Here is a 144,179-nt window from a genome sequence, read left to right as displayed (position 1 = left end):
AGAAATATCAGCAAATTCAAGTTACTCTAAACTCACTGAGATCTAAGATTGGTACATATATCAGTTTTACACCTGGTGTGGTGGAATGCAAATAAAAGCATTATTTTGTCTGTGTTAAAATTTGCCCATAAATACCTGAACCCATCATTAAACGTGGTACTAAGTAAGCACCTTTATATTTTCGGGTGAGACACCACTGGATCAAGCAGGAGTAGGCTCGTACCAGTACACACTGAGTGATTCCTGTTTGTCATGATAACCTCAAACAACTTCTTCAACTGTTGAAAGTAAATTCTTTCACCTTAAGGAAAAAATCGATGCATTTTATTGAAAAAATAAAGATCTGAATTGCACTTTCTAGACAACATTTCCTTTTGTTTCTTTGCACTAAGTCAATCTTATGAGCATGTTTAAAATAATTTATTTCAACAAAAAAAATAAAATTTGTTGGTTTTTTTTCTCCTCCCATATGCTACTGACCTTACAAACCATGTAGATACAATGAAGATAAATTAGTTAAGTATTGGCCAATGTCTTCTGATTGTCAATTAATTCCATTGTTTAGACAAAATATCTGATACAGCCAATACAAATATATTGGTGTGTCTTTAATGATCCTAAGGCTTTTAAGAAAGTTTCACGTAATAATAGGAAAGAAAATTATCCTAAATTTAGCTCAATGAATTAAGTGTTGTTGGAGGAGAGGAAACCAAGTTTTGTAATAAATAGAGTTCAGTGAAGCTGAGTTGTAAATGGAATGCCTCTGTGCTGGAACCTCTTCTCTTTCTGATGTACATTAATGATATTGATAAGAGAGTGGCCAGAAAATTTATCAAGCTTGCTGATGATATTAGTGTTGGGTGTAATTGTCATTGAGAATGCTGCTTTTGTTTTACAAAGGGACTTGGACCATTTAATAAATTATGCAAATAAATTGCTGGTAACATTTAATAATGCTGAGTGCAGGGTGGAACATATGAGTTACATTAGCTTATACTGTATCTACCACCTTAATGGAAAACAAGTCAATAGTGTTATGGAAACATAGGAAGAATTTTTGTGTTTTGGTTAACCAGTTTCTTAAGCCTATAAAACAGTATATTGCCAATATGAGAGCAACTACGATTTTTGGGTTTTACCTCTGAGAGTATTATGTACAAGTCAAAGGAGTTTATTGTTAGTTTTTTCCAGATTTTCATGTTTTTTAGCATTTTCAGTGAATTGAATGGAATATTTTAAATTGTTCAAAATGGACTTGACATTTAAAATTATTTTATTTACTGTTGAAAGTTAATGTATTCTGTGGGTTCTTAGAAACACAGAATACTGTAGATGTTTTTAACATTATTATGATGTCATGAGAGAAAGTCACTAAGAGTTACTGTTAATTTTTAGTATATAGAGAACAGAACCCGTATCAGTTCTAGTTATAAAGATATCCAAAAAAGTAAGAAAACAAGTTCACTTCCTATTCAACTTTATGGTGTCATGAAGATTAAGTGTTTTGGAAAAGTTTTGAAATTTACTTGTGTAGTTTCATTTGTCTTTTCTTGTTTTCAGTTCTATATCTATTCTAGTTTAGCTTCAGAATTCTCAGAATTTTGTTTTTCCTTTACTTCAGAAAGAATTTTAGTTTTAGATTTCTTGCGATGATTTCTCTCTTCCCTTCATTTTGTTCACAGATTTAATCATATTATCTGTATCTCTATATGAATTCCATTTTATACATAACTTGTAGGAACATAGCTGGTTAAACTGATAAAATCTATTGTATTGAAAAAGACAAAAAACTTATTTTAAGTACATCTTGCATTCCTGTGCAAAGTTTATCTAGTTTGTTTTGTTCAAATGAAATAGCTCATGATATTTAGTTAATTGTTCATCATTTGTATAATATATATAATTTTATGCAACTTTTACTCTGAAATAAAATTAAATGTACAACTTTTTTACATAGTTCGTCATCAAGGTGGACGACGGTCAAGACAACAGAAACAACCTATTCCACCACAATATGGCTATGGGCAGGGTCCTCAGTTCTATGAGGACACCACAAATATATACCCCAACCTACAGTTCCAGGGTGAACCCCCAGGGCCAGGTAAGGAAAATGATTGTTTTATGTAGTGATGTAATTTCTCTCCTGGCTCAACTGTTATCATCAGTTTATATAATCTAGTTTTTATTATCAAATTATGCAATAAAGTTTAGTTATTTTAGCTCTAGTATTATAAATGTTTAACATGTGAAAGCAAAATTTGATGCTGAAGTTTGTTTATCTAGTACTTGTGGCTCTTTTCTTTTTCAAATAGTGCTTAAATGAAAGGAAAGATATTATTTAGATTGAACTATTGATTCTTCTGAAAGCAACAGGATGGAACAATCAAGCATTTGGACAACCAAGTTTTCCTGGCCAACAAATTTTAGGTGATCCAATGGCTGCCATGGCAATGCAGTATGGTCAAACTCTTGCTGGACAAGGCAAAGTCATTGTAAATGAGAAGGTATGAATACAAATATATTGATTAAGTAAATAGTATAGGTGTTGGAATTTTGTGAATGATAAAATTGCCTTTTAAAGGGGAATTTGTTATTAACACTAAATTCAGTTATGTTGACATATTCAAAAATAGCTTTCACTGTTGTAGTTAATATATATGCATGTGTGTGTGTTTCATATTATAGAAAGGAGTGAAGAGTTTAATAGAAGTTTTCTGTATTACTGACTTAAATACTTAATTTTAAAATAGTTACTGAAAACCCTAAAACAATGTATATCTTGTATTTTACCTGTAGATGTGTTTATATGGTGTACAAAAGATATGACCTAAATCTCCTTGAACTATTTTTTTTATCAAAAAGTTCTGGTAAATACTATTGTCAAATAAGTAAAATTGTACAAAAAGAATTTAACTTGTGGAACATTCAACCTTTACATGAATTTAAACTTTGGAACTTGAAGGTTAGAATAAGACATGGACATGAATTATAAAAAATAATACAAGTAAAATACGAATTTATTTAAGGCAATTTATTCTAATCTTAAAAGACTAGCACAGACTGACTAAAACATTTGGCACATTTATAAATCTGATTCACTTTTAAATAATAAACTTAATTTTGATATGATGATGTTGAACTTGAGTGGATGAGCTTTTCAGTTTGGACATTAAGAAACATCTCTTAAATGTAATATGATCAGTCATCTGAAGTTATTTTCACTATCAGCTTGACAGTGCCAGAATGACACACAGTTTTAAAATTTTTGTAATGTTTAAAAAAATTTAGTGTTGCAAATTAGATCATTTGTTGTTTTTCTTAACCAATGAAATGTGTTATGATAAGAGATGTGTAGTAAAACAGTTCATTATTTTCTTGTTTTAGTTAGAAAAGTTTGTGTCTATGTCAAAACTAAAGTACTATTTTGCTGTGGATACAGCTTATGTGGTCAAGAAGTTAGGACTTCTTTTCTTCCCATTCACGCATTCAGTAAGTTTTTTTTTACTTTTTTTTCAGGACAAGTGATTGTCTTGTTATACATACTGACATTTTAAACTAAAACATAAGCATGAACGTAGATGTTTAAATATAAGATGTATAAGCCATAAGAGAGCTCAAAAATTTTTTAGAATTATTGGTATATGTACGGTCTTGAATAGAAATCAGTCAGTTTGTTTTTACTGTTATTTGGAAGAAGATATGAAAGTTTGTTTTTTATAGACAATAATTTAGAAGCAATAATTTTGATTTATTTTTATCACCAAATAATTAGTTACTGTTTTTTAAGAAAATTGTCACTCATAATAATACTTCTTTATTAAACAGTTGACAGTTCCAGAAATTTGTAATGTGAGTTAGGCATTCTGTTCCTTTAATAGTTCATCTGTACATTGAAACACAAATTTCTTCAAATACATCAGTTTCGTAATGTTTTTAGAATATACTTGTTTCCTGTCATACCCCTTAACTGAAGTCTTTTATTGTTGTCAACTAATTTATTGTCATACAAAGAAATAATTCTAATTAAAATTTGATTTTTTCTATTAATTTTTCTGAAAAGTTTTATATTTAAAATTAATACAAACTGAAGAAATATGATGTTACAAGTAATTTCATAATTTCATAAATATGCATTAATCATAGTTCAGTTTATTTTCTCATGTTGCTAATATTACAAAAAAAAGCAGAAATGTGCAATAAGGTATGTTTAATTCATCCTATATTATCATAAATATATTTTTCATTACACTATGACTGTATTGTGACTATTATCATTGGCTATATATTTATAATTTAATTAATTCTTCTGAATTTCTAGTATTTCTATGAAGGATTTTAAATTTGTTAAATTACTTATTTCCATTCAAATATATTTGTCTATGAAACATCACATACAATTTTTTATTTCACTATTTATAGGATTGGTCTGTGCATTATAATCAGGAGGAACCTGTTGCTCCACGATATGACATTAATGCTCCAGATCTGTACATACCCTGTATGTATGAATATATCCCTTTTCTTTTAGCTGTTTTCATAGAGGTTTGACTGATGTTATAAATTGTCCACATTTCACAAAGTTTAACATGATAGGTTAACAGGTTGTAACATTGTTCCAAAATGCTTTAAAGGAAGCATTTGTAAAAGCATGACTTTAAGAAAGTCATCACTTTTGAATATTTTTTCCCATGTATTAATGAGTGTGTACTAAACTCAGACAACAGTTAAAAAAATAAAGGAAGAAAGCAACATTCATGGTCTCAATATTTATTGGATCATCAGAAATAGTAGGATGCAGTATGAGAAAATTAAGTTATATTTTCAATTCCTTTAGTGTGTGTGTGTGTGTGCGTGTGTAGTACCAGTTTTATGTATATTATGAGAATGATAATCAAGCACATTCACTTAGGATGATGGGATGCTACTGATTAACGTCTCTTTAGTCAGTTTTTCAAAGAGATCTTTAAACTGGTTTTAAAACCAGTGTGCATATAAGGTATCATTAAAGTTGAAAATACTGTAAGAACTAATCAGTTGATGTGATTGTAAACTGTACAATGATGTGGTTCACTTACACATTCATATGTTTATGCAAGACAAATAATACTATATAGATGTTCAGTTTCCTAGAAAATGAAGATAATCAGATTTAAAATAGTATGAAAGGTTTTCTCATTAATAGGTTACTTTGAGTATATGCAGATTCCCAAGTCAAACCAGAAATATACACAAGTAGAAATTATCTTTTGGTACAAGTAAAACTTACAAAAAATCTAATAGACAGAATGAAATACTGAAAAAATTGAATAATTGTTGGCACGAATACTGTTTTAACACAGTAGAAATTGCAGATAAGACAATAATTAAATTGATAAAGTTGATACATATAAATGCCTTGTTTTTCTGACTCATTTTATTCTTTAACCATTTTGCAATGGGCTCAGTACAATAAACATAGGTTAAGTATTTATACTATAAGTTTTGATACAGTATGTGTACCTCTACAAAATTTGGTTGACTCTTAGTAAAAAGTACAAGTCTTTTGTACACAGAAAATCAGATTTTTTACTGACGTATTTTTACTAAACATTTTGTGAAAATATTGAGTCTGTTTCATTAGTCCAAGTACGAAGTTATTTCATGTTATGATTAAAAACTATTCATTGTTCCAAAAATCTCAAATATTTATGTAATCTCTAAAACCTCCTAAATATATTTCAGATGCTTATTTTCAGTAAAACTTTATATTTCATCTGTTATTTTTTGTACCATAACTGTATGGGGTCTGTTCAATTTGACTGACCTTGTAACCACCATAAAAAAATTAAAAAATAAATATAAATTATACTTTTTACATTCTAGAATTACTACAGATTATAACATAACTCACATGTTTAGACTAAATGGTTTAAGTCTCGTAACTGGAAACCAAACTTGACATAAATTTATGATGTAGTAGTTCAATAAAATTTTGAAAGCAAGTCAACAAACAAGATGGCATGGCCTTTGACCCATGACTTGTTGCAATAGGGTTAAACATTTGGAAAAATGCTAAGATTATATTTTAGTCTTTACCAAAAACATAAATAGGACCTTATACTTGTGTACATAGGGAAATTTAACCTGTATACTCAACTAATGTTTTCTCGTTTTTAAATGAAAATTATGAATTTATAAAATAAACTTGTTTTTATTAATTCCTTACAGCTATGGCCTTTGTAACATACATCCTTACTGCTGGTTACTTGTTGGGAACACAAAATAAGTAAGTTTTAATATTTTTATGAATCCAGTATGTTGTGTATAATATCAAAACTGATAAAACATGAATGCTTCTGGAGTAACCAACATCATTAAATATAACAATATATGTTGGTTCAATGAAACATGTACTGCATTTTCAACTATACTTCATCTATATATATAGACTTATGTAATTTGCTCAGGAGCAGAGCTTATCAAGCTTGCTAAGTAACAGTGCACAAAGCTAGGTGAACAATAACCAACAATGTGTTGTGTCCTTAGATGCTATAATGTAGTTCTCTGAAGTTGTTGAACTAAAGTCTTTTAAAAACATTATCAACATTTTGTAACATTTAGTAGCACCAACCAGCAAAGTAAAACAGAATTTCATTAGTAAATTATTTATGTAAAAGATTATTTTTGAAGATACAAGATTCAAATACACAATTTTCTTGAGATTTGTGAATAGTATACAAGAACTAAAGATATTAACTTCTATGTAACAGAATTAACTGTTTAATTATATTTCAAGATCCACAAGTTTTTTGGAAAAACTGATGATTATTCAGAATATTGTAGTAATTTCTGTAAAAAATAGCTTTTCCTTTTAACTTTGACCATAAAATAAGTTAGAGCATAATAAATTAACAATAAAGAATTATCTCTAGCTTGAGTATCAGTTTTACATACAAGAACCTTTTCAGGATTTAAATAATTTCAAAATAAGTTTGCTGTCTAATCTAGTAGCATGCCATCTACCAGATGGAGCTGTATACACCTTTTCAGAAGTGACTTTCTACAAAGTAGAAGGAAAAAAGGGTTTTCCAAAAAAGTGAAAGAATAGTTTATATATTGAATACATTTTTGTTTTGTTTTTCACAAAACTTTGAAACTTCCTTAATTTAACAAAAAGAAAGATAGTGTCAATATTTACTGGATAGTGCCCTCTTATTTAAAATAAATATGTAAATATTTGGACAGTTGAAGTTTTTCTGTGTGTCATTTTTTAAACATGTTTATTTCAGCAAAGAACAGCCTTTAAAAACAAAGCCCAAGTTTTTTTTTACAATATTGCTTTACAATGTACATTATTTCCTTTTTTTAACAATGTGTTATTTTCTAGTTTAATAACTTGTTCAACGTGTAAATTATACATCTTTAAAACATTAGCTTTTTTATTTTATTGGAAAAATAATTGTTCGTTGTTTTACTTGACATTATTATTTTCTCTTATGTTCATAAAAGATGCATTGTTTTTGTGTTAGAGTCAAATATGTGAGAAAAATAGCTTTCAATTCAATTTCCCAGATTTAGTCCAGAACAGTTAGGAATACATGCGAGCTCAGCATTAGTCTGGCTGGTTATTGAACTCTCTATTACTTTATTTGCTCTGTATGTTCTAAACATTGGAAATTCACTCAAGGTGTTGGACTTGACTGCTTTTTGCAGTTATAAGTATGTCTGGTAAGAAAATTTCTTTTACTCTTTTGTGGCAGCTTAGGTTTGATTGTTATGTTCTTAAAAATAGTTTTCAAGTTAAAATATATATAGTTTTATAACAGTGCATCTTGAATTAAAATCACATGCAGTTTCCTCAGCTATAAAATATTTTAGACATGATTTATTACTATCTAATAAAATTTTGCACCTACAATAGATGTGTCCTTGTGTAAAGATTGTTTCATTTTAATAGGCATCAATCTACTTTAGAAACTTTAAATTAAATGTTAAACTTTTATCCAATTCAGTTGTTAATTTTACTAAGGCTTGTAATTTATGTTTTTGAGCTTTATTTCTTTATGAAGTAGAAGAACTTGTAACAGTTAAGAGTTTTCTTATGTTTCAGCATTGTGAATGGGGTTAATATGAAAATATTGAAAACAAACCTGTATTAATCCTTCTTATAGTTCTTAAAACGTTGTTATATGTTCCACAGTCTAAAAACTAAACCTTTGATTTTGTTCAGATAAATCATAATATACAACAAATTTTAATACTTTATTAGGCAATAATATTTTAGTTTCCTATTTGAGAATTGTGAGTCCTCTACGTATGAAATTTTAATATCAGCATTCATGTTAACTGTGATATACTGATATTTTAACAACTCAGTGGATTCAGCAGACAGCCCATTGTGGCTTTCCTATAAGAAAACCCACCCCTTTAGGATAAAGAAAAATGCATTGTCAGACCTTTGAGCCTGAACATTTTTACACACCTAGATCTAGATTTTTGACAATACAAAAGTGATGGGAAAATAACATTGAAGTAAAAACTGTTTTATCTTCATGAAAACTGCACACCAACATAATGTCTTACATGCCTTGGTTATAACGAAGTGTCTATTTGAATTTGTGGGAGGAAAGGTAGTGGCACATTTGCTGTTATTAGACGTTATACTCTGCATACCAAAGAAGTGTCATCTAAATTAGCGTTAATGGTTTTATTCATTAAATGAAAAATAATTTTATACTCATGTAGTTTAAAATATGAATTTATTAATTTTTTTGCATTTTTTTAAAATTGAAATTTTAGATGTACAACTAATAGTAAATTCAATCATAACCTTGTTCAAATCATACAACATATTAAATAATGAACTCTGAAATTTACCATAAATGATAAGTTTAAGATAATTATAGAAAATAAATGTTATATCATTTCAATTAAATTTTATATAAAAGGTACATATTTTGTTCACAGAAAAATGATTTAAAAATTACTCTTAAGGTGTGTCACTGTACAGTTTTTTTCATTTTCAGCATGATTGCTGCTGTCCTTGCAAGTTTGGTTTTCAGTTCTCCTGGCTATTTTGCTGTTTTATGTTATTGTAGTTTGTCACTGGATTTCTTTTTGGTAAGTCTCACAAGCAATTTGGTTTTTCATTATATGTTTATCTTAGTGAAGTTGGCCATAAAGTTTTATATGTAAATATATCACATATAAACAGTTGTATGTGGTAAATTAACACTTCATTTTTGTTTAATCTTCAATCTTTTTTTATCACATGCTGTCTTCGTACCTTACTGTTGTTTCAATTTAAAAAAAATACATAAATTATTGAACTTCTCATTTTTCAGGTAAATTAAACTTTAGGTACACAGTTAATATTTTCATTATTTTTTTTTGTCATCTAGTTTAGTTCACTAACCATTTGTAGCAGAGCTGGGTAGAGTTTACCTACGTATACTGAGTTTGCAATACATGTTCTCTCTGTTAGTTGGTAAAAGAGAAGCCCAAGAGTTGATGGTGGGAGGTGATGAGTAGCTGCCTTCCCTCTAGTCTCACACTGCTAAATTTGGGATGGCTAGCACAGATAGAAAAATTTAAAAAACAAAATGTTCTCAACTTTATGGAAATTAAAGTTTGAAATTTGTTGGATGTATAAATTGTTATATAAAAATTCTTTTTAATACTCACAGCTTAAATACTTTATTAATGTAATCTTGAGTATATGACACACAATTAGTGATGTCAAGAAAACATACTTGTAGACAAATATATATATATGTAAAAACAGCTCATTTGGGTGAACATGGCGATGACCTAAGAAGGTCGAAACGTTGTTCGCTCCTCTACGTAAAATATTTTATCATCCCAAACAAGCCGTTTTTACATATATGACACACAATTGTTATTGAAATGATAAACATATGTAGTTTAACCCTATTGCTGTAGGTCACAGGTCCAAGGCCATTTCATCACATTTGTTGACCTGTGTTCAAAATTTTATTCAACTACTGTTTTATGAATTTTTTTTAAGTTTGTAGTCAAATTCTAAATTATAATTTAAATTTCAGTATTACAAATTGGTTAATTTCTTAATTTAAAAATAAATATTAAAAGAACACATAAATATGTTGAATGCAATACTGGTTCAAATTAAATGTTTGTGACGTCAAAATGCAAAGTCTAGTTTAATATGAATTAGGAACTCAAATTACCAATGTTAACAATCTAGAATATGAAATATGAACCTCATATATTTTCATTTGGATGAAATAAGACTTATGTAGTGAATCAAACACTGGCCTGTTCACTTGTTTCCATTTTTGGAATTGTTCCCTCATATACACTTACTTCAGTATGTGACAAGTGTATAATAAATCAACAGCTTAGAATGTTCCCCTTAGTAGTTTTCTCAGGCCTTTTAATGCGTCAGAAGCCATTTCATTCTTTCAAATCAAGATTTCAAGGAGGTAGGTTGTGTCTTTAGTCTACTCAAAATTTCATTCAAGTTTTAGATCTGAATACAGCTTAGTTACCAAATTTCATAAATTATATATAAATTATAGTGGAATTCTCTGATATCAATACAGTAACTTGTGACTTTATTGGTTATTTAACTGTATTTATTCTTTAAGAAGCAACTGTTAGCAGTAACTAAGTTCAAAAGTTGTTGCTACAAGAAATAATTGTATGCTTTACCTTCAAATATTGTTCTATATGTTAAGAAAATATGTTTAATAAGTTATTTCTAAATAGTAAGAATCTATATACACATTTATAAAGAAAAATAATTGAAATGTGACTATATTACAAAATACTAGTTCACTAAGACACAGCCAAGACAGGGAAGATTAAAGGTCAGTTTTATTTTACTGGTTATGTAACATGAATGTATGTGTACTGTGTCAATGAAAGTTGTGTAATGTCAGCCAGGCATGACTGGAAGGTCAAAATAATAAATATATATGAGACGTAAGCTATTTAGACTAAATGTTTGGGTTTCATCTTATAATCTGTAGCCATTCTAGGACAGAAAAAACATAATTTTATTTATTTGTACTTTTTGTATGATTTTATGAGGTTGGCCAAACTGACAGAACCTGCATAGTTAGGGTAGAGAAAATATAAAGTTTTAAAATGTATGTAGCAAGTTTTAGAGATTACACAAATAATATTTGCACTTAGACTAGTAATGAAACAGACTTGGTAGTTTCACAAACAAAACTTTGATAAAAATACGTCATTAAAAATCTGATCTTTTTGTGTACAAAATGCTTGTAAACTTTATTAATAGTCCACCAAATTTTGTGAATATATATTTACTGCATCACAAGTTACAATATAAACACTTAAGTTGTGCAAATGTGTATATGAAATCGTGTATATTATACAGTGTCTTCAAAGAGTTAAATCCAAACTAATAGAACAGTTTTTGATGGTGTTACAAATTTCTTAAACTGGTTTTAGTGTTTAGAAAAATTGTAAATTGTTTAAGGGGAGTATCATTATATGAAAAAAGCTTTTACTAATGTATGATAATTAAAAAACTATTATTATAAATACAAAAATTAGTTATTAAAATAAATCACTTACATTGATATAGACCACACCCTAGTATTTTATATTAATTCTCAAAACATTTCCTATTATACAATGAAATTACTTTTTCAGTGTGATCCTATCTTCTCTCATACAAGCTATCTTGATCTTCTTTCTGCCCTCCAAGAATTGCTAAAAAACATTCACACTCAGTACATCATTCTGTACACACAATTAATTTCATGCCATCTTTTAACATGTACATATCAGCTGACTCTTCTCCATCTGGAGTATTTTGCAAACTGTATTGGCACAGCTTCATTTTGGTGGCTATTTTTGCATATCACTACCATTTATGATTGTGTTTATTTGCCATTTAAGTATTTTTTTCAACAGTTTTCTTTTACTGTATTTGCATTCATTTTTTAACAAAGTATATTTTTTTGCATTTGATTCTTTTTACTGAATTATATGAGAACTGTGGTAGTACCTGTTGCAGTCAACAACATTACTGGTACAACTTTCCAGATACTGGGTTTGACTTCACCTGGAGAGGAAATTCAGTCCTTAACTTACAGGGAGTTAGCTATGTAATGTTCTTCTCCTTTGAACCTGACAATGTTGATGAGAAAAAATAAAATAAATTTGGATTATTTTCCCATCACATTCTTATTTTACTTTGTTACACTCTACATCTCTTCATGAGGTTTCACCTACACCATTTTTTACAGCTGGTTACTCAGGTCCTTGCTCAACACATATTCAGTTTTTGCGTATGTTTGAGACGATGGGAATTTTGATAGTTTTCTGCTTCTGTTGCCATGACTCCACATTATTTGTGTTGATGGAGTCTTGTTCTTCTCTTTCTTCCTGTTGCTTCCTGATTTCCCAGGGTATCATTAGTAAGATGTTTTTACTTTTACACTTCAAGGTTGGTTGAAATACCTATGGTAGGCATGGCTCAGATGCCCTTTGTGTAGCTTTGTCCTTTACACACAGGAGAATTAAGTATTTCATGTCATCTCTACTCTAACTTCAGTAAGTTAAATATTTGTGTTCTTTGTCACCTAAGTGAATTTAGATTTAATTTAAGTTATATAGTGATTACTACTTGTTTTCCAGGTAATTTTATTTGCTTTACATGTTCATTTTTATTACATACTTTGTATGCTAGACAGATTTCGATGTTTTATTAGTTCAAAGTTAATGAGGATTTTACTTGCACGGTATGTTTAGATAGTTTATACTTACATGCAGGATTCTTTTGCTACTTTATATTCTGTGTAAAAAATTCTTGCAGTAATCACTTTTTGTGAGATAATGATTTCAAATAGACATTTTTAATGGTCTCTTTCTCAGCTTCAGCCAGCAATTTTACTGCAGCCTTATGTCCCAAGGTTTCCTTGTTTTTTCTGCAAAGATAGGTGTTGTTACTGTCAACTTTTACCAAAATAACTCATTTCATTGTTGGCCCATTCTTTAGAAACTTTCATTCCTGCTTTTGTTTCCACTCCAGAAGTTCCAGTTTTATGACAAGGTGTACAGCTAAGTTTCTTATTTCTAATATTCAACTTGTCATACTTCCTGTACAAATGATTTGTTTAATTGGAAGTCTAGCAGCTAGACCAGTCACTGTCAGATAGCTTGTGGGCATTTGATGGACCAGGAACACAAGCTGTCACTGTTACATTTAATTCCTGTTTGTGGTTCACTTCCTCATTTATTCAAATTTTCTTATTTACAGAAGGTGAAGAGAAACTTATAATTCATTTCAGTTTTATGTTAAGAATGTTTTATCAAAATGCATTAAAAACAATATACACTACCAGTCCCAATAAAATCAAAGCACAGTAGAAGAGAAACTCAAACCCAATCAACTTGGCATCACAACTTTAACTGAGCATGTCAGTCCCAAACAACTTAAATCCACAACTCATGCATGCACATATTTTTGTCTTGGCTAAGAAGGTGTCATGCAGTTAATGACATCAGTAGTAATTATCCACTTTGTGACTTATTTTATTTGAATGAATATTCAATCCAGACCAGCATACCAGTTAACTCAGCTTGTGGTCACCTGTTTCCCAATCCCAAGTGGTCTCTTTGAACTCTATTGTGTCCACCCAAGCCAGGTCTCACTTGCTGTTGCCTAAATGAAACTTGTCAATCAAAGTGAGGCTACTACTGTACATTGACTGATGGTAGCCACATCTTGTAGGTGTTAAAATCAGATGACCATTGATGTTCCCTATTAATGCCATGCTAATCCTACCTGATGCTTCACACTTCATGCTGCATTGATGATCACACAATCACACAAATTGTGTGTTTTCACAAACTCTTAGTTTGGTGTCTCTTTGGTCTTCTTGTGAACAATATTTGTTCAAAGGGGAAGATTCACACATTCATTTACATTATTCTTTCAAGTTTTGTCACCTTTCGCTCTGTACGAAAAATGGTGCCAGTAAGTAGTACCTTTGCCCTGTATTTATCTATATTTATTATTCTATTTTATTGACCTTTTAGCCATCCTTGGCTAACATTACAGAAGTTGTAGTGATCAAGCATTAATTCACTCATTTCGCTATATCCAAGAATATAAAACTGGCCTTTGCAAAGTGACTTTTTTTTCTGTGTTTTAATGAATTAGTATTTTGTAAAATGCAGTCATGTTTCAGTCATAATAAATTATATATGTATATACATTTACTATTTAGAAATAATTTCTTAGACATATTTTTCCTAAAACATGGAGAAGTAAAAGTATAGCAAACAATTCCTCTTCTAGTTATGAACTTCGTACTTATTTGCTGCTTGCCATAGGTTGCTAAGCATTATTAAATTTTGCATGTAGTGGATGTGAAGTAAAATAATCTTTTTTAGGCTTATATATACATTTGGTACAACAAAGATCAAAATTACTCTATCAGTATCATGGAATTCCATTATAATTTATCAAATTTAGTAATTAAGCTTTATTTTGCTCAAAAAAAAATTAGAAAATTTCGATCTCACTGAAGACATACCTTACCAACTTCAAATCTAGTATGAAAAGAAGGAATTTGATGCCCTATTATTTCTCCTTTTTTTCCATTCATGAGGTGCTTCAAATATCAATTTTATTTTTTATATACTTGTACATATGTAGAGAGAGCAAGAGTGACACTTAGTTTTCAATTGGTTATTCATGTGTCGTAGGCAAATGTACGTAAGTTTCATAAAGATGGAAAGAGGTGGGCAGAGCCACTGTAGTTGATTCTGTAAACATAGCAATATCTCAGCAAATATTGAACATAAGATGTTTTTAATTTATATTTTAACTTGTCAGTATAGGTAATTTCAGTTCCTAATTCATACAAAACTATAGACTTTGTATTTATATTTATATAAATGTCAAACTTTATATTTTGACATTGTAAACACCTAATTTGAATCAATCCTGCATTAAACATACTATGACACGCAAGAATGGATATATAGGTTTTGTTTTGTTTTAATATTTACTTTTAATGCCCGGCATGGCCAAGCATGTTAAGGCGTGCAACTCGTAATCTGAGGGTTGCGGGTTCGCATCCTCGTCGTGCCAAACAGGCTCCCCATTTCAGCCGTGGGGGTGTTATAAGTTACGGTCAATCCCACTATTCGTTGGTAAATGAGTAGCCCAAGAGTTGGCAGTGGGTGGTGATGACTAGCTGCCTTCCCTCTAGTCTTACACTGCTAAATTAGGGACGGCTAGCACAGATAGCCCTCGAATAGCTTTGTGCAAACTTCAAAAGCAAACAAAACAATTTACTTTTAAATTAAGAAATTAACTGATGTATAATAATGCTTAAATTATAACCTGCAATTTGATTTCAAATTTATTGTCATAAATTTATAAAATAATCATTAAATAAAATTTTGAATTCAAGTCAACAAATACAATGACATGGCCTTTAATTAAATCCATAATTAGATATGAAAAAAATAATGCATCAACATTATCAGTTCACTTAACAATCTTAAATGCCTCTTAAAAATCTATATATATATTTTTATTTTTATTTTTTGTTGTTGTTGTTGTTCCAAAAGAAAACAAGTTCAGATAACTTATCCTTGTATGACAATATTTCCATCTTGGCATGGGAATATAAGCTACACACTGACTAGACAATAAAAATTCAAATCAATTTCTGAGAATGCATTAAATCTGCCAGTATGTCCCTGCATCTCAGTTATCCTCATAGTAACCCTTCTCTGAACACTTTCAAAATATTCAATACCCTTTTTAAGGTAAGAAGCCTAAGACTGAATGGAATACTTGGAATATGGCCTAACCCATTATCTATTCAATTACTATAACCTCTTCAGACTTGTATTCAGTATTTCAGCAGGTACAACTTAATATTTACTATCCCACTAGAGACAACATTTCCTTGGATGGTTAAAAGATTAACCATTGGAATACCAAGATTTTTTCTTCCATAATACTGGTAGTTATTCCTGTCAAAGTTATAATTCAAATTGTGATATCTCACATGCAGTACTCTGCATCTATACCATTTAACATTTATTTGGCCAACTAAAAAAAATTCAAGTCCTTTTATGAAGCAGTAACATCCTCCTCACAGTTATCAACATTCAAAAATTTAATGTCATCAGCAAATTATAATCTATTGACCATTCATTCATCTATATCACTAGTAACAAAGGTCCTTGTGCTGAGACCTTGAGGTCCCTGCTTATATTGTTAATCCAGTTTGATTGAACTAAGATTTTTATTTTTGAGTGTTTCAATACACATAGGAAGTTTCAAGTACAATGAGGTTCCAACTGTAATATTTATTATTTGTGTTATTGGCTAGTAATTCCTGTTTCACCCTGTATTTAAGTTATTTTAAAGGAACACCAAATTTCTGTGAGAAAGCTTTAACTGCAGGAGGTATTGATAATATTGTTTACACTACAACGTTTTTAAGTTGTTACCTGTTAATACTCTGACACCATAATTTTAGTTTTTGAGTTATTATGTAATCGAAAAGAAACAGAAGAAAGAACAACAAATTCAAACTTTTTGGTATGATATTTTCAGACATTACCAGAACTTGTGACTCAGTTATTAAGTAGATATTGTTACAAAAGAAAACACTATAGTATTGTAAACTTCTGAGACCTCTTGAGAAGATATTTCAAATACCATTTCAATAAGCAATCCAAGTCATCCTTACATAGGCAATGCTACTACTTGCCTGATAATTTATCTAACTTTGGAATGAAGAACTTGTAATTTACTGCAACCTTAACCTTGAATAAAGCATATTTGTTTCTTGCTATATCTTTGATCTTTACTTGCAGTTGAGTAATCATGTTTTGTGATTCTCTTTTTTTCCATTCATGAGGTGCTTCAAACATCAGTTTTGTTTTTCAAAAATATCCATGTGCATATCTAGAGAGAGATACACTTTGTGAATAATTCTATAAATACTAGTTATTTACTTTTGCTGCCCATCTTATATTGCATTCCATAAAGTCTTGTTTTTATCATTGAAGATGAAAATAAAATTTCTCTGTTTTTCATTTTCCTGCCCATTAGTAATATCCAGTAAGTACTTGTATAGTTGCAGTTTATCTCTCACATTACATGAAACAAAATCTGTTTCATAGTGTGTGTTTTTACATTCATTTTTCTAGGTTTCAAAGTTTAACAGTTGGTAAAATAAGGTTAGGTTTGTAAGAGTTATGTAGTTTGTAAATTATTGATTAGGAGTCCAATTTACTTACACCATCTTTAATTGGGTTCTTTCTTTTTCCTAGCTAAGAACTCTTCGAGTATCTCTTCTTTCACAGAGTACCTCAGACCACTATGGAAGAGGAAGTCGTCGAAGTCTCTACCTTCTTCTCTTCTTGTGTGCAGTGCAACCATTTATTATGTATTGGTTGACCCATCACTTAATTCTTGGTACTGGAGTGCAGTCTAATGTAATGGAATAAGTTTTATACAAATACCTTGGAAAAATGTAATAATAAACTGTATAGCTTCCACACAGCTCACAGATTTGATTATTGTTGTATTCACTGTGAGAATTCTAATAAACTGTTTTTCTTTTGCAAAACAATTTGTTTTTTAGTTTGGTACCAACTCAAACCATTTCACTTCAGAGCAACAGATACCAACTTCTGTGTTTTAAGAATCATGCTGCTTTGTGTAAGTTCTTTCACATAATGACTTTTATAAGGTATCAAAAACCAAATTCAATCTTAATTTTTCAAATCTTAAAACATAAATAAAATATAAAGTCATACCAACTCTTTTCATTTTTTGAAGTTCTATTTGCTAATTTAAATATTGAACATGCATAAAATCAGAATTTTTTCTCAAAAGAAAAAATTCTTTTATTATATACTCTTCAGCTTTTAGCCTGCTTCAGAAACAATGTGTACATAGAAAATGTAGCTATTCTCCTGTAGATTAAAATCCAAAGTGCTTGTGCCCATTAATGCAAACACAAATCACTAATTTAGCTTAAGGTATTGTTTCAAGTCATTATTTAGAATGTTTACACATTCTTTTTTGTTGTATATACTGGTGTATAATTAATCCCCTTAATGTGGATTCCTGTACGTGGTGAGAGGACCTCCGAGGGAAGGTTTGTTTCTTTCAGTTTGCCTCCTCTGGGATCTAAACATCCACCCACGTGTTTGCTGTGCATGGTGATCCGTGAAGGGGAGAAGAGGATCCTGGTGATTGAGGGGTCCTACCCTAATACATCACTTTGGTCTTGAATTCCTGGAGACAAGGGGCTTTGGGGTGGCTCCCTAGGGTCAATTGGCTGGTCCACTTGGGTTATATTTAACCAAGTATCATTGTCGATGTTCTAAACAGGTGTTGTAGACATTGTATATGATGCTGGTGTTTGGGTATAGTGCTCACAAAACCCTGACATTGCTGCAGAGTCCTTGTTTGGCATTGTAGTGTATCCCCCTCATAGGGCTCCATGGTGGGTGGGGACAGTGGGCACTAAAATATTCGTTTTTTTATTATGAATCCTCCAAATAAAAACAGTCCATAGGTAAACGACCACGTCTTGATTCTGATCAGCAATCTTTACCATCTGTAACACCTGTACCTCATTTTCTGATACCACATTCTCTTTCAGATAAACCTTTAGGGCAGATATCTCCCTTTGTCATTCAGAAGGGACTAGAAGGACTTGCTGGTTCTCCAAAGTGAGTGAAAAAGCTTCATTCTGGTGACATATTTGGAAACATCCACATCTCAACACAGTGAACTCCTCTTGCATTCAAAGGTGATTGGAGATGTACTGATTGAGGTTATGTCTCATGCTACTTTGAATTCCTCACGAGGAATTATTATTGAAAGAGATTTGAAGAACATCCCCGAGTCAGAAATTCTCACTGGTTTCTCTACCCAAGGAGTTTTTGCAGTGAGGCATATCTCCACTTGCAAAGATGGAATTATGATGCTTACCAATGTCCTCTTTCTAACATTTACATCACTGCATCTACCTGCCACCATCAAGGCAGGTTATCTTAATTTCAAGATACAGCCATACATTCCAAACCCTCTCGGATGTTTCCAGTGTCAGTGGTTTGGTCACTCAAAAACATCATGTCTTGGTTCCTTCATGTGTGCTCATTGCAGTGGCAAGGACCATGATGCCTATGAGTGTGAAATGGATCCTCATTGCATTAATTGCAATGGTTCTCACCTGTCCTTTTATTCTTCTCCTAAATGGTTGGAAGAAAAAGAGGTGCAGCATTTAAAAATGATTCTAAACATTACTTGTCCTGAGACTTGAAAGTTGTTGTCCACCACTTCACCTTGCACGTATGCTGCTCCACTTCATCACACTACTACAGTGTGCTTCCAAAAGTATCGTTCTCAAACCAAATGAAAAGTCTTTTAACACTCCATGGTTAAACAAGTTAATGAATCAACATCAACGCCCATCTCTGTTTCTAATGTACATTTCAGCAAACCCCTAGATCCACTTCCTTTGATTCTGGGTATGGGCATTTCTTTGGGTACACCTCCCACCCCAAGATGCAAAACGATCATTCATTCATGTCCTCAGTTGCTGGAATCCTCTTCCAACAACAAAGACCTGCCCAATTGGCAGGATCCATAGAGGTCAACAGACCTTCCTTGAATAAAGACAATAAAGAAAAAAAGACATGGTCATAAACTGAAGGACTCTCCACCCAATTCGCCTACACATAAATAATAAGTGCCACCTTCATACAATGGAATGGTCGAGGTTTACATTCTAATCTGGATGACATCAAAGCACTGATTGCTTCCTACCATCCTGTTTGTCTTTCCTGACAGGAAACATTTCTGAAACCTGCCGATACAATCACCTTTTGTCAGTTTTCTTTGTACAGAAATGACAGGCTGTGTGATGGACGAATGCATGGAGTGGTGGAACTGTTGGTTGATCAGCATGTGCCCACCCTATATTTGCCACTCGACACACCCTTGGAGGTCATAGCCATCCATGTTTCTTTGGGTCATGCCATCACTGTTTGTTCTCTCTACCTGTTGCCTGGAGAAACCTATGATCAATCACACCTTGATGCTCTCATTGAATAGTTGTCTCCCTTTTTAATCCTGGGGACTTTAATGGACATCATCCTCTCTGGGGAAGTACTGATATTGATGGGAGGTGTCACTTCATAGAGTATATGCTCTCTGATCACAACCTTTCTCTTTTCAATACTGGTTCTTATATACTTATTTTCATGCACCTAATCAGTCCTTTACTGCAATTGACCCCTCAATTTGCTCCCCTTTAATATTCTACCACTTTTCATGGAGAGTTGACAATAACCCATGAGGCAGTGATCATTTTCCTATAATTTTTAGAGAGATTGACTGTAGTCAATGCCACCTGGCCTGCATGCCCCAGTGAAAGCTGAATCAAGCAAATTGGCCCTCTTTCACTGCTCTCACAGAACTTGATCCTGCCATTGTTTGTAAGCCATCATTAGACGACTGTGTGGCAGCAGTAACTGACTATTATACAGGCAGCTGCTCAATGTATTCCCCAAACCTTGACACATTTTCCACAATATCCTTGTCCATGGTGGTATCCTGCATGCCACATGGCATGGAAGGCTCAAAAACTGGTCTGGGATACTTTTTGTAGGTATCCCACACTCTCGCACTGCATCGATTTCCATCAGGCCTATGCACATACTCGGTTAGTAAGATGTCAAAGCCAGAAGGATGTTGGATTAAGTTCACAACCAGCATTTCTTCTTCCACTCGTTCTAAAGTCATATGGGACAAGATTCAAAAGGTCACTAGGCAATATAATTCTGTCCCCCTCACGATCTTGATCTCTGATTGCCAGGTATCTAGCACTTCTGCTTCATCCTACACCTTCTTAGGCACCAAGACTCAGGGAGAGCAATTGCCTCTTTCCTTTCGAGCTGATTGTCTCTGTGGTTATAAATGCCCCTTTACACTGGTGGAATTCAAACTGGCCCTTCATTGGTGTGGTAATATATCAGTCAAACCTGATGATATACACCATGAAATTCTGTGCCATCTATCTCCTGCTTGTCTTGCTATTCTTCTAATTGTTTTAACTGTATCTGGTAGGAGAATGTTTTTCCTGATGTCTGGCACCAGACTATTGTCCTCCCTTTCTCTAAGCCTGGGAAGGATCCCAAGATTCCTTCAATCTACCATCCAATTGAATTGACTAACTGTCTCATGGACAACCTGATTTGACTTGAAACATCAATCAGAGAAGCCTTTCTCAAACGACAGCATCTTATATCAGTATTCTTTGACATTGAGAAGGCTTATGATGCGACATGAAGGTTTCGCAAAATGCCATACCTGAGTGTCACACTTTTCAGTATAAAGATAAATGCCATCACTGAGCAACTCCCTCTTACTGTTGCAAACAGGCTCTGTGTCAACAACTTTCACACCTCATGTCAGTCGTCAAACATGAGGTATACTGACCGGCAGCTACAGACTGCCCTCAATCATTTACTGAAGTGGACCACAGCAAACAGTTTCAACTTCTCTCTCTCTAAAACTCTTTGCATGAACTTTTGCTACCAATGGGGTATTCACCCTGATCCTGAACTCCTTATCAGTCAAGTTGTGCTGTCTGTGGTCCCTAAGACAAAGTTCTTGGGGCTTATCTTTGACTGTAAGCTGACCTTTATACCACACATCAAGCAGCTATGGGTCAAATGTACAAGAGCACTGAACATCCTCCATGTCCTTTCTTCCACCATGTGGGGGAGCAGATCAATGTTCTTTGCTAAAGATATATCATGCTCTTATTTGATCAAAACTCGACTATGGAACACTGGTCTGTAGCTTTGCTAGGACCTCAGCCTTGAAGATGCTGGATTCCATTCATCATCAGAGGCTTTGGCTCTGCATTGGGGCTTTCCACACTTCCCAAGTTCAGAGCTTATACGTGGAGTCTCACGAACCTTGTCTGCACTTCTACCATTTGCAACTGTCTTTACTGAATGCTTAGAAACTTCATTTGTTGCCATAGCATCCTACCTGGGGTTGTTTTCCTTCCTCAGTAGGGCTTGTTTTTACAGAACAGATGATCTGCAATTGCTTCTTTTGGCTTTTGTATCCAGACACAGTTGGATGAATTAGGCCTGTCCTTGGATAACATTGCTGTATCCACAGGTCAGCCCATCCTACCATGGCTTATTATAGTCCCCACATGTGACCTATCTTCAAGTTATCTAAAAAAAGCAGACACTCCCAATTGGAAATACTGTCTGTTATTTGCTGAAAATCTTTTGAACCATCCTTACATTCCTATTTGTACAGATGGTTCAAAATCAGGTGCCAGTGTGGGCTTTTCCATGGTTTGTTGTGGTTCGGTGGTTGTGCTGACAATATCCCCTACAGCTTCTGTGTTCACTGCTGAACTGTAAGCCATTTCTCTTGCCCTGGATCACATAGAAGCTAAGCAGTACTGATATTGCACTATTTATACTGACTCGCTTAGTTCTCTACTGGCCCTGGAATCACTTCATGCTAGTTCACACCCTGTTCTCACTGATATTCAAAACCGACTGGCCCATTTCTCTTTAACATCTACTTCTGTCCAGTTTTTCTGAATTCTGGGCCTCGTTTGTATTCGTGGGAATGGGCTCGTCAACACTGCAGCAAAACCTGTCTGCTCTGGCAATATCCCTGTGTGCCTGTTCCATTCTCAGGGCTCGGCTTTGTGCCAGTTGGCAGTCAACTTGGAGTAAGCAACATGAAAACAAACTTTTCCAAATAAAACCCTCTACTTGACTTTGGCCACTTGTTTCCTTAAGGATTGGAAAGAAGTATTTCTAACTAGACTATGCATTGGTCACAGTTTTTTAACTCATCGTTTTCTTTTATCTGGGACTGATGCACTAATGTGTTGTCCATGTGACACTCAGATCACAATAAGCCACATTTTACTGTCTTGCCATCATTACAACTCTCAACAACAGCACCATTTTAAACATGTTTTGTCCAAAGGTTTATCCATAACATTAGACAGTATCATTGGTGATGGTGACACTTTCCACCTTAGAAATGTTTTGACATTAATATATTTAATGCTTTCATTAGACTTTTATAAAGTGATTCCCCTTAATAATCAAAGCATCTAGTTCAATTTGAAATTTTTACGTCAGTAACTCAAAACTTTAAGTCAGGCAGTTGATAATTACAATTCCAACAGAAATATATTTAACTGCTAAATTGTAAGATTTAATAATTTTATCCAAAATTAAACATTGTTTTACCTTATTTTCCTTTTGTCAATTTTAATAATTTTACCTTAACTTTTTACCAGATGTTTGGTGTAGATAACCTAGTTGCTTTGTGTCTTAAAACACCAAACCAACCAACTATAATTAATTTGGAATGTTTATTAAATTATGTAATTTATTAATAATGAATGAAATACTTCCAACTTATCTCCATATGTTGTCTTGTGTTTGGTATGCAAAGATGTTTTGGTGGATAAATAAAATTGGATATAAGAAATTGCTGCAGACCACAAAAATATAATTACCATATACATTGTGTAGTTACATAAACCATGTACTTTTGGTAACACTTAAAGCAAACAAATCATCTTAGTTTGTACCAATTCACAAGCTGCTCATCAGGGTCCACTAAATGTAGAATCCCTTAATTTTGTGCTGCTGCAACATCACAGGAAACAGCTGTTTCTGGTGCCAGTCACTAAGATAATTTGCAGAACTTCCAGAGTCATGGAGAACAAGAAAATATCAAAGGAAAAAACTGGCAAATATTAATTATTTATATTTTTTATACAAACATCCAAACTGTATAAGGTGTATTATTTTTGGAAAAAAAGAACTTGCAAATTTGTCTGCAAAGGATTTTAGGATTGTGATTTTTTTTTCATTTTCTTTTTATAAGCACTTGTTGGTACAATCATTTATAGGGTGAAGTATTGAGCCAAGGTCTGTGGTGTGTTTCCACTTCTCTCCTGATAAATAATTTATAACATTCCAATCTTTAGTTATTTTAATCTGTGTAAAATGCCTTTTCTGTAAACTGAAACAGATTTATGTATCACAATGATACACATTAAATATTTTGAGGAAACTATTACCAAAAAGAAAAAGAACTGAACCAACAAACCCAGTAATTAAAAAAAAAGTTCAATCACCTGATATGGAGAATATTTGAAAAATGTATAACTATTTTAAGGTTTTGTAGCTTTGGTGGATATTACCCAAACTGATCATTTATACCTTGAAATTTAATTTTTTTGGGGGTGCTTTTGTAATATTTGGTAAAAAATTTGAATACAATGATATAAAAGTATTTTATTTTTGTGATTACATGTTTCATATAAGCTTCACAAATAAATAATATCTAAGTAGAAATTCCACTTATTGGGTGATTATTTCTTGAATACAAATCTCTCATATTTCTGGTACTTCATTGAAAAGAAACTGAAAATTTTTGGCACTGATATAACTTGCTAACTGAATAATCAATCAAATATCTTGTCTAGTCTTGCCTTATTTGTGTTTTATAAAAAGCTCTAGTCTTTAAAACATGTCCATCATAAGATACTAAAAACTCCTTCTAGCCAAAAATAATTAAAATGTTTAATAAATAATAGCCTACAATATTGCTCTTCCCTGGATTGGGTATCTTAAAAAATCCTGGTACTCAAGAAAACATTAGTACCTGAAACTTAAATTTAACTGTAAAGTAATATTGGCAATTAACATCAATATCCATAAGTATAGACAATACAACAATTAAATTTATTTAAATGCTCAACAGTTTGATTAACAGAACAAAATATTCTTTTCTTACTTATTTACTGTTTCTGGACTGACAAGTCTTTTTGATGGTTTTGTATGGGTTATAGTATGAAAGTGTAAAGGCCACTGGACCTTTATCAACACTTGGGTCTTGTCTCTGAAAGAGTTCTATCAGGTGGCTCCATATCTGATGATACACTTGAAAGTTGTCATGACAGATACCTTAGATACTTTTTTGTTGAAGTCTACTTTGAAATTATCAGTTGATTGTTTTCTTATCAGTGTACTTTCATAGACAAGCATAATGAATGACCAATGGTTTGGGCCATATCACTAGTTCTTTTGACAGAACAAGGTCCTTCACATCTGCTTGAAATTTCAGATATTCTTCTTTTATGACATGGATTATATAGTTACACCATGTCACCATAAGGAAGTTTAGTTTTAACACCATTCACATCACAGTGACCTTTCATCATAAAATTAATTGATCCAAGTTTATTTTAGTAAAGTCATGTACTTGATCATGATGATTCTATGTCTCATTGCATTTTGTGTATTAGGGTGGATCAAACATATAGGGTGAAATTATTTTAATGTGCAATCAAAATGACTTGGATGGAAAAATTGACTAGTAATTAGAAATGTGTTGTTGTGAAATTACATTCTCCAGTAGTATGACTTGAGGATCCATAGTGACTTTAAAATTATACATACATAGATAATGAGTATGTTACTTACTACGTAAGTAAAAATGCAGACATGATTAAGACATTTAGGCTCTCAAAATAACCCAGAAATCACCAAAGAGAAGTGACTCCCAGTGAGTTATACTTGGCTCTGCCCAACTACCCAATCATTCCTGGTTTATACTGTAATCAGATTTTGAGCCAATTTTCTTAATTCCTTCTTGAATATATTTTGCCGTTTCTGTCCACAAACAGCTGCTGATGCCTTAATCATAAGTTTGATACATCTTTCAATAGTTTATGTATGGCAGAGAAGTTTTAAATGTTGAACCACTTGTGTTTCTGAGTCATCAACAAAATTTGTGAGGGATATTTCAACAATGTTTATAGCCATTATAGGCCTGCATCTGTGTTCTGAGTCCCAAATGATGAGATTATATAACCAACTGCACAAAATTCTGTTCAGGGATCTGATATTTCTGCAGATCCTTAGAGGGATTCAGTCTTGCTGCCAAGACTTTCTTTAGCTCAAGTTCCCAAATATGCTGTCTGTCATTTATCAGCATGCTCAAAATGATAATTTTGTAGGCTAATTGGAATAAAAAGATCTAAGAACCTAAAGTAGGTGCACAATACCTTTTAGGAGAATTTGTAACTAAGATTATGAAAAGTTCAGGTAGTTCCAAAAGCCAGTGTTAAAATTAGAATTTGGGATCGTATTTGAACAAATATCCTTGAATGCATTCTAAAAACATACAGTACACATTTTTCTGTTATCTAATAAAAGGTATAGCAAATTAATTATTTGTACAAGAGGTACAAATAATTAATTTACTATACCTTTTTTGTTCACCTCCTGTATGTTTCAAATGTTATTATGTTTCCTAATATGTTTGCAACTGAAACATAGAGTTGAAAAATTCCATTAGCAGTTTCAAATCACTGAGAATGAATAACAGACCATATTTTACTTGCTACAAGGACATTTAAACACTCAATGCCATGATGCAGTTGCATGTGCTATTTCTTACAAATATTTTTGATCAGTGCTAAAAATTATAAAAATCAACTTTTGGACATCAGGATCATAACAAGTCAAAAATAAACAACTTAAGGGATATGTAATGCTATCAGTGTCTTCCATATTGGCTCTGAAAATGTATTTGGGGTAAACAGATGCTTCACCTAATGTCTAAACTAAAGTACCAAGAAATTTGTTCATATCTAAAAGACATCAATCATCAAAGTTGTTTAAGATGAATCTTTAGGTGCCAGATGATTACATGCATTTATATTTGTTGCATCACATTCTACTGCCAATAAATTGTCAAGCTGAACAGCATTGAATGTTAAAAATTCAATTATACTTATTTGCATTTGAAGCAGAAAGTGCAATGTGCTAGAACCAGGTTCTTTAACAAGAATGACATGTTCCTCCATGGTCTCTAGTTCTGTTTCATCTTCCACCAAAGAATAAAGGAAGATATGTAACACACTACCCTTTAGCAATCTGTTCTCAAAATTTTAAAATTGTCTTTGTATCAAGCAAAACTTTCAGCTATAAAAGTAGTAATTAGAATGATTTGAGAATCAAATGATGGTTATGTGTTCTTTCTTAGTTGTATGATACTTCTTTATTACAGTATTCATTACCTTGCTATAGTTGGTAATCATAGAATGTTCTTTCTTATGTACCTGTGATAATGCTGCCATTGCAAAATCATGGGCACCTTTATCCATTATAAGTGGATCTTCAAGATGTATGTATGTTAATACAGGAGTAGTGGCCATTTCTCTTTTACAGTTTGTTGAATGCTTGTTCATAATCAGCAGTCCAAGAAAACTTGAAACTTGTTAGGTCTTTTCTAATAGTATATATAAATGATAAATTATATCAGACAATGAGTTTACAAAAAGCCATCAAATCCTCTCACCCCACACTGGTTTTGTGATGTTGGGAAATCCACCACTGATTATGTTCCATAAAACTCACCTATTGATTGAGAATTTCACGGTACTTTGAATTTTGTTTAAGGTTCTCTTTCCTTAATCAATCCAGTACTTTACTATGCCCACCAAATGTATTCCATACATTATTCAAATATCATTCAAGTGGATGGGTATAATTTTACAGGGCAGTTTAGGGAAACACATTCCATTACTCATTCAAACATAGTAGATGCATTGTATAACTGAATGGTAATGCAAACTGCCATAACTCATTTATATTGAAAAGCCTGTCTTTTCTCAACTTGCACTTGTTGAGTGCAACACTCAGCTGCATCCACTCCTTAGTTCCTATGTTAAAAATCATTGTAACTCACACAGTATCAAAAGTATATAAAGTTAGTCCTTAATATCATTCATCATGACTTCATTCACCTTCTGGTAGTTTACACAGAATCAAGTCTTATTATTTCTTCACAAGTGCAATAAATAATACCCTAAAACTAGTATCCATATTCTATTACATATTTGGCAGCATAATAATCTGATGGTTATTCCCACTATTCGTTGTTAAAAGAGTAGCCCAAGAGTTGATGGTGGGTGGTGTGACAGAAGACTTAGAAAATTATAAAATACTATGAAAGTTGATCAGTCTCTAAAGCCATCCAAGAAGTGTGTTGTTAATAGAAGATAGCCCTTGTGTAGCTTTGCACGAAATTCAAAACAAACCAAACTATTACACATTGTTCTTTCATAATTTCTACTTCTTTCAAAGTCTATGTCTGTTTTACATCGAGGTGTAATATAGCCATATGAGGGCTGCATCTTGAATATTAATCTTGAGATATTTCTCTTGCCTAGTAAATGTATCATAATATTTCATGACTAGGTCAGGTAACCTGCAAATGAGGTGGTAAGAATCCCTTATGTGAAGATTTGATATCAGACTCTCCACACAGTATTTCTTGAGTAATTACTACTGGTGTGGAAGTGGTGCTTGTACAGTTTCATATCTTCTAATATTCTGTCCAAACCTGACCCACATTTTTTCGTTTTCTTGTATTCATGGGCCTAATGATGATATCCTTATTCTTCAGGTCCATGCGACTTCTTCCATCCGATAATTCTTCAGGTCAAGCTGGAATTTTTAATTCTACTATGTTTCAGTTACTAGATTTATTCTTTGTAAGTTTATGTATATTTCACCATTCTTGCCACTGGTGGTTATACTACTGATTTTGTAATTGTCATGCAATTTAAGGTGATTTGCTGATCACAGATTGGGAAAATACATGCAGCTAGTCTAACATATAATTAATTACCAATATATACCTATCTCAATTATCACAAGAACCTTCCAGCAGTGAAAGTGACTTTCAGTTTTTTTCTTGCAGGAGCTTTGTGGCCATTTGTTAATCGCCTAAGTTCATCTTCTTGCCTCATCCCCTAAGGCAATTTCCAGAACACTTTTCATTATTTAATATAACATTTTGAGACAACATGGGACCTATTGGTTCATCTTGACTTTTCCATCCTCTAAAGTAAATTAAAACTATTAATAAACAAATTTTTAAATGATCTTAAAGCCAGCTCTTATCATTCATTTACTTGTCAAGCTTTCTCTTAAACTTACTGCCTCCACAATATCTGAAGGTAACCCATTCCAAAGGCCAAACACCCTGTTAGAAAAATAAAACTCTTAACCAAAGATGACTCCTACCCTATCAATATTTATATTTGTGCCCCATATTCCTACTGTTCTCATTGTTTAGTATAAAACAATGATGAATCAGAACTACTAGTTCCTTTTTCAATCTTAAATACCTCAATCAGATTCCCCTTAACTCTTATTTTTTTCAATTCCTCCATCTCAGGCGCCATTCCAGTAACTATTTTCTAGACATTTTTCAACAATTCATTACCTATCATAAAGGAGCCCAAGACTGAACACAATATTCCAAGTGTGACCTAAACAGTAACCTATACAATTCAATTATAACCTCTTTAAACTTTTATTCAATATTCCTGTTGGTACCTTATATCCTGTTTGCGCTACTTCTAGTAACAACACACTTCTTGGATGGTTTTAGAGACTGATCAACTTTCATAGTATTCTATAATTTTCTAAGTCCTCTGTCACACCAGTCAATTTAAGTTTATGATGCTTTTCTTTAATTTTATCTATTAAACTCTTTATGAGCTAACTTGGCTTTTACTTGCAGCTATCATTTTCTTCCTATACAGAATATATTTACCTTGAATATTAAAAAAAACATCTTTCAAATTTTTCTACATCTGCTCAGTGTCTCCAAGTAACTCATCTGCCCAATTCACAATTTAGTCTTGTCATATCCCTTCAAAATTTGCTTTTTCGAAATGGTAACAAAAATATCTTTATTTCTTGTCTCCCTATGTAGTGGGTGTTCCTAATCTTCACCCTCTTGATCATTTCTATGTTTGAAGTTGACAATAAATATAAAACAGCAATGTTTCAAGTAGGTTCCTTGACCAACTGGTGAAGAAAGCCATCTGAAACAGTTTACAAAAACCCTTTTTCGTCATGACTTCACACTAGCATTTCCCATTCTATATGCCTAAAATTAAAATCACCCATAATTATGACTTTATTAACAGCTGAAATCTTCTTTCAATTTAAAGTTTCTCAAAAAATTCATCAGAATTATTTATTATTCTGTAAGTGTTTCTTTTATATCCACTAATAGAAACTTAAATGGATTCAATCTCCTTGCTATTATGTTCGATATTCTCAACTTCAACAGAATGTAACTTACATTTTACATACAAAACCATTCCCCCTCTCAGTACTCTATCCCTATTAACTAGCCTGTAACCATGTATTTCCATGAAAATTCTGTTATCAAATTCATTTATGCTTAACCATGTTTCAGTTATTCCATTTATATTAAAATTCTTCATTCCTACCAGTGCTCTGGAGTAATCTACAGGGTGGCCCGTATGTCCCTACCCATCCATATATCTTATGTATCCAGTGTATCTGTGTGGTGTCACCAGTATTCTTGCGCTCATGTACCCACGTACTTGTCACAATACGCTCTTCAAGTGTAAATGGACTTACATCGGCTATATTTTTCTGAAGAGAAAGAAACAAATTTATAATGCATGCGTAATTGAATATAACATAATAACATATGGATGGGTAGGGACTTACGGGCCACCCTGTATTTTATTTCTTATACTTCTAACATTGCAATAGTAACAACTAAACTACCTTTATGACTACTATATTCATTTCCTATGCTAAACGTTTCATTTCTTCTCTCTCTCTCTCTTTTTTTGTTTGTTTTGTTCGCATTTAGTTTAACCTGGCCCTCACCACTGTCTAGTCCTGGTTTAAAACTTCCTTCATTGGGTCACATAAAGGTGACTATAGAATCACTGTCAGTAACCGGTTGCAAAGCTGTAAGTGGATTGTTTCTTTAGAAACGAGCTCCGCGTCTAGGTTGAAGCAAATGGAGTATTCTCAGCATAAAGTCACCACTTACATTAAACTAATATTTCCTTTTCGATGTTTGATTAGCTCTTTGTTCTTCAGTATATGTGGTTGAGGCCAATGAGCTATTCTATAGGTATCGACTTCTTGGTTTATTATCATCTGTTGAATTTCCACAGTCTTAACTGTCATGTGCATGTTTTTCACATTTATAAGAATTACGGTCATCTGACATACTTTTTAAGTAATTTTGTTTGCGATTTCCGGCAATAAATACTTTTAAGGTAATGTTGAAGCACCTGTTACCTTGTGGCTTACTTTGATTTTTCATTCAAAGTAAATTTATTTGCCTAATTAATCCTTTTTTGATTTTTGCTAGACTATTTTCTGAAAGAGTTGATGTTTTTTTCTATCTGATCTGGCAATACCATCATTTCTGGATGGTGATTTTAGTTGTTTATTTGTGTCTTTAATTGATTTGAGTTATATAACCAACTGGGTAGCTTTCTTCAAAGATGTACATCTACTTTGGTTCAGCCCGATTAACATATCCTCATCCACTATAGCACCCATAAATTGGTCATGTGCAAGCAAATCCACCATTTTAAGAGAATATCCAGGTAAGATCATAAGGAAAATCTTTTTGCATCTTGGGTAAGTACAGCTAATGTCCCATCCTCCCTACTTACTCTGTGACTAAACTTTGCTTCCAATACTTCCTTTTGGCATGAACTCAAAAGATTTTATAAGGCATCTCTTGATGCTTGTTGGTTATCATTTCCTATTACTAGGTTACTTGATGTTGTTTAAAGGTGCAATAAGATAAATATACCTTGTTGTTTAATAACGCATTTATTCAAATTGGAAATTACAGTACTGTGCAAAAGTATTAGGACAAAGTAAAAAATTAATCTTCCTGCAGCTTTCAGAGAACAATGGAAAGTAAATCAAAAGTGAAATATCAGACAGTCTTTTAGACATTGTTTACAACATATGTAATTAAATTGTCCTTTTGAGGCTTTACTCCAGATGTCTCTAATACACTCACATAAAGTCTATTTACAAATACTATTTATTTACCAAATTAATGATCTATCAAATCCCAAGTCTGCTCAGTTGGGTTGAGATCAGGGCTCTGTGGTGGCCAATACATCATTTGAATGACTCTAGCAGCTTTTTTCTTAGCTAAGTAATTTCTGAATAGGTTGGATAAGTATTTGGGGTCATTGTCTTTTTAGTACTAGAATCCTTTACCAATAATAAGCAAACCTCTGGGTAAAGAATTACGGATCAGTATCTGATGGTACTTTTACTGGTCAATTATGCATCTATATTACAAATATATCATGTACCCTCAAAAGAAACACATCCCCAAACCACCACTGCCTCCCCCTTACTTCGTGGTAGATGCTATGCATTGAAATAAGTAGCTTTCACCTTTCTTCTGCTGGACGTACGCTTTGAAACTTTAAACCAGGTATTTCAAACTTGGACATATTCGTCTGTAACACTTTTTTAATCAACAACAATCCATCTTTTTTGTACTTTTTAGAAAATTTCAGTCTCTTTGCAACATGTGTAGATCAATAAAAGGTTTTTAACTGCTACACAACTAATTATTCCATTCTTATTGAGTCTTCTTGATACTATATATCTGGACACTTTTCTGTCATTTGGTACATGGTCGTTTCTCTCATGCTTGAAATCAGTGGCGGTCTTCATTCTGTCCTGAAGGATGCATAAATGAAGATACTTAACATCACTATCATTGAGTTTAGGTGTTCTGCCTCTTCCTTCTCTGTTTTCAATTTTACGTGTTTCAGTATCACGATCTAGGGGTTACGGAACACTATTTGGGGAGCATTTCAAGCCTGCAGCATTTTATCACAGAGTCCAACCAGCATCACGTAAAACTTTTACGCAAACTCTCTGTTCTACTGATAATTCTCTACTCCTTTTTTTCCGGGGAATCGTGACAAGGCAACAAAACTTACTATATAGTGTTAAACACTGTTTTATCAAGGTGTTTTTGGAGAGAGCTATTAAATTGATTTCTGCTGACATATGCTAGCTTTTTTCTATATAATTAAAACACTGCATGGAGTATACCATGACAGTTATTTCAGACCCTAAAATTGATCATTACGTTCATTCAAGCACAACCTTTATGACATGCCCTTGATACAATTATATGAAAATTCTAAAAAATAGTAAGTATTCTCACCCTAGCTCATTCAGTTGTCAACAGGAATCTGTGAAGCATTGTCATAGTGTTGATATTTACAGTCTTTAATGGCATGGAATAATTACTCCCATAAAATTGAAAGAATAACAATATATTTCCTTATAATAACACTTTTGCACAGTACTGTATTTCAAATTGTGTCTGATATGCTTCCCACGGTACCTTTTAATAATAATTGGTTTGTTTTGATTTTCGCGCAAAATTACACGAGGGCTTCCTGCGCTAGCCGTAAGTGTTAGACTACAGGGAAGGCAGTTAGTCATCAACACCCACCACCAACCCTTAGGCTATTCTTTTTCCAATGAATAGTGGAATTGACCGCACCTTAATAACGTCCCCACGGCTGAAAGGACGAGCATGTTTGATGTGACGGGGATTCGAACCCGCGACGCTCGGATTAAGAGTCAAGTACCTTAACCATCTGGCTATGCCGGACCATTTTAACAATAATAATTTGTCTTCTCGATTGAGTAATATTGTTGATCCGACTTATCTGGGCCAGCATAAGCAGGTGGTTAAGACATTTAACTTGCAACTTGATGGTCGCGGGTTCGAATCCCCGTCCCACCAAATATGCTCGCTCTTTCAGCTGTAGGGACATTATAATATTACGATAAATTCCGCTATTAATTGGTTGAAAAATGGCCTGAGAGTTGGCGGTGGATTAGTCTTTCACTGCTAAATTAGGGACAGCTATAGCAGATAGCCCTCGTGTGTAGCTTTGCGCGAAATTCAAACAAACATATCAAAAAGGTCCTTTAGCAATAGAAGTTCATCATTTAGAGGGAAATGTTTCATCATGTCATTTGTAGCTGCAATATAGTATTTCTTGACACTGGTGTAGAAGCTGATCAGGTCCAGGTCCTTTTCATATTTAACAATGTATTCTTTGGCAGCATTTCCAATATAAACTGCCTCATCAGATTTGTGTAAGGATTAATTGTTGTAGTGAAGTTCAGTGATGTTGCCTTCAAGATATTCTGGCTTGATGTATCTAAAAAGTATATTTTTAACTTGTGTAATCAGAGTTCTATGCATAATGTGTATGCAAGATTCTTCTTTTTGCAATATCAAATTGGCTTGCTCAAATAGAGGAATTGCACACTGAAGAAAAAGATAAAATAACAAGTTCATTTTGTTGTCCAAGAAAACTGTTAACTTATCTAACCTGCTCTGCATAACTTTTCTTGGTTACTTCCTTGCTAGCTTTCGTTTTCTTCTCGTTTTTCATTGATTGTCTCTTCTTTAGTTCAAGGTCAGACTGCCTAAACATATATTGAGTTATATCAAATGTTTCTTTGTCTGCTTTTGACGACTGTTGTCTTGTGTCCCAGTGTAGCTGAGAGGATATCCTGACCGTTAAAGTCTTGCTGCCTGACTGAGCTGCACATTTAGGTCATTTTGAATCTAGTTTTTCCTTTCCACAGTTTAGCAATAGGCGTCAAAACATATGTATATCAAATGGATTTTCTTATTCTATATGGCATAACTGTATTTCAGGTTAGAATTATTGAGTTTAGAGATAGATATGTGGCTTATTGATCCTTACACTTAGAAATTTATCCTTATTTATTTCTTGTTTTATTATTTCATTGATATTGTTTTGTACCTCGGTAGTCTTATTGACACGGTTCTTATTCAGTCTTGTAGTAGACACATAACTAATGCTCTTTAAACTTCTTCAGTTTCGGTATTATACCCCATCTGTACATTTTTTACAGCTTGTTAAGTTCATTATAAATATTTTATTTTCTATCAAATTGATCTAGGTTAGCAGTTCTTCTGTAAATTTTGTCTTGTATTTGTAATTACTATTTTAAATTTAAATATTTTCTCAAATTTTCTCCTTCTTTCTTTTTTCAATTCCATGTACTTTTCTCCAAGTTAGCTATATTTTTCGTAAAATGTTCTGTTGAATTTTCATATTGGTATCCTTGTAATTTTCTTTCTCTTTTTATCATAGTTTTTCAGTTCCACTTTTTCCAACAGCAGATATCCCGATGTGGCTTTGCTATAAGAAAACACACCCACACCAACAGGCTTTTAATCTCGCTTAGAGTATGAATTATTATCAAGAAATTGGTATTGATTTTATTAAAATAAATTAAACCCATTTCTACCTGTTTTATAATCTTTTGTTTTATTGACCACATTATTCTGCATTATTTAGTGAAAAGAAGAAAGCAAAGTCTAATTCACTTAATAAAAAACAAAGCATTTTATTTCTTCAACTACAAGCTTCGCATATCAAACGATAAGTATATGATCATGGATAAATAATCTCAATAAAAAACATACTTAACGTTTTTTCCACACTTACGGTATTTTTAATTCTTATGCTTCACTGAAAATATAAACATAAAATTTACAATTAACTAACGGGTTGACTCGGTAATCAATAAACGATATTATTTAGTCTCGTCTAACTTTCATTTTTATCTTTCAAATCGCTTCTTACACTTTTAACAAAGTTCTAGTTGATGAGAAGCATTCGTCACGTAACTGTAAAAGAAACAGAATTTTAAAAAATCGAATTAAGAAAAGCATATTCTACAATAACATGGCTGCGGATAATATTTGTACAAAGCATGACATGTATAAAGTTACAGGATACAGTAGCAACAATATCACACTTGCTCACCCAGTAGTCTTAATAATACAATGTGGACTGAAAGATTGTATATAACTTTACTAAGTGGAAATACAGAATTTTTTGCATTACTATCAAAGTTTTCTTGTAATATATTAAATCGTTTAGTGATTTCTTTTGAATCCTTATGCAAAAATAAAGCCAAATCTAATACACCTAATGATAAAAAATTAGTTTATTTTTTTCCGTAATGCTTGCTATCGATTACATTCACTTGTACACAGCTATAGATTTAAACTAGCAAAGTATGTTTTCACTTTAAATACAATTTCTTCGCTGAACGACAGATTAACTTGTTGGTCTATAACATTCTCTGCAAAAATGGATACTTCAATGAAATCTACAGTATTATGTAAAAGTACTAGGAGAAGATAATATTATGTTATTCTTTCTGTTTTATGGGGTTAATTCTTCCATGCCATAACATAATGTAAATTTTAACACTATGGTAATGCTTCACTGATCCTTCTTAACAAATGAATGAACCAGGGTGAGAATACTTATAATTCTTTAAAATTCCCATATTCTTGTACCAAGATCATGCCATAAGGGTTTTGTTTGAATGAGCATAGTGATAAGTTTAGGGCATGAAATAATTGTCATGGTACTCCATGCAGTGTATTTATTATACAGAAATAAACCAACATATGGTACCAGTATGTACAAGAAGAAATCAATTTAATAGCACTGTACAAACAAACCTTGATAAAAACAGCGTTATCGTATATCAAGTTTTGTTATCCTGTGACGATCCAAATAGCTTAGAAAACTGTCACTAGAACAGAGAGTTTGCATAAAAGCTTTACTTAATGCTGATTGGACTCTGCAATAATTTGTTGCAGGATAAATTTAAAAATAGGAAAGGAAGAGGTAAAACACCTGAACTCAATGATAGTGATGTTAAGTATCTTTATCTATGCAGCGTTCGAGACAGAATGAAGACAGCTACTGATTTCAAGCATGAGAGAAACGACAATGTACCAAATGACAGAAAAAAGTCCAGAGGTACAGTAACAAGAAGACTCAACGAGAATAGAATAATTGGTCGTGAAGTCATTTAAAACTTTTACTTCGATCCCCAGATATCGTCAAGAAACTGAAAATTTCTAAAAGGTACAAAAACTGGATTGTTTGAGATTGGACGAATGAGTCTAAATTTAAAATATTTGGTTCAAAACGTAGTTTGTACATCCAGCAGAAAAAAGATGAAAAATGCTTAACTTGATGCATAGCACCTATCATGAAGCATGGAGAAGGTAGTAATGGTTTGAGGGTGTATTTCTGCTGAGACTGAAGATTAATAAAATTATGACATCATCTGTGATATACCTTTCATTGTTCTTTGAAAGGTGCCTGAAATTTAATTTTTGACTTTGTCCTAATACTTTTGCATAGTACTTTATATTGCTAAATGAACTGAAACCGAATAATTTAAGAAATAGCCGGTACTCTGCCACTGATTAACTGCTTACTCATGTTTATTTGGTATCCAGATATTTTGTAAAAGTATTTTAATTATTACATCATTCTTATCAGACGCTCTCTCTAACTAGCATCTGAATTAAAACATTAAAAATATAGGTTACAGGACTGACTGCACACTTCCTTGATTGTGAAGTCTACTGAGCAATTCTAATAAAAAAAAAAAACACTTCACTAAACCGTCTCTTCATGAACTCATTTTGGTAATTTTCTCTTCCAAAGCCAAAGTTGTTAAGGAAATATGGTTTCTTTTACCTTATCGTCCCTAGTTGTCTTGTCACTGTGGGTTCTTCCTAGGTAGGTGGTCAAGTTAATCCACTATTGGCAAGATATACCGCTAGTGAAACTATATTGAATACCTAATACAATTTCCACCACTTTAAACAGTAGCATATTTACTTAGCTATCTTTCGAAATTAGATTGAATTTTTCAATAAATGTGAGATAACTAAAGTTATCAGTAAAGCACATTCTAGTCATAATTATACTCGGCCATCTTAAACGATTTACTCAACAAAATTGAAATTAAATAGTTTTAAATGCCTGTTTTTCGTAGAAAGAGAGAAAATATCATACTATTAAACAAAATGAAAAATTATTAGTTCACCCTATTATGAACACATACACATATATAATGTCTATGTTATATATTACTTAATAAACAAGAAAAAGAGTAATCATTATATTTTTAAAGGAACCTTCCTCAAGCTACACAAATATTTGGATGTTAACCCTTCACAGTTTCCTTCACCCCTACTGAGGGAACATGCATGAAAAGTATTTCTTATCGTTTTTAATAGGGGGCTATGAATGACGTCATTTCTGGAAATCGTTATTTACTACTACAGAAAAAGTTTGTATTCGTCAAAGTGAGTAGTAGAAACGGTGAAGGTTTGTTTAAGGAGGGAGGAGTTGGTGTGTTCGTATCAGTTTTTATTCTATAATTGTCGTTTTAGGGAAGTTTTTGTTTATAAATTTAATGCTTGTGTTTTAGAGGTTTTAATTCTGAGGGTGATTTGATTCAGTATTACTGCTAGCAAGTTTAGGAGGTCAATTCTTGGTAAAAAAAATATTGGAATAAATAAAAATAACGGCTGCATTTATGTCAACCGTCGGCATCGTTTATTGTTAAGGGTACGAAATGTGGAAAAGAACCTTCTTAGCCATAGTTGCTGGCATCTGGGTAGTTTTGATACTAGGTAAGAATCTTCTATGTAGTTTTTAAAATGGTGCGTGTCCTAAAATTAGCTTTAAATTTTGTTTTTTTACTAGGAGGAGTCATAACTGCCTATTTTTTCCAAGTGAGGTCAGTAATATATTGCTGTGTTAAGAAACTTGTAATCACGCTAGTGTGTTATTCAAGATTTATTTGAAAGGTTTTATTTTCGCATCTGTTCACGATTTTTAAGGCTTGTAAGTGTGAATCATCCATTCAAAGCTACTTTTTTATCTGATGCAAATGTATTTTATTTAAACTTTACTATGAAGACAACATTACAAGATATAAGCTTAGGAGGTAGGGGTGGGGGGGGAAGGTTACTACTACCCTCTGACTATTTTTGGTAAAATTTTACTTCCATAATTGTTTAGCCTGCTTTTGTAGACTAGTGTACACTTCCGAAAGAAAACCTAGTATTTACAATTCTTAAAATAATTTTAAAAAAAGGTAAACTATTTTAACTCTTCAAGATTATGTACATTACATTCAATACAATAAAATCTATATAATAGAGAACTTAAAATCTAGTAGTGCGCCGAAATAAACCTCGAATAGTAAGGTTTAATAAATGACAGAAAAAAAAACAAATGTACACAATTCTTCCTCTTTTTATTAAGAGGCTCTGCAAACTTAACTTCTTGGATATATTTAACTTAATATTCATGGCCTGAATTACTATTTCATGGAGAAACTCAATGTTGTATTTGGAATTATTGTACGAAAACCTTGCTCTTAACCTTGCAGTGAAATGACTTCATTAAAGATGGTCCTTAGTAGTAAAAATGAGTAGCTCGGAATAATAGCACACAGACTGAGAAAACTGAGCAGTAGGATCATATTCGAAGTAATAGTGGTAATAACCTCAAACTATGTAAGGTACTAGACCAGTGGCTTCCAAATCTTTTTCACTGACCTCATCCCAACCCCTCTGTTCTTGACGTGCGTGACATATGAAACATTTTTTTTTTTTGTAATTGCCTTATGGTCTTATTCATTGTCAGGTGAAAGTCACGCGCCACCCATGTCAACTTTCAGTGACACAACATAAATTGTTGCTAAATTCCAGAATCTTTACTGGTTCGTGTAGTAGTAGTAAGTAATGCAATGTTATCAGGGTTTTTGTTGCTGATTATTCTAAATCTGCAGTTTACGATATTCGTACTGGATACTCTTCAGTAGTTTGGGTTTTTCTCTCAACAGGAATTTTCCTTGATGAAAGCGTCATAAAATGGAAGACGTCTGAGCTTAAAAAAGGGTCAGAAGTAAAATCATGGATTATAGACAATGGAATTTCAAAGATGAACCAACGTGAATTCTTTCCTAGAGATGAAGGATTTATGGACACGGGGCACGTCTCCAGGATAAAGAAAGATTTGTCAAACGGAAAAAAAAAGAGAAAACTATCAGGAGATAAAAACTTGTGGGCATGGGAATTAAAAGCTAATATATCTTTGAAAAGTGATGCGGAAAAACACCGAATAGCAGGTGATCTAAATGACTTCCGTACAAAAAATGTAATTAAACACAAAAATATAAGTAAGAACGGAAACAAAGTAGCTCGACCACCCCTGTATAATACTGATGAGTTTGACCTAATACTGAAGAGCAAAGGTGTAAATAAGTCTAAAGTAGAACTTTTCCAAACATGGGACTTGATGAAAAATTTTATGAATGCTCTATTTCAGAATCTTGAGTCTGATCCTGACCATTTTAGTGTTAATTTGCAATACAAGCTTAAAAAGAAAGAACCCCGTGTCTGTAGCAAAGATCGTGACAATAAAACCGAGATACTTAAACATCAAACCCTTAACTCTACCGTCAGTACTACAGAAAATGTGACTGCCGAACTTGCAGATTTAAAACTTGCAGAATCTTCCGATGTTCTGGACCGTGAATCCAGAGTTGGTTTCATCGTCGATGCAAATTCTCAAGAGCAAAAACCTTCCTACCTCATTACAGACTCCTCCATCGTGCCTGGTATAGCGAGCACTACGAAAGATGTTCAAACCACAACTACTTCTGAAGCATTACGTAAATATACTATTCTCTCTAAAGAGCTATCAAAGAGTAGTAAAGTGAAAGGTAAGCTATATAAAATTATACGTTTCATTCCAACAGTCTTGTTGAGCTTGTATCTTTTTAAAAAGAAACTTGTTTTCAATCTTCCAATCTGCTAGTTATGATTAAGAAAATTAATCTGTATTGTTTCCGAATAAATTATTTTAACTCTTATGCGTTCTCCAGTTACGTGCACTAAAAGGGTACGTTAACACTAGTCACAAGCGTAAACAAAGTAAATATGGCGTAACTAATCTATATTCAGTATAGAAAAAGGAAAATATACAAATTTTTAAGCGTTAATAATCACAGCTGTTTCAAAATTTTAGTATTGTTACCAAACATTCGAATTCGACGTATTTTTAATTCCCGAAGTTCGTCATTATTGCATTCAAATTTCAAAACTTGTGTAGTTAATTTAAATGGAGGAAACTTGTTAATTAGATGCAGTGGCAGAATCCATTATCTACTACTATAGTCAATACTATGGAGCAAAATAGTCCCAAATTGTTAATTAATGATGGTTTATGCAAACTCACGAATGAATATTTGCTGTAAAATTCGTGACGTCTTGTGTAGCTACTAGTTTGGCTACCGACTTTGACGTTATCTCAGTCGCACGCTCTATTTTTTAATCGCACATTTCTTTTCACATCTATTTTCTTCTATTGCGCTACGACTTTTTGTTAATAGCTGCCAACAAATGTGGCACTCGATAGTAACCAATATGCATTTTTAAGAATGCAATCCTATTATGCAGAACGGACTTGTAGTTCACAAAACCAAAGTCTTAAGGTTAAAAGTGTGGTTTTCCTTCATTGTCAACTTACTTTATAGTAATGCTAGGGAAATTGAATCAAATTTCTTGTCATCACTCGCATTTACTTTGTACAGCCGAATCGAGCATAATCACTTTAATTTAAGCCACTATCAAGTGATGCTAAACGCTATTTAACCAGGAAACTCTAGTTTCAAAAAATTAAACGTATTCTTAAAGTTGGCAATGAATAATCTTATTTCGAAAACTAAAATGCCAATCTAGCTTGCTTGGCTTAACCGAATACTTGTGAACATGTTTTCACCGAGGTTTTGCTGTTTGTTCGAAATCGAAATGAACTCTCTCACAATCTGCTTTGTTTCATACCCATAGTCAGTGACTGTGCATAGACGAGCGCAACACTTCAATCAAAATTGAGTACATTTTGTAGAATAACTTCACGTGCAATTCGTACTCGGTCCACATTTAAGATCGAATTGTACGTTGTAAAGACCTATCAGAGTACTAAAATCTCTAGATGTTTCAACTAGACTTTATATCGTATTGAAGGATTGTCTTGAAATGACCGAAAGAACAATGGGACAGGCAAACGGAAGAGGTTGAAGAAACATGTTATACAAGTATGAGAATAACACGCTTGACTCGTAGTTTAAGCAGTAGACAAAATGTACTGTGTACTTTAATAAACTTCCACACATTAAAAACTTAAATTCAACTTGTGGTAAGTCTTCAGTGAAATATCTGCTTAAAGTAACTTTTAGCAGTTTCTTACAATTCAAGAGCAAGAATATCTTAACGCACTAGTTAAGCAACTTTGTATAAAAACACAAACAAAACTAAGATCAAAGTTCTCGTAATTTTACGCTCAAAGTTACAATTATTGCATTTGTTACATTTGATTAAGCAAGATTAAACTATCTAAGGGTATTAAAACTCCAAGTGAAGTTTACAAGAGAATCTTAATATGAAGTTAATTAGTGAATAAGTTATCTAAACTTTAGTGCATTGTATATTTCGTATTTAAGTAAGACTGCAATTTCGAGGATTAATTGATTTATTGTTCATACAAGTCTTCTGATATTACGAACTTTGGGACGGGAAGCAAACAGTCGAGTTGTAATGGCATAGCGTGGAAATTAATGGGGATGTTTCTTTTTCGCACTATTAGAAGACTTTCAAAAAGAAACGACACGCCCAGAACGTATTCCAGTTACAGACTACTTTGGTACCGAAGTAACCTCGACCACGAAAACTATCGTTTCCGACACGGACAGTTCACTAAGGATCGCCGCAACAGCCTCAACCACCACAAGCATCGCTGTTGACGCCACGGGCTTAACGAGTGCTAAAACATCCTCAGACAGCAATGGTACTACTAATATAACGAGTTTGTCAACGAGTGACGAAACTGTTTCAGCCAAGAAAGTCGATGCTCTTGTAAAGAGCGCAGGAGGAGCCTCAACAACCAAGGATGTTGCTACTGACACCATTAGTTTCTTAATGAGTGCCGAAACGGCCTCAATTGTAACAGGTTTATCAACGAGTGTTATATTAGCCTCTTCAACCAAAGGTGTTACTGATACGAGTTTATCAACGAGTGACGAAACAGTCTCGACCATGAAAGTCGTTACTGCTGACACCATGGGTTTCTCCACGAGTGCCGAAACGGCTTCGCCCACCACGACTTTACCAACGAGTGCCGAAACAGTCTCGACCATGAAGGTCGTTACTGCTGACACCAAAGGTATCTCAACGAGTGCTGAAACGGCTTCGCCCACCACGACTTTACCAACGAGTGCCGAAACAGTCTCGACCATGAAGGTCGTTACTGCTGACACCAAAGGTATCTCAACGAGTTCTGAAACGGCTTCGCCCACCACGACTTTACCAACGAGTGCCGAAACAGTCTCGACCATGAAGGTCGTTACTGCTGACACCAAAGGTATCTCAACGAGTGCTGAAACGGCTTCGCCCACCACGACTTTACCAACGAGTGCCGAAACAGTCTCGACCATGAAGGTCGTCACTGCTGACACCAAGAGTTTGATTGCTGAAACTTTCTCAGCGGCAACTCCTATGGCAGCTGACCTTAAGGGTTTACCCACGAGTGCTGAAACTGCTTCAACTACAACGGGTTTACCCACGAGTGCTGAAACTGCTTCAACTACAACGGGTTTACCCACGAGTGCTGAAACTGCTTCAACTACAACGGGTTTACCCACGAGTGCTGAAACTGCTTCAACTGCAACGGGTTTACCCACGAGTGCTGAAACTGCTTCAACTGCAACGGGTTTACCCACGAGTGCTGAAACTGCTTCAACTGCAACGGGTTTACCCACGAGTGCTGAAACTGCTTCAACTGCAACGGGTTTACCCACGAGTGCTGAAACTGCTTCAACTGCAACGGGTTTACCCACGAGTGCTGAAACTGCTTCAACTGCAACGGGTTTACCCACGAGTGCTGAAACTGCTTCAACTGCAACGGGTTTACCCACGAGTGCTGAAACTGCTTCAACTGCAACGGGTTTACCCACGAGTGCTGAAACTGCTTCAACTGCAACGGGTTTACCCACGAGTGCTGAAACTGCTTCAACTGCAACGGGTTTACCCACGAGTGCTGAAACTGCTTCAACTGCAACGGGTTTACCCACGAGTGCTGAAACTGCTTCAACTGCAACGGGTTTACCCACGAGTGCTGAAACTGCTTCAACTGCAACGGGTTTACCCACGAGCGCTGAAACTGCTTCAACTGCAACGGGTTTACCCACGAGCGCTGAAACTGCTTCAACTGCAACGGGTTTACCCACGAGCGCTGAAACTGCTTCAACTGCAACGGGTTTACCCACGAGCGCTGAAACTGCTTCAACTGCAACGGGTTTACCCACGAGCGCTGAAACTGCTTCAACTGCAACGGGTTTACCCACGAGCGCTGAAACTGCTTCAACTGCAACGGGTTTACCCACGAGCGCTGAAACTGCTTCAACTGCAACGGGTTTACCCACGAGCGCTGAAACTGCTTCAACTGCAACGGGTTTACCCACGAGCGCTGAAACTGCTTCAACTGCAACGGGTTTACCCACGAGCGCTGAAACTGCTTCAACTAAAGTCGTTACTGGTGATACCAAAAATCTTTCAAAGAGGGCCGACACATTTGAAACCACATACTTACCTTGGATCACTCGTACCGTTTCAACTACACTGAACGATCAAGGATTCGATGTTTCTGAAACGTTTCATACGTTTTCAGGGAAAACAGATATTCCGTACGCAACTGAAGTCGTTGGCAGAAGAATATTGAGAGTCACTGAAACAAGTTCTCCCGTAATTGAACTCTTTACTGAAGATACCAGATTCTCTGACATGACTGAAACTTATAAAACAGCCATTCCTTCCAAACCTACAAAACTCTTAACCGCACGTCCTATTATTGAGCTAACGGATTTTTCAGGAGGTGCAAAGTCATCAACCGACCTTGAAAAGGTTGAAACTGAAGAAGCTTCATATTCAGCAACCTGGGATATTCCAAAAAGTATTACAATTTCAACCAAAGAATATATCGGGGACAAGACTGCAGAAAAAGTAGCTCTTTTTCCTAGCACTCATCTCGCTACAGATGTTGAAGTAAAGCCGTCTTCCTCGTTTAGTAGCCCCATCAGCAGCGGTGAGTTATTAGCGGATTTAACAACTGTTTCTTCTTTTGACAGGTCCGTAATAGCTGGACTTGAAGAAAGTCCCGTCATTTCACCAGCTAGGAACTTTTCTATGATCATTGGAGAGGAAATTTCACTTTTCACAAGTTCTAGCGTCAGCGATGAAATACTGGAGAAAATAAAGAATGCTTCCCTGCTTGCAAGGGTTATTTTTACACCAGATCTAGAACCTACAAAAGTTGCTTCCACCCAACAGACTCTAGAAACATTCGATCCAGGATCAACAGAAACTTCAACTGTTTTATCTCTTTCTTCTGCCCTCGTAGATATCATTCCTGCAAACGTGAAGAGTGTTGCTGCAGATGGAAAAGTGTTATCTTCTGCACCCAATATATCATGTTCAACTTTATCGGCTTGTGCTTCAGAACTTCAGAATTTACTGATGCATAATGTTGGTGACATAAAGAACAACTACATCATTCTCATTGTTTTAAATAACTCCGTCGTATATGGAAATATTTTACCTGGAGTAGTAAGTGAAATCATACAACAAATTCCATCAAACCTCAACATGAAAGAAGTTTTAAATAACGTGAAAAATATCACTACTATCGGTGCTCAGACTGAAAACATAAACAAACTCGTATCATTAACTAAGACCCAACGTATATCTAGTTTGCACGAAAAACGTGTCGATTCGGGTGTTGAAACCGCTAGAATAAGAAACTGTTCAAATAACGAAACAGTCAGTGTAAAAAAAGGGACTAGTCTTGTGGAGGAAGGTGTTAGCTTCACAACTGCTTCATCCATCGATCACGTAGAACTTGTTCCAGAGGCTATGAAGTCGGTGAGTGGTATTGAAGAATCTATCAAACTGCTACCAACTGAACATAATCAATCATACCCTAACTTACTTTTATCAACATCTTATATCGACCATAATAAAACTGAGCTTGGAGTTAATTTGGAACCAGCAGAAAACATCACAAAAGAAAGCACAGAATCTGAAAACAACTTTTTAAATGTATGGAACAAAATTAGTGATACTTTTAAAGATTCATTTATCATTGAGATCAAACCTCAAACTAAACCTTTTATTACCGAAAGTTTAAATATATCGCCGACATCTAGGCAAAATATTAGCACAATTCCTCCAAGGCGTTTGGATGTAGATTCTTCCACTCTTTCTAGTGGTAGCTTTATTCCTTGGATTTCTGAAAGCTTTACAAAAGATCTTTCGCTCGAGATAGGAAGTAAATCGAGTGATTTTTGGAGCGAACGTGATTTGAGTGAATTCTCAGCTGGAAGTTCAAGTGAACCAGGTATTAGTCTTTTGATGGAAAGTGAGACTATGCAGAACGATAGTCTGTGGATTGGGAGTGGGGATGAGTCGAGCGGTGACTTGTGGATTGGGAGTGGAACTGAGTGGAGTGACAAATTTTGGACTGGAAACGAATTAAGTGAGCTTTCGGTTGAAATAGGAAAAGAACCAACTGACATATTTGGGACTGGGAGTGAAATAACTAAAGTACCTTATTCACCATCCACGACACACAAATTGTGGAATGAAGAAATATTCGGTATTGAAAATAAACTTAACACAACACAACTTGAAGACTTAAATGGAATTAAGAGCTTTGAAGCGACAAATGTATTAAAAATGAAGACCATTGGGGAATATAAATCGGAAGCTACAATAATGAAGATGAATTCAACCACACGCGCCGTTTCAGAAACGGAACAGCCACACACGCTGTCATCAGATCGCAGTTTTGTGGCTAATTTAACACCAAATGGTAAACCTAAAGTTGTGACCCTATTAGGTTTTGATATACCAGTATTCCAAACGCATGAAGACGGTATTGATGTAACTGGAAAAAGTCTGTTAAATGCTGATTTTACAGCAAAGGTCAGCAGAGAGAGGATGGATAATCTGACATCGAGTTCTATTTCTTCGGAAATTAAACTCTTCACCCCGACTTCGAAATTGACAACTGGAAATGACGAACGGGTTATCTCGAAACCAGTAATAAAAACTAAAATCAAACAGAATATTACTAGACATCCAGCTTCTTTAAAAATGACCAATGAAACTACACACGGAAGAGAAGATTGGATGCCACATTTTAAATTTGATAAGATGGTTAAAGAAACAACAAAATCCGTGAGTGAGAGAACACTTTCAACTGCTTACCAACGAAAACACTTAACACCAAGTTTCAAGAGAAAAACAAGTTTAAAAGATTATACTAGTGTTCGAAAACCTGATGAAGCACATATACCAATAACTCTGGCTGAAAACCATACGCTCAGTGTTTCAAGATCAGCAGAAGCACCCGAGCTTTCATTACAAAGATTTTGTACATCAATCCAACATTGCAATGCTTCTCTGAAAGAGAGATGCGTGTCTAAAGATACGCACTCTATTTGTGAGTGTGGTTCGGCCTTTGCCAGGAATCCTCAAACATCAGTTTGCCAAGGTAAGACAAATATGTTTGAATTAATTTTTAATCCTCATGTAGTTAAAAAAAAAAAAAAGTAACGCACCTTCAGGTTAACTAAATCAAAGTTTATACTACACACAAATATTTTCCAAAATATTAATTGTAGATTTACTGAAAAACAAAGATGAATTACTTTATTTACTCTAAAAGATTATTTCAGTTGCCAATAAATTTTCAAAATCTTAAGTGAATATAAAATCTTAAATCCTGCTTAATTTAAGCACATTTTAGTCTTTCTATATTTTCGAGTCAACCGTGCACAATATTAGTAATGCAAATCAAAACTCTCTACACCTAGAACGCTGAAACATTCATATCGCTTCAATAACACTGTTTTCGTGGCAGTTACAATGGTACATTCCATGCAGGGAACATTCAAACGTTTACGACTTTGAAGTAATTATGCCTCAATTCTTGTCCATTGATTTATTAAATGAATTTCTTTTTTCAGAAAAAATTCCGATTATGGCTTCATTAAAGTTTCCAAATGAAGAATTCACCACAGACTTGGATAATCCTACTTCAGTTATTCACCAACGCAAGAAACGAGATGCAGAACAAACGGTAATAACTTTTATACAAAAATTTATAATACAAGAACTTGGTTATATGCAAAGCCGCACAAGAAGGTAACTGCACTTTGTTCACTCTCCACAACAAACAAAAGAACTAAATGTCGTTAGCCTAGATTAAAATACGATCTTTAGTAGTCTATACTGAAGACTAATTACTAAGGCCAAGCTATCGTGCCAAACTGTATAAGGATGCATGATTTGAATTCTATTAACCACACCCACTCTACCCCATTCCAAAACAAATGGCGCTTAAAACTGAGTTCATGGGTGCGTCTTAATGGTCACATCACACTGTTCGCTCTGATTTTAAAGTAGCCCACAAGTTGGCTTTAACTAAATGCTTTCTCTCCATTGTTTAAGTACAAAATTAGGGTCGGTTAGCGCAGATAGCTTTCGAGAAGCTTTCCACGAAATTTACCAAACAGCAGCTTTTTGGGGTCAAACCTTTATCGGAGATTTCGACACCCTTGGTGAACACAGCGTAAGTAGTTCATTGTGTAACTTTTGTATTTAACTACAAAAAGAAAAGGCTCGAATAGGCCTAATATTAGTTAACCGTCTACGCTGTTCGAGTGCTTATTAGTAAAGATCAAGTTATGTTAATTGTACTAATTTCATTTGTACTATTTAGTTTTATGCTACCACTGTTGCACTGAGTAATTTTGGGGAAAAGGTTTTCAGTCTAACGTTTGTCAAAACGTCTTTAATTCTCACGATCGTTTTGCAGCTAAATATTTAATTATAAAATTAAATGAGCAATTGCCAAACACTTCATTGAATTTTAACGACACTTCTAAACTACCCTCGAACAAAAAACAAACGCTTACATGAAAGAACGTTATTCAACGGTTATAAGCTTCACTGAAGTTATTAAATACAATTAAAAGATAATGTACTTTTTTCCTTTCAGATGTGGTCAGTGGTCCAGTTATCAGACTCTCTTCAGAAACTTGTTGCTCATGTTATTGTTGACAGTTTTTCTGCTGGAAGCGTTGTTCTCAACATTCAAATGATTCTGGCAGGTCTGCATCAGGATATGTCGCCTGAAGAATTGGAAACATTTGTTGGCCGAGAAATTGAGGATGTACTTAACAATAAAATCCACCTGATGCAGGGGGGCGCTTCTGAACCTTGAAAATGCAATTCTTCTGAGTATTTCTTCAGGTTAACTGTTTGTTGGTTACTGTTAAGTTTATCGGTAGAACTACGTTTGTGTAATCGCATCGATAAGTTTCATATCCTTGTAGTAAGTAGTAGTCTTAATTTGTAAGAGTTATGGTAAGTAATATTGTTCATTAAAATTGAGTAATTTTCATTTTAAATCTGAAATGAAAGTTTGCTTCAGAAAAGCTGTTCATTTGACACAAATGGAATTACGAAGTCGTGTTTTGCTTACATATTTTGGCATTCCCTGAATCGCTAATTTTAACAAACAGAATAAACTTGCAAAACTAGCTTTCCACGAACTTTCCAAGATCTGTGAGCGTTCTTAAGTTGATTAAGATTAAAAACAAAATCCGATTTGTTTCCTTTATAAAAAAAAAAAAAAAAAAATTCAAAAACCAATTCCAGGTGCACCTGGTCTTTAAAATATTTTAAATGTGGAAGACCGTGAGGGTTAAATGCCAGTACAAATGTTTAACCATTTAACGTTAAATAGCTCTCTGAAAATATTTCAAGACTCTTGTTGCTTATGGTGATTTTCAACTGAACTGTATTTTAAGATGAATCCTAAACCGTTTCCCAACAGGAATCAACCCTTGCCAATATGAAGAGCTAAACTACTGCAGTAAGAACGCAGACTGTCTTCCAGACACAAGTAAAGCTGGTGGCTTTCGGTGCGTGTGTAGAGAAAAGTACACAGATAATTCTCCAGATGACGACTACCCGGGAGAAGTGTGCATAGGTTGGATTATCGATATATGTAGATATTTTGTCTTTACCTAAAATGTTTTCTAATATTCATTATGCCGCTTTCAATTGATCTTGGATATCACATGTGAAAATCTTTAGCAACATCTTTAGCATAGTAGCTAGATTTTTGAACTATTTATAAGACGAACTGAACTTGCTCCGAAGCACCACTGGCAAATGAACCACGAGTCCATTTCTAATGTAAGGTTTTCAGTATAGCATTAATCGGTGATAGGTTATTAGCTTCTGTAATTTGTTTAAAGTGACTAGATACTTCCTCCTTTTTTAAGGAAAGCGAAATAATTATGTAACAATCTATTTAAAGTACTACATTTCATTTAGATCTCGTACGAATGTTGACTCCAATTGATTTAAAAGGAAATTTAATAAAAAATGCTTAAATACAAGTAACTTTAAAGAAGTTTGTCCTGAATAAGGAGTTTTCTATGAACACGCCATAAATATTTTTCTTCCTTAATGTACATTTGAAGTTTTATGCCTTTTTTTATAAATACGAGTTAAGACTAATATTTACGAATGATAGTAACAGTAGTAACAAATTCGCTTCGGAGGAACATTTGAGTTAAACGTTATTTTGTATTTAAAAAAAAAAAGGCTCAACCTGAGTAATCAGGATACATTAAATACGAAATATTCGAAGTCTGGAGACGAGACTAGTTTCATTCCCAGTTTTGATTAGTACTTTTTTGTTGTAAAAAGCAAATATCATGGAGTTTCCCCCCCCCCCAGTTTATCTGTACTCTTATTTTACGTAAGTTTCTAATAGCTAATTCAAATCTAACGTTTATACAAATGTTTTCTTTTCATCTTTTCAGCAATTTGTCCGAATAATTACTGTCGAAACAACGGTCATTGTCGGGTTGGATCAGATGATAATTTTTATTGCAGGTAAGAAGTGTCCTGACAAACGAATCAAATCTAGTTTTTTGATTAGTTTGTAGATTATTTTACAACAGTACCTTTCATGATTTTTTCCATAAGTCGTAGAGGGTAATGTTGGTGGTCCACTTTGAAATATGCATGTCTTGCTGTTAGTAACTTGTGTATATTTCCACCCCCCTTTTGTTTAGATAACATCACCTGGGTATGTATATAAACAGTCGTGAATATATTAGCAAAACTTCTCAAACCTATGACATTGTTAGCTTATGAATTACTTTACTACCTCTTCTAGCAAAGGTTCAAGGCTTTTTTTTACACTTTAATACAATTACCACATTTGAAACAGTCTAGTACAAGAAATAAAAATGCACAAAGATCATAAACGCGCGTGCGCACTATAAGTTATTGTAACTAAATGATTAACTTATAATCATGTACTATAATAACACCTAAACTTTAAGTTGTAGGGGCATTACTATTAACTTGTTTCTTTAAACAGTCTTTTTTTTTTTTTCTGTGATAAGTAAGGTAGATCGTGAAATACCGTTTGTCGTTCCCCGTATTAAACACCATAACTACTTAGCCTTCAGTTTCCACAATCCCCTACAGCCGTAACGTTCATATCATGACTGTACAAGTTTAGCCATAAACAAATAATGCTCTACTGCCTCCTTCCTTTCAGGTACCGTTTAACCACATTTGTTAAAATTTTTAAAATGTAAATCTGCTGAGTTAAATGCATGATCTATGGGTGTCCTTATACCAGTCACAATTCTACTAGTTTAAGTATTTTCAAAAATCATTTGACGTCATGTATCTTACGCTTGTATTGGTCCCCCTCCTTTCCCAGCATGCATAACCATATATTGTACGTGGACTATACTATTTTTTCGTTGAGCAAATAGTTTTATTTTGCTAAACCAGTTTATATTAGGGTTAATTTACAAATAATTCTCTTTTGCAGCTTTGCTTATCTTTTTATTTGAAATCTGTTCTTTAGTGTCCTTTTGGAACAGTTATACGTCCATTGAGGCCTCCTTGAGGCTGTGTAATATTCCACGTCTGGGTTGTTGGGAGTCGTTAATGTGTACAACTCGCCATTGCTGGCAGTAGTATGACTGCCTGTATTTTTATGGGAAATTGTTCTGGTGTGGCAATAACCGAATAGTTAAATAACAGCAAATCACGGTGAAATTAACGTACGCCTACCCTGTAGGGTTTCACGTTTTCCTTTTTTAAAGAATCTGTTTAGAGTAATGAAAGTGTAAAATCTAAGTCGGAATAATTTCCGCATTTTGTTCATTACATTTGTACTTCTTTTTTTCCTCAGTTGTGCAGAGTGGTATGTGGGAGAGAGGTGCGAAATTCCTGGACTAGGTAAGACGAGCTTCCCACGTATGTATTTCGAAAACTGGCCAACAAAATGCGTAATTTCTTTTACCTTAAACTGAAGAAGTAAAGAATACTTATTATTTTAACGACTTAGTGTCTGTATACGTGAAAAAGGCGTGGTTGTACTTTGAATAACTGACTTTAAGCGTGTATCTGTCGGTTTATATTTAATTGGCATGTTATTTGCAACCCAACAACAACCTTGCAAACAAACACTAATCTGTTCGAGCATCACTTATTAATTCGTATAAATAGTAACTTACATTTGTCTGTACGGAACTTTTTCGCAATTTCTGTCAAACTATAAACCTCATTAGGAAAGCCTTTGTTCAAGAAGTGGAGATTGCACATAAGGTTTTCCATTTAGAATATCCATGTTTTTCAATTTGTCAGCTTTTAAATACAGTATGTTGCACGATGGCAAACAGATTATGACGATTGGCTTAATTTCAACTTTATTTTCGGACTATTTCACACAAACAACACTTCACACGCGTGTAATTTAAAATTAACAGAATATTACATTAAGTACAACTTCAATGGACTTTCCCGATTTGTTTGCGTTTAAAATCATGTCCTGTTAGTTTAAAACCATATGAACACTTACTCGGACGCTTCTGCGTTATCAGCTATTCATCTTAAATTGCCTTCGTTATAACTTTACATTTACTTTATAACATAGCTTTGCGTTTCGTATGTTACCATAAACACATCTTGGTCTTTTTTTTAATTACGGGTTTTATTCTTCGTTTTTTGTGACTTCATTTGTTTCAACTCAAACTGTCATACACTGAATACCCCTAACTGTATATTGAAAATATCATTACTTTGTGCAATTTTTAATAAAGTTGCGTGTATTTGAGTTTGTCAAACTACTTTTTAAATCGGGATTTATCTATCTATTAAATAATTATTTCAAACAAGTATAGCTCAAATGGCGTCTTGCACGAAGTACATAAAACGTCGCAAATATTTTCAAAATTGTAACTAGTCATGTGAATTCTAACAATACTGAAAAATTTATGTACATCTAAGATTTTTGCGAATGTGAACTACTAGTTAGTTCACTGCATGTTTTAAACAGTTTGTGTTCATTAAAACTTAACTTCTCATTACCAATGCTTACATTTTTTAAACAAACGCGAAGGAATAGAACCAAGTAAATTTTCAAATGTAAAAGTTGTAATAAATAAAAATACAGTGAATCAAAACTAAAACTATCATAATACAGCGTGAAGTTGAAGATGATGAAATAAGTTTATCCGATAGCTACTTTACTTAGTCTTAAAAAATTTAACTAAAATGTTTTTATATTTTTATAGCTATCATTGGAGCTGTAGCCGCCATAGCAGTTGTACTTCTGGTGGTGCTCACAGTAATACTTGTTTACACTATATACAAGTAAGTTTTTATTTTCGGTAAAATCAATGTAACTTAAAATGCACGCTATATGTTTGTATGCAAGCCAATTTGATACAGCACTTAAACGTACTTTTTCTACTTATGCTACACTTTAAATTTGTCGCAGAATTTAACAGGTTTGGTCGTCGATTTATCGTTTAAACCTTGATTAAGTCAGCTGGTTTTCCTCGGCCTCGTTTCTTCGTATAGTTATACTTGAATGTATTGATTTGAAACTGCATAAAGAAAATATTAATTTTGTAATAACACTTGCCTTCTCGTTTTAATATATTAGTGGATATTACTCCATTTTATATATTTGTAAACATAACCAGAAATTTTGATTCCAACATGGATTATATTCAAACTACTATTCATCGTGCGGAAATTTATCGTTTTTTTGAAGGAAAACGTAGACTGAAAATGAGTTATTTACCGGCACATTCTAAAGAGGTTGTAATGTTTAATTTCACGTATTACGATTTAAAATAGCCTAAAACTAAGTTGAAACTAATTTAAATTCAGAAGTTAATTGTTATATCAAATTTATTTACAAACAATATGGATAGATTTCTTTCTTAATACGAATATAATTTAATATACAAACAATATAACATGTTTATTTCATAGTTATTGCAAACGATTTATATACAAGTTTTTCAGACTCCTATCTAATCCAGAACTGAACCTATCGAGGGTTCACGATGAATGAATTAATTTTGACTTTATCGGTACAGTTCAGTTAATGGGAAGCTACCTACCTATTCGCTACTTACGTTTTTTGTTTTTGGGTTTTTTCACAGCTGAAGTTATCTTCGTAAAAATATTAAAGTCCGATGTTGATTTACTGAAGTTAAAGGGCTTATTTCGAAATATATAAACGTTTCTGCTCAATAACTGAAGTTTCCGATTAATAAATGTTTATCAGTTATAGCTTAGATTAGTGTACCAAAGGTTGCAAACCTATAGTATGTATACTGTCTCCTAGCGCGTCGTGTTGGTTGATTTTATAGGCATGTGGTGAATATGTAGAAACTTTAACTGCCACAACAATATTGACGATACGCTAGTGCTTTCATTAAAGATGTCTACAATTTAGTAAATAGATAAGTCTACAAATATAATTTAACCCTGACGTATATGGATTTCTAAGTATATTAAATGTACAATAGTAACTTCGTCAATAAATAATAAAATATGTAATGTATATGCAAGAGTTGAGCTACTTTATCAATATTTCAATGAGTGTCAATGATGGTTTTGTAACTTAATTCGTAAAGCTTTCTGTGAAATATCGGTTATGAAATAAATTTCAGCAGATCAAGCATTGTTTTCAGTTAATGTGTGGACTATTCTAACCTTCTGAAACTTGTCTGATCTTGCATACCGCTACCTTCAAATTAAAACCTAACCCTTCTAACAAAACGGTTATATTAAAAGATGGTGTTTTATATTTGGTAGGCGAAGTCGACCACATCGAAGATTGCCGCATCAGTTCCGCGGTGTATCTGGTAAAAGGAGAAGTGTTCAGTGGAATCAAAAAACTCTTTGGCCTGGAATAATTCCTACAGATGATGAACACGTTATACCAGCTCGTTATCAGTCTATAGCTCGTAGTCCTCTAGTATTTGAAGATTCGTTAACACTGCCAGTCTGACGATAAACAAACATAGGTTAGTAAATATTTCCTCTTTAAAATAAAAGATACGAAAATCATGTTACCTCTTGTTTACGTTATGGTACTAGTTGGTCAATCATATCTGAAAATAGTTTAACAAATTCACTACCACATATTAGGTTTTAAAGAAACTCCTATGTACTTAAGCTAATTCTCATTTAAATGCTAATGATGTTAGATATTGTAACAAATTCACTACCGCCAAATAGTTTAACTATTTTCAGAGATATTTGACCAATGAGCCACTTCTTTTTAGTTGAGTAAATAAGTTGGACTTTCAGTAGTAAATAACTAATGAAATCGGTGTTTTATCTTTCAGTTCAGTTACCCAAACGTATTAAATTATGACAACTAAGGTTATTACAAATCTTAAATTCCATAAAGATTATTCATGTCCTAGGTTTGCCTGTCTATTTGATTGATTTTCTTTGAATAATAAATGAGCAGATCCAAAAATGCAGGGAAAAATTGTTTGTAATATGTGGCTAAAGCGTAGAAAATCATCCAACAATTATCAGAACTGACAAATATTTTCTAAAGGAACTAATCGCCGAAAAGACGGACGAAAACTTTTCAAACAAAATTTCCGTGTTGAAATAACATTTCAATTTTACAGTAGTTTTAGTTACATAAACTATCTTGAAATATCCTTTAAACTCTACTTATTGATGTATTTAATCAAGTTTCCCTCGAAACAATCCTTTTTTCTTTCTCCAGCTATTCAAGATTGAATCCAGTAACTGTGCTGCAGTTATCGTTGAATTTCTGGTATCCAGTTGTATTTTTAACATTTTTACTTTTTACTGTAAAGTAATTTTTAAGGTTTTATTTTTTCTTTTGTATAAAAAAACAAATGTTTAAGTTTAAAATATTTTACTTTGAATTGTTCTTTTAAACTGGCTGAGTTTTTAATCCACTCTTAGCATGTTATTTTGAAGTTGTATTGAATATTTAAGATCTTGTAAATTTTAACTTTTCTACATTGTTTCACAGGAATATTAAATTCTTCAGTTAAATTTCATATGAAGAGCTTAGTGAGTCTTTTCTACAAAAAATCGCAGAAATATTAAGATTTCTTTATTTTCGTAATTCAGCGATATTCATTTCAAATACTAGTACACTATCATAACTTCAATTTCTTAACGAGAATTTACAAAAACATGCTACATTGGGTTGCATATTACAATTTCAAATAGCCTAAAAACTAAATCAACTCAGTTTTAAAGCTCAATCTAATCAAATTTATCTTTTAAGATTTATAAACATCTGTTATGGTAATTTTATTGATAAACAAAACGTTTCGACTTTCCTAGGTCATCTTTCAGCTGACAAAGTTGGCAACTGACCGTTGCTGGACACGTACATTAGGGACAAGAATATAAATGGGTACTGGGTTGTAGGAGGCGCTGCTATTGAATGCTACTGTATTAGTGTAAAGGTTTTAGTTGCTGTATAAGTAAGGCTTTGATTTTGCGTTTAATTTGTTTATTTACGTTATCTGGGTGTTTCTATGGTTGTATTTGAGTTGGTGTTCAAAAACGTGTGAAGGTGTTTTTTGTTCTTTAAATCTAGTTTCCATTTCTGCTCTTCTCTCCAATATAGAAACAGTGGAAGTTGTTGCAATGCATTTTATAAGTTATACTGTATTTGTCAGTGTGGTTTTATACTTTGTTTTTAAATGAAATTGGTGTTTACTGGAATGTTATGTTTAGATTTTTCCAAATGTTTAAAGTTTACTTTGACGTCGGGAACATGTATACAGTAGAATAAGGTTTTGTAGTTTGTATTTTACGATTTGTTTTGTTCTTGGTCTAGGTGTGCATATATTTTTTTTTTCCCAGTTTTTGAGGAAATTTGTTGTTTATTTGGTTTCTTAATGTCTTTGTTTTATGTGCTGAGTGCCAGGGAATGTATAATCCGGTATGGGTGATTTTTCTGTGGATTTGCTTTGAATTTTGTATCAGTTTTAGTTATCTTGAGGTTAAATCTTATTTGGTTAATTTTTTTTTCTGTTCAGAGGTGAACTTAATGTTGGAGCGTATCGGAGTTCACGTGATTGAAAAAGCTGTTCTGTAGATGTGAATCCAGCAACTATATCAACACCACTACCAGGGTGTAAGGCTGAATTGATCGCTTGAGATCCAATCTGTGATAAAAAATGTTGGTTAAAATTGGTGACACGGGATTCCTCACAACGTTGGCCATTTATTTGTAGATAGTTTTGGTTATTGAACATAGTTTTGGTGGTAGTGTATTCTATGAGGGTTGCTAACTGGTTGCTATGGTTGTGTATCAATGGGTTGGGGTCTTGAATATAAAGCTCTAAAGCTATCTTGCAGGCTTCAGTTGTTAGGACTTTTGTGAATAGGGAGATTACACCAAAACTGGCCATTAAGGCTTTACGATTTAGTTGATTAAGAAGATATTTAAAGTCAAAAGATCTTTGAAAAAGTCTCCGGCTGACGTTACATATTTAAAAAATGTCCACGCTATATTTACCGAGGTTGTAGTTAAGTGATTCGTAGGTCGGCAGTATGGCTTGTAGTGGACAATCTGGTTTGGGGGTGCAGTATAGTTGTGCGTAAGTCCGTCTTTCTAGATAAGAATAGATAAGAAAAATGTTTGTTCACTACGATCGTCCAATACACAATTCAAAACAAATCTACAGAAACATCGCCATACTCGATTATACATTTCCTGGGAGTCGGCACATGAAACAAAACAAAAGCGAAACATTTTAAGAAACCAAATAAACACAGCCACAAATCTATGCTACCTGATGAAATTAACAAAAACCACTTCAACAAATTTCTTCAAACCGTCGGAACTTGTATGCACACACACACACCTAGACCAACAAACAATAAATGGCAAGATACTACATCTTATACTGCTGCATACCGTGTGTTCCCGACATCAGCGAAAAAAATCATTTGGAAAAAACTTGAAGCAAAACACATTCCACTAAACACCAAATTTATTCAAAAACCAGGTCCAAAACTGAAGTCCATATTATATAAAAACTAGTGACAAACACAACGCCAACATAACTTAATACAATGCAACAACTGCCATTTCTATATTAGGGGAAACAAAAAAAAATGGAAACTAGATTCAAAGACGCAAAAAAAACGCCTTCGCACGTTTTTGAACACTGCAACTCTAAGCACAATATAACCATAGAAAACTCTGATACTAAAGGAAACAAAAACGCAAAATCCAAGGCCTCCTTATACAGCAACTAAAATCAAAATTAAACCTATACCTAATTTTAATTAAGTTAACATCTAATTGCAACGTTCCTACAATCCCGTACTCATTTATACTCTCGTCCACAAGACATGCCTTTCAATGGTCAGGTGCAAACGTTGTCAACTTGAAGATGACCGACGAAGTTCGAAATTTTGTGCTCTGTTTATTAAGTGTTAATACCCATACCAGCCGTTCTGCGATACTTTAATCTCGATCGCGTTTCTCGTCATCAAAGGTGTCTCTTATCGCATCGTGTTGGTTAACTTTTATAAGCGTGAGGCAGTGACGGCGCCACGGTGAATTTGAGCTCCCCCAAATGAACCAAGCTCCCCCAATATAGTTACCTACATATATTCCTAAAATATGGAAACTCAATCGTCGTTGTTGCTTAACAACTAACATCAAAGAGACCTAGATCTGTAGAACTCAACGTCTTCATTAAGACCGAAGTGTGTCATGCGTCCCATAGCAACTAATTGAATGCACTGAAACTCGTGCTCTGTATTGCCTCTCCCCATTCTATCTTGAGCTTTGAATATTAGACAACCGCCTTGATTTCAAGTTACAATAGAACAGGCGCATTGTTTTGGAGTAATATTGATTATAAACGCATGATGAAAGATAAAGATAGTTAGCCTGATAGTGACCTTACTTTGCCTCAGTGTATTAACTTCATGGGGTGATTCGTTTCTGCTATGTAAACTGTCTGTTATATTTCTTTTTGTAGCTTTACTCTTAATGATATTAAATGTTCAATATAAGCTAACCTTGATTTTCCTTATGTATTACCTCGGATGGAACTTAGGTGAGCTTCCTCTTTTATATATATGCATATTTTCATAAACAGATTATTTCTTTGTAATAATGAATTATTAATCGGAGTACGAGTTTCCAATGAAAACTGCATTGAAAACGCAGTTCAAAATAGCATACCTTTCTGAAATGTACCTTGGTATTTGCATTATTATAATTTACCATCTATACTTCATATTGATGGCATTTTGGAAAGCCCCTCCACAGTTTACCTCAGCCCCCCCTCCATAACGAAAATATCCTGGCGCCGTCACTAGCCACTATCGTGAGGCGAATTTGTAAAAATATTAGATGGACAACAATATTGATGATACGCTTGTGCTTTCGTTAAACATCTATTGGTTTTTACACTCGAGTCTTCTACAATTTTAATGAATAAATTTGCAATACACGCTTGACAGTGCAAGTTACGTGCATTTCTAAATGCATATTTCACTGCAACTTCTATATTCAAATGTAAATACATCAAAATTATGTACATTAATGCAAGTTAATTGTAAGACGGTATTTTCCTTTTATTTTACACGCACTCACTTAGGTCGTTTGACCAATCTCAACCGAACTTTCACATAATTTGAAAGAAGAGGCACTTATTGTTGTTGACTGATATTTGAGATAAGTTAACGTTACCTATGTCTAGATGGTACTACGTCCTGACAAAGAAGAAAAATTTTTTTCAACGCAATACATACATAGGGGGGGAGGAGATCGTACGAATATATTGCATATCTAACACCTGGCTATATTTTCTACGGAAAAATACAAATAAAAAGACCACTAATGTAAGATCCATTCTGTTTTAGAATCTACTCCAACATCCACAATAAGGCTGATACAAATAAGTTTCTTGAATTGTACATATTTTGACCCTATTCTTTCGATATCGGCCCGCAAGAACAATGTGGAAGGATTTTAAGTGGATCTTGAAAGCGAGTATCGGAACGCGCACCTCCTGCCACTACTGATGGCACTATTTCTACAAAGTCACTCTGAGTATCTTAAAAGTGTAACCATGTTTTTTAGTATTTACATGAATAATTCTGAAAGCTTATACAAAACACTCGAGGTAATAACGAATATTGTAATAGAATATTATAAATAGTGTATTAAATAAATGTTTCAAAAAGTATTTTATCATTAAGTGCACAGTTAACCATTAATTTACGTTATTAATATTTTTCACTAGTTTTCTACTATACAACAAATCGGAGTTAAATGTCGCAAAATAAACTGATATTTATGATTAAACTGTTTCACCGTAAACTTGAACCTTTACCTTAAGTTCACTATTGCCGATTTTTCTCTCTGGTGTTTTTGTGCGAGTAAATAACATTTTCGGATATTTTCTACAAGTAGCAGCCCAGGAAGTCTCTTGTTAATTATAGCATTGGTGTTTTTGTTATCGTGTTAGTGTACAAACTAAGCTATATTTTACTGTTTTTGTATGTTGTTAGTTTGCACGTTGACTCAAGTGTTTGTAAAATATTTTATCAAAAAGATCTCGAACGAAATTCAAAGACTGAATTATCTTATTGATGCTGGTTTCAATAAAATTGTTGTAGAACTTTAAAAGAAAATTGCGTTATCTGTTTATATTTATATAAACCTGTAACATTAATTGAAATAACACTTAATAGATTAATTCAATTTAGCTGATCCGCGTAAATACAATAGTTTAACTCTTTTCATTTATTTCGTGGAAATAATATTTTATTAACACGTAATTTCTAAATATGTAATATAACGATGGTTTAAGAAAACTACGCTAGAGGGAAAATAAATTTTGGTGGTATCGCGCAGCTGTGAACACCGAGGTTAAATGACAATTGTAACCACCTGAAACAGTTTGGTTGGAAGCACTTCGAAAACATCTTTTAAATGTCATGGAATCATCCTCTAATAGCGAAAGTTCAACTTTGACGTGCAAAACTGTCACGCATGAATTGAAAAATGGTAAGGAACCTAAAAGACTTAATCTTACACTTTTTCATGTGTATGTGTATATCACTATATCATGGTATATGAGCCATCAAAATGAGTCATCATTTGTGACCCTGTAACTAACAGGGTGTTGTGGATTGAAGCTGAGCCTTAACACAACGATATAGATGTTACTAAATGCGACTCGGATACGAAACAGACTAAGTTAGACCTTGCAAAATAAGCTAGTTTGGTCACCCAAATGTGTAAATGTGTCCTATTTTAGGGCGGTGATATTTTAAATGTTGTTATATATGCCTACGCTATAATATTCTCAAGTAATGTTTATAAGTTTTAAAAATTAATTAGGAACATCTCGCAAAAAGTTCAAAGATTGGAAAAGAACATGTTGATGTTGCTTTACGTTAAGAGTATCATAGAAGTTTAAATAAAATTTCTTTATCTGTAAAAAGTATGATCACATTCAAATTAGCTTATGGTAAGTTGTATAGGTTTCAAAGAAAGTATTAAGTGAAATATATTTGCATTTTAACTGTCCAGATTTAGACATCTTCCACATGTGCATATGCTCATTTAGAAAAAGTTAGTCATGTTGCAATACTTCTTTACAACATATTCTTAGCTTCAAGTTTGATAAGACTTTTATAATGGGGTTTGAATTTAACAGGTATTTGATTATGTGAAGAAGATTGAAAGGTTGTATTAAAAAGAGGTAAAATTATTGCAAAGTAAATGATCACAAACACACTCTTAGTAATAAGTTATTTTTCTATCAAAAACGGTGCAAGTAGCCTTATTGCCTTCAGCCATAAAGCACCAAAACAACCAACCAATCTATCACAAATGTGTAGCATTATATTTGCTTGTACAGTCTAAATCATAGCATTAAATGTAGTTATTGAAACCTAACTACAAAAGGCCAAATAAATTAGAACAAAAGATTTTCAAACTTCCAGATTACTAGGATTGGATTTTAATTGATGGTTCATTGTAATGGGATAATAATACAATTAAAAACTGTTATTATGTATTTTTTCCTTATATAAATGTAGTTGTAAAAGTTAAACTATTGGTATTATTCTGCATTTGAGTTAAAATATATTTAAGTCTAGAAATATTGATTTTAAAATACTTGTGGGAAAACTTGTGAATTTTTTAATCTGTCACTATCTTATTACAATAAGTCATATATATATTTATGTGTAAAATACATGTTTAATACTTCCATATCAGAAATAGAATAAACTTTGAAAGAAAACCTTTCTTCATGATCATATAAAATTTTGAACTTCTGGAGGAAGATGTTTGTGCCAATAGCTGTGAAAGAGTTGAAGCACTTGTTTAGTGAGATGGATACCAAATGTTACTTGGAACTGGCATCTTTATGATTTGTTTAAAACTAGCTTTTAGTCTTTCAAAACTGAGTCTATTACTACCACCAGCCAAGTGTACGTTGACCTCGCATTTCATATTTAAATGAAATAAGTAAATCTTGTGAAATCAAATTTGACCAATAAAAAGGCAGAAAAGTGCAGTAGAGGCAGTAAAGTGTAAGTTCCTTTGTGAGTCAATCAAAATTAAGATCACTTGTGAAATGAATGTGTGGTAATTCATAGAATAATTATTGGTAAAACTCAGATTCACAGCTTTGATATGTGAAAAAGCCAGTGCATGTGGGTAACACCATATTCCAAAGATGGATTTTACGTTGAGATGCTTAGCAACAAAAACGATAAATTTCTATATTTGTTAGTCTATGTACTGAAAGTATAAAATAAAATCTGTAGACAGCAAAACTGGAAAAAAAAAATTCATTTCTTCATTTAGTCTCCATTGATTAAAGAGTTTTCTATTTAGTAAAAACATTGGTGATATAACAGAAAATAGCTTAATTCAGATATTATCCAAGTTTAAAATTGAATTGATATTTTTTACTTTTGTAACAAATTTTATACACTTGGCTCTAGGTTAGGTGATTCCACACTCTTTACTTTAGGTTTATTATACCAACACTCAACAATATTTACAAGGTTTTGCAGCACACAGCCTCCTTTCACCCATACACTTAAAATGTAATGTGTAGATATTTATCAAACTATTCTATCTGGATAAATGCATTTTGGTTTTTATGACTCCTTCTGTTTAAGAAAATCAAGCATGATGTGACATGTACTGGGTTTTATACAAATTGGATAATGTGTATGTTTTTGATCCAATAATCAAAGGGTGGATGTCATTAAAGTATAAATTGTTAATTTTAATCATTTATTTTTCATGAATAACATCAAAAGGTAATGTGCTTTAATTCCTTAGGTATAACAACATAGCTTATAATTACCCTCTGTGGAATATGAGGTTGATATTTAAATATAATGTGGATATGGAGCTATTATTTTATTACATGTTTCAGCTGTGCATGCAAAAGAGCACTTTGTTTCCCAAAACTCTGCAACTATGTACTTAATAAAAAGATTTTATAGCACTATTTGATCACCTAATTCATGTCTGGTAGGACTGTGTCAAAGATTAGTATAGCAACAGCTGCATCAGTATTTCATTTTATTTTCTTAATATGAATAACTTTATTTTGATTCTGATTTAAAAAGGTTTTTCATGTTACAAATTTAAAAGGGGGTGTGGCAGCAAAGCAGGCTGTGAAGAATAATTAACCAAAATATGCTCTATTGGTACTGCTATTACAAACATTTGTATCAGCAAATAAAATGACATTTATGATTTTTAATATATTTACCTTAATTTACTGTATCATGACACATACCATACCATAACCATTGTATCAGGATACATTTATTGTAAAGACCCTACTGATACCAAGTACTGGTATCTGGTATTATTCAGGAACAATTATTGTGGAATACTAAGTGTATAGTGCAACTGTACATAGAACCATGGTATCTAGACTTTTCAGAACAAATACATTTCCCTTTAAATGTCACCCAAATATAATCTTAATTAGTAGTATAATGTACTTACACTACTAATTAAGATTAGGACTCTTCTTAAAATAGTGATATGGTATCATAACTTAGTCATGTGTAAACACATTTATATCCTGCACCAGATATGAGAAAGTAAAGTTTAGTTTGAATGAATACCATGCAGTACACCAGCAACATGTATTGATATTTTGACCAGCCATTACATTGTACAACTAACATAAAATATGGTAACATACCTTCATCTCTCTCTGTATCAACTGATGTATTATTGAATTTTTGTTAATTAATATGAAACATTTAAAACTATTTCACAAATAAGTAACTTGAAAATGTAATCTGTTTAGTACATATGTTCTCATATTTCTGGGTGCTATTATGGCAAGGGCACATGGCATATGTGATTTCTTGTATCTGTAAAAGTTGAAAATTGTTGTCCATGTTTGCTCTTTTAGGTCCTTATTGATATCCATTCTGTGAGTGAAACAAACTTGATTTTCTAAATCAGGTGCTGGTAACTCATTTTAATATCTAAATATGCCACACAATTTTCACCTGTACTACTAGAAATTTCAAATCGTAAGAATTAATGTAAAGAAAATGATTGGTTTTCTGTTGCTGCTTACTGTTGAGTTAAAACAAATTATAAATATATTAATTTGTATTTCATAAAAATGTTACATGTATTGTGTAAATTTCTGTTTCTAATTAAATTTTGCACATTTATATGAAAATATAAGCAAATTGTTTTACACTTATTAGTACTGGATTAAAAAGGTTGGTTTTTAGTTTTGTTGTTTTGTTAATAATTCATTAAACTTTTGAAGATTATGGAATCCTGGGAGACAAGTGGCTCTTAAATTTAGTATTTATCATCATTTTTCTGTATTACTGTATAGGTGAATAGCTGCTAAATAACTAGGTACCAGAATAAGTGTAGACAAAAACTGGTTTTTCAGTTGAAAAATAATTTGTATTTTTCCTTAGTAGTAGAAAATGGCTTACTGTCAAGTGATTGGTTCATTAGTTTATTATTTTTTAATACTGTTAAATGCAAATGGATTTCAATAGAAGTTTATTTTAAAGTGCATTTTAGGTAATTTACTCTGGGTTACATTACAGTATAATTAACCAGTGATGAATCTCCTCATATCAGTGAATTTTTTGTGGACTTGAAGTTGTAGTTTATTCTATTGCTAGAGAGTGTTTTAGGAGTAATTAATCTTTGACACAACTTAGATTCTACAGGAAAAATAATTATTGTAATCTAAAAACATTCTAAACTATACAGTTATTTTACATACTTGCATTAAACCCAAAATGAAATATTGAAGAAGAAAAATTGATTTCTAACAAACAAAGTTATTTCATTAATTTACCTTACAGATTCTACTGCATGTTTGTAAAATCTAGATAAAACTTAAGTTGTTATGCATTATTAATCTTAACTTCACAAAATGTTTGAGTTTGTTTTTTGCTGTGTGATAGTTAATTTTGAAAGTACAAAGTAATTATTATAAAATGCAGTATTTAGTTCAACTGAGTAATGACATAGATGCAAATAACCTGTTGATAAAAAATGAAAATGATAGATTAATGTTATTCTGCTATTATATTTTGATAATGTATGTGAATCATTCCATGTTTGAATGTGTGAAAGTTTCAAGTTGAAAGACGTTTGTAAGAAATTAAACATTGTAAACCTGATACAGAGACTTGCTTCATTACAGTAAAATGTATATTATTATGTATTAAAATTCGTTAATTTACTACATGTATTTCCTGTTTTAATGTATATTCTCTGCTATGTATAAATTCATTATTAGCTGTTTTGTTACTGATAATGAAAAACAAAAACTCTTGAGTTTGTTAGAATATGTTTATAATGAACATGTAGGGTAGTTATGAAGCCATCTGAGGAAAGTGGATTTTACGTTACACTGATTTCTGCAGAGATGGACGATGTGAAACCATCTTAAAAACTTTGAATGGGCTGCAGTTGTGAAGTCAACTTATATCAACTGTGAAAGAACCTTGTACAGAATTTGTTAAAAATGATTGGACATTTTTTATTTTCTAGAAGATGTCACGTATGTGCACTATTGCTGTCCAAAATGCTCCTACTCTTTAGGGTTCCCACTAGAAGTTTCAATTTCCCATAAGAATAGATTACCAAGAGCAATTACACTGGTCAACAAAGTTTTTGTTGCATTTATATCAAAAACTTGGTATTACATAATTTCTTGCCCTGATTTCAGATCTGAAGTTAGTTTTTTCCTCAGTGCTCTACTTTTTTTGCAATCAAGGTATTTGAAAATCTCAAAATTTCGTCATCATCACATTGACGTCGTAGTCTATCATGAAAAATATGTGATAAAATATGTTATAAAACTCTTTAATATAGCTGGGTAATAAAAAAAAAGAAAATACAAGATAGTATAAATGTATTCAAGTTATTTATATAAATTCAATTTTATATCAAGTTATAATTCAATTTATTTATATAAAACTGATTAGTAGATAAGACATTTGCTACTATGAGGAGGCAAAGCTCAATTGCAGTCTACTCAGGCATGAATTTCCGCTTGTAGCTCTTGCGTATGTGGACTGTCTCAGGGCATTCTCGTTTAATGCTCCAGCAGTAATCTGCCATCATATGTTTGTCCCATCTCCCTTGGTAACGCTCTTCCATGGTTACCAAGGGTCCTGATGGAACCGCTCGCCTTGCTCGTCACTTACAGCTCCTGGGTTCTCAGGGAATCTATCAAGATGACTGTACAGATAATGGAGTTTGACACTCATGTTACATCCAAGATCGTGAAAAGCTGACAACATATTCGCTACAAGGGTTTCATAGTTGTCAGCTTTTTTATTACCGAGAGAGTTTGCCATCACTGCCACAAATGAAAGCCATGCAGTCCTTTCCTTGTCGTTCATCTTTCTGGCAAATTCTTGATCACGCACAAGTGCACGAATCTGTGGTCCATCAAAAACACCTGCCTTGATCTTCTCGAAGGACAAACCAGGGAGCACAGAAAATATGTGTTGGAAGCATTCACCGTCAGTATTCAACGCCTTCATAAACTGTTTCATCAAGCCCAGCTTGATATGGAGAGGAGGAAATATGATATTTTCTCGACTGACAATTGGATCGTTGACAATATTTGGCATACCTGCCTTCAGAGTCTCACGTATGGGCCACTCCTTCTGGTTCCAGTGCTTTTCTCGAGCTCGGCTGTCCCACATGCAAAGATGGCAGGGGTACTTTGTAAATCCTCTTTGTTGACCTAGGAGGAAATTAACCATTTTGAGGTCCACACAAGTTGTCCAGTTGTGCTCGTGGTATTTTAGTAGGTCAATTACAGTCTTAATGTCATTATATTCCTCTCGTAAATACACAGAGTGTCCAATTGGAACAGCTGCATAGACATTGTCATTATGAAGTAGAACGCACTTCAAACTTTGCTTAGAACAATCTAGAAATAATCGCCAGTCATTTGGATGGTATTCTGGCATCCCTAATTCCTGGAGAAGACCTGAGATATTATGACAATAAACAAACATATTCTCCTCTGTAAAAAATGGCACAAAAGCTGCTCCCGATTTCGGAAGTATGACATTTTAGTTGTATGGCTCAGCTGATTCTTTTCTTGCATCCTGGAAGCTAACACTTTAGCTGCATTTTTGGAGAGACCCAAATCATGCACAAGGTCATTCAACTCTGGCTGGCTAAACTGTTGAGGAGTTAATGACTGTGGGGTCTCATAAGAAGGATCGCCAGATTCTGAAAGTATTTCTTGAGTTTCATCAGCAGTCTCTTGCTCTTGGTCACTACCCACATCTTCAGGTGGAAGAAATCCTTTAAAAACTGGGATTGGGAGCTCATCAGAGTGCAGAGTAGGTCGGATTGCTGAGGGGATACTAGGATATGAGATTTTGTGTCTGTTTTTCTTGCCAATGCCCTTTGTATTGACCAGACAAAAATAGCAGTCAGTTGTGTGGTCCATCGGTTCTCGCCAGGTCATGGGAATTCCGAAAGGTAAGCCCTTACGTTTCCCTTTTGTCCAGTCACGCAGCATTTCCTCGCAGTTATGACACACAATATGTGGGGCCCATTTCTTGTCTTGGTTACCAAGAGCAAGTCTAAAGTACGCTTTATAAGCACGCCTCACAAACGATGTTATATTACGCCTTTGACGAATAAGCGTGAAGCATCCACAAATATAACAGAAAGCGTCCGGCTTATTCTCACATTGACGTCTCCTTGTAGCCATGATCAGATCTGAAACAAAATCAAAACAATTTTAATATCTCTGTTGATAACATAAACGTGTAAGTAATTAACACGTTTCCTGCGATGGGACCCACCGGTGTCCCACTATTGTCTTACCTTTAACTAAGTTGCAGGCTAGAGACAAGTGTAACGACAACCTCACGTTATCATAGCTCATGCAGCACTGAAGCTGTTAGATGTACAAGAGCATCGCAGCAGTTGCCGGTTTGCCAATATAGGCATCGCAGGAAACGTGTTAATTTGACCACAAACGGCTAGAATGAAAAACTTAAAATTGCATTAAAACTAGAGCATGTAGAGCTGAACCGTTTTCATATTTGAATTTAGCAGGTCACAAAGGGTAAGAATGAGTAAAAAAATCTTATGCAACTGAGATTTCGAAAAAATTTGTTGACCTGTGAATTATCTAGGCTTCCGCATGATCAACCTTCAGAACGTGCTTCGCTCTTCATAAACATAAATGTTAATACTCACTATACTCTGCGCTTTGTCACCTTATGGTTTTATGTTTAAATGACACATTTAACCCTTTGATTGCAGCCTTTTTACACGCATGCGGACATTGTTGTGAAATACTCACTACAGTCAGCACATTCACGTTTAACGGTCAGAGGCAGAACACACGGTGAATCAGCAGTCACTGGGTTAAAGTAGTATTTATTAGATATGAAATGTTTTACATAAAGAGCAAAACTTTATACGAAGTTATCAGGAATGGTTTGTATTGTTCACATGATCTAGCCACATTTCCCAAACCTGTTTCAAAATTATTATTTGAATGCTGTTTAACATTACAGTACCTTACTTGTGCTAATACAACAATTTGTCAGTTTTTAACGAGATTAGTAATACTACGCGAAATGTAGGATACCTTTTCCGTTATTCATCCACGTAATAAGGGTTAGTCACTGTGTATGCGTGTGTCACGAATTTCTCTTAAACCGCCCCTGCTTTTAAATGGCACCAAGCGAATAGCCTGTGCCTCAAGTTTTGCGCAAAAGTAAAACTTTCATGATGTTACGAAAACATGTTGATTCAAGAAATCTTGATAGAAACGAAATATAAGCTCTATATAACACAAAAATAAAACTTTTCACCAAATCCGTTAAGGAACTCGGCTATTTCTTGAAAATATTTTTACGGGGATTCCCCAAAGGCAGACCTCAAATTTGACATTGTTTTACATTAAAACACGAAAATAAGTTGGTCTACTAATTACCCTTCGTAACTTGGTTAATTAAATTGAATTTGCATTATAGCGGTAGTGTTTATCAAACTGAAAAAGTGTAACGCGGTAATCCAAGCTTGTAATGGACATTATAGCGGCCCTGTAAATATAGGCCACAAACACACGGGTTCTCAGGTAATACATATTACTTATGGTATTGAGCTTCACACATGTTTTGTGTCAAAAAGTATTAATTTTTTTCACGAAGTAAAACATTAAGTAAAAGTGTGCATTTTCCATTTGTGTTTTTCAACATTCATTTTTAAACCCTCGAGGTTGTTTATGAATGTATTAATGAATGTACAGTTCTCTCTCAGGAAGCTCAACATTTCCATCAAAGGGAAAGTGTAAATAATTTAGTTCAAGGTCGTCTTCGTGTTCTGAATGGTTACCATTTCTAATGGCTCGTTCTTCTTGCCTTGAAACACTAAAAAATAAAACATCTTAGCAAGACCTATAGAAAAACGGACTTTGAGCAATTTCAAGATCTTGTATTAGTTACTACCGACCCTTTATAAAGGGAAGTCAACCTTGCAGGTAATATTCGCAATAGCACACATGAAAGTTTGTCAGTTGTGTCACCTGACATCGTGATATCACGTGCAGTTTCGGGCCTCGTACTGTTGCACAGCTGACCTTGTAAAGAGATAGCGTGTTGTCACGTTCAAAAGCATCATATAGTACTTATGAATAGAATAAAAACAACATAAACTACAGGTTTTGATTATATATACATGTAACATAGTCGTTTTTGTGCTCCAGAAATGGTGGCTTCAGTTCAAAATGGTAGCAGTAAACCGTGTATGATGTTATTGTCGTTCATTTACTTCGTGACCCTCGAATGTTGCGTGTTCGACCACTTTTCGTCGTTACGAATTTTGAATTTGTAAACTGCACTGATATCTGATATTCATCAACATTTTTTTTTTGTATTTAGTTGAAAATGTAGCATTTTTTATCCTAGAAAGCCAGTACTATTTTCTGGGGTGGGGCTGAAAGTTAACTTCATCGGATTGTGGGTCGTGTCCCGTTTCTGAAAACACGAACACTTCAGGGCGGTTCCAAATCACACTTTGGTCAGAGAAAAGTAGTTCACTTATCAATAGCTGCTGTTGGCTAGCTATCTTCATTTGAGTGAATCTAGTCTAACGATTGAACAGTAGGGACAGAGATATGTCTCTGGGATATTGTGCAAAAGTTCGGAAGTAGTAGCAACTCTTAGTTGTTTTTGTGTTTTTACTTCGTTCTGTGCTGGCATATTATTTTTAGTAACAGTTTTGTGTCTTTATTAACATCCCCATCCACCAAACATGCTCGCCCTTTCAGTCGTGAAAGCGTTATTTTGTGACTATCAATCCCATTATTCGTTGGTAAAAGAGTAGTCCAAATGTTGTCATTGAATGGTAATGACTAGCTGCCTTCCCTCTACCATTGCCCCCCAGAGGCACAACGGTCTTTCTGCGGTTTTACAACGCTAGAATCCGGTTTTCGATACTCGTGGTGGGCAGAACACAGATAACCCATTGTATAGGTTTGCGCGAAATTCAAAATCAACACTTGCCACGTGAGCCAACCTGGCATCTTGATGAGGATAAAAAAAAAAAGTCATTCCAGAAAGGTTTGGGTAGTCTTGATTAGATAAAAGATGACGGTTTGGCATTATTTTCAAAGCCTAAGACTCTTAACCAACATGTTAACATATAAATGTGAAGTAAAACAATGTAGTAATGAAACATGTTTTTAATGTTATGGATGTGAATGTGATGGTTTAAGTATAGCATCGCGGGTTCGAATCCCCGTCGCACGAAACACTCGCCCTTTCAACCGTGGGGACTTTATAAAGTGACGGTTAATCCCACTATTCGTTATTAAAAGAGTAGCCCAAGAGTTGGCGGTGGGTGATGATGACTAGCTGCCTTCCGTCTAGTTTTACACTGCTAAATTAGAGACGACTAGCGCAGATAGCCATCGTGTAGCTTTGCGCGAAATTCAAAAACAAACAAGCAAAATTATAGTGATTAAGCTAAACCGTGGGTCCAGGCCAGATGAAGGAGGAACTTATTCGAACATATTTCAATCGATTTGACATACTAACTTACTCGGAGATTCGTCAATTGACTTTCGCTATGACAACGAAACATAAGAAAATGGGCACAATAGTGTCGTTATCTTCCCAAAGGAGTGTTGGTAACATGTATGAGAATTAATTAGATTCTATATTTTGTGAAACTAACGGCACAGTAAAGCCCAAAGATGCAGTATTGAAGCAGATACATGATCTATTACAAGATGATGTTCATATCGATTCTCATATTTAAATTGCCATTTTTACAATGAATAGTAAATATAAGATGTATGGTATAATGACCAGTATAGCACCATCATAGCATACTCCAAATGGTTCTTGATGACGAGAAACCTACTTGAAATAAAAATGCATCTCAGAACGGCTGTTATGGGTATTAACAGCCGTTCTGAGATACATTTAGACTCCAAATAGATTTCAGTATATCGTATTTTCATTAATATGTAGTTTGATTTCGTATCACAAGTTGTGCCAAACTTCATTTATCCAAATCTATAAAAATCATTCTTAATCTCCCCTCCTTTCACCCTGTTGAGCATCCTGGGCTTAGTACGAAAAGATGTTGAGCTGGTTCATGCGACAGTTGTAAAAAAATATTATGAATAATGTTATAGCTGCTTTATTCTTTTTCTTTACTAGCTCGGGCAGTTAGTTAAACTATTTAAATTTGTTGTTGGCATCGTGTTTTATTAATATCGTGACCATAGGGTTAAAGTTTATTTTACATTTGATTATATTACCGAATGTTCAGTTGAGTATTTAGTTTGGATTTGTGTTCCAGTGGCCCGTATCTGTCGTATGGTTAACTAATGAATATTACAGCTAAGGCTTCATTCGTGCAGGCTCCCCAATGTCTCAGTCTGCGGACTTACAACGCTAAAAACCGAGTTTTCGATACCCGTGGTGGGCAAAGCACAGATGCCCATTGTGTAGCTTTGTGCTTAATTCAAAACAACATCGTTCGTGCGGTAGAGGAAGGATTTAGATAAGGTGACACTGTTTGTCTATTTCACTTTATCCAATACAAAATGACTACAAAAATTTCCAACGCCGCCAGAGTTCCCTTAAAAATTTGTTTTTATATAACCAAAATATACATAAACACTGATATGCGTGAACATATTCTATACAAGGCTTTTTGCACATTGTGACTTTATTGTCAATTTTAGTGGAACTACTTGCGTTCCAGGTTTCTTGGTATTCATGTAATACTAGACCTAAACTTGTTTTAACGGAAGCCCAGAGATTTACTAGTCATTAGAATAATGTACAATGCTTGCCGCATACTTCAGTAGAAGGAAATATGTCGTCGTATTCATAGGTATGATTTGCTTGTTTGTTTTTAAAACAACATATGAATCAAGATTTACATGTATTCATACTAAAGTTGTAAAAAAAATGAACACAACTGTTTAGAAGCGAGTAGTTTTTTTCGAGATGACTACTTTCTCTCTGGCGGAGTGGGTACAGGGAGCTAAGGGCAGTGTGGCACTGGGGCGATGGATGATGGAAGGTCCGGATACATGACAACAGATGCATTCTTGCCAGCCCGACGTTTGGAAGGGTTCACCATGCAGATATAGCAATTACTTGAGTGGTCAGGGGTTTCCCCTCTGTACGATCCTGCAAAAGAGCAAAATAAAATTGTTACTATGAAGAATAAATTTATTTCATCCACAACTAATGTGTAAGAGGTTCAAGCAAATTATTTTATATGTGACATTTTTTAATTTCCAATAGTATAGAAAAATAAATTAATTAAAAGATATTTACATTTTAAAAGGTCTAAAATTTGTATAATATAAAATCTTACTATTCAAGCAAGCAAAAATTGTCGTCTTACCTTCTAGATGTTTTTTTTTTTTTTGCAGTGCTCGCAGGTAAAATGAGGTTCCCAGAGTTTATCTTGATCCCTAACAGGCATGCCGAAATATGTCTTGTAGTCTTCACACATTTTAGTAAATGCTGTTAGAGAGTACTTTTTCGCTCTTGTCTTGATAAATTGGCCACATACATAGCAGAATGCGTCTGGAGAATGCTTGCAGCTTCTTGATGCCATCTCTGATAAAATCAGATAAGTCTATGTGTTTACTTAAGCAGCTAGAAATAAAATAAAATGGTGAGCCCCTGTATATATATTACTATGGAAAGTTCTAGAAAATTCTAAAAGGTTCTTGAAATTCTCGTAAACTCTACAACATTCTCTATCAGTTACTGGAATGTTCTGGAAAATGGGTAAATTTGAAAATTTCATTACTTAGGTCACAAGAGCAAAGTTTAAAGAGAAAAATAGGTCTTTTTTCCAATTACTGTAGGCATAAGCAATTGAGAAATAACACTTTCTGCCCAGGAACAAAAACAAATAAAAATTTTGTTACATAATGTTATTATGTTTTGAAACTACTTGTCCTTATTTAAATCTAAATCTGTACTGGGTTAAATGAATTGTTATCCTTGATAGCAAACAATGGCACCCCAATTTCACAACGGAATGTGTGCGGACTTCCAGCTCTAAAAAACAAGTTTCGATACCCATGGTAAACAGAACACAGATAGTCCATTATGTAGCTTTTGCTTAATTACAAATAAACAAAAACATAAATGAACTTTAATTCTATGGGTCATTGTTTGTTTGTTTATGTATAGTTTTGTGTATGTGTGTGTATACATACAGAACATTATTAATTTTTTTAACGTCATAGTGTTTTAAGCCTAACATTAATTGACAACTCGAATTATTTTAATTGGAGATTTTTACCAAGAGGCTTCTACTGCCAACTCTATGATATGATATGATATTTGATGGTGAGTTTAGCACTATTTCGCACTAGCTCCAAATGTTTATCATTTTTTATTTATACTCCACCTTCTCAGAGTGACCTATTAAAAAAAAAACGTGCCACATATCTATTAACGAATATATTCAACATGATATAATTTGAGATTTTAATTTCCACAAAACCCTTTTCGGAATACAGACTTGGTTAGAGAATATCTGATTTTTGTGATTTCAAAACTGAATTTTTGTACATGACTTATTGAACGTGAAAATGTTTTGAGTTAATTTTTAGACATAGCAGTTTAGGTACTTGATACCTGATTAAAAGAACTAGAAAACTAGAAAGTGAGGTAGAATTATTTTCCATCTGTATTCGTGGAAAAGTGAAAATAAGAAGAAAAATAGAATATAAAAGTTAAAATTAATAATATTGCTTTCAACCCGTTGAATTAAATGTGATAGAAATATGAGATATAAAATACATTGAGAAATTCTTAGTTCAGTGATAAAATATTGAGATGTAAATAAATAATTATTAACTTACAGTAAAGATTTTTTTATATACAATAAAATTAATTACTTCTGTAGGTTTCTGGGCAAACAAAATCTTTGAAATGATTCTTGGCTGTATCTCGTATCTACAAATCCGTTTAAAATAAACACAGCTAGACCTAGTCGATAAGTGATATCACCAGTGTAACAACTCGAGTGAAGCCGGATACTTTGGCTAGTTATTACTAAGCGAACTGCAGACATGCGTAATTTGATAAATGTATTATTTCCTTCAGGATTTGCCTTTGGAACTTCGACGACCATTTATTGATTGACGTAAAAATTAAAATTTATTTAGTAGGGCGATACGTGGTTTGTTTCTGTTATGTACACACATACACGCACGCACGTATATATGCATATTGTTTGATGACACACCCAAAGGCACGGAAAAAAACTGAGTTTTAAAGTACATGTTCATCTGACCTTGGCCTGGTACTTCCACAGCGAGTTTGTTGTTGTTCGCTTGTGTGTATTTATTTTTATTTTATTACAAGGCTAGCCGTTTGTGCTTATAAAACACGTGTGTCGGTGTGTATGGATTTGAGACAATGCTAAATGATGTGAGTCGTCTCTCACGAGATAAATGTCTAGAAGTCGTTATAATTAGATAGATAAGTGTGTATTTGTTCGTATGCAGGCATCGAGCCAATGTGTGAAGGGTACGACAATAGCTTTTCACCGTGGGTCATCAACAGTGAGGTCTTATGTTACAAACAGTAGTTTGTGTGTTTTAAAATTTTGCTTGTGCATACAACACTGTCCTTATCACAATAAAAACGTGAATACGCACACTCATAACACAAATGCAATAACATCCTGTAGAACTATGTTAAGTCGGCTGTTTATAGATAGTTGGAAAAACAGGAAAAAGAAACAAAATATTCTAATTATTTCAAGTAAATAAAGTCACCTCGGAAGGAGTCTTATCTTGTATTCTGACTAGTATACAGATATATTAACAGTTCCTAATTTAAATTTCTGTTTATAACCTGTTTCACAACGTAACTGTTGATATTTGTGAAATATTTGAAATGTTAACTCGTTAGAAAATCTTGAGAAGAGGTGGATATATAAAGGCGTTTAAATATTTCATACAAACACTACAGTCCTTAAATCATTTGTAACAGAAAAATACCGAGAATGTGAAAATCTCTTCCAGTCTAACTTCCTATTTATTTTGAATCGGGTTTCATGATAATCGCTAAGTTTTCACTTTTCTGGTTATATTTTATAAAATGCCTCCCCCCGGTACAGCGGTAAGTCTACGTATTTATAACGCTAAAATCAGGAGTTCGATTCCTCTCAATGGACTCAGCAGATAGCCCGATATGGCTTCGCTATAAGAAAACACACACACATACACATTTTATAAACGTTAAGCTTTAAGTTGTCTTTAAAATTTATAAACATTTATACAGTTGAAAGCCGTATATATAACTGATTTATAATTTCTGCCCTGTGAGATTAATACAGAACTATTAGGCCCGACATGGCCAGGTGGTTCAGGCACTCGACTCGTAATCTGAGAGTCGTGGGTTTGAATCCCCGTCACACCGAATATGCTCGCCCTTACAGCCGTGGGGCGTTATAATGTGCGGCCAATCCCACTATTCGTTGGTAAAAAAGTAGCCCAAGAGTTGGCGGCGGGTGGTGATGACTAGCTTTCTTCTCTCTAGTCTTACACTGACAAATTATGCACGGCTATCGCAGATAGCCCTCGTGTAGCTTTGCGCGAAATTCAAAATCACACAAACAGAACTGCTAGCTTCTATATTCCGCCAGAGAGAAGTAGGTAATTATATTGTTCAAAAACACCTGTAAGAGTATAACCATTCTTAGAGTTAAGAAGGCAATGGCAAAAACTGTATAACTACAGATCTTCACTAGAAAGGACGTGATTTTCAAAGCCACATTTCTCGGTAGGGAAATCCACACATTAATATATTTTTTTAATCTCTTGGTTCTGCGAGGTAGCGCTAGTAATACAAACTTCTATCTTGAAAGATCCCTGCAGTTTTTATCAATTCATTAGAACTTATTAGATTTTACAGGAAAATATCACCATAATCATAATCAATTTATAATTAAAAGTATCATTATAAATCGTCTAAACATTAGAAAACCATTTTCCTCATTTTACATTTTCCAAATCTTATACAGTTACCTTCGATGATCGTGAATTTTTAACGATTTCATCATTAATCTTATCTTCTTCTTTTTCAATGGATGTAGCATAAAACTACAGCAAAATCTGTCCTCCTATTGATTTACATTTCCGAAATCCGGGGCTCGATTCTCCGCGGGACACAACAGATAGCCCAATGTGACTTTACTCAAAAATGCAAAACAACGACATCTGGAGTGTGGTTCAGCTTACAACGCTAAACTTTGGGTTTCAATATCCATGTTGGGCACATCATAATTAGCCCATTGTGTACCTTTCTACGTGATAATCAAAAGATCCTTCGGTTTGTTTTTGCGCTATAAACAACTTGGCTGATCTTCAAGATGGGTTGTTTGGAAGCCTGGTAAAACTAGAATTTCCATACATAACATAAAATGTTTTAATACAAACCAGTCTTGGCATAGTTACAACCCGGCACTTTTTGCAGCGAAAAATAATGTTTACATGGAAATTATCCACAGAAAAGAGGGAACTTTTATGTCAGTCACGTGTGTTTGAATAATAGCGAAGTATTTGCCACAGGAAGCTAATATTCAGACAAATCTAAACGTAGATCCAGTCCATCAGAAGTGTATGGTTTAACGTGCATCAAGTAAATAAGTATTCCAAATTTTGTTAAAGTTTAAAAAGACTAACAGTCACAAGCAATAATAATAAAAAAACTGTTTATATGGAATCACGCGAAAGCCGACAAATTCGTTAAGCTATATAAAGTCAAAGCTTAACTTGAATTAAACCACCGTTCTCTTAGGTATTGTTTTTTTTGGAATTAAGCACAAAGCTACACAATGGGCTACTTGTGCTATACCCACTTCGGTTAATGAAACCCGATTTTTAGCACTACAATCCTCAGATTTACCTCTAATCCACTGGGACGTAATCTCCAATGACTAAGAAATGTTAGTCGATCTTTAATGTTTGTTATTAAGCACAAAGCTGCACAAAGGGTTGTCTGTGCTCTGCACACTATGGGTATCAAAAACCGGTTTTTAGTAGTATAGGCCCGCAGACATATCACTGTGCGATGGGTGGGAGGTGAGGGACTTTCTCTACCGATATGAACCCGGCATGGCCACGTGATTATGGCGCTTGACTCGCAATCTGAGGGTCATGGGTTCAAATCCAAGAACAACCAAATATGCTCGCTTTTTCAACGGTGGGGGCGATATAATAGCACGGGTAATTCCACTATTCGAGTAATCCAAGAGTTGGTGGTGGGTAGTGATGAACAACCTGCCTTCCCTCTAATCTTTCACTGCTAAATTATGGACAGCTTGCGCTGATAGTCTTCATGTAGCTTTGCGCGAAATTTAAACTAAACAAAACTTTACTGAAATTTACTTGTTTTTCAAAGCATGTGCATGTATACTACTCACCCTCTGGAATATATGGTAAAATTTATAAACAGAATGTCTTGTTTTAACAAAAAGTAGATATGCATTTTTTAAAATACTACTTTAAAAAATCTGATGAATGTAACTTAAACAATATTTTGATTTTACCTTCCATGTACACCAAATTCTCTTTCTCTTGAGGTCTAATCCAGTGTACGAGCAGAAAAGACACATGTAAAGCTAGCCTAACTTATCATATGGTTCGTCGTATAACCTTGCATCGAAAACACTCGAAGCTTCTTGAAACAAGAACCAGTATATAAAGTAAATTTATTAAAAGTAAACTATCAGTGGAAGTATATGCGTGTGTTTCGTCCCAAAACAATAAAAACAAATACGATTCCTTAACCAAATGACTGTTGTTGTTTTTCATGTATTGTCTTTGTAGTCTTCGCCATGACCTTGTAACTGACATTGACTTTTTTTTTTCTACTTAGACCTGTTTAAGATCATCCGATAAGACAGTACTGGAAATTTATCACTACACAACAAATAGGCGTTGTATCTAAGGTTTTTTTTTAGCACACACTTGATTGAATTGTAAACGAAGTTTCAAAATGATAACAACAATAAAAGTGTAACCAGTACTAGATAATACTTCAGTTTCAAAACGTCTAATATCTCGAATAATATTTTAAGTATTTTGCTTCGAGTGGGTAATTTAACTGTTGGACTTGTTTCCTGTATCTGATCGCCTCTAAGCAAATCTGGAGGTGGCGTAGACAGAGTAGACAACACCTTCTAAAATGTTGTTGTTGACGCCACATGCATTCTACTTTTAATATGCTGCACCTGCTTATGAAATCATTGTTTTTGTAGTCTTAATTGAAAATGTCATAATAATTTGCCGAATGTATATCACTACACTAATAAATATTTGGGAAATATATTAAATGAATTATTATATATGTGCTTAACAAAATTAACAACCACAAACCTCGGTGAGCACCTGTTGAAACGATTGCATATAACTCTGTAGTGCCCTTTGTCTGATAAACTTTCACGTAAGCACGACGACTTTTTATACACTGTTTTAGCTTTTTATTTCTAAAGTTAAATCACGTGCTTGTTAAAAATAATGCAGTGTAGATTACTGCAACAACTGTTGGAATATATTTAGTGATCTTCACTGTTTGAAAAGCAAAGGTCTTATTTGACCTTTGGTTAATTTTTTTATTACACTTGTTTTATTTAATAGCTATACAGAAACTACAGGCAAAATATCTAAGACATTACTTATACATATTTTTCTACGTATGTAACAGTTAGTTGCAAATCGAAAGGATCATGTTCGAGTCGTTGAAGACCCTGCGCTTTCGACTGTGACAATTAATCCGGTGGGTGGTGTTGACTAACTACCTACCTTCCCTCTAGTCTGTCATTTCTAAATTACGGACAGCTATCACAAGTAATCATCAAGTAGCTTTCCGTGAATTTTCAAAAATCACCGTTTGATAAAAGGAATAACACAGTACCTTAATGTTCTTACTATAACAATTAACCAAAATCCATAATGTCTACATTTTATCATTCTCATAGTACGTGTGCTATCACCAGTTTACTTTTTTAATGATTAATGGCTACTCATGTAAAGTAATGTTTACATATTATAACTTACAATATGTATTTTCTACTAACTCTCATGACTTAAAAGTGATATTCAAATCCTAATATTTGGTGTGACAAAAGTTGATGGTGAGTGATATTGACCATTTAAAATGTCCATTGTCTATATTATAACGAGTAACTTTGAATAAACACCTTTAGTGATTGAAAGACACTAATTTTGAAACATGAAACAGTAACAGGTTTGTTAATTTTGGCAAAATATCAGATTTATTTGAACATTTTCACCTTAGAATATTTATTATAAGACGCCTTCTAGATTTTGTTGAACAACAAAATGCTGCTGAGCACAAAATGCTAAAGTTGTTGTTTCAAAACAAAAGTGTTCAACTGGTTCGATAATTTTATTTACAATTTTTCTCTCAAAACTATGCAAAGAGCTATCGAGTCGTCCCTCATTTTGGACTAATAAAACTATAAAAAAAGGCAACTATTCAACATCTACCAATAAATATTGGGCTGGCTATTCTAATCTCATAGTGGGACTTAACTGTCACTCTCACAGTTCACGGTTTTGCAACACTAAAGGAGCCATGAATACACACTAAGAATAACCTACCTTCTTAATAAGCATTTCACCCGAGGAATATCTTTATCATGTTTTGCTGAGTTGGTATGAAAATAGCAACAGGTAGATGTGTCGGGTGGTAACGAGTTGATTGATTGAATGAAGAGATAGAGTATGTTTCTTTCTTTCCATGAGTTAGGAACAACTGTAGTATGTGCATTGAATTGTTATAATGACTTTCTTCTTTTTCTTTCTGGAAATAACACCTTTTGTTTGCTTTTAACACATGTAGAAAATATAAGGAATATTAAAAAAAACACTTATTTTATATTTTTGGAAAATATGTTTGGGTGTAAAAAACAGTGTAGTAAGGTGTTGGAGGGAGGGGAGCATAACTGGATTCGTCACGTCCTGCAGTACACGCACCTGTTGCAATAGCATACCGTGCAGACTGACAAATGTCTTCCCCCACAGTGTATAAATTAACTCTTTTAAAGAAAGACACACACACACACATACATACATATATATACACTAAAAAATGCAACACGGGCAGATTTTGTATGTTTCTCTCTAAAACCTAAAAATGTAAGTGTTTTAGGGGTTTGGGGATGGATGGGGTAAAACATATGTTACCACCTTCAAAATTATTGGATACCAGTCCCTCCTCCTCTGAGAAAGTATCTGTAGCCTCTTGAGCAATCATTAAAAATGGTATTATTCTAGTTGGTGTTATGGTTATTGATACTCACACTTTGCTCTATAAAGAATGTCATATAATTTATTAATGTTTTGTAAAAAGCGTATCATACAATTTATTAAAGTTTAGATTTGGTTTCGCGTCCTTTAGACTTGTTTCCTACTTCATTGAGTGTGGGTTTGTGTTGCTAACCGCACTCAATATACTCATTGGTGGGAAAGCCGTTAAACCGGTTCATCTTATGAATTAGTGGGTAATGTTCAGCGAGTCATTTGGTTTAAACCAGTCTTGAAAGGTGTTCATAAGTGTTTGAAAGCGTAGGTTCCATTCGGATGAAACACGTGTAATGGAAGACCGTGCTCAGCTACACGGTGCTACTTTGAAAACTCCGAGCATGCTTCAGGAAGGTACGTATTTAGGTTCTATACAGATTAATTATAATCTAAGTCAACTACAGAAGTTCGCAGTAATCGGGATAAGATATATAGAGCTTTAGGTCAAATGTGGTATGAGAAGAACAGTTTTGATTTTCAGTGTCCATACCAGTATATACTGGTGTGTTTGTACTAACTGTGAGGGGCCAAATGTGACCAACCAGCGAAAATTAGTTTAATTTTCCCGAGTTTCTATGTGTGAATTAGGACGACATGGTACTATCATGTCACTTGTAACTGTTATCATTAGAAGACACTAAAAACCTTTTAACTGACTCTTTCTTTTGGCTCTCCCTGCACAATGTATTTCAAGAAAAAATCTTCCTTATACCAATCGTGTAAATCCCTCGGTGTTGCCTCATAAAATAAAATGGTATGTACAAGGTTATTTTTTTCTGTTGCACATAATAATCACCAGCAGAATATATGTAAATTGTAGTTGAAATATTACGGGATCAGGAGCAAACGATGTGCTGTACCTTAGATAATTATATGGAAACAGCCCCTCCACCTGTTTCCTGTACACTTTTTCTCACCTTCACGTTGCTTAAACATGACAAACACATGGACGTCATCATTGAGCCCTTGCTTATGACCTAGCCATACACGTTGTGCTTGTTAAATTAGACCTACGATGTTCTATGAAATAAAAGTGCTAGTTGTGAGGGTCTGAACTACACTTGGAGTGATATATTTGGAGTCACAAGTCTCGGAAACAAAACATTAGCAACACGATACTTTACGACAATTTCCCATGGCAGTTGAGAACAGATTGATGAATTTCTTTTAAAGGTCAGCGAAAAATTAAATAACAAGATAATTATTTTCATCAAACAGTAAATATAATGCTACGAAAAAAATGGTAGGGTTAATTGTTAAAATTACTCAGTATGAAGTTTATAATTTTTACTGCTTGTACTTCCAATGTGAGTCTATCCGCTGCTTATTTTATCGGTTGTCTCAGACAATACAAAAGATACTTTAGAATTTAAAACAATGCAATTAGAGAATTATAAATAATGCGTGTGCGCATCCTTCCTCGTTTGTCTTACATTTTTATTCTTTTCAGTCGTACAAAAGGTCTACAATAAATCTCGGCTCAAGACGACTACTATAAGCCGTCTATCTCGTAGAAAACAATTAGAATAAAATACAACACTTATACAGGCTTGGCAGAGACATGTTTTGTTGCAGAAGAAACTGTATTTTTCTGTTGACACAGGATTTAATATTACATTTTTCTCGAACCAGATGATCAGATTGCTTCAGATGAATTCAGTTTCTTTCTTTTTTTTTCAAAAACAAAAGTAGACTTATCACAATAAACATTTATATTTTGATGAAACTGGTAAAGATGTTTCTGTTTGGAAATGCTTTTACAACCATGTGTGATTATTATCGTTCATTGTAAAAGTCATAAGCTGTAAGTATTATTTGCTGTGAGAATCTAAATTACGTAGTCATGAAGTGTTAAGAGTTATATGGTGTCGTCACTCTAAATCTTGAGTAATTTTTGTGACTAGAACATTGTGGAACTATGTGGTTCTCTTTGAAAATGAAACCACTCCTTGTTTCGTTCATCGTGAGGAAACTGAAGTAAAAACACGAGAATTAAATAAACTAAAACAATAACAACAAAACAGGTAAATCCCGTGTTTAGGTTTTGTGTAACTAATGCTTAAGTAACATTAATTTCAACTGATGTTTCACATACAGAATTTGTCATATATATAACCAACAATTTATCAAGGCTCATCAAGTTAGTTACGTAACGATTAAGCCCTTGTTAAATTTAAAACCCGCACAGTAAATGGCATTTCTGAAAAGATTGTATTGAATATTTTCCTAACTCAGTCTGTTTTGTTTTTGTTTGTTTTTGGAATTTCGCACAAAGCTACTCGAGGGCTATCTGTGCTAGCCGTCCCTAATTTTGCAGTGTAAGACTAGAGGGAAGGCAGCTAGTCATCACCACCCACCGCCAACTCTTGGGCTACTCTTTTACCAACGAATAGTGGGATTGACCGTCACATTATACGCCTCCACGGCTGGGAGGGCGAGCATGTTTAGCGCGACGCGGGCGCGAACCCGCGGCCCTCGGATTACGAGTCACACGCCTTACGCGCTTGGCCATGCCAGGCCTCAACTCAGTCTGCCCATCCATGTTCCTAGTAATATGTACACATAGTCGAAAACAAAAGAATCTTCGTAATGTATCTTTGTATTACAATTATTCTTGTTTGTTTCATGAATTTCACGCAAAGTTACACGAGTGCTATCTGTGCTAGCCATCCCTAATTTAGCAGTGTAAAATTAGAGGGAAGGCAGCTAGTCATCACCACCCACCGCCAACTCTTGGGCTATTATTTTACCAACAAATAGTGGGAATGACCGTCATATTATAATGCCCCGACAGCTGAAATGGCGAACATGATTGGTGTGACGGGGATTCGAACTCGCGGACCTTGGTTTACGGGTCGATCGCCCTAACTACCTGGCCAAGCCGGACCTTACAATTACTTTGTAAGACTGAATGATTGTTGGAGGAAGTTTCCAACCAAAAAAGAAGCTTTACTGTAAGAATCAACGCGTATAGTTTCAATGGAGCAAGCTCTGCAGTTTTATTGTAAAGCTTACCAAGTCGCTTAGGAGCTCATTAATAACCAGTTGATACATCTCATTCGACGATTTTTCGACTGTTATGTTTGTTTGTATTTAAGCACAAATTTATACACATTTTTAGTGTTGTGAGCCTTTAAATTTATCGCTAGACAAATCAAACTGACTTGCCTTTGAAACATCAAGTGTAAACAAATATTGCAAAATTGTCATGTGTAACACAAAATGTCATTATTACATATATATTAGAATATTTGTATGCGTTTGCATCGACTACTATCTGTAGATTTGCGTAAGAACTATGGAACAAATGCATAATGAAATGATGATGAAAAATGGTATAGTTATAAAACTAATTACAATGTTCGGTCACAAGTAGTCAGCTTCATCACAGATATTAACTTATTGTTTACAAGTAACCTTTTTAGTATTTCATTGATATATATAATGAGAAAATGTGACAAACTGTGCGAAACCAGAAACGTCGTTAGGCGTGGCGCATGGGGCGTTGGTGTCTTGAAAAATATAACGCCCATTCCCAACCCTCGAATCTTTATAGTACCTAGCGGCGTCATTTCACAAAACTTATTACAAACATGACTAAGAATTAGGTAGTGTTTTAAATAAATTAATTATGTTTTGTGCAGAAAGTTAATACTGAACATATGACAATCCAGCTGATGTATCCGTTCAAGGCACGGAAAAGACCCAAGGGAACCAAACCCTGTTTGCAAGTCTTTCAGCACCAATTTATCTTCTTCGCTTCGTTTCGCCAGGAGCTTCAGTTGACAGTTTTCTTTCTGCTTCAGTTATTCTTATTTTCACTAAACATTCTTGATTATGTCGTACCATCCATCTACTTGTTTGTTTGTTGTTTTTCTGTTTTTCTCTCTTTTGCTCGGCGACTCTTTCTTTCTTACACTGTTTCTGAACTATTTTTAGTTTTATTCAGAATTTCATTTTAGAATTTATTTCATAGACGGTGTTAGAAGTGTTTGGTTGAAGTAAAAAACTGAGGCAGGTTGATACTGTGAATATGCCGTAATGGCATCGAAAGAGCTTGCCGTAAGAATGATCATTTCATAAAAAGAAAAGTAACATCAAATCCCAATTCATTTGTAAGAGAATCGAACACTCTAATTACTGAGCTACTTCGACAAGAATGACTGAAATTTAAATTTAATGTCAAAAATATTAATTTAGAATACCATGATATTCGTGTTTTTTTTTTCCTATTGTGGAAAGAGATTGATCTAAACTTGATCACTTACACTTCACAACACTGTTGGGTATTCCTTATAGATTTTTGGCTGCTGATCACGAAAATCACATCCAAATTTGACCATCACGTACCGTTTCATCGAAATCGTCAGTTTTGTCATGTTTTTTTTTTCTTATATTTATGTCCAAATATTTTCGTTTCTGTAAGAGACCCATGAACAATGTTTTGTGCAGTCTGGGCATGTCCAGGCATGAAGTCAGGCCAGGTTGGAAGCTTTTCTGTGGAAATATGCAGCCTGGGCAGGCTGGAGCCAGCTCGACACTGTCTCAGCAGGCTATAAAAGTGGCTTGCATACACAGATGCTGCTCATTGGATTAATATAGACCTTATAGTGTGTACGTATTGTTTCAGAACATAGCATTGCCTCAGTAGCACTGTAACAAGTAAGTTAGATGTTATAGACGTTTTACAGGACGATTTGTGTCGGTCAGTATGTCTCGTCAATGTCGTAACAGCCGCGATACATTCTGCTATATTTGTGGCGAGTATACGCTTGTTCATCAGAGACGCTCAATGACTGCCCTTGTGAAGTAAGCATATCATATGTACTTCGCTGTAAAATTGGTGATCAAGACCAGGAATGGGCGCCTCACATTTGTTGTGGGACATGTGCTGTCTGTCTGAGAGCTTGGCTCAGACTTGGCACTCGAAAGACAATGCCGTTTGATGTCCCGATGATATGGCGAGAACAGAAAGACCATGTGACAGACTGTTACTTCTGTTTGACTAATGTGTCTGGTTTCTCTGCCAAAAACAAGAAGTCAATGGAATACCCTAATCTGCCTTCAGCAATGAGACCCGTGCCACATGACGACAGTCTTCCAATTCCGAAACCACCAGAGGAATGGACCTTAGACGAATCAGATGAAGAAACTGCAATGCAGGGAACTGGCAGTGACATTGATCCGGATTTTGAACCGTGCTCCTCAAGCGATCCGCATCTCATAACACAGAATTAAACGATCTAGTCAGAGATTTGGGTCTGTCAAAAGCAAAAGCCGAATTGCTGGGTTCGAGACTGCAGGAATGGTGTTTGGTGTCACCAGGTACGAAACTTTATGTTTTTTTGAAGCCGTCAAGATGATATAACCAAATTATTTGCACAAGTTGACAGTCTCTGTTTCTGAGTTGACATCGAAGGATCAATGTTGAGCCTCAAAGCTGTTCTGTTACACAGTGACAACGTTCACCCTTCAAGCACACATGAAAGAAACCTACGAGAACATGGAAATGTTGCTGAAGCACATCCAGTACAGCAAGTGCAACTGGAATATCTGTGGAGATCTGAAAATCGTTGCTCTGTTACTGGGACTGCAGCTCGGCTATACAAAGTACTGTTGTTTCATCTGTGAATGGGACAGTCGTGCCAAAGAATCACATTATTCTAGACAGAGCTGGCCACTCCGTAAAAAGTTAGTTCCAGGACAGAAAATGTGGTGCATGAACCGCTTTTCGACCCGGCAAAGATTTTTTGCCTCCTCTTCACATAACATTGAGACTTATGAAAAATTTCGTGAAAGCAATGAACAAAGAAGGCGAAGGTTTTCGTTATTTAAGACAAATGTTCCCAAGAATAACTGAGGCCAAGATCAAAGAGGGCATTTTTGTTGGCCCTTAGATCAGACATGTTATGATTGGCAAACGGTTCGAAGATCTGTTAGTTGGGCCGGAAAAGACTGCCTGAAAAGCCTTCAAAGACGTTGTTGACAATTTTCTTGCCAATTACAGAGCCCCACATTACATTCAGCTGGTAGACAAACTTCTCAAAGCATACAAAACAATGAAGTGCAACATGTCACTCAAGATTCATTTCCTCCACTCACACTTGGACTTCTTCCCCGCAAATCTCGGTGCTGTCAGTGACGAACACGATGAAAGATTTCACCAGGACATTGCTACAATGGAAAAACGGTATCAGGGCAACTGGAATCCGTTAATGCTTGCTGACTACTGTGGACACTGCAACGTGATACACCGGACATTAAATACAAACGAAAATCAGGAGCAAAACACTTTTAATTATGTTGAACTTAATAGCGTATTAGAAACATAAACACAGTTAAATACGCTATTGCCGGTAAACAGTTAACTGTCTATTTCTCAAAGTTCCTACGTAATGAAGCAAATTCAAAACTATATTTGTGCATACCTGTCAGGTACCTGTCATAATCAGTAAAAACTTTTCAGGAAGCAAAACGTTTCAAAAAAATTGTTGTGCAGTGTTATTAATATGTGTATTCATCCATTCACCATCAGATTCCATCAAGGAACATAGGGCCGCAATCGCTTGCGGATTCTTCAACAGGTATTTAGCCCACTGCACCGAGCCGTTCCTAATTTAGTAGTGTAAGACTAGAGGAAAGGCAGCTTGTCATCACCACCCACCGCCAACTCTTGGGCTACTCTTTTACCAACGAATAGTGGGATTGACCGTCACATTATAACGCCCCCACTGCTGAGAGGGTGAGCATATTTGGCGCGACGCGGGCGCGAACTCGCGACCCTCGGATTACGAGTCGCACGCCTTACGCGCTTGGCCATGCCGGTCCATATTAATATTTGTATATTAATCACTATTTAATAGTGCTGATCTAAATTGCAATTGATAATTATTGAACTATTTATATGTATATGTATATAATTCCATTTGTACTGGTATTTGGACGTAACACTTACACCAGAGGTTCAAGCGTTTGAACCACAGAGGTATTACCAACAAACTATAGTTTTTTTATATATAGATAAATAAGCTACATCATTAAGGGCCACCCTTCAGTTGAATTGTGAGACCCATGCAAGATCAGATTTTTTTTTCTTCCCCAACCCATTGTGAAATGACATATTTGTAGGAAAAGGTGTCGTATGCCTAAATGGCGGTCATCAAGGGGCCCCATATTCTAGCCACTGCACCAAAAAAGACACGAAGGTATCCATTGTTAAGCAGTGGACAGTATGACGGTTACTCCTGTTGAGTTATTTCATTGACAAGTGAGCCAGCTGGTCAGGGCGTTTGACTCGTAATCTGAGGGTCGTGAGTTCAAATACCCGTCTACTAAACATGCCCTTTCAGTCCTGGGGGCGTTGTAATGTACGGTCAGTCCTACTATTCGTTGGTGTGTGAGTATCCCAATAGTTGGTAGTTGGTAGTGATGACTAGCTGCCTTCCACTGTCTTGTCAGTATTCGTTCGATTTTAAATTTCGAATCAAGTTACACGAGGGCTATCTGCTCTAGCGGTCCTTAAAATATTGTTGCACGTAATGCCCCAAAATAACTACTTTTTTCTCCTCAACAGTGAGACTCATAAGCGTTTAGTTAGCCAAAGCAAGAGGGTATTTAACCCAGGAATAATTTTAGAAGGTATAGCTCCTACAAATTCTGTATGTGCGTTTAGTATGCTATTGTACTAACCTAATAACTGTTGCACCATCGCAATAGTTTTCGCAGATTTATGTTATATTTCACGTTATGTGGTAATATGATTGGAATGGTAACTTGATTACTGAGAAACTACAGTAAATGTAATAAACTGACATTAAGTCTTGACATTAGAGAAACTGTTCTCGACTCTTGTTCTCTAAAGTCTCACTTTCTGTTCTGGCAGTAATACTAATGGTCAACAAAGGCTACCTAATCATTGTAACTATAATTCTCTCATGGTTTTCCTTCCTACGTATACATGCGTTGATACCATCTATTGGTGTAAATCACTAATAGTTGGCTCTGAGTGAAAACTTTAAAGACATGGAAGGTCAGAAAGCTGTATCAACTTTCGATGATTCTTCTTTTTATACAATAGTCTTTTTTTGTACAAAATTCTTGTAGATTTTCAATCGATTTAATGGTCAGAATCTATACAAATAAAGTCAATACGTGTGTATATCTGTTCCTCATAAGTTGGCCCGACATGGCCAAGTGGGTTAAGGCGTTCGACTCGTAATCCGAGGGTCGCGGGTTCGAATCTCTGTCGTACCAAATATGCTTGCTCTCTCAGCCGTGGGGGCATTATATTGTGACGGTCAATCCCACTATTCGTAAGTAAAAGTGTAGCCCAAGAGCTGGCGGTGGGTGGTGATGACTAGCTGCTTTCCCTCTCGTTTTACACTGCTAACTTAGGGACAGCTAGTGCAGATAGTCCTTGAGTAGCTTTGCGCGAAATTCAAAAACAAACAAACAATCCTCCTACGTTCCCACAATTCTAAATAAATAAAAGGCCACCTATAAACTAGACTCCACATTAATTTAGGGATTAATTACTAAACATTGAAAGGTTTTTTTATGTAAACGTTTTATAGTTAATACCTAACTAATGAAAGTGCAAATAATCTATGGAACTATAAGAGAAATGACTTATTTGCACCAAGTGTATGTGTAGATTGTGCATGGGCATTGCCCTGAAAGGAGCCTGAGAAAGTACGGGTTACTCTTGCACTTGACAGTTGTAACACCAAAATTTCAAGGAAGGAGAAAGAGGTTAACGAAACCTGCCCCTCCTGGGTAGATAAACATCAATACCCAAATACCTATACAAGAGAGAGAGAGAACGTTCCCACATTTCTTGATCAATCAGCACCAAACTTTGACACAATGATACAGGACGACATATGCGAAGGCCATGGGAGTTGAATCCTCCATCTAATTTCGGAAAAACTGCCATTGTTGTATATCCTTCAATACCAGAATGAACTATGTAACCACTATTGTTATAATTCTTTAAAATAGCATGCCTCACATTCTTTATTTTTTAGTGCCTTTATGTATTTTTATTTCACTTATAATGTTTATTTTATTAAGAAAAAATAGAAGCAAAATTTTCTGTTCTTTTTTACAAATGAGTTTTTATTTCACCTGCCCAATGGACTGGTACTCCAGCTGGCCACTCATAAAAGAAAATGACATTTTGTTTTCATATTTATTTTTGTATTTTTTTTAAAGCAACTTTTATGTTAACGTTATTTTCAGTTTCACTTATATAACCTTTCTCGCGGGATTGACATGACGTGATATAAACGCCTTGTGTTATTCAGATACGCTCCACAGTGGTCTGCAGGCTTATACTGCTAAAAACCGGGTTTTGATACACATGGTGGGCAAAGATACCTCTTTGTGTTTAATAACAACAGTAACAGTTGTTCAAATACCTGTCGTCATACCATGAATCGTTGTATGGATTATAATTGCGCGAAATTAAAAAACAACAACAACAAACATATCTAAATTAAAAAGGTTACCACAAAGCTACTCAAGGACTATCTGCACTAGCTGTTCCTAATTTAGCAGTGTAAGACTAGAGGGAAGGCAGCTAGTCATCACCACCCACCGCCAACTCTTGGGCTACTCTTTTACCAACGAATAGTGGGATTGACCGTCACATTATAACGCCCCCACGGCTGGGAGGGCGAGCATGTTTGGCGCAACGGAGATGCGAACCAGCGGCCCTCAGATTACGAGTCGAACCTTAACTCACCTGACCTTTGGGACATGTTAATGTCCTATTTATGATAGGCATAATAAAGTATGGTGTTAATTATAAATGAATTGGCTTGTTTTCATTTAAACATGTTTTGTTAATTTACGGCATGGATGAAGTTGCAGATCTCACGTTTTTGCTCTCCCCCAAATGTTCTTGACTTGTCGACACCCTTAGATGTCATTAGAAAATCAATATTTCCAAAGGTGTACATTAAGTGCTACGGCTTTAATAATTTCATTAATAATTACATTTTAAGAGATCATAAAATGTTAAATTTATATTTAAAATATGTTAATTTCTTTTCCTCTTTTTATAAGTATATATAAGGGCGTAATTTCAGTAATGTTCTTGTAAATTATTTACAATTCTACTTACGTATATTTAATGTCGAGCGTCATTTCTCAAAAGCAATTCAATTGTGTTATGCATAACACGCGTTGCACTTGTTTTTATTAGACTTCGGTAGTGTTCACGATATTCTAATAGTTAACGTCTATACTCTGAATATTTACTTTCTGCTTTCAAGACCAAATACCACTTGTTGAACATCGTATTAAAGGAATGAATGATTCAGCCAGACACTTGAGGGTAATTTACTGGATATTTTAGAAGATCATGACGGAAGCCTCTGGCACTAGTTACGTTGGATTTTCACGACCTTCCGGCTTTCTTTTCTTTTCTTTTTTTTTTTTTTGCCGCTTTGCCTTAGGAAATGAAGTCAAGATAACAAAAAGTGCACTATCCAATCATCATGCCGTACGTACAAATTGCCTTTTTTCTCCAGCTAATTTGTCATACTTGGGCAAAGTCATTTCTGTTATTTATAAAAGTTGTGTCAGACTGTTTTTTTTCTAAGTTAGACAACTTTGCATAAAAATGTACGTTATATAAAATTTTATATTGTGACGCATTTGTTAAATTCTTCATCAGAATATTTGTGATACTGTTACCGGGGCCCGGCATGGCCAAGTGTGTTAAGGCGTGCGACTCGTAATCTGAGGGTTGCGGGTTCGCTTCCCCGTTGCGCCAAACATGCTCGTCATTCCAGGCGTGGGGGCGTTATAATGTGACGGTCAATCCCACTATTCGTTGGTAAAAGAGTAGTTCAAGAGTTGGCGGTGGGCGGTGATGACTAGCTGCCTTCCCTCTAGTTTTACACTGCTAAATTAGGAACAGCTAGTGCAGATAGTCCTTGAGTAGCTTTGCGCGAAATTAAAAAAAAAACAACAACAAACATATCTAAATTAAAAAGGTCACCACAATTATAATCCATACAACGATTCATGGTATGACGACAAGTATTTGAACAACTGTTACTGTTGTTATTAAACACAAAGAGGTATCTTTGCCCACCATGTGTATCGAAACCCGGTTTTTAGCAGTATAAGCCTGTAGACCACTGTGGGGCGTATCTGAATAACACAAGGCGTTTATATCACGTCATGTCAATCCCGCGAGAAAGGTTATATGACAACAACAACCATACAAAATAACGGAACATACCTAGATTGTTACTATCTTTATGGAAGTTCTGTGAACTTTAAATTTTGTTTACATAATTTATGTGTGTGTGTGTGTATATATAGGTTTTTAATTATATATCCTGGAAAGTGAGATATTTTTAGACAAACGTTGAACTAAATCTTATTCTAGGCCCGGCATGGCCAGGTGGGTTAAGGCGTGGGACTCGTAATCTGAGGGTCGCGGGTTCAAATCCGGGTCGCACCAAACATGCTCGTCCTTTCAGTCATGGGGGAATTATAATATGATGGTCAATCCCATTATTCGTTTATAGAAGAGTAGCCCAAAAGTTGGTAGTGGGTCGTGATGACTAGCTGCCTTCCCTCTAGTCTTACACTGCTAAATTAGGGACGGCTAGCACAGATAGCCCTCGAGTAGTTTTTGTGCGAATTTAAAAAAAAACAAACAGTTACCTTAATTTACATTTCTTTTATCAAACTTATCAAATTTCCTCTTTGTGATAGTTATTTATAATAATCATGTGACGCCCCTTCCATATTTTGAATTGTACTATAGGTTCGGAAAACCATGTAATTAAAAGTACGAAACTCATAAACAATTTCCGACCTCTGAATTTATTGAGCTCACACTTATTGAGGCCAGTGAATGTTGTGCCTTGTAAATATGTCCAGTTACGAAGAGCGAAACTAATATTGTTGTTAAGCCTATTTCTCTCTCTACCTTTCAATAGCATTGGGCAGATTTACTTATGCAGAACAGATCAATTTTGTAATAACGCGAGAGTTTTGTCAAATGGCAGTGTAGTTTTTAAAATATTTTGTGCATGCAGGTTTATATGCTAGCCTTCAAGAAGCCGCAAAAGTGAAACGTTGATTTAAATTAAAGATTTAACCATATGGAACGTAAACGTTGTTCTTTTTCTTATCCGTAATTGCTGACCTACTAATATTTACGATTAGGGATGTATACAGGTACACCAACCTATTTAGTCTTAACTAGTGTCTGAAGAAAGCCAAAGTTAAGTTGGCAGTTAGACAAAAAATCAAAATGAGGCGGATAGTATTTGCATTTGACTTAAACTAAAGCAAAAAACCTCAGTTTAAAAACAAATTAAGTTATATATAATAGTTAATTTTACTTACATTGATATTTAGCCCTTATTTTCTTTTACGTATTTAGCAATTTTTATGGCCCGGCATGGCCAAGCGCGTAATGCGCGCGACCCGTAATCCGAGGGTCGCGGGTTCGCGCCTGCGTCGCGCTAAACATGCTCGCCCTCCCAGCCGTGGGGGCGTTATAATGTGACAGTCAATCCCACTATTCGTTGGTAAAAGAGTAGCCCAAGAGTTGGCGGTGGGTGGTGATGACTAGCTGCCTTCCCTCTAGTCTTACACTGCTAAATTAGGGACGACTAGCACAGATAGCCCTCGAGTAGCTTTGTGCGAAATTCCAAAAAAACAAACAAAACAAAACAAGCAATTTTTATGCTATTATCGGGATAATTCTTCTTCTTCGTGCTACTGCTACATCACCGTGCACAGGAAAGAAGATACAATTCGACTTAATTTTTGTACATACTTGCTAACATTTGAAAATCATTTAGCAGGTGACTGACGACGATGTGTATATAATAAACTTTATAATTCTGGTATATTTCCGCTTTAACAGAAATAGTAGTAATATTAGTAGTCACTTAGATGAAATTGGGTTGCAGTTGTACTAATCGGTAAAGAGATAAACTTGGAGTAAAATGCGACTTTTAAAATAAGTTACCTCACCAGCTGTAATGCTTCTTTAAACTGGACTATTTTGAGGGTTTTCAAGATAGCAAGTAGATGGGATGGTTTGTCATCTGTGGTTTCCTGGTTAGCTTGTTGGCAGTAATTCTGATGTGTATTTATTTCATATCATTATTCAGTGTTGGTTAATGATGTATCAGTTGTTACAAGTGGCTGTAACCAAACGTCATTAGGTGATCAAAAAATTATAAGTTTATATAAACATCTTTATTTGTATGCTTAGTAACAAAAAATATTTAATAATTTATTGTCATTTTTGAAAGTAACATTAATGTAATAGCCCTAATGCAATGGAGTAGTTAATTCTATAATAAAAAATGCATTAAATCACAAGGATGTTTTACAGTAACATTGCTGAAATTTCTATTCAAAGTAAAATCTTAAAAATCCAAATGAGCTACATTCCAAGACATTGTGATATAGTCTATCAGTAATATTTATTTTTTTTTAAATTATGATAAATTTTAAAGAGTTGTTAATTCACTAATTTAAACATGTAGAAACCACTAATGATCTAAAAAATGTAAGGCAATTGACAGTATCAAAATCAGGAACTACAAGTTTTGATTTACCATACTTAACATTTCACAAGTAGTTCATGAACATTTTAAATAGAATTCCTCAACCTGAACAGCTAGGGTTGTTACAAATGGAGTTCAGTCAAACTGGATTACTGTTAAAAGTGGAATATCTCTGGTCTCAATTTTAGGATTCTGCTGTTTTTGATTTGCAACAGTGACATAGATGAAAGAATAGTCTATAAATTACTTAAGTTTACTGATAATAAAGTCTTGGGCATTGCTGGCTGTGAAGGGGATGTTGCTGCTTTACAAAAGGGTTTAGATCATTTAGTGAGTTAAATAAATCGCAGATGGGTTTTAATTATAATAAATGCAAAATGATACATGTTGGTAATCATAACTTGAAACGTAACTTAAGTATAATTTTGGATGGGAGTGACAGGTCAGTTTAGAAAAGGATTTTGGTGTAACGATTGATTTGTCTGTCAAGCTATCCATGCAGAGTGCTATTGCTAGAGATTGGGCAAATAGGATTTTAGGTTGAATCTACAGAAATATTGAATATGGGCCTAAAGAGGTTATAATTTCACTGGTTAGGCCAAGTATGGAATATTGTGTTTAGGTGAGGACTTCATACCTAAGAGAGGACAATGAATTATTGGAAAAGTTTCAGAGTAGTATTGTTAGAAAGGCACCTGGGTTGAAGGGTTTGTCATATAAAGAGCAATTAAGGCCTTGAAACTGTCTAAAAAAAAAAGTTAGAGGGGATCTGATTGAGATGTTTTAAGTTTGAATTTAATAGCAAAAATAGTAGAAATAGGGGACACAAGTATAAATTTTGGCAAGATAAGAGTTGGCTGTAATTAAGTTTTATTTTTCTAACTGGATGGTTAGCATCTGGAATGGGTTGCCATCAAATGTTGTGGAAGCAGCATATTTAAGTTTGTTTAAGAGAAAGCTTGATAGGTATATGAATGATAAGGGCTGCTTTTAAAAAGGTTTGAAATTTATAATATTTTAGAAGATGGAAAAGCCAAAATGTACCAGTGATCTTGTGTTGTCCCTTGACGTAATGCTATGTTAATTACTTTCTCCTATTGACATTGATTGCTGCTATTATTATAATGCAGTGAATACCCTGTTTTATTTATGGTGTGTCTTCATTATTAAAGTATTTACTGGGGTCCAATAACCTACCAATTTCATAGAGTATATAGTGGAATAGTGCTTGGAAAATGCTAATTTTCTTTGTTTTGTATCTGCTATATATTTTTAAATACAGTTGTGAACAATAAAAGTTTAGTGTTTTGTTGTTAAACATAATGGTGTAGAAATAGGTGTGGTAAGGGCCCTATAAAATTAGTAATGGAAATTGTTCATGTAGGTTGTTGAACAGTACATATTGTTAATGTATATAGCAAAGAAGCAGTTCTATTTAGAGTAAAAAACTATAACTCAGTATCATAACCAATTACTTATAGATTTCTACTGATGGCAACTGAACAGCACTTAGTTATAAACCAGTGTAGGCAAGACATTAAGCCAGATGGATTATGAAATTAATATAGTTGTTTTATGAGGTGATAAGTTGTTTGGTGTGAAATCACTTTTAATTTTTTTGGTATGGTTTTCCAGGAAGATATATTTTTGATTTGTTCCATGTCACCTACAGGCTGATATTCACTATGTAGAGTGATTACAGGATCAACACTGACAAAGGCCAGCACCTCAGTGTAAGAAAGGAATGGTCAATTTTGTGAATAATAAGAGCAATCAGAAAATCCTCAGTTTCAGAATAATCGGTGAATCATTTTCTGTAGAGTGATGAGAAGTCTCAACCTTAATGTGCCCATGAAATTTGATACAAATCCAATCACATTTTACAGAGTTACTAACAAAAAAACCATGAAATTGTGCTATCTTCCCATTATAAAAATACATCTCAAAGCAATAAGGACTAAACTTGGAGAGGGCTGTCCCATACTGACTTCCTGTCTTATACAAAATTGTCATGTACAACTGTATATTATTAAGTTTCCAAGATAAGCACAAGAAAAACAGAATGCACACATAGACCAGATTGTAATGCCTGCATAGGGAGAGGGTAACAAAGGATGGTTTTACTTGTAACTTCATGTTTGATGTAGGTGTGCAGGGACAGCTGTGAAGGACCAGTTTAATTCTTGTTATCCCTATGTTATGTTTACATTAAAGCAAGTAATGATCTTTGCTCAGTTGAAGAAGTTGCTATTGTTATTACACATATATTTAAAAGTTCACTCTGGATGATACATTATGTTTGTAATTATTAGAATTTAAAATAAACAAAATATTGAATGTGCTTCTGAGAATACTAGGTGTTTCTCATTGTGTTGTATAGTTGTATACAATTAGAATAAAATGTTTGTTTTCTAGGTCTCTAAAATCTGTTGTTGATAATTCTGTATTGTTTTCATTTTGACTTACATTAAAAAAGTCATAAATTTACACTATTAAGTGTAAAGCTTTATTTACAATAAACAATCTGCACTCTGTCCACCAGGAGGAGTCAAATTTGAAATTTTAATGTTGTAAGTCTGTAAACATACCACTTACCCAGCAGGGTATAGCCATGTAGGTATAAAACACTACACAGTGATAAACTAAGTTATCAAAATAAGTTGTGTATAAAATACTTGGTCTTGAATGGTTATTCATTATTTATTGTTTTGTTCATTTCAGTTAGTCTTACAGGACAACAGAAAGTGAATGTGTCAAACTTTGAACTTTTGAAAGTGTTAGGAACAGGAGGTAAGGTCAGATTTATCAACTGTAGTTGTCAGTTTCAGATACTGGATATATCAAAGAAAAATTATCAGAGTAAAACAATTTCATGAGTTTATATCAAATAGTTTTTTATTCCATTCAAACTCCAGCAGACATATTGCAAAGCTAGTGATCCTTCTATAAAAGCATTCTAATACACGGTTTCTCCCTGAATGACTGCTTGAATTTGTCATATTTCAGGCATTTGTTCAAAATTATTTATTTCAAATCTAGATTTTAAAAACATATTTTTTGGGATGAAAAATTATATTTTTTAATATTGGTATGTACACTTTAAATGTGGTTAATGATATGTAACCTGTAGTGTTCAGCTGAATATGTTGTTTTATTGTTGTTTAATTATTTTTTTAAATGGAGTATTTCATTAACTTAGATTTAAATATTTGATTTGTGAAAATTATCACAACTTGTAAATTACACTGAGATAAATCAATTTTATTATCGTTAACAGTTTAAAAACATACAGCTGTGTTTATTACAAGGTGACATTCAATAGCAATTATTCTCCCCACCCTTCTGTATTTATAAATTGTGTACATTTATGATATTAATATCTGTTTTGGTGCTACTACTGCAGTCTATGTAGATATTATCATTAGCACCATTTTAATGAATTACTAAAATATAATTTCTTGCTAAATGATTTATATCTATCCTTATATTTGTTCAGCAAATAACAATAATTCAATAAGTTGTGTGTTCCAAAAGAGTGTCCTAAATTTAGGTTATAATTGCACTAGTTTTGATTGTTCTAACATATTTCATTCTAATTATATTTTTTCCTAAAACATTATGTAATGGTAGTTTGTACCTTACTAGTTTAAAAGTGTTACTTATAATAACAGGAACCAGTTGTAAGTGAAGGAAAGTTGAAACAGTGATATATCTAGTTAGACTACACCCTGCAGTGTAAATATCTTTGTAGATCACAGGATATTGTAGCACCATTATTTTTTTATTGTATAACTTTCATGGTCAGTTGTTTTGGCCATTTCATTTATGAGTGGTATGGATTAATCATTAAGCCTAGTTCTTTATTAGTGATAATTTATCTGATCAGTTTGGGATTAAACAATTGGAATATAAGTGATTTTTGGAAACCATTGAATAATAGAGAATGTACACTGGATAATGCTGAAAAACATACTGAGTTATTGGCAGGGGTGTAGATCATGGGGGAATGGGGGTATACATTCCCCCTTCATTTTAGGTGGGGGGTATGGTGCATACAATCATCCCCCCCTACAGTTTGGTCTGTTGTTTTGTTTTATTGCATCACAGGCCTACAAATTGTGTGTTTGTTCTTGTGATTCTCGTGTTCTTACCAATCGAATTATATAATTAAGCTTAGATGTAGGCTTTTTCAATAGCCAAAATGTACATCTTTAATATAGGCGTGCTTCTAAGCTTTTCAATCTAAGTGATAGTTCGTAAGTATCAGTCAGTAGGCCTAAGTATACATGCAAGTATCGTGGCAACAAGATTACTCTGTAACTGCATGTTTACAGCTTTCAGGTTCACATAATCAGAGATTACCAATTTGTAAAGTGAACAGTCCACATAAGTGTTTGCAAAAATCATCACCCCCATCAGGTTTAAAAAAATCTACGCCCCTGGTTATTAGCTAATGTTTATAATTTAAACATTTGACTGTGTAGGTTTAATGTTGGTCAAGTACAAAATTGTTTTATCTATGTGTGAATTAAGTCACACTATTCTATGAAACACTCAGTTATTATTTTAAATGAAGCATTAAGTTATCCCCTTTTCCCAAAATAAAATTTAACTTAACTTGTAATGTTAAGACTCAAACAGCAGTTATTTTTTTTTGTGCTACATGAAACAGGAAATTTTTCAAGTAAAAATTATTACCTATGGGAAACCCCATATAAAAAATTAAAATTGATTCCAGTCTCAGTTTTTGTTTTTCATTATGTATGAAAGTGTAATTTACAAACATAAACCTTTTAATGACATAGGTACTGTATTCATTATTTTGTTTTTTTGATAGACGTAAAAAGAGTTTTAAACATTCTTAGATTATATTAGTTATGTTTGTATTATCGTTATATATTTGCATACACATATATATTCTGTTTAAGTTAATAACAGAATAAAATGTTTATCTTGTGGAGTGGCTTATTGCCTTTGAAATGTTAACTATTGTATTTATAAAAAGAAAGGAAATACAATTTAATTAATTATATAAAAAGCAAAGTTCAAGTTTGGAAATCTCATTTTTTTTCCAAAATATATTTGCCTTTTCGTCAAGTCATTTGAAGATACAAACTATAGTTTTGTTTGAAATTAGCCATATTAGTTTTCCTAGTATTATTCTGGTTGTAAAGTTTATTTCAAGGATTATTCATCAGCTATTAACGTTTCTGTGGTGTAGCATATGGAAAAGTGTTTTTGGTGAAAAAGCTAGGAGGTCATGACCATGGAAAACTCTATGCTATGAAGGTTTTGAAGAAAGCAAGTATAATTCAGAAACAAAAAACCATTGAGCACACACAAACAGAACGTCAAGTCCTAGAACTAATAAGACAGTCACCTTTCTTGGTGACTCTACACTATGCTTTCCAGACAGATGCTAAGCTGCATCTCATCTTAGGTGAGTGTGACTTGCATTATTTTATAAACTAAATCCATAATGTATTTTTTAAGTAACTGGTTTTGAATTTTGTGACAAAAGAAACCCATAAAAATAGTTAAATTTAGTAACATTTACATGTTTTGTCTCATTTAGAATGAATTTTATGCACTAAATGTTCTATACTTTTAGACTTTGTAAGTGGAGGAGAACTTTTCACCCATCTTGCCCATCGTGGAAACTTCTCAGAAGCTGAAACTAGGTTTTATGTTGGAGAGGTCATCCTAGCTATAGAGCATCTTCATAAGGTAAATTACTATGTATTTCTGATGAGAAATATTAATTTTAATATTTTTGTAAGTTAAAATATCCTTATTTCTTGTGCTATAAATATGTACAAGTATAAAAAAGCACACCTGTTAAGTTGTGTTTTATTTTGGCCATGAGCCAGTCTTTTGAATACTATGGAAGGATGTAACAGTTTTCCCTTCATCATCTTCACCTTAGCATATAACTATCAAGAGATAGCTTAATTTTTATACTAAAATACTTCAGTATAACAGTTAATTTTCTACTCAAAAGTACACAACCAAGCCTTGATATTATAAATATATTTCAGTGTAATAATGGGTTTCCTTCACAACCTCATGCACTATTCTTGATAACAAGTATATATAACAGCTTGCTGCCAGAACTTAATGCTCAACATACACAACTATATCCAGACAAGTTTTCACACTAAACCTTTTTACTGTACCAGTGCATTCCTTTCACTACAACACTGGCAAACCTTAATGCTGAATATAGACCTTAATACAACACCTTTACATCAAACAAATGTTAATCTGATAATGAATTATATTCACAACAGTACACATCTAAGCCTTGACAATAAATATGTGTATATGCTAGTATAACAAAACTGTATTCACAACAATATGTATTCTAAACTTGGACACTAAACGTACGTTAATATAGCAATGAGCTTCTTCCACAGCAGTACACATCTAAACCTTGATGATAAACATATTTTAAAGTAACAGAACAGTGGGTTCCCTTCACAACAGAATGTATCCTAACTTTTAATTACTAATGCAGTCCTTTCCCACTGGTGCCATGTTTAGTTGCTTCACTTTAGGAACCATAAGATTAGCTTGATGGTTCAACAGTTCTTCTGAATGATTAGGAGGGTTAATTCAAGTAAAAATAAGCAATTACTGTTAAAATAATACTGTTATTAATTTTTCCCTACTTCTGATTTATAGGTGACTCTTATATAATTTTTAAAAAATTACACTAAACCAACCTGATATATTTCACACCATAACAGTTCTTTGCTCATGCAATTTGATAACATGACTAATGTCTAAACTACTGCTGTCTGTATTTATCTTGGCTGTCCTGATGGATCATGGAAATTGGTGAAAGGCCTCATCAACATCAGCTGTAGCATGCATTGTGTGGTTGGCATATTGTTATATTTTCTTCTTTACTTTCATTTACATTGGCTTTTCACATTTCATAGTGAACTCAGGAGATAACCTGATCTGGCTTTGCTATAAGAAAATACACACATTTCATGCTAAACATATACTTGATACTTGAAGCCTTTGATAGTTGGTGAATCTCCATAATTAGAGGATCAAAGAAAAAGTAAAGAGAATTGTACATTTTCACAAAAACTTCATTTTTGATTCCAGGGCTTTCTTGACTAAATTCAAATGTTTTTGGTTTTTGGTGAGATGTATTTTGGGGTGAGAATCCTTGTTACACACTTGTTATTGTACAATAGTCTTTGTTTTTCTTCAGTTCTTACTAAAGATACTTTTATCTAACATTGGGTCTCCTCACAACAACACATCCCAAACTTTCATGTAACAATAGTTTCCTCACAACACACAACCAAACCTGACATTCAACATACTTTAATGTAATGTAATAATTAATTTTCTTCTAAACAGTACACAGCCAATCCCTAATGCTAAAAAAATGTGTATGTAATGTAGCTATGGTTCTTTCACTGATTCACCCCATGTCCTGAAGAGTTCTTCTGATGATGGAACATTGGCCAGGACAACCTTGGTTGCCACTCATCCAGTATCTTCAGGGGTATTAACTTCTTCCCCTTCCTCCCTGGCCATCTCTCTTACATCAGCCTCAGTTTCATCTGGCAGTTGATGTTCTTTAGTTTCACGCCTGGCTTTTATGAGGTCCATTGCATGACATCAGATGGTGTCCTTATTAATATGGTGCATGTGGCATTTTTTTGGAAGTTATCAATGGAAATGGTTTACTTATTGTGAATGGTCTCTCGGACAAATTTTAACCATTTTGGTCCCACTATGCCACTTATCTCTCAATTTCTGACATGGTTATTCAACCTTGATGTAACACCTTCATTTATTACCTTGTATAAAACTGCCTTGTTGGCTAACTTTCATTTTTTCTAAGAGAAGAAAATGGTTGTGATTTCCTGGTTTTGTCATTACCTCTGAAATCTTTCTGAGTTACCTGTTCTCATTGTTATTTCCAGATTTCTAATTTGGACATCAAAATGACTCTTCATGGCTTATCTTGTCTATGTTTGAACTATTGTGGTCATGTTCTCTCTATCATTTTCCACTTAGACTTGTTTCCTTTTTTTATTGGCTAGTAGATATCAACATTCTGATGTGTTTGTGCTTCATGCTCATGGGACGCTTTATCATTCCACTTGAATTCTGTTATATCTAGACAGGTCTTTCCTGCCCAAAACTTTGTCAGATAGAGAAGGATATGAGGATTTTTCTCCTATTTATCATCCATCCATTTCACATTTATGTGACTGTTCAAATCCACATTGTCTTTTGTGCCTGTTTTGAGCTCTGAGATGTTATGGCACACATTGAAGTGTTTTGGGGCTTACGTCATTGTTTATTTATATATTGGTATCCTACTGGATCATGTGACAGGTTGAATTTGTCAATTGGTTCTTATGGGAAGAACCTCTTCAGCACATCTAAATGTCCCTGGCAGCTTGATTGCATTGTCCACTGAAGAAAATTGTACAGACTGGTATGTGAATCACACTAGTTACATGATTTAGCAGTTTCCTCCTCAGATGGGTTTTGACTAACCCCCCTCCCTTCAGCTATTCTACACACCTCAGCTCGATTGAGATAGAGGTGAATGTTTTCATTTACTCTGTGTTATTCTATTCCTTCTAAGAGGCTCTTTCATCACTGTCACTTGGAACTCACTCAGTGGTGAGTGTTACCTGGTCAGGTATGCTTTATGCAAACCTGCACTGTCTACCAGTAGACTAATAAATAGAATTCCTGGAAACCTACGAGGTTTCCTCCTCATAATTCTACTTCAGAGATGACACTTTGCTATCTTGTTGTGTTGAACATAGCCTTTCTTTTTCATCATTGTATTACTTTCCTTGATAAGGAAAAGGGACATCAACTCCCTGTAATTCTGGTTCTTGTACTTTTGGTTGAACTTTGTTTGTTTCACATTCATAATTCCAGTGACAGGGGTGTTGACTTACAATTCAGGTTGGAGAGTTAAGATTTAGGTGCAGTGAGGCATGAATAACTCTGTAATTTCAAGTCTGGTTTATTGAGTTTGATGCTTTTTAATGTTGGGCGTAAAACTTGTTCATTTGGGTGTTACTTGCCTTCTTTTCGTAGTTCCAGTGGCTTGCATACAACATTTTTTATCTTTCAAGTTTGGTTCGTAGACCTCTAATTCCAAGTTCAACTTGTTGCATTTTACTCTTCTTCAGGTTAGGGTGAGAGTTTGCCCAATTTTGTATTGCTTGCCTTTGCTTCATAATTCTGGTGGCTCAACATGTAACATTTTGTAACTTTCAGGTTGGCTTCCCTTAAGTTGTGTACAGCATGAGCTCAGTCCAAAAGACCAATCTCGTAACAATTTTGTGCTTTTATATAGTTTCCATGGTATAACTTTTAAATTAATAAGTATATGTTTACAAGATTTTAGGTGGGTTATCAGTAATTATTACAATTCATTCATATGCAAAATACAAATTTTTTTATTAAGTCTTAAAATTTTTCTCATGCTTTTTTCTTTTTGCATGTTGCCTATACAACATGTAAAGTAATTTTCATTTTAAGATTAAATATACTTTTATGCATCAAAACATTTTCACATGCATATTCCTTATAATATCCAGATAGTTATCAAATGTTTCTTCATAAAATACTTTATATTTTATCTGTTATTTTCACTGTTGAATCTCTGTACAAATTTAGTCTATTTAACCAGTCTCATAACCATCTTAAAAAGTTAAAAAATAAATATAAATTTTACCTTTTTCATTTTGCCCTGACAGGTCTCTCCACTTTATCAATGTGGGATTCTAACTAATGCGTGTTTTTAAAGTTTGCACTTTCCTTTATCTAAAATGTATTTCTGATAATGCTCACCTCATTTCACACTATCCTAGCCTGATAATGGCTGATGTTTGAGTCTGATAATTTTGCCAATATCATAAAAATGAATAAGAAGTAATAATGGGAAACTTGTATATGGATTTGGTATAGAGGTTTACACTGATGAGGTAGAGAGAGTTCCAAGATTAAAACTGCTGTAAGCAGTATAGTGTAGTATAAAGACTGAAGAAAGCAAGATATAATTTATACCAATACTCAGATTGGCTGAAAAGGGAAACTTTTGTTGGGAAAAAGCTAAAGAGTGAGAAGAGGTATACATTGCTGTGGGCAATATAATGGAGTATAAAGGTTGAAGCAAGCAAGATATAATTCATACCTATGCTTAGATTGGCTGAGAAGGGAAACTTTTCTCGGGATAAAGGTAAAGTGTGAGAAAAGGTATGCATTATCAAAAATACATTATAGGAAAATGTAAACCTCTTTGTTGATATTCTGTGGAGGTCATGATCTTATATTTTGAACTGCATTATGAGAAACTTAGGAAGAAACTCAAAAATAATTATATATACATATGCTGTATATAGTTTTAATATAACAAATCCCCTTCAATAAAAGTACAGTGAAATATTCATGCTGTACATATTTTGTTTTAACAATGTATTTTTTCCCCCAGCACAAATGTAAAACTTAATCTGAAAAATACTTTAATACAAAACAGCTCACATACAAGTATATAAGTATTGATTCCACAGCTTCTAAATAAAAATTATATTATCTTTTCTAGATTTATACCTATTTCTTTTGTTATCTCATACAGTTAGGGATCATTTATCGTGATATCAAACTGGAAAACATACTTCTTGATGCTGAAGGTCATGTTGTTTTGACAGATTTTGGAATGAGCAAGGAGTTCCTGCCATGTGAAAAGGTAATAGAGATTGTAGTTTCTACATTATTTATTCAGTGTGATTTTATCAGAACTTGCACAATACTCTTTAAATTTGTATACAACATGCACATATAAAGTGTAAACTTGGTAATGAATACATTATTATCAGGGTACTGCACTATTCCATAATGTTAACTAAAGTGTTATTATTAAAGCCATACTTTAAATAATATGATTTTTGTTTTCAGTTGTTGACTTGTTTTCATAATATTTTATATTAGACTTGTAAACAAATATATTTATAAAATTAAAGTTGTGAATACTTCATGAGATGCATATCTTTAAATAGAGGCAACTTAGAGAAATTGTATTCCAAAACATTTTTATCTCCTTTTACAGTTACAGTTATTACTCAACTGCTAGGGTTTCTTTCTTTGCCCACCTAAGCATTACTCTGATAGTTTTCTTGCTTGCTCCAGTCTTTTATACCCCACTTAATTTGTCTCATAACACTGCATTTACATCAATGTGCTAATCATCCTGGCACTGTTTGTAAGCATTTCATTCAGGTAATGTTATTGTTTTTTCGTGTGTTATTTTTATAAAACATTACTAACAGTTTTCACAGTATTAAAATCATTCAAAGATACTTTGAATGTTCTCCATATTACCTACCTGATTTTTGTAAAAAGAAATTTTGACTGGGAAGCTGGTTTATGGTATGAATTGAGACTTGTTCATAGTGAGATGGAGATCCCTGTTTCACTTTCATGTAACAAAACAAACTCACTTGGCAATATGTTATTTCAATCAACACAGTCATTCAATAATGTGAAAACAAAGAGGAGGCCATTCTGGGATTTTTTGCTTTTGGTTTTATCTTCAGTTGTTTCATCAAGAGTGTGATGTTTTAGGTCTTTCCCCAGTTGCTTTTGCTCCTGCACCTTACTTGATGGCTAAAAGAAGTAGGAACAAATATTTAGTTTTCTCTCTGTTCTTAGAAACTGTTATTCTTGCAGGAGATTTACTCTCAGTTATATGAAGGGACATTTATGTCTTATTTGACACTTGTTGGAACTCCATGATGTGGTCTACCACAGCTGAGTGAAAGCATTTTCTGACTGTCAAATAATACATCTGTTTCTCAAATTGCTCCTAAGGCAGAGTCTGTTCTATTCAATTTGAATAGATCAATGTCTCATAACAGGGCAGGGTAAGTAACAACTCTAAAATTCAGTGGCTTGTTTTCCTTTCACCTCATTTGTTGTACAATTCTCAAAATCACCAACTTTATTGATGATGAGCTGGAACCATTATTAGCATGCACATTGGTTCAACAATTGGCTTCTACATTTATCCCTGTTGTCATTGGCATCTCAAATTTCATGACTTTTGTAGTCCCTCAGTACAATGATACCCAGAATAGATTCTGTCTATATCCAAGGGCTCCACAGAGGTTAGGATGCAGTTTTTAGAATTTCTGGATGTGTGGTAACATTAACCTTGGATTCACAAACACTACAGATTCTTGACTCAGGATTAATCATTCAGTTCACATCTTCACTGCTATTATCCACCCAACCTATAGGGTTTCTGTCTCCTGCAGACCCTTGGGATTTGGAGCTTAGCTCTAGGGCTATCAGATTTTGGTTGGTCTGGGGTAGTGAAAGAGCCGTGCTAGTTCTTCTGAGGTTTCATTCCCATCAGCTGTTGAGCCTAAGAATATAGGAAATTAGTATCTAGTCATCAGTCTTTCTAATCTATTCCAATGCTTAGACTTTTCAAGGTTCACAAGTGACTCATTCTTCGATCTGAGTTGACTTTAAATACTAGAATGTTCAAGTTTGTTGTAGTTGGCTTCTGTCTACACATTACTATAGTGTGGCATCCCACTACTGTTGGTGGTTTTGTTTTGTTTTTTGCACAGGGGTCAGATACTGCACTTTTGGGTTTTCACGTTTAAATTGGTGTTGACATCATAAAAGTTTTTGTTTTTTTCTCATCATCCCCATTCCATTGCACAGTGCACACACCATCTCGTAGATGACTGGTTACTTCTGGCACAGTCTTATCAACTGTCAGAATATTGCATCCTGATTCAACTTTTACAAACAACCAAGGTAAGCTTCATTCTCACAGTTGAGATATCTGTTCTTGTTTCAACTCAATATGTCATCTCATCTCTCATTTGTACTTAGCTAACTCCCATCCACCTCCACACTATGGAACAGGAAGCCAGATTCTTACACTCCTATCCTTATCCCACTGCACAAATAGTTCTTTCTCTTCTGGGAATATGGGTATCACTCACATCCCTCATGCCTTTGGGGTGAAAGAGATCCTTCTAATGGCCATTATGCAACCAAGGGACCATAAATATTGAGTCACAGAATTCTCCAGTTTTCTTAGTTGGAATCACTAAGGTATGGGTTTTCATACTGCCAATTAATCCAGACTTCCATCTCTTGACAAATGCCTTGTTTCAGGAATTGGATACACATACCAGCACTCAGGAATTCCAGGGTATACACACAGATGACAAGGTTTCCCTCCTCAGTGTTCTAGTCCTTCTTGCTCTTCAAAAGACAATGCCTCATTAAGGGGAAAATTGTTAGATGTCACTCTGACAATTCTGTGGTGGTGTCTTGTGTTTCTAATTAAGGAGGCACTTGGTCTAAGACTCATAGGTTTCAAATCTTGAACCTTCTTTTTAAGGATCACTCATATCATATTACCCTTCTAGCTTGCCACATTTCCAGCTGATGACTGCAGTAGCAGATCAGTTGCCTCAACCAGATCAGTTGCAACATTAAATGCTGCATCACAAAGTTCTGTTGGATTGGCTCTCATTTTGTAACTCCAACTGGTGGGTTGGCCTCTCACTAAAACACCTAATTTCTAGCAACTCCAGTACCTCACCTTTGGGCTTTAGCAGTGGATGCATTTTATCAGGATGGGATGAGATTACAACTCTAGGCCTTCCCCCAATTCATATGTAACCCAGAGTACTAAGTGTGATTTGTTCTAATGCATTATCTGATCCTGTTTATAGCACCAGATTAGCAGCTGCACCCTGGTTTCTCCTTCTATGATCCCTTATAGAGAATCTACCTTTTTCATTTTTTCTTAGGCCATCTACATAGAGGCAGCCATGATCTGACATGTTATACTTGGCTATTCAGAAGCTCAAGCTTTAGGCATAAGGGTTACACAGTCTTCCACACATCATTTGGGTTTAATTACTAAGGTTGTGCTAAGTATCTGTCTCAGTCTTTTAGTTTCATGATGAACATTTATTAATGGAAATTATGTGTATATCAACAATGGTGTACTGAGAGGAGGTTGAACACTTTGGTCAGAAGTGCCAATCAAAACTTTTTGTTTTTTTTACCTTGCTCTTTGGCAAGAGTGTTTGCTCCTTCCACAGTTGCATTACCAACTACTGTTCAATACTCATGACAAAATATTTTTTGAGTTTCCAGTACTCTCATGATTCCTCAAGCTCCTTTGAGTCCTTGGTCCCAATTGATGATTCCAGTTACCTAACTGGTATATTAAGGTTACATTACATGCCCTCTCTCAACATCTGTGTGTAACCTTCTTCTTATATGTTATGTATCATGTTTTAACTGAAGGTTTATTTTTTGTTGCCACTGAACTATAGACATTGCCAATCAGAGTGGTTTATGCTGTATGTCCATAGATTGCTGTCTGATTGGGTCTTGAAGGTTTTATTGCCTGCACTAATGCCTTTCAGTATACTAGACAACAACTTTTCATTGCATACTCTTTGAAAGCAAGGAATATTTTTCAAGTCACATCTGATCAGATTTGTCACATTTCTGTGTCTTTAGCAGCACGGTTGAATTGCCTGCTGGAGGACATTGTGCATACTGATATATAATCCTTTTCATTACTTTTATCTCACATTATTTGCTTGATGTAGTAATATCTTCATTTGAGTGTTTTCACCTATCCCATGTAGCTATCTTAACCGTTTCCACCTGATTGTGTGGAGGGACTGGTATTTTCATTCTTGCCTTTTATGGTCCCTTACCTTATGCTCAGGCATATATACTGTTATTAAACCAGTTCTGCACTAGCAACTACTAATTCAATATATTTTATATGGTTGCAACCAGCTTTGTAGAAATAAGGTGTTTCATAAGATAACTTAGAGGCTGACAGGTGGTATTACAATACTAGACTGTCATTCATGAACTATCATGAGGCAAACTTAAGAGGATCCTGCTCTTCCCTGCCAATAATTGAGTTTAATACATTGGGATTGGTTTGCTTTTAAAAATGTAGGGAGCCTGCATCATCTGTTGCACTCTGTTCTTCAGGGCTCCACAGTGTGCATTGCCCACCAGATTCTACTGGTGGAATTAGGAAGTCCTTATTATATCTGTTTGCCAGTCACTGAGATAGGGTGAATGGAGGTTTTTTCTTGAAGAAGAGAGTGGATTTGGAAGTCTCCTACCTGCATCTTTGGATGTTTTTCCCAAATATCAGTTGGAGAGGCACCAATCTATATGGGAGTCTACTAATACTTGTTCAGATTTGATGCTTGGCTATCCAGTTGGATTGAGTGCAGCTCTTCCTTTTTGATCAGTATTGGTTTACAATGTATCCCTGTAATTCCAAATGCAAAGTGGTACCATCTTGGAACCTTTCTTAAGCACAGTTTGTTTCACATCCTGAGGGCAAGTGGAATTTACCTTTCCCCTATAGCTGGGGAGTGAGGATGAGTGTTTATAATTTTAAACTGAATGTGTTTCATTTCCTCAGGCTGAGTAAAACATACACAATCCCATCATTCTGAGCCTGGGGTGTTGCCTTTCAGACTGCTTTTGGTTGAGGAAAAGGTGGCTTGGAGCACATCACTCTAGCTACAGGTTGGGACACTCTTTTCTGTATATACATATATATATTGCAGTCCAATTTATATGTAACCACCAACATGGAATATAAAGACCATGGCTTCACAATCCCAACCCAGAGAAGTGGAACCTCAGATATCTGGTTGTACACTTAAAGTACATGAATTAAGATTGGTCAAGAATGTACCTATTCTGGAAGTAGTGCAATTCCCTCATTAGGGTGCGATTTTTCTATTGATGCACCAATAATCTATGGAAATGCTTTCTGTATAGATAATGCCCTAATTGGCTCCTCCACTTGCTCATTGTGGGATTCCAGCTGTAAGTGTGAGTGGAGGTAAGTATGTTTTGGAAATTAAGTTTCTGTTTCATACTTTCTTGCCCTTCCTTTCCACTAAGAGCTGGTGTTAGAGATTGGGATTCAGTCAGTCTTGAAAAAAATGACATTATATAAATGAGGTGCTTATATACAGTGCCAGGATGGAGGATGCATTGATGTAGATGGAAATTGTCACAAGACAAATATTGCCAAAGGTAATTAAATGAGGTATAAAAGACTGCAGCAAATGATAAAATCAAACCAATGCTTAGATGGGCAAAGGAAGAAACTCTGGTAGTCAAGTAATAGCTGTAATGTGAGGGGAGGTAAGTATTGTTGGAAATTCATTTTCAGTTTAAGAAAATGTTAAGATACAACTTAGAACAACTCTTTTTTTAATTTGTTTGTTTATGATTAACTTATTTTTAATTGCAATTAAAATATCATACAACAGTTACTCTAAAACTTACTGTCATCTTTGCAAAGTTTCTTCTCACAAATAAACCAAAAACAAATACACTAATATACAAAAATAGATTTAATGTGTATATCTCTTTTCCATTTATAGTGAAGAAAATTTTATGGTTTGTTATAATCTTTAGTATTCAGGTACTCAGTCATTGTTAGGTGGGTTGTGACTGAAAGAACATGATCTGTATCAACAGAAAGTTATCATATACTTATGTCAAATTCAGCTTCTTTCACTGTGAATTTTTCAGGTATTTCGATCGTACTCATGTTGTGGAACAATAGAATACATGGCACCAGAAATGGTCAGGAACAGTAATTCAGGACATGATTTTGTGAGTTTACAGATTTATTAATGCTTATCTTTATTAACATTTCCTCTCATAAAAAAAAACTTGGAATGTTTTTATTAGTTTAAACATACATTAACAAATTTTGTATGATATGTTGATAAAATTTTATCATATTCATTAGCCCTCTGAATGCAGGTAGGTAAAAGTGCACATATTGTGACAATTTGTAGAGAGATATTCAAAATTCAATTAAACTACATTGTTACTAATGCACATCAATAAATTGGTATCAAAATGTAGTTAAGTCAAACTTTAATGTTATATAATGTTTAATTTCAAAAGGAAACATTTAAATATATTCATAATCTTCACTTGTTTGTATCATATACAACTTGTTTGTTTCATATTGCCAATTTTGTATTTTATCATCACCCCTATATATTGTTTTGAGGCAAACATAAACTACACATTTATAATACAGATATTATTAAGGTATAGTGTAATTTCATGGCTTCCAACCTTCTTTTCTTTTATGGAGGTATAAACCAGAAAATCAACCCATATACTACACCTTCCTGTCACGTCTAAGTCTGTTATAAAATATCAGTAATTCTCTCTGACATTTGATCTTTGATTATTTATAAACAATAGATAGGAAAGATATTTATTTGCTGATTTCTATATACAGTTACTTTATTCAAATGACAGTTTAAATTATTCAGTTTACAATTCATTATTACCATTGCCAAGTTCACAACAATCAAATATGTGAATTATTTTAAGGCATTTATACTTTAGGAAGAAAGCCAATGAAATTACAATAGTTATTGGATATTCTTTGCTTTATGCATGTTATTATACTGTGTCTTTAATTGAATATTTGAAATAAATAAATACTATTTTATGGAATACTACTTGGCAAGAGGCCAAGTGTACATGCTAAGTTTTTTAATACATATTTTTTTTTATTTATTGTCATAACTAACTAAAACATAAAAATTATAAATGTATAAGTTTAGATAAGAAAATATAAATAAAGTTGAATGAAATATTTCTCAGCCAGGTCTGCAAACAAACTGCATATATTTTATGTAATTTGGTATTATAATCTGAGCTAAGAATCTGCTGTGATTTTTACAGCTAATACACAGGTTTAATACTTGGATCTAGTAGCAATAAAACAACAAAATTAAATAAAAATAGATGTTAACTGAAACAAGCCTGAGACTATTATGATAAATCATTATAATTTTCTACAATTATTCTTGAAAGAAAAAAAGGGTTATGTAGGTTTATTTCCTTTTTTGTTGTGGAGGTTACAAGGTTGGTCAACTAGACTGGGTCTCTGCAGTGTTAGGCTAGAGAAAATACAGATAAAATATAATGTTTTACTAACAGAAAAAAACAACTTTTCATATTCATTTATGTGGTTCTGATGGTTATGGAAATGAAATTTGAAAGCTCTTAAATGAAAATGTATTTTTGATCTCAACATAAAAACCTAGAACTCAGACTAGTCAGAATCCAAGTCACATTCTGACACCATAAATTTACAGACATACAATTAGAAAAAATGCTAAGTGTGATTTTCTGTGTACAAGTAATTGTAATATGTTCTAAAAGCTTGCCAAATTCTTGAAGATACCCATACTGTATTTAATAGTTATAGTATGTATACATACTTTCATGGTTACCTGGTAGTTATGTGGTGGTAATGAGGTTTGTCAAAATAATCAAACCCATATATGAAGAGTTAATATGACTTATTTGGAGACTTAGTAATAATACTAATTCTTCATTAAATCGTATGAAAAAAGGTTTACATTGCCACTTAGTAAACTTGTTCTGCTACTCATGTTGTGCATGTGATTCCCAATATGTGAGCCCAATAATAACAAAGTTGGTTAACTTAACCTCAGAAGTGTAAATTTACTGTATTTTTTAAAAAATTGGCAAGCTTTTAATTAACGTTACAAGTCTGTTGTACATAGAAAATAGGTTTGTTAATGAAATATTTCTAATAAAGATTTGTATATATCTGAAGCCTTTACTGAGTCAATCTGAATGAAAAGTGGTTTTCATGCTCAGAATAAAAATACTTCTTTACAACTTACAGTATTCATAATCAAGTTGAATAACATCGAGAACTTTCTAAATTAAAATCAGTTTTTTAGTAAAACTTTATATTTTATTTTATTTTATCTACTTTAACACCAACAGTAAAAGAATTAGCAATGTGCAGTGAAATAAAAAGTTAAAAAATAGGAAGTAAAATCAGTAATACCATTTTTATCTTTGTACTAACTGCAGTATTGATCAGAAACGTACAAATTACTTAACACTTTTAACTGTTAACCTTTTTTGTTTCACATGTTTTATTTTAATTTTATGGTTCTATTACCATGTTTGTGCCATCACAATAAATCACAGCAGAAGTGTATTAACTTTCCCATAAAGCTAATGTTACAGCAAATATCTAATGTTATATTTTAACATTAGTGCTCAAGCTACTGTAATTTTAGATGTTATATATATAAATAATAAGTTGCTGAAGTTTTGTTAATTATGAGCTTAAAAGCTTATAATTTTTACGAAAGGTTATGACACGTACATTTTGACCCAGTTTTACAGAAAGAGTTCATTATTTATTAATTCTCATAACTACAACATTATTACATGCCATCTCTTAGTATATTGGTTTTACTACCTATAACATTTATAATTCCCACTACATTTGTATTATTCTTCATTGTCTTTTACTAAACCATTCAATAGTTCTTATCATGCTGTTATTTTACATTGTTTTCATGGTATTGGCTCATAGATTAATTATTTAGTTAGCTCTGGATGTACAACTTAAGTGTAATCACTTATAGTATTTAATTTTCCAGAGTGTGGACTGGTGGAGCATAGGTGTTTTGCTGTATGAACTGCTAACAGGAAGTTCACCCTTTAGTTGTAATGAGGATAAATCTTCCCATTCTGAGGTATCCAAGTAAGTCATTAGTTTTTCTTTGTCTTTTGTTATTTGAACACTAATGAGTAGAGATTTATAAATGTAACTTTAGTACATTATCTTGTTTTGAACAGTGGTAAAGGCTGTGTTGTAACAAAGAATCACTATAACAGCTACAGGTGATTGGCTTCAAGTCATGCTTTGATTATACAATGGTCATTTGCAATTGGTTTTTATGTTATTTGCAGAACATAATTATTTTTTTCCATTAAAACCTTTTGTGAATAAGAATATTTTGAAGTAATATACTTTTCTACAAATAGAAATCTTAAGCTAATCAGTAACTTACTGAAACAAATACTCATTTCCACCTACAGAATAGCTCTCTTTCTCAGTTGTTTTGTGCAATATGCTAAAGAGAATTGCAAGCCACCAGCCTTTTAAAAACTCATGCCTAATCTTGTGAAACTGCATGAAACTGCATTATTATATGATGATGTCATGATAGTGTAGAATCATCCACCAGTAGGAGTACATAACACTTACATACATAGTAACTTCTTCTACAAGTTCCACTTGTGAATCCATATTTTTTCTTCATCATTGTATTGACCTCACATGTTTAAATTTCTCTTCTGTATTCAGTTTTCTGTAATCTTTAACAAAACTTTGACTGTTGTTTTCTTTAACTTATGTTTCAAAAGTTTCAATATCTTATCATGACTTCTTGAATGTTGGATTTAGAATTAGTTCTGAGCTTGGTTGTTTTTTTTGTTGTTGTTTTTTTTTTTTGCATTTAGACATTATTTTTTCTGTGGCTTTTGGAGGCCAGTTAACTGTTAGGGTTATAGTAACCATTGTTCAACATGTGGATTGCCATATGCTTAATAAACCTCCTGCTCCCACCTGTTCAGCTAAATTTCTTTCTCCTCAATCAGGAATGATCTATTAGGTTATGTCCTTCATGTGTAGATAATACTCTACCTTTTGTTAAATGAACTTTAAATTTCCATCTCTTACTGGATTTAATTTTCAGGTCTGCTCCTTTTCTTTTCTCTTGTCTGCATTTTTTATTATTATTGTTTGATTATTTTACGAAAAGCCAATGCCAGAGCTATGTTTCTGCCTATATGTCTAATTAATACTTGTCAACTTTTAAAAATAGGGTTTTGCAGTTACCCATTACACTGTCTCCAGCAAAAAAATCTTTCCAGACTGAGGACCAATGTGGATCTAAGCAGATTATCCCCTATCTTCATTGAGAATACTAGGAGAGGTCCTTGCTACATTCCAGTTCCCAGTCACTGGGGTGGTGGACCATGGAGAATGCTCACTGTTTGGGATCTACCCACTAGTTCTAAAACACTGTGTAAGAAGTGGGGATGGGGTGGTAGTGGAATATAGTTTGGGTCACCTCACACAAATAACTGTGATACATTAGAAATCTCCAAGTGGACTGATGATATTACTCACCATACTGATTCTTTGTATACTTTTATCTTACATATTCTCCTCCTGCAGCCAGAGTCTTTGTTCAGTAGAGTTTAGGTGAACATACTATTATGGGTCTGTACTACTTCATACTGAAAAATATAAAAAAATATATCCCACTCTTAAAGCTTGTGTAGGGCCCATAGCAATTCACAGTAGGGTTGAGGTGAACAAGCCATGTGTACCAATAATGAATCATTGACATACATATTAGGCAAGGGTCCCATACTGGTTGATGGTTGAGTAGAGGTTTACATAAGTATCTATACAGATACAATTCCATGCAGTGCTCTCTTTCCACAGCTAGCATGGGACCTGTAGAATCTAACAACAAAGATGGCGAGCACAGATATTTATCACATGTGCTCTTCTTCCACGGCTGGCTTTGACCCATCAAGTCTTATAGTCAAGGAGATAAGTAAATCAGGTATGGTCTTAACAAACTCTAACCTTATTACTCATATTAGTTGTTTGATGGCTTGTATGGGAGTGTTAAGATGTTCAAAAACCTATTCACCTGTCCTTGAAACACAATTATAGCTTCTTTGTCTTTTCCATTCTTCTATATGGGCAAAGATTATACCTGGGATGAGATTAAAATGGTCTCCCACAGGTTTTCCCTTCTGGATCCCTTGCTATCAGATGTCACAACCCATGGGCTTCCTTCTGGCACATTTTGAAGGAAGCTCAATCTTTGCATCATAGCATAGGATTCTAGTTGTTTTGCTTGAAGAGGTGAGTATTTGATTCAGAATTTAAAATTTTTCTTACCTGAAAATGTTTTTCCAACAGATACTTTCAACCCACTTTATGGTGCACATTTCTTAATTGCCTTGTCGAAGAATGAAGATTTGTGAGGATGAAAAGTAGAGGGATTATTGCACACAGAGGTGTTTCATACTGTTATAGGTGGAGAGTTCTAATACATAGTAATCTGTCATGAAACAGCACAAGTTTACATGTTTTATGTGAAATCTAGGTATGAGATCTTACAAGGCTGGTAGCTTGCAAATCTTTCTGACAGAATGCATAGAAGAGCTGAGGAAGATAGCTATTCTGTGTGAGAGATGAATATCTGTCACAGACACTTTTTCAGTTAAGGAAAATTTTAACATTTCTTTAAAAGTATAAAAAAAATAAGTATTGGAGAATCAATAGTTTATTAACTCATCAGTGACTGTTAACTTACTTAGTATATCTTTTATAATTAAGTTAGGGAGAATGTTGGTCCTCAGACTACAATATGTGTATATACCTATGAATGTATATATGCTTGTTTTTCAATAATACATCAAGAACCTGAAAATAATGCTTATTAATAATGGAATAAAATTTAAAATCTGTAATTTGTTTTTGATATAAACTCTTCATTTTAATTTAGTTACCATTAAGCCAGTCTCTAATTACTAAAGATTTTAATGTTTACTAATGATACTTTATTTGCTTCAGTAAATGTATTTAAATGTTACATTTCAGGAGAATTCTTCATTCAAATCCTCCTATCCCAGCAACTATATCTCCTGATGCAAGAGACTTGATAAACAGACTACTAGTTAAAGACTCTAGAAAACGTCTTGGCAGTGGACCCAGAGACGCTTCAGAGCTCAAATGTCACAAATTCTTTCAGGTAAGTTTGCTGTCTGTGAGGGGGGAATATTTCACAAATAATGTTATTATATTATTTAGGGAATTGCAAAATAATTACTGTGTGCTTATTTTATTAAAAAAATATATGGTTTTAAATGCATAAATGGTATATCTTTCAGTTAGCTTTTGTTACTGAGTCGTTTTTACTTAAATGTTGTAAAAGTGGGAAGAACTTGACTAACTTTTCTAACTGAAACAAACTTGTGTGCCTTAGGAGTGTAAATTTAAAGTTGTCAGTCACCTTTCCACAGGTAAATTAGCAGGTTTAAGCTTTTACAGGTATTTCAGGATGTGATCTTGGAATTTCAAAGTTAGTTTTCCTCAGTAGAAATGCCTTGTGTATTTAAGGGTATGAATTGGGAAGCTCTTACTCAAAAAAAATATCCACCGCCTTTCATTCCTTGCATCACTGGAGAGTTGGATGTTGGTAACTTTTCTGAAGAATTTACCTCCATGGCTCCAGTTGATTCTCCTGCAGTTGTACCTTTATGTCAAGAAAAACTGTTCAAGGTATGAAAGTATATTGAAACCAGTGTACGGAAATCTTATTTTTGTTTTTAAGATTTGTTAACAAAATATATAAAAAATTTATCAAAATATTAATAGAAAATATTTAATCAACAAAACTGTATTATTGTTCTTCCACTGAAACTACTCATCCTTGTTATGTTTGACAGTTTTCCTTGTGTTAAAAGATTAAACTTATAAGAACCTTATTACTGAATATCCAAGGAGATATTCATTATTGTTAATTAAGGTATTATAGCATTAAAAATGGTAGAAAAAGTCACTGATGTCTTCTGAACATGAATAAATTAAAATAAAAAATCAGTGTATACACACAATTTTTTTTTATAAATGAATAATTTTATGAAAGTCAGTATGTGCATTATAGTTTTTTTCCTTTTGTCATTACTTTCAATTACTATTTATTAATTTAAAATATTCCCCTTCCCCATGAAAAAGTGTAAGTAGTCATTTTTATTCTAATATACAATATAGTCCACATTGCTGAATTTTTATACTTTTTTACATTACAAGAATGTAAGCAAGATGTTATGTTTTTATAATCTGGCACTTATATAATGTTGAAACAACGTACCAGTTGAAAATTGTCATTTCAAATTCAATAAATCAAATGCTGCTACTAGATTTACAAGAACTCTTTCATACTTCAAAATTGTGATTGATGTGTATAAAATATATAGTGTGATAAATTGGAAATGCTTCTATATTTTATTACAAGTTACTCTCTACTATTATGTTGTCGTTTTTTTTCTCCATTGATATAGGGATACTCCTATATTTCACCATCAGTAATGTTTAGTCAGAATGTTATAACTGATGATTTCATATATCCAACACCAGAGGGTAGACCTGACACCTCTCATCTCCTTGCAGCAAAATTTAAGGTAATTCCAATTCTCTTGAAATGTTATAATATCGTAGCAGACTATGTAATTGATGTTACATTTTAGAAGTGCACAGATTGTATGAACATTAATTAATTAAAATGCCTTTTTTTATATTTAAGATGTATTTCAGGGTAATTTACATATACACACATTAAACTCAAGATTTGTAATTATTTTAAAGTCTTAGTGTACAAGAAGCTTAGCCTTGTATGCAATTCTCAAATTTTAAGATTTATTGATACTAATTAAAGTACTTAGTGGAAGGTCACATCAGATGTGCAGCATTTTGAAATAGTACTGACCCTTAAAGAGTTTCCCCAATATTTAAAAATTGCATTTTCTCAGATTTAGCCAAAGTAAAAATATAACCCCTTTTCTGCATAAATAACTCATTTTTGTCTTAAAATCTTTAATTAACCTGTAGTTAAGTAAATAAAAATAAGTCTTGTTTGTTTTCATTCCATTTCTGTTTCATCGTCAACTCTCTCAATGTGGGGTCTGTCTATATGACTGTCCTTGTGGCCTCTTTATAATCATTTAAAGTCTTTTTGGATTTAATATTTCTAACTTTCAATATAGCACGTGTATATCTTTGCAAACTTGGCAGGATTTCACTCTTTATGTCTTTAATGTACTAAAATATTTTTTATTTTTCTGATAAAATAAAATAGATTTGTCCATGAATAATTGAATATCTGTTTAAAGTAGTCTGTTTGCAAAGTAATTTTCATATAAAATTAAAAATAGTTATCTCAAAAATCTCAAATTTTCTTTGATTAATCCTCGAAACCTCCTAAATATGTTTCAAACTTCTTTTTTGTTCAATAAAACTTGATAGTTTATACGTTAATTTCTCTAATGCAACTCAAAACGGGATTAATTTCACTGACCTCCGAACCACCAAAATAAAAATAAAAATAAATCTAAATTGCCATTTTGGATTTGTATAATTACTTCATATTGTAATATAAAATCACATTTATTTATCCTAATTGTCTCTAAATGTGTAACAGCATTCATCTATTTATGAATAAATTTTATTGTTTTATTGACCTTTGAACTATGACTAACTACTATCACTAAGTTGTAAATCACTTGTAAAACATGCAGCTCACGCTGTCAAATTACATTACCCACAAGCTACTATGACCAGTACAAGCAGCTCACATTCATTCTTTGTGAAACTTTTTTTTTGTTATTATTTACTTTACTTAATCTAATCTTAACTAACCCAAAAATATCCTAATTTTTACATTTTAGTTGCTTTTATATTATACTTAAAGAATAAACATGAAAAACAAGAAATAAAATACTTATCAAATTTCTCTTTACTTGCCCTCAGTTACCAAAACAAGTTAACCCTAATTCTTTATTATTACTCATAGTATGGCAATTAATAACTTGTATTTGATTAAATAATGTTCCAAAAAATATTAATTAATAACATGCCAAAAGTAGTAAAAGTAAAAGAGTTGGCAGTGGGTGGTGATGACTAGCTGCTTTCCGTCCAGTCTTACACTGCTAAATTAGGGACAGCTAATACAAATAGCCCATGAGTAGCTTTGCACGAAATTCTAAACAAAAAAACAAAAAAGTAAACCTCTCAAAAATTCCCTGGCTTTATAACTTTATGACAACAGTCATTATAAATTCATCCAGGTTAATCATTAACTTTCTCACAGGAACGTGTTTTGTACTCTGAGTGAAATTGACACTTAACTGTTCAGAAAATAATATTATTCAACACATCATTTGATAAGTGAAAATCTTGAGTTTCTATTGGTTATTAGCAATTTGTAATTAAACCTAAGAGTGAACTATTAATGAATTATGAAAGAGAGGATGTGACAGAGGTCTGATTTTTTTATTTGATAGTTTTGTAATCAAACAAAGTTAATAACTGTAATTAATGTGGTTCATCTCGGTAATAATGATTTTACAGAGAGTAATTGACATTTGTTAATTTCACACTTTTTCAAGGGGTGATGGCATGGTAAAATAAATGCATCACACTGGGGGAAATTCAGAATTTTTTAAAATATGGATTATTATCTAAGAGTTTATGGTACTTTAATTGATATAACATAAATAAAATTTTGAACATAAGACACTATGACTTTGTGTCATGCACAGTTAAAAATACCTGGGTGGATATGTTTAAAGCCACTATCAGTTTGAAATTTAGCACACTTGTTGATATTAGACTTTTCCATTACTTGAATTTTTTCCATTAAAAAGTCTTTTAATTGTATTGTTATGAGCCTAATTATCACTAATAAAAGCATTAAATAATTACCCATAGCTTGTTAATGTTGGAAAACATTTGCAAATTTTTAATTCAAGCTGTGAAGATTTTCATGTGTATCAATTTTCACATTATTTTATCATTCTTAAATAAAGTTATGATGTTAAATCTATGTTTATGTATGTCTTTATCCATGCCACATTAATCATCAATATGGCATACATGACTGAAAGTGTACTTTCAGAGATAGCAACATCATACTTTTGTTTTGTGTTCAACTGGAAGGTTGTAAGATGTGTTAAACAGTGTTTCCTCAGCATGCAAATTTGTCCAGCTTTAAGGGGCAATACTAACTAAGATATGTGTTGACATATGCAGTGTACTCTTAAAGCATGGCAAACTCATTATGTACGAGTTAGAATCTACTAATTATAAGTGTTGGGAAGTGATAGTCAGAATGTAATTCCACATAAGCAAGAGTTATACTAAATTCTGTCAATAATAAATAATAAAGGTTTTTCAGAAATTCATTAAAATACTCAGGTTCTTTTGTTAACCCCTTATGTGCAGGGTATTATGAAATATATTATCAATGAATCAAAATTTAGTAATCAGTTGGGTGCATTCCACAGGCTCAAAAGAAATTAAAACACACCATATGGTGTGTTTTGCAGTTGCTTGTCAGTTTACAATTGCACTGTGGCACATTCTGCACCTAAAGGATTAAATACATTCATAAAGTGGTGAAAATAAGTTCAAGATATGGTAGTTCATTTGTTAAGCCAATTGTGGGTTTAAATTACACCCAGTCTAAGCCTTTTATTTTATTTTAAAAGTCCACCCTTAAAATATCTGTAGTTGTACATTTTACTACAAAATACTTTTATGTCAACATCTTGTACTTAAATTTATATGAAACATGAATTCACCTATTATTTTTGTAATTAGTGAAAACCCTTATTGTCAGCTATATTGAATTGGTCCTTTTTGTGTTTAACATGTTGTAAAGTTTGTTTAATACAGTTATGTATTGTTATCATACACTCAGCTTCATTATATTGCATATCTCTTGGCAGCTATGTAGTTTTAACCTTAACCTGTTTGAACTAATTTACTGTAATTTGTGTAACCTTGTAGTTATATATGACCAACAAATTAGCTTACCTTCATATTTAAAAAGTGCACAGGTATATGTAATTCTTGATGTTTATTCTAATAATATATACTAATAATTTTTGGATCCTAACTTTCCATTAGCGTTTATCATCATTCAATATCAAATTATAAGACAACTTTTGGGTAACACAATAGGCAAAATGTTATATCTAATATGGTACTTCCTTCCTCTCAGAAGGTTAGCTATTCTAATGTTATATCTAATATGGTACTTCCTTCCTCTCAGAAGGTTAGCTATTCTCATTCATTGCTGCCCTCTTTATGTAAACGTTTTTATTATGTATGTTGCAAGCTTTTTGCACCCACCCCCCCTGTTGGAATCAAATAATTCCAATGTGTCTCTCATGATAATCATCATATGTCATTTCTTCATCAACAGGAGCTTGTGACACATGTCACTTCCTCTCATGTCCTTCTATCAAACTTATTTCTTGTTGGCAACACTTGCACTTGGACATCTTTCCTTTTTCATCTTGGTTACTGTTTTAGATTGAATTTGTTCTCAAAGTGATTTAATTTAACATAATTGGTTTCTTTTCCAAAGTATTCTAGTTCAATTACCTTTATTCTATTTGCATTTATTTCTTGCTTCAAACAATCCATGATGATGAGAAAACCCACTTGTAGAGAAAATTATATATTTGTGTGTGTTTTTCTTATAGCAAAGCCACATCGGGCTATCTGCTCAGCCCACCGAGGGGAATTGAACCCCTGATTTTAGCATTGTAAATCTGGAGACATACCGCTGTACTAGTGGGGGGCAATTAGGTATTTAAAAACAGCTGGTATTGGTAGAGAAGGCACTAATAGAGGAGCGAACACTGTTTTGACTTTCTTCGGTCATCGTCAGGTTCACAAAGAAAGAAAGAGGTAACTGGCCGGTAGCTGACCACATGTTTGGAGGCAGTTGTGTAATTGAGTGTAGGAATGTAGAGGGCATGCTTAGATGTTGGATATATTTATTAATATAGGTATAAAGGTGTTCCTTTGTGTTAGTTTATTTTGGGCTTGAGTTGTTGTACAAGTAAGGATTCTTTAATTTTGCACTTGTTTTTTGTTTCTTTATTTAGTATTTGGGTGTTTTATATGGTTATGTTGTGTTTATTTGATTTGTAGTTCTGATGTTGGGAATATATGGTATGCAGCTGTATATGGTTTCATGATTTTTTAAATCATGGGGTATATTTACTTTTGTTATTTGATTTTGTTTTTTGTCTAGATGTGCTCGTACAATGTTTTCTACGGTTTGTGGAGGAAACTAGTTAATGTTGATGAAGTATTGTTTTATTTTGTCTAATTCGTCGTTAATTTTATCTGGTGAGCATAGAATTCACCACGATGAAGACAATCTTCATGTTCAACAACCACAACGAAATACAAACAAATAGTCTAAGTATGGGCAATCCAATATTATCAGTTCTAGCCAATATTTTTATGACACAAGTTGAAACACAAGCAATTAACACAGCATTACATCTGCCACTATACTGGTACAGATATGTAGATGACACGATTGCAGGATTCATATCTACAGAACACACACTTAATTTTTTCAATCACATTAACTCTATACATCCCAACATTAACTTCACATGTGAACAGGAAGAAAGCAATCAAATATCATTTCTTAACCTCAAAATTAAAATCACTCATACTGGACAAAAATACATTCTGGACTATACATTCCTATACATGTAACAAAACAAAAACTCAACATACTAAAAAAATCAAATAAACACAGCCATAAAACTATGTTCACTAGATAAAATTAACGATGAATTAGACAAAATACAATACTTCACCAACATCAACAAGTTTTTTCCACAAAACCTAGAAAACATTATATGCACACACCGAGACAAAAAGAAAAATCAACTAACAAAAGTACATGTACCCCACAATTTAAAAAATCACGAAGCCATATACTGCTGCATACCATATATTCCCAACATCAGCAGAAAAATAACCAACATTTGGCAAAAACTAGCAACAAATGATGACATCCCAGTTAATACCAAATTTATTCAAAAACGAGGCACAAAACTAAGGTCTATACTATGTAAAAACTACAATGACAAACACAACACCAGCATTATTTATAAAATACAATGTGATACCTGCCACAACTTCTATGTTGGAGAAACAAGTAGATAAATGGAAACCAGATTCAAAGAACACAAAAAGTTACCTTCACATGTTTTCAAATGCTACAAATCAAATGAACACAACATAACCATATAAAACACTCAAATACTAGATAAAGAAACAAACATAAACAAATGCGAAGTTAAAGAAGCCTTACTTATACAACAACTCAAGCCCAAAATAAACTAATACAAAGGAATATCTCTATACTTATATTAATAAATATATCCAACATCTAAGCACGCCCTCTACATTCCTACACTCAATTACACAACCATCTTTAAACATGTGGTCAGGTACCGGTCAGTAACCCTTTCTTTCTTTGTGAACCTGACGATGATCGAAGAAGGTCGAAACGTTGTTTACTCCTCTATTAGTGCCTTCTCTACTCATACCAGCCCTTTTTAAATATATAATTTACTTCAAACACTTTTGTTAATTGATACAACATGAATTACAAAACTAATGTCACCACTTCAGGAGCTTTGCATTTAATAGGCACTTTACCATAGGCTTTAGATGCTAGCAACCCATTGGGAGATTTTTTTTTTTCAGGGAGATTGAACATTATATCAGTCAACCTTTATTTCCAGACATTTCCCAACTCCTTGTGAATATGTGGAACCTGGGCAGACTGATAAGGACTTTAATTGCCTATTTCCACCTCCTCAATTGGTTATGCCTTCCCATACCTTTTTGAGGATTCTGTTGGGCCTCCCACAATATTTCAGACTTATTTAACCTGTCTCTCCTTTTTACAGTGCCACAGTTAATCTCTTTTTTTCTTTTTTTGACAATGTATGATAAGCAGCTAACAGTTGTGGTGATTACCTGCCAAATTTGGGCTCAGTGGGAGCTCAGCTTGTGGTCTTCATTCATCAGTGGCATCCTTTAACCATTGATGGTGGTGTTTTTTCATGTTTTGCCAGAGGAACTATAACTTTCATTTCTTGCCACACCTCTGCTGTCTCAAATACCTGTTTCTTTTCGCTTTTTAAAGGATCCCATAACTTGTCAGCATATATTAGAGGTGGTACAGGACCTCCTCACTCAACAGGCTGTTGAATCTGTTCCATATCATTCATCTGTTTGTGCTTCCCAAAATAACTGGAAATTGAAGGCTCGTCATTGATCTATTCCATCTCACTTTTTGGTGGACATTTCCTTCAGGTCTGTGGATGACCATGATGGGATGTCTCCAGTGCTTATCTGCATATTCTTAGCTCCGTACAATTTTATCCTTGTCTTTAGTTCATCCATTGAAGGGTGGTGTACTAATTTTACACTCTGCCCTTTGGGCTTGCTTCAGCTCCTTATGTTTTTTGACAAGTGGAAAGAACTTTTGCCCTTAATCTTCATGCCTTGAAGCTTCATTTCCATTTCTCATGGATAGCTGGCTGCTTCTGGCCCATTTTGAACAGGAGATGGCCAATCGTATTCATAAGATCCTTTTCAGAGCTACTCATGTAGGCTGGTTAGTCAAATTGGAGAAGTTTTTCTTCATCCTGTTTAATACCGTGTGCAGTTACACGTCATTTTCAACACTCACCTCAGTTGAGCCCAACCTTCTTCTTTAACTGTTCTATGGAATCATTAGTTTTCCATACCCTTTCTGCACACTTTTGGGGAAGTGGTCTTCTGTGACATCATTAATCTCTCTGGGTCTTACATGCATGCAATCCCTTCAGTGGACTTTGCATGATCAATGGAACCTTGGGATCCCTTGGATACTTCCATTGCCCTTCCTCTTTTCCTGTTAGATGATCTTCTTTGGTGGTTAAGCAAGATTCACTCATTAGTGAGTGTACCACTTTCTCCTCCTGGTCTGGATTTACATTTCTTTACAAATGCATCTCTTCACAACTGGAATGCATGGGTTGATCACTTGGAGGTTTTGGGTCATTGGTCTATCAACAAATGGTATGCTTATCAACATCCTAAAGCTTTTTTGCTGTTCATCAAGCTTTGGATCATTTTCTTCCCATTGCCAGACATTATCTGGTAACAGTATATTCTGACAATTCTGCAGTGGTGGCTTATATCAATTACCAAGCAGGCATCCTGTCGAGATTCCTCTGTTTTCATACATTAGATTCCCTATATTTGGCCCACACACAACACAATCATTTAATTATGTTTCATATCCTGGGTGCTTTGAACTGCATGACAAATCTTCTTTTCTTTCCAGACAAGATTTACCTGTTAAGAGTGTGTGCTTCATCCTGTTGCTTTCAGGTAACTTTGTAATATATGAGGTTTTTCTCACATCGATGCATTTCCTACTGCTCTCAGTCATCAGTTATCCCTCTTCTTTTGTCTCTGGAACATCATCCTCAGGCTTTGGCTATAGATACCTTCAACCAGAATTGGTCATACATATTCATATATGTTTATCCTTCTATCCATTTGCTTCATCAGGTAGTTTCCCTCATCCACTCTACTCCATGTGGGTTCTTCTGATCATTCCCTACTGGCTGGCCCAACCATGGTTTCCTTGTTTACTTCCTCCTGTACTGCTTCTGTTATTATTCCTCAGGTTGCTTCCGTCAACCATTTCACTCCATATGGATCTTTCTGATCATTCACCACTGGGTGACCCAGCATGGTTTCCTCATTTACTCCTTTCTGTAACACTTCTGTTATTATTCAGCCTCTTTTGTCAACCGTAGTCACTAGTTCTGCATCCTGCATTTCAGGAATTTCTTGTTGCTTGTCCTACTAATGCTGGTATCTCCAAATGTCTTATGTGGCTTTTCAAACAGGGATCTTCAGTCTTCTCATTTAAGATTATTGGGTAGCTTTATCCCATACCTTTCACCTTTTCTGTTGCAGCAGGATTTTCTCTCACCTGTACTTACTATGTTAATTCATTCCTTTTGGACTTGTTGAATTCCTCAGAAACTTTCTCTTTCATATTGGGATATTAATGAGGTCCTGCATTCCTTTACATTACCTTCATTTGAGCCTGTTTCCTTGTAATCTCTTATTTCTCTGTATTTTATTTCTTTCCAAAACTTCAGCAGCTTAGGGGGTAACTCCTCCTTTTTACCTATTTCCCTACTCTCTATTTTTCATCTCTAACTTGTCCCAATCAGAATATACTTCTTTGTCATGTATGTTTCCTTTATTGTCATATTGCCTGCATGTCTTCTTTCTGTGGTTCCCCTTCCTGTCTCTTTATTCCATAACAACCCTCTTCATCCAGAAATATCTTCCATTTTAGTCTCAGCAATTGGATTTGTTGTTTGACCAGTTGGCTTATTCCTCCTTGTTCCCTTTCAACCGTACTTTGTTCCATGTGACTTTCCATCAAATCCAATACCTCACTTTTTTCCTTGCTTCTTGTCTTTGTCAGTCTGTGGAATAAATCCTACAGTAAGACATGTATGCCAACCCTAACACCTTTATCTCCCATTAGAATACTGTTGCAAGCAAACTTTTGTGAAGATTCTAGAAACTCTCGTGATCTGTATAAAAGTTATGCATCAAAAGGAAAATATAATTGAATGGCTACAGCAAGTGTGCTATAAGCCTAGGAAGCTATAATTGTGATTAATGTCTATTAATCAGAAAACTACAGAATTTGATCAGGAACATAATAGATTTCAAATATTACAAACTGTTTAACTTCAATAAATGACTTTGGACATTATTATTTCTACAAGAACATTAGATATCTTCATCGGTAAGAAGTGAACTTGCAGTAGTGTGTGGCCAATCAAGCCTAGCTAGCATAAGCAAGGTGCAGCATATCAATTCAGAATTAATTGGTTCATTACAGACCTGAATCTTGGATAAAATATTTAGTTTTAAACAGGATATGACTCATTGTTATCTGTAAGTTTGTAAAACTGTTGTATATAAACCATCATTTGTAGTAACTATTAGTAATAACTGTTATTTAGGAATTGTATTGTTTTTCATGTTTGTGTATTAAAAAAATATTTGCATTAAAAAAGAAAAATTGTGTGTATCAATCTTCTGGCAAATAACATAAATTTAATACATATTAACACTTAATTAACCACTAAGCTTAAATTCAAATTTCTGGTTATTTGAGGTAGTAATATGTAACTTGTATAGTGTAATAAAGTGGAAAGTTGTCCAAAATAAGTAATAATAGTAGCACGTGAGAGACATGTTGGAATCATTTGATCGCTTGGAGAAGGGGTTTCAGAAGATTTATGGCATGGATGACAAAACAGTTTTCATGTAAAGAGCAACAAAGTATGAGAATAACTAATATTGTGAGCAGAGGAAAGTACCCATCAATACTACATTTTCAGCATAGGAAAAGTACAAGTTTCATTGTATTTCCTTTTCCATTACAGAACTCGCCTTTCTTTCAAAACTATGACCTGATCATGAAGGAAGGGCTCTTAGGTGATGGAAGTTTTTCAGTTTGTAGGTAGGAATTTGAACTGCTGTAAATCCTAATTGTTTCATGTTAATTTATTAGTAGGATTATTTTCAATCCTTCCTTATTTTGTACAAGTTTAAAATGATGAAAGCTTTTAAAACTATCAAACATGTAAGTTATAGTTTTAGTTTTGTGTTTCAGTGGTGAATAATTCATATTACTCAGTTTTCAAAACTAATTAAAAACTGAATCAGAGATAGGCACATTGCATAATGTTTTATGTTAAGCAAATAAACCAGACTTTATTGGAACATCAAAGTACCATGAAACTTTATTAATCCAAACACATTTTTAATGAAATAGTTCTTCTGAATCAGTCATTTCAATTACAATGGAAACTGTTAATATCATGCCAAATTAATATAAATAATATTTTCACCCATCTTTGGAAGGAGGATGAAGATATAGCAAGATAAAGCTTAAGAAATATGCTTTTCAGTCAGGAGAAAATGGTCTATTAATGAGCATGTTTAATATTGAAGATGGTCATTCCAGCTTATATCAGAGATGCCAACCATTACATTTTGAGCGTAATCATTACGATTTTGATGTATACATTGCGACTATATGCTCATACAGGCAAATATTACGACTTGTTGCAACTCCCAAATTATTATATATTACATAGTCCTATACAATGAAGTGATAAATTGTTCCCCCAGGGCATGAAAGGGGTGAAAAGAAAATTTCTAGTGAGATACAAGTAAATTTTGATAATAAATAAAAAACGTAGTCCAAATGGCTACTTGCGATAATCATGTTTGTGCTTGAAATAATAAAAATATATTTGTATCTCCAACGTCTACCAATAGTTTGAGTGCGGTGCTTCTCCATACTGGGTTCGTGGGGGAATCCATAGTTATGTCATCAGTGCTTGTCAGCCAATCAGCGCTCATGTAGATGGGTATTTCTCATTTTCTAAGCAGCATAGAAACACCAATGTAGTTGTTCACAAGATGGAAAAAAAGAGGCCTCGTTCACCAGATTGTCTTGTTTCTGGCAAATCTAAAAGGACTAAAACTGTGAAAAGGCTCTGTCTACAATCATTACGCTCAGTCATTTGAAATAGTTGGCATCTTTGTTATAGTATATAACATTACTTGGCAAGGCCTGTTGTTTATTTCAAGTTAGAATAAAAACTTTAACCAACAAATGTTAATTTTCCTTAAAACCGAAACATTTTTTTTTAATTTTCTAAAATGCATTTTATGTATGTGCACAAAGTTTTACCAGCTCAGCTCAACAGTAATTCTACTAAACCATTATCAAAATAAACATTTATTTGTATTTATCTAAACTGTATCATACTCTTATATCTGTTTATGAAGCAACTTGTATGAAATTAATGTAGTTATCTAATGCATGGCTGAGTAGTGTTGTTGAAGCATTTAGCTAATTTCTGAAGGCAGCCTGTAATATTTTGATGTGCATATAAACCAGTGAAATATATGTCACTTTGCACTCTGTTTATGAAATGATCTCACACTTCATATGAAAGTAAATGATACTGCAGCACTGAGGAAAAGTTATGTGAAAGATTGTATAAGATATAGTAACTGTGAAGTTAGGATAGTATAACAGTTTTATCATATATGTATTAATACAAATCTCTTGTGTGTAATTCATGAATAATCAAGTACTTAACATATTTAAAGATCATAAATAAACTGTGTGCATACAAGTAAAATAAGTATAACAGTTGTTAATTACTTTTTTGTGTGGATTGGGTGAGGGGTATCAGAATGTTTTTATTATTTATTTTTTACCTTATGTTTTGTAAAATACACCTTTTAAATACCACTATCTGTTTTATCAAGGTTAATTTTTACGAGTTGTTTATGTGATAACTTTTTTTACCATATACCTTGCATCTTAATCAATGCTATATGTGATTCTTAGGAAAATTTACCTTATTGCATGCAGTTGAAGTTCTTACTAGAAAACTGTATCATTTATTTTTGTATCTGTATTGTAACTAGAACATAAAATAAGGAAGAAATAATGCACAACACTTTTGTTTCAACTGTGTCATAGGTATTTTATTTTATATCTGGTTATGTATGTGATTTAAACACTTCCTTGTTTGTTGAATATGCAATTTTTATAGAACTTTAAACTTTACAAGTACCTATAATTCTATCTTCTTTTGTCTTGCAGGAAATGCATTCACAAAAGCACAGGAAAAGAATATGCTGTTAAAATCATTAGTCGACGTGTTGACAGTAGAAGAGAAATAAAACTTTTGAAACTTTGCCAAAACCACCCTAACATAGTGAAATTCAAGGATGTGTTTTGTGATGAGGTATGCAATTATACAAGATAGCAAGTATTAGAACATAGAGCTATGTTATAATGTCCATGTGATGTAAAATTCATTTAATTATGAAATTATTATTGTGATTTATAATTTAAATTTCTTTGATGTAGAAGAAAAAATAGTAAAAATCTCTCATTTTACTATTTTCTATTGTTTTGTGGTTTTTTTATCTTCAAATTTAAAACTTGTATTCCAATTTATTGTTAATTTATACATTTCAGTTTTAAAGCAAGTCATATTAATTTTCAAAAATCAAGCCTCTATTTAAGAAACCTTGAAACCAAGATGTGGCTGAAGGTTATTTTCTTTGGGCTGTAGATTATATGTTTTTGCCAGGTTTCATAACTTGTGATTGTAATGACAACTTGAACTGTGTAAAAATTAGTAGTAATAATTTATCTTTTATCTGATACATGATGTATGTGTTTATCTAGGTACATACGTACTTGGTATTAGAATTACTGAAGGGAGGCGAGTTACTAGAGAGAATAAGGAAGAAAACTTGCTTCACTGAAACTGAGGCTTGTCATATTTTTCGGCAACTGGTCTCAGCAGTTCATTACATGCATTCCCAGAGAGTTGTTCATAGAGACTTAAAGCCAGAAGTAAGAACAGTGGAGCTACTTGAAATTGTATAATGTATAATTTCTCTATTAAACAGAAAAGTTTTCTGACATATTTAGTCCACAAGAAATTAGTTTGTACATAAAAAGAATCTAAAAATTGTTAAAAATAAACATTTATAGATAGGTATTTTTATGATAGAGAAGAGCATACATACATTCATCGTTTTAATGTATAACATAATTATACTAGTTAGATAAGGAAGTTTTAGGCTATTACAGATTATGTTTTTTTTACCACATTTCTCTTATTTAATCAATTAATATTTTAAAATAATGCCTATATAAAATGGCATTTGTAGGTACACCTTTTGTATCATGTTACTTTATATGCATATACTAATTACATTGTGTTAAAAGTATACTTTGCAGTATAATGTTTTCTAATAACAACTAAAAATAAGTAAAAGAGCTATAACATTTTACCTTTAGTACATTTTTTTTACTTTTATTTAGGTTCATGCATATTTAGTATTAGAACTACTGAAGGGAGGTTAACTGCTAGAGTGAACATGAAAGAAGACTAGTTCTAAAGTATATATGTACATTGGTGCTAGAATAAGAAAGATTTTGATTAGTTAAAGGGTCAGTAACTGAATAAGGCAGTTTTATTAGATGGTTTACTTGTTTCCCAGGAAAACCAAAAATTATTGCCTCTTAAACCTGAAGTTACTTATCACCCCATCTTTTATGGTTCTTATGCCTGTGATGTATGTGTGTTTATGTTTCTACTTGAAACAAATTTTTTCTAATCGGTTTCAGTAAAATTTTTCTTTCAAGTTTTGTTTTGCAATATTAAATTCACAACTTTTCAAAAGTTTATGTGGTTTTCAGTTTCATCAGAATGCTAGGAATGGTTTTGCTTTAAAACCTGAAAAAAAATATATTTGACACACAATTGATTTGAAGTAAGACACCAAGCAGTAATTTTCTAACTCCTTACATTTTGTAGTTTAATTTCTATTCTAATTGTTAACCTTAATATTCAGATGAAATGTTAAAACTAGGAAAAGAAACAAAGAATTCATACAAAGTCCTTGTTTGTTTGATTTTCACTTTAAAAGTAAGATTAATAAATAATTGCATGTTGGTTGTTCTAAACATAAGTACAAGTATTTCTGTTCCTAAATTTTTATTTTATCAATAATGGAGCTAAAGATGATTGTTTCATATGTTTAATTTAATTTACTTGAACTTGACATGAATAAATGTCATTGGAATTTAGCCTGTAAGATTATTGTGACAACAATTTGGTAGTACAGTAATATAATAAAATATTAACATTAAAACTTTCTGATTTACATAAATATTGCATAAGCTTTTATGACGTATGAGGCTAATATTTCTCGTAACTCAGTGTTTAGTGAAGGAAAGGAAAATATGTTCAAGCTTATTTGCAACACATACTAATAATCATTTTCCTTTAACTCCATGTTAATGTTTCTGGCAAAGAGATAGACTGCAGAATTAACCTTTTTATAAAAGCATTTTTATAAAAAAAATAAAAAAGAACATTATATGTTTTATAAAAGAACATATGTTGTTTTTCTTTTTAACATGTTCAAGATTATTGATTTAATAAAGTAACTAAATAACTATGTGAGATTAATAATTGTAATAAGGTAAAAATTATATATATGTCATGAATTTATCTTCCTTCAGAATCTATTATTTGCCAGTGAATCTGAGGGATCCTTGATTAAAGTTATAGATTTTGGTTTTGCTCGTCTTAAACCTCAAGGCAACCAGACAATGCAAACACCTTGTTTTACACTGGATTATGCTGCTCCAGAGGTGTTAAAGCAAGCCCTTTTGTCTCCTACAGGATCTGGTGGAGCAGGTTATGATGAATCATGTGACTTATGGAGTTTGGGAGTGATTGTTGTAAGTTTTATATTTTTATCTTTTAGTAGTGTAATCATGATGGGATTTTTGTAGCATTCATTTCAGCTTCACATAATGCTACCTGTTTACTGTTTTTTTTTAATTACAGTGGTATGGTAGCCTCTTACTTGTCTAAAGTTAATTTAAGCATTTAATGTAACATGGTTAGTTTCTGGTTATACCTTTTTAGGCTCTCGACTTACAGGGGTTTAGTTAACTCTAATAAATTTGGCATAAGCATTAACTGTAGATCTAAAAATAAAGTTTTCTACTCAAAGAACCTTTAGACAAAGAGTATCTAAAGTTGTTAATTTCTTGGCTTGTACAAAAATATACTATCTAAACCTCATTTAAAACAATGGTCTCTAATATATAACTTGCAATTTTTGTCTGGTTTATTTAGTACACAATGTTATCAGGAAAGACTCCCTTTCAATCTTACAGTCAAGAAGCAAGTACAGAAGCAATTGTTCAGAAGATTAGAATAGGAAAATTTTCTTTCTCAGGACCAGCTTGGAATGTAGTCTCTCAGCAAGCTAAAGATGTCATCAAAGGTCTATTAACTGTTGACCCAAAGCAACGACTGACCATGGATGAACTCCTAAATCACTCATGGGTACAGGGACTTAATCCAGCAATTTATTCTGTTGCACCTCTCATGACTCCAGATGTACTCAGTTCTTCCTCTTCTCCACGAGCAGCAGAGTGTGCAATCAAAGCCACTTTTGATGCATTTCATTTGGCAGCTCGAGGAGGATTTCGCCTCCAAGACGTTTCAGCAGCTCCCCTTGCTCAGCGTAGAAAGAAGAAGGGAAGTTCTACTGACACTAGGCGTAGTTCAACCAACAGTACCTGCTCAGAGTGTTCATCTTGTTGTGACTTTTCTTCATCTTATGCTTCATCTCCATCACCATTATCAAATGGAGTCACAGATTTGGCACTAACCTGTGAAAGTATAAATTCTCCCATAAGAACTGGAGATACAGGTTTGGCACTAACCAATGGAGGTATACATTCTCCTATAAGAACTGGAATTTCAGACTCTGGACATTTTTGTGGTTTTATTCCAACAAAAGATGATATGTTTAAGATGGACAGCAGCCTATCAAATCAAGAAGCAAAGTCTGTTTGTAATTCTGGACTTCTCTTGATTTCCGAGTCAACTTGCAAAATCAATGAACCAGTAAAGCTGCTATTACCTGATCAACATGATTCTGCTGTAGATTTCAGCCTGCATCTGAATAACAATAATAAGAATAACAATTTATCAAGTTGTTCTGACAATCAGTGGTCAAATCAGAAAAATCCTGGTAAACGTGAAAGTGAAAACCAAGAACAAGACCTGGACCTTGAAGATCAGAGGCAAGTGAAACGTTCTCGCATTGAAACAGTTGTTTTGGAATGAAAAAGTTAATGTGTTTTATAAACTGTTTACAGAAGTAAGCCAAGATTAGAAATAATAATGCACTGTAATGTAAAACGTCCAAAACATAATTTAAAAAAAGGTTATACTGATAATTCACAGATAGAAAATATTGAAATTTATAAAGTAAATATTCAAATTTTGTAAAGAAGAATATACAAAAATAGAAGTGTCAGCTTTAAAAAATAAGGTATAACATTGAAAAATTAGAGAAAACATTAAGAATTCAAAAGAAAGAAAAAATATCAGCTTTTTGATATTAGAGAAAGTGCCAAATATTGAAGTTAAGAAAAAACTTCAAATACCAAAAGAAAAGGAAGCACAAAACTGTGAAAATTAAACAAAGTGACATAAAATATTAAGTATTGAAAGTAACATTGTGTCACTTTCAACGTTTGAATAAGGAAATATATGAATTATTGAAAAAAAAACAGTGAAATGTTATAGAAGTGTGAAATATTGAAACTAAGAGAAGGTGCCAAGTACTGAAAGAAATTGTAAAATATTAAATGTAAGAGAAGATAATCAAATATTAAAAAGAAAAATATGAATTATAATGAAGTCTATGAAATATCAGGGCAAAGGTAATTTATCCAATAAAACATATATGTATCAAGTGTTTAAAAACATATTTAAGGTTTTGAAAAGAGCAGAAATCTAAATGTGTATAACTGAGAGAAAATATGTTATGAAAGAAATTATATAATATTGAAAGGTACAAGCAAAGTAATAAAGTATGAATGTTTACAAAGAATTATCAAGAATAAAAAGAGATTAATTTAGTAGAGATTGCAGTATTCAAATTTATGAAAAGATAGAACTGTCTATATATTGTGCCTATTCTCATTGTAAATATCTGTACAGTTCATGTTGTAAATATTTTAAAAAGCGTGAAAGGTCCAGCCTGTATTTACATGAGGCAGACTTAACCAAAGATTCAAGCTAGTTGACTTAAAATGTCTGTGACAAATGTTTTTCAAATCCTTAATATGTTTTGAACTTGTATATTAAAGAATGAAAACTAAAATTTGTGTTTTTTTAAATTCTTAACATGGGTAATTTAATATTTAGAATTATAACTAACTTTTCTATATGTTAAAATACTTGTGTTGTATTTACAGGTTTTTGGTCCTCTTGTTGAAGCCTTTGTTGGACAATGTTTTACATTGTTGCCCATTGAAGGCTCCAGGAAAGGGGCTAAAGCTTGGAAGTAAAAGTAATTTAATGTACAGAAATGTCTGTATATAAATCTAAATATTAACTTACATGCCTTTTTGAAATTGATGTTTTAACATTCCACTCTAACAGTTGTTTCTAATTTTGTAAAGACAACAAGATATTAAACTTTAAATGTAATTAATTGAATTTATAACATACAGCATAAAGAAGGTATTATTTTTTTTAAAACATTTATTATTTTTTTTCAAAAATGCGTGTTAAATATTGTTTCAGTTATGTCTTTCTTTTTTCTTTTTGGGCCATTACTTTTATTGTTTAAACCAATTTGAGATAACTTTTATGTATCTTTTTTTATTTTGTTTTTTATATCCTATAGAAATTATAACTATCTTGTCATATTTTCAAAGGTTTAATTTGTTTTGTGTCATAAAGCGTGTTTGTGTGGATATGCATATATATATATATAGTATATATGTGAGTATGTATACACACACACACACACATTCATTCAATTTGTTTTGCATCATAAAGTGTGTGTGCATATGCATATATATGTGTGTCTGTGTACACACACACGCGCGCACATTCATTCAAACCTACTTATTTTCCCTTTTATTTTCTAATAATATTTTTAAATCATTAAAGTGTAAATTAAAAGTGGAAAGTTTTTCTTAAATGAAATAAACTTTTATCTTTGGTTCATTTAATATATCCTTATTTTGTTATTTGTAAAAGTTCTTGGTAAAAAATTATCAGTTTGAGTCTGCTGATTGAATACAATCACCTGAATCACGAGTGATAATATTTTACCTCTGTTATAAAGAGTGTTTTATACGTCTTGTTTCAGTTACCCATGGAGAACTGCATATATGTAATGTTGTCTGAGTAAAAGAAGTTTCACCAAGGAAGGGCTTAAAATATTTTATTATTTAAGTTACTGTGCAGTTGCTACTTGGGAAGAATTCAGCCAGTAGCACTGCCTGAGCAGAAAAGTTATTCCAGAAAAATGTAATGATATATTATCCATATATGAAATCTATCCAGGAAGAACTAAGTGATGTTTTATAGGTAGAGAAGCTGTACAGGAAGAGTGATGTTTAAATGAAGAAGTCACTCAGGAAATATTATATGTTTTAAAAGTTAGCTAGAAAGAGATATCAATAATAACTATTTTATATCAGTAAAAATTACTCAAAACACTCAGTAATACTACTTAATTGTTCAAACAGAGAACAAGTATTAAACGTCATCTTTTGTAACAGCTCAGAGTTAATCTGAGGTAGCAGTTTATAGTGGATTAGGAATTTCAGAAAATAAAGGCAATTCATAAATAAAATAAGTGATTCTGATCCAGTGCTCTATGAAATGGGCAAAAATAGGTCCCAGGCAGACCTGTGACAAGATCTACATGATCTAACCTGTGGGATGATACAATAGTGCTTTGAATGTTTTAGAAGAGTATGAATTTGGATGTTTCCACTGCATGCCCTGTCTTTTGGTTTCTGGGTTAAAATGATTCATTCACATTTCATCTCTGGTGAAAATTTCAACTTCATTCTAGTAATGTTGCCAGAACTGGGTAGAAGTGTCTGCACAATTCTGTTTATGGATGACTTTGGGACCCAATGAACCTGTATGTTCCAGGAGTTCAGATTTTGTGGACAGTGACATGGATACTTACCACACTTATGCCATCTTCATTAACCCTATGCATTTGGGTGGATCAAAGTGCACATATCAAAAACTTTTACAAAGTTACAGTTAAAAGTACTCATTCTCTGCTTTACTGTGTCATATGACACATCTACACTGATCTTTCCATGTAGTTTTTATAATATTAACAGTATAACTTTTACAATGCATAACCAATTTTAAATCAAGTAAGTAAAATGACAATGAATAATGTAAAATTCAAGGTGCTTATAGCCTGTTGATATATGCATTACTAGTTGTGGAATCTAGAACAAATTAAGGACCTTAGACTTTGATAAAATTGAAAGTAACACAAAACAATTTATTTATACATCAGTTTAAAGCTAAGAAAACAGAAAAGGCGTAAACCCAACACTACAAATGTTAGATTCAAAGAAGAAGAGTAAAACAAATGTATTTATTTTCAACACTATGAATCAACCCTACAGTTAGAATGTGTTTTCACAACCTGTGTTTTGCATTGAGTTTGTGTCAAAAAAAAAGAGAAAATTACCACCAAAGTGGTTATTAATTTCCATAGATTCTATTGCTGTGGAAAGATTTTTAATTTTTTGTTCAAGATTATGATTTTTAATATCATTTGTGAGGGATATGTGGGGATATTTTGACAAAATGTATTGCAGAAACTGAAAGCAGACATTTTAAAGTATCAAATATCTTTCTCATAAAAGGATGAAAAATATAAAAAAAAAAGGATCGGAACTACATTAAACATCCTACTTCCTGCTGAGGTATCAATAAATTTATCCATCTTATTAGAAAAACATCTTGTGCAGCTCACGTCAGTTATTCACCTACCTACTTGTAATGTTCATAACAGATGGAAATAGTATATTATAATTCAAGGGAATCTTGTTTAGTTCTGATTTTCAGATTGGGTAGTTTGCAAGAAAAGCTTGATGTGTATTGAGTAAAAGTCCTTACTCCAAGCAGTAAAGGAATTTCTTAGACCAATTTATTGCCTGGTTAGAAAGACAGGTAAATTATACTAGCTTTGAGACATTGTATTCTAGTGCTTGCTGTACTTTGTGTTCTTTCATGAATATTTGAAAACTAATGAATTACTTTTGTGGACAGCTCATAATAAGAAAAAAACAGTCACTAAAGCATACCCTCAATACATAAAATAAGTACTAAATTTCTTCTTGTTTTTCATGTATATATTTGTCTATTTATTATTATATATTTAATAAAAGTAAATAAAATACAAGAATTAGAAACTTAGGTTAGATAAAAAACTTAAATAAATTTCATGAGATCATCTGATATGGAAGCAGTTCATTGTATGCACATCTTGTGCTGTAACCTAATCTTTGTTTACACTGAGTTCTCCTCTTGTGATTTGTTACTTTACATGCTAGAAATATCTAACATACAGTAATAAAATTAAAAGAAAGCAGATGAGAAAAGGTTAGAAGTCGAGTCTCTTAGGATAAATAATTATAATTTTCTATTACAATATGCAGTCACACTATAAAACAAAGGCACTGATTTTAATTTCACTGTAAACTGATGATTTTGATACAGTGAGTGCCACATGTAGAAAATATGGGATGGAGTATAAAGTTTAACAAAAGAATTTGATAACCGTTTATAAGTTTATGGAAATGGTATATGAAAAAGAGATGGAGAGAAGAATTTTGTGTTCTTAGTGTGAAAATTACCTTTTATTTGGACTGATTCAATAGCCACTTCATACACTCACAGACAAGTCTTTAGTGAACATACTTTATGAAAAATCTTATTTTAATATATAACAGGCTTATAATGTTTACTGGAAGGTTGCCAGATTTAGTTAATATGCACTTAGTACATTCATAACTATGATATATATAGCTTCACAATTGCATGGTGGTTATATAATTGCTAAAATTGACCAAGTCAATATGCATAGGGTTAACAAGTTTAGCAATACTTACTCTTTGGTTATCATGGGTAACTGTGTGCATCCATGTTGGCAATGTTTTCACCAGTGGTGATGCTACTAGAGCATACTAGTTGATCTTTAACTGGTGCCAAGGTTTGATCGTTTTTACACCTGTCCACCCATTTATACTCAACATTTTCCCAGTGGAACATCTGCAGACTCATACTGCTAAAAACCAGGTTTCGATACCTGTAGTGGGTAGAGCACAGATAGCTCATTGTGTAACTTTGTGTTGTACACTTGTCTTTGCACTGTTCAATTTTCTCCATATTTTGCCAACATTATCTGTTGGATTTTAGCTCAAAAAAACTGAATTTTTCATTGCTACTCTTTTCTGATGCTCACTGGCAACTGTGAGACCATGTTAAGTTGCTCACTAGCATCACAAGCATTCAAAGTCTTAATGAGAGAGTACTTTTATAAGTATATGGATCACTGTTGCCTTTTTTTTCTGAGATGCCTTCGTATTTACTTTTTAGAGTCAACTACTGATTCTTACCATCTTATAAGGAACTTCTACTATTGTGTTGTTATAAGAGGTGATCAGATTTGAATATAGGTATGATAATCTTGTATCCTATTCTATAGCAAAGTGTTCTAAATAAAATATTTTTCTATCTATGGTCGATAAGATTTAAGGCTTGTTATAGCTAGAAGGTGATAGTCATAAAATAGGATATGCAAAAAATTTATTTTGGCAAATTGCAATAAGAAGCTTTTACATGGAACAAATGAGTAATGTTGAACTTTTTTTTTTTTATAAGATTGATTTGCTCATTAGTTTGTAGGAATGACCATGTTTAAAATACAGTGTTAGTAATTATTATATTACTCTACTGCTGATTTTATACGCATGTATACTGTATTCATGCACAGTATTAAAAGATTTGAAGGTATCAATTTTCAAACCATAACTTTGAATATAGAAAGTAATTAGATATTCTAACATACACCTAGTACTTTTTATTAATCTGCTAGAAAAGCTTTGCTATACAGATAGCAGTGTGAAGGTGGCTACCCGATTGTCATATAGATTAATGCTCTAACTTGGGTTTAACATGCTTCATTGAAACTAGTGTTCATGTACAGAAATATTAACATTTTGAAACAGGCAGTGCAAATTCTTTTTTTTATTATTTTTGTGGTTAGTGAGATAATATACCTTTAATTTGGTTGTTCATTTTCTTAACTCTGCAAAGAATTTAAATGTCTTACAATAATTTTTACCAAATTTATTGATATCTATTTGAAACAATAATAATACATTATATATTCTGAAGCAGTGATACTTAGATTTTTTATATATATATTGAATCAGGTAAATGTATATTGATAAATTAAGTCCTTATATGAACTCAATCTTATTTGAAAGATATTAATATACTAATAGCAACTGATTTTATGGTGTGCCATTCTTGAGAACAGAATTAAAAGCCATTAAAATAAAAAGAAACTTAAAATTCCCTTTAACTAGTTATGTTTCAAGCTTATAGAATCTATTAAAAGTAAACCTTCTGTAGTTTGATAAAGTATTATTTAAAGAGTCTTTAAATACTGATACAAAAGGAAAAAAAAGATAAATTAAGAATTTTTTGCTAAATGCATTCTTAATGTTTGTTTGCTTGAAGAGAGCTAACTATTGAAGTACACACAGTATACTTATGTAAGTTTGTATGTAATCTTAAACTTTCAGATTCCCTTTTAAAAGTCTTATGAGATATCATACATTTAAGTAAATATAAAACATTTCTGAAATTACAGTTATCTTGAACTTTAATATAAAAGATTAATTAAGATAAAAAACAATAAAATTATGAATGCATTTTCTTTCCTCAATGCAACATTTTCAATCAGTTATCACAATGACCTCGTTCACACATATGTGAATTCTTGAGGTAATGTTTGTGGTAATTGTTTGATAAAATGTTTCAGGTTGTTTTAAAGATAAACTCAGTTCACATTAAAAGTTTTTGGTTTTATTTTATCAGATCTTAAAATGTGACTAAAATATCCATTAATGGAAATGATTCAGCATTCCTTCAGACGTAAAATAGAGATAAGGATTCACATGGTTATGTAGTTGACATAAGTCATCATGTGAAAGATTCCAGGTTACAAAAGTCTAACCAAAAACTGTTTCCATTACATTTTTGAAAATCATTAGCTTACTCTCTATTAAAATATTATGGTGAAAGTTTGATTATGTCATCCTCAAAGTAACTTACTACAGTTACCGTATGTGTGGAAGCTACATTTGTACCCATGGCAGTGACAGAGAGTTTGTGATAGATCTCACCTCAAAAGAGACAAATACCTAAAACTAAGATAAAGTTTCTGTCACAAATAGAGAGTTCAGTATGTATTGTAAAGATCTTAGTTTTGTAAAACATCTTTCACAGCATGTAATTCATAATCATGCTTAACAGTGAGATATAAAGTTATGGCATACAGACACCAATATGTATGTTATTTCTCTTCAGTTGTCTCAGGTGATCTTGAATAAAATCCCTGTCATATCAAGTTTTACAAGGAACTCTAGAAACAAAAGGTTTAAGTTTTGTATTAAGACACATTACAGAAATGGTGCTAGTAATATACATGCAATAAAGATGGTTTGAATAAAGTTGAGTTTGTATAAGAACCTTTCTACCCCAGTAATTGTGTGATTTGCTTCACACCAATAACTTTTTAGATATTTTGTTTTTTGTATAGATGTATATTTACATATATTGTAAATCAAAGTTATATAGATAGTTTTAAAGTTTGTATTGTTTAACATATTCATTGTTTATTTTAAAGGTAGGTTTAGAATGTACAACTCCTTTATCTTATATTAGGAATACAAGTGCCTTTCCAACTAACTAAAGTTATTCAAATAAATCTCAATTTGCATCATAATTATGCTTGTGCATAAAATTTAGTAGTACGTTTTTCTACACTATATTCTCACATTCATGTACTGAAGTAAATCTTTTTTGTGTGTGTCTGTCTACCCATAAAAATGACTAATTTCATTTACAATTTATATTGACTTAATTCCATAGTAGAGGTAAGTATGAATTTGAAATTCAAAGTTTAAAAGCAATTTATTTACAAGTAAAATGGCTTCATGTGTATAACACACAACATTCTAGTACATGTTAATGAAATCTTTTTTTATGTTAGTTTTGAAGAATCATCTGAAAACTGCTTGATAAAGCTATTTATAGGAATATTGTAAATATTAGATACTATTTTCAGTTTTTTGTAATGATGATGTACAGAAATTTATTGCTTATTTTTAGCATGCATAATTAATAGGAAAATGAATGTGTTGCATCCATTAGCAAAGAAAGCTTCCATTGAATTTCAGCAGCAATGCTGTTGTATTCTTTGCTCTTATTGTAAATAATTAAAAAATGATTTTTTATTATTAAAATGTATAACTGGACAAATGGTTAATTTTGTATTCGTTTTCAGTCTTATTTTTATTAAATGTTTCCAAATGTTGCATTGTGTGGGTGTTTGTGTCAGATAACAAGTACTAATATCTTCCAGAAACATGTTTGTTCTGCAAAAATATAAAACAATATGGCAAGATTTTCAAATATCATTGTATTTTCCCTTGTTTCAAAAAATTATTTTGAAATATACAGAACATGTTGTATTATTTGTAATGTGAAATT

At 33.4% G+C, this 144,179-nt stretch overlaps 4 protein-coding genes across 10 annotated transcripts in view; all 4 read left to right on the top strand.

Moving 5' to 3' along the window:
* Yif1 (Yip1d-interacting factor 1) overlaps positions 1-17,603 on the top strand; it is a 20,434-nt gene extending 2,831 nt beyond the window's left edge. For 4 of the 6 annotated variants that reach the window (XM_076456702.1, XM_076456701.1, XM_076456704.1 and 1 more), the window contains exons 3-10: positions 1,958-2,101; positions 2,368-2,504; positions 3,385-3,489; positions 4,420-4,498; positions 6,208-6,265; positions 7,552-7,707; positions 9,006-9,099; positions 17,305-17,603. In XM_076456702.1, coding sequence (XP_076312817.1) covers positions 1,958-2,101; positions 2,368-2,504; positions 3,385-3,489; positions 4,420-4,498; positions 6,208-6,265; positions 7,552-7,707; positions 9,006-9,099; positions 17,305-17,481 — 950 coding nt within the window. In that variant the 3' untranslated portion in view covers positions 17,482-17,603. The remainder of the gene's footprint in view (positions 1-1,957; positions 2,102-2,367; positions 2,505-3,384; positions 3,490-4,419; positions 4,499-6,207; positions 6,266-7,551; positions 7,708-9,005; positions 9,100-17,304) is intronic. The other 2 variants (XM_076456707.1, XM_076456705.1) reach the window with 1 other exon arrangement.
* Positions 17,604-38,172: 20,569 nt separating this feature from the next.
* Positions 38,173-49,235, top strand: LOC143227460 (uncharacterized). The gene is made up of 5 exons (XM_076458904.1): positions 38,173-38,485; positions 39,706-40,587; positions 42,510-47,471; positions 47,947-48,059; positions 48,981-49,235. Exons 1-5 carry the CDS (start codon positions 38,428-38,430, stop codon positions 49,203-49,205), a joined length of 6,240 nt encoding a protein of 2,079 aa, XP_076315019.1. The 5' UTR covers positions 38,173-38,427; the 3' UTR covers positions 49,206-49,235.
* A 163-nt stretch (positions 49,236-49,398) lies between these two features.
* Positions 49,399-56,373, top strand: LOC143227459 (uncharacterized). The gene is made up of 7 exons (XM_076458903.1): positions 49,399-49,450; positions 49,821-49,976; positions 50,821-50,893; positions 52,218-52,264; positions 53,602-53,680; positions 55,142-55,353; positions 56,076-56,373. The coding sequence occupies exons 1-6, from the start codon at positions 49,399-49,401 to the stop codon at positions 55,335-55,337; spliced, it is 603 nt and encodes a 200-aa protein (XP_076315018.1). The 3' UTR covers positions 55,338-55,353; positions 56,076-56,373.
* A 4,834-nt stretch (positions 56,374-61,207) lies between these two features.
* Positions 61,208-139,076, top strand: LOC143226136 (ribosomal protein S6 kinase alpha-5-like). Of its 2 annotated transcripts, none has more exons than XM_076456699.1 (15): positions 61,208-61,376; positions 98,004-98,072; positions 100,504-100,722; positions 100,894-101,009; positions 105,919-106,029; positions 111,912-111,995; positions 114,845-114,948; positions 117,877-118,027; positions 118,396-118,557; positions 119,340-119,459; positions 129,360-129,436; positions 131,606-131,750; positions 132,200-132,370; positions 134,051-134,272; positions 134,676-139,076. In XM_076456699.1, the coding sequence occupies exons 1-15, from the start codon at positions 61,307-61,309 to the stop codon at positions 135,675-135,677; spliced, it is 2,823 nt and encodes a 940-aa protein (XP_076312814.1). In that variant the 5' UTR covers positions 61,208-61,306; the 3' UTR covers positions 135,678-139,076. The 2 variants fall into 2 exon arrangements, with proteins under 2 accessions (XP_076312814.1, XP_076312815.1); XM_076456700.1 differs by lacking the exon at positions 61,208-61,376 and adding an exon at positions 81,917-82,083.
* The last annotated feature ends 5,103 nt before the right edge of the window (positions 139,077-144,179 follow it).

This window comes from Tachypleus tridentatus, chromosome 9 (genome assembly GCF_004210375.1).
Source record: "Tachypleus tridentatus isolate NWPU-2018 chromosome 9, ASM421037v1, whole genome shotgun sequence".
Classification (NCBI taxonomy): Eukaryota; Metazoa; Arthropoda; class Merostomata; order Xiphosura; family Limulidae; genus Tachypleus; species Tachypleus tridentatus.
Note: the sequence above shows the minus strand (reverse complement) of the source record. Positions and strands in the feature narration are given on the sequence as shown.

Coding starts and splice junctions, on each gene's coding strand:
- LOC143227459 (XM_076458903.1), top strand. CDS start 49,399: ATGAAAGTTTGCTTCAGAAAAGCTGTTCATTTGACACAAATGGAATTA. Junction 49,977..50,820: donor CCCGGGAGAAGTGTGCATAG/GTTGGATTATCG, acceptor TCATCTTTTCAG/CAATTTGTCCGAATAATTAC. Junction 53,681..55,141: donor CTTGTTTACACTATATACAA/GTAAGTTTTTAT, acceptor TATATTTGGTAG/GCGAAGTCGACCACATCGAA.
- LOC143227460 (XM_076458904.1), top strand. CDS start 38,428: ATGTGGAAAAGAACCTTCTTAGCCATAGTTGCTGGCATCTGGGTAGTT. Junction 40,588..42,509: donor AAAGAGTAGTAAAGTGAAAG/GTAAGCTATATA, acceptor TCGCACTATTAG/AAGACTTTCAAAAAGAAACG. Junction 48,060..48,980: donor AACGAGATGCAGAACAAACG/GTAATAACTTTT, acceptor TTTTCCTTTCAG/ATGTGGTCAGTGGTCCAGTT.
- LOC143226136 (XM_076456699.1), top strand. CDS start 61,307: ATGGAATCATCCTCTAATAGCGAAAGTTCAACTTTGACGTGCAAAACT. Junction 61,377..98,003: donor CACGCATGAATTGAAAAATG/GTAAGGAACCTA, acceptor TGTTCATTTCAG/TTAGTCTTACAGGACAACAG. Junction 118,558..119,339: donor GTCAAGAAAAACTGTTCAAG/GTATGAAAGTAT, acceptor CCATTGATATAG/GGATACTCCTATATTTCACC.